The 144179-nt window shown below is 30.4% G+C and overlaps 9 protein-coding genes, 1 long non-coding RNA gene and 8 pseudogenes across 15 annotated transcripts; 13 read left to right on the top strand and 5 right to left on the bottom strand.

Annotated features, from left to right (window-relative positions):
- Window positions 1–21380: 21380 nt before the first annotated feature.
- On the top strand, window positions 21381–22995 carry LOC149882879 (uncharacterized). The gene has a single exon (XM_090065478.1). It carries the CDS (start codon window positions 21444–21446, stop codon window positions 22932–22934), a length of 1491 nt encoding a protein of 496 aa, XP_089921604.1. The 5' UTR covers window positions 21381–21443; the 3' UTR covers window positions 22935–22995.
- Window positions 22996–32581: 9586 nt separating this feature from the next.
- Window positions 32582–39159, top strand: LOC145193382 (steroid 17-alpha-hydroxylase/17,20 lyase-like). Of its 2 annotated transcripts, none has more exons than XM_090101190.1 (4): window positions 32582–33155; window positions 35584–35787; window positions 37267–38237; window positions 38834–39159. In XM_090101190.1, exons 1-3 carry the CDS (start codon window positions 33113–33115, stop codon window positions 38232–38234), a joined length of 1215 nt encoding a protein of 404 aa, XP_089957316.1. In that variant the 5' UTR covers window positions 32582–33112; the 3' UTR covers window positions 38235–38237; window positions 38834–39159. The 2 variants fall into 2 exon arrangements, with proteins under 2 accessions (XP_089957316.1, XP_089957317.1); XM_090101191.1 differs by lacking the exon at window positions 32582–33155 and adding an exon at window positions 33506–34853.
- An 11887-nt stretch (window positions 39160–51046) lies between these two features.
- On the top strand, window positions 51047–62187 carry LOC149882878 (steroid 17-alpha-hydroxylase/17,20 lyase-like). Of its 3 annotated transcripts, XM_090099302.1 has the most exons (4): window positions 55914–56338; window positions 60142–60281; window positions 60402–60881; window positions 61044–62187. In XM_090099302.1, exons 3-4 carry the CDS (start codon window positions 60605–60607, stop codon window positions 62009–62011), a joined length of 1245 nt encoding a protein of 414 aa, XP_089955428.1. In that variant the 5' UTR covers window positions 55914–56338; window positions 60142–60281; window positions 60402–60604; the 3' UTR covers window positions 62012–62187. The 3 variants fall into 3 exon arrangements, with proteins under 3 accessions (XP_089955427.1, XP_089955428.1, XP_089955426.1); XM_090099301.1 differs by lacking the exon at window positions 55914–56338 and adding an exon at window positions 51047–51116 and having other exon boundaries at window positions 60142–60881; XM_090099300.1 differs by having other exon boundaries at window positions 60142–60881.
- Window positions 62188–68409: 6222 nt separating this feature from the next.
- LOC149882877 (uncharacterized) lies at window positions 68410–70961 on the bottom strand. Its single transcript, XR_016456493.1, has 2 exons — window positions 70807–70961; window positions 68410–68678 (listed from the first exon to the last, which is right to left on the bottom strand). It is a non-coding gene; the product is annotated as an uncharacterized LOC149882877 (long non-coding RNA).
- LOC149882876 (steroid 17-alpha-hydroxylase/17,20 lyase-like) lies at window positions 70617–76832 on the top strand (annotated as a pseudogene). Its single transcript, XR_016456492.1, has 3 exons — window positions 70617–71530; window positions 71632–71832; window positions 75820–76832. The product of XR_016456492.1 is annotated as a steroid 17-alpha-hydroxylase/17,20 lyase-like (transcript).
- A 9099-nt stretch (window positions 76833–85931) lies between these two features.
- On the top strand, window positions 85932–87737 carry LOC149882875 (uncharacterized; annotated as a pseudogene).
- A 39-nt stretch (window positions 87738–87776) lies between these two features.
- LOC149882874 (uncharacterized) lies at window positions 87777–89179 on the top strand (annotated as a pseudogene).
- A 169-nt stretch (window positions 89180–89348) lies between these two features.
- On the top strand, window positions 89349–90840 carry LOC149882873 (uncharacterized; annotated as a pseudogene).
- A 2620-nt stretch (window positions 90841–93460) lies between these two features.
- Window positions 93461–96147, top strand: LOC149882872 (zinc finger BED domain-containing protein 4-like). The gene is made up of 3 exons (XM_090100639.1): window positions 93461–93542; window positions 93629–95501; window positions 95826–96147. The coding sequence occupies exons 2-3, from the start codon at window positions 93881–93883 to the stop codon at window positions 96137–96139; spliced, it is 1935 nt and encodes a 644-aa protein (XP_089956765.1). The 5' UTR covers window positions 93461–93542; window positions 93629–93880; the 3' UTR covers window positions 96140–96147.
- A 453-nt stretch (window positions 96148–96600) lies between these two features.
- On the top strand, window positions 96601–99579 carry LOC149882871 (uncharacterized; annotated as a pseudogene). The gene is made up of 3 exons (XR_016456434.1): window positions 96601–97950; window positions 98298–98462; window positions 98686–99579. The product of XR_016456434.1 is annotated as an uncharacterized LOC149882871 (transcript).
- A 5425-nt stretch (window positions 99580–105004) lies between these two features.
- LOC149882870 (steroid 17-alpha-hydroxylase/17,20 lyase-like) lies at window positions 105005–106528 on the bottom strand. Its single transcript, XM_090100965.1, has 2 exons — window positions 106459–106528; window positions 105005–106145 (listed from the first exon to the last, which is right to left on the bottom strand). Exons 1-2 carry the CDS (start codon window positions 106526–106528, stop codon window positions 105175–105177), a joined length of 1041 nt encoding a protein of 346 aa, XP_089957091.1. The 3' UTR covers window positions 105005–105174.
- A 3355-nt stretch (window positions 106529–109883) lies between these two features.
- On the top strand, window positions 109884–111061 carry LOC149882869 (uncharacterized; annotated as a pseudogene).
- A 1414-nt stretch (window positions 111062–112475) lies between these two features.
- On the top strand, window positions 112476–113426 carry LOC149882868 (uncharacterized; annotated as a pseudogene).
- Window positions 113427–114854: 1428 nt separating this feature from the next.
- LOC149882866 (steroid 17-alpha-hydroxylase/17,20 lyase-like) lies at window positions 114855–123362 on the bottom strand. Its single transcript, XM_090065638.1, has 3 exons — window positions 123040–123362; window positions 122650–122847; window positions 114855–115873 (listed from the first exon to the last, which is right to left on the bottom strand). Exons 1-3 carry the CDS (start codon window positions 123347–123349, stop codon window positions 114906–114908), a joined length of 1476 nt encoding a protein of 491 aa, XP_089921764.1. The 5' UTR covers window positions 123350–123362; the 3' UTR covers window positions 114855–114905.
- Window positions 119960–121507, top strand: LOC149882867 (uncharacterized; annotated as a pseudogene).
- Window positions 123363–128055: 4693 nt separating the features above from the next.
- LOC149882865 (zinc finger BED domain-containing protein 4-like) lies at window positions 128056–130076 on the bottom strand. Its single transcript, XM_090100964.1, has 2 exons — window positions 128260–130076; window positions 128056–128065 (listed from the first exon to the last, which is right to left on the bottom strand). Exons 1-2 carry the CDS (start codon window positions 130074–130076, stop codon window positions 128056–128058), a joined length of 1827 nt encoding a protein of 608 aa, XP_089957090.1.
- A 4039-nt stretch (window positions 130077–134115) lies between these two features.
- On the top strand, window positions 134116–137295 carry LOC149882864 (uncharacterized). Its single transcript, XM_090100830.1, has 2 exons — window positions 134116–136184; window positions 136624–137295. Exon 1 carries the CDS (start codon window positions 135422–135424, stop codon window positions 136010–136012), a length of 591 nt encoding a protein of 196 aa, XP_089956956.1. The 5' UTR covers window positions 134116–135421; the 3' UTR covers window positions 136013–136184; window positions 136624–137295.
- Window positions 137296–138396: 1101 nt separating this feature from the next.
- Window positions 138397–142850, bottom strand: LOC149882863 (N-acetylglucosamine transporter UNC93A-like). Its single transcript, XM_090100829.1, has 5 exons — window positions 142156–142850; window positions 141162–141368; window positions 139206–139525; window positions 138854–139121; window positions 138397–138767 (listed from the first exon to the last, which is right to left on the bottom strand). Exons 1-5 carry the CDS (start codon window positions 142496–142498, stop codon window positions 138493–138495), a joined length of 1413 nt encoding a protein of 470 aa, XP_089956955.1. The 5' UTR covers window positions 142499–142850; the 3' UTR covers window positions 138397–138492.
- Between the last annotated feature and the right edge of the window lie 1329 nt (window positions 142851–144179).

The raw sequence follows: 144179 nt of genomic DNA, 5'->3' as shown, positions 1-144179 counted from the left end.
TAGGGTCATAAGGCATGTTGTAACAATCCGCGCTGCAGCGATCTCAATTTGGTCATTAGTTGGTTAATTCGCTATGATCATGCACGATATTATCATAATTGTCATGGTAATTGCCGATTTCTGTTCTATGTTATCTCTAATGTATCAAAGCTTCAAATGGTCTTAAAACATAGGTGGACCAGAAAGAAAATGCGGATAGAAGAGTGATAGTATGTGGATCAGATCAAAAAAAAGATCATTAAGAACAACAGCCTTATGGACATAAACCCCAAGGCCAAATTATTCAATAAAAGTTCCTACTTGCAAAAGCCCTTTGGTTTTCTTTTGCTCACGCTTAAGAGATGAAAACATCCTCATTTCAAATATCTCCTTTGTTTTTTTCTTTGGAAGTATTAACGATCTCTATTATATCTAAAATAAAATTTATTATGTCTTTAGAGTGTAGCTGAAAAGATTATACAATAAAAAAACAAATAGTTGTTGCTTTATGAATTAGCAAACCAGTATTAGCTTTATGAATTAGCAAACCAGATTCTACATAGAGTTGACACAAATATTTGATAAATATAAAAAACTTATTTCAGTTTTACTGAGACCTATATATGGTAAATTGAGCAGGAACAAAAAGTTCATTAATCACAATAGCATTACTAGAAACCGAAATTTAAGCCGACGCCGAAAATATCAAGATTTCGGTTTAGTTAAACCGTAACCTAAACCGTAACCGAAATTAAGCAATACCAAAATCGAAACAGCCAAAAGTTGAGAAAGAATGTCAAAAATCTCTGAATATTTTAAGATTACTAAATTAATACAAAATTACTAATTAATGCAAAATAAAAAAATTATTATTTTACGTATATCTAAACAATCAGTACTACTACAAAATGCGGGTTCTGGCTCATGGGCATTTGTGCGCATGCTCATGAATATTTTGTGTGCATGCTCATGGATATTTTTTGCGCATGCTCATGGGTATTTTTGCGTATTTCCATTTTTGTGGATTTTCATAATGAGATGACATTATGAAAAAAGGTAGTGAATGTGTTAATTTATATTTTTCTCTTCGCGTTTCTCTAATTCTTTGTGCATGTTGTTTTTGTGTTGATCATCGTGGAATTGTATGGCCATTCTGTGTAATTCTGGATCAAAAGTGGGATTAATTATTTCCGGTAGTTCACTGTAAAGGAATTCCTCAAATTCTTCTTGTTCTGTAATACTCATCTTTTTATAGCAAGAAGAATTTATTTAAGTCATTTTCATTTTTTTTATTTCATCTGTATAATAGATCCATAGAATTTCGCAAGTGATTTTTAGTTTCTTTGAAACCGTGGAAAATCTACGATTTTTATACATCATTTTATTACTCACATGTAAAGAATAAAATGATTATCGTTTTAAGCAGCAGAAGCACACGTTCTATATCCATCTTTTTTAAAACCTTCAAGCAATGCTTCATTCTTTAATCTCTTTTTTTTTTCTTCATCTCTATCGTATCCATATCGCAGTTGAATCAATCTAAATTCATCGGCAAAATCATCATCAAAATCATCATCAAAAAGCGCTCGATAATACTCTTCACGGGTAATGTGGTCTGGCGGACCTATAGTATATACAATAACATCATCGTCTTCATCTTCGCTTTCATATCCATTCCACAAATACCTTATACTCTCATACGTGCTATCTCTATTCATCATCTCATACCTATCCATTTCTTCTGAACTAACATCTTCCTCATCAACATATTCAACATTCATCGAATTGTAATCTAAAACTATAGTATCATTGTAAGGTTCATTGTTAGGTATATCCTCAGGATCACCATCTTCAGGGTCAACCAACATATGCCAATTGCTAGGTCTATTGGTAAGTCCTAGTAGATCACCATCTTCAGGGTCAGCCGGCATATACCAATTGCTAGGTATATCCTCAGCAACATAATCATCATCAGAACTGTCATCATCATCAGAACTGTCATCGTCTTCGCTTTCATAGAGATCTTCTAAAAATTCATTTTCCGACATACTCATTGTTATTTTTTATATGAAAAGAAATTTATTTAAGTCATTTTCAATTTTTTTCTTTTATCTGTACATTAGACTCATGGAAAATCTGCGATTTTTATGCATAATAATAGACTTGTCCTAGAAGAAGGTAAAAGCTTCCGGATTGACCGACTTGAGCATCACCAGAGTTGAGCGTGACAACGAGTCTTCTACCAGCTGCGACAGTAGGCATAGAATCTGCTTCTCCGAAATTTCTGTAAAAAGAGATGGTAGATGTAGAGCCGATGGATGAAGTGGATTGATACAGCAGTCCAGTCGATTTGTTGTTGAATGAAGTCAAATTTGCTCCATTCCATGAGGACAAATAAAAATCTTCCAATCCTGAGGAGGAAAAGATGCATGTGCTGTCACCGTCATATCCAGGAAAATACGTGTAATTGTTGGTGTTGTACGGTGTCCAAGGAGTGAGAACAGTGCCGTTACCTGGAGGTACATTCCCATCGTACATTCTAACTCTTGATTCCCACCAGTTTCCAGAGGCTCCAATGACGTGCATCCTGATGTATTTCAACGAGACACCATTTCCTTTCCCGCTGGTGTTCAGCAAAACGTATTCATCGCCATAAGTGGTATTCAAATATCGAAACGTTCTGCAGTACAGCTTGTAAAGAGGGATGGTTGCAGGAATAGAAGCAAGTGTGGAAATGAACGGTTGAATCCAATACGTGATGGCTGTTGCATTTTTGTTGACGAGTTGAATGGAGATGTCGTTTCTGAAAGGCATGTCCAACGTGAAATATCCTCCCAAGGAAGTGGTGTTATACATGTTGCATCCCTGCAAAGAATTGGCGTAAAAAGCTCCTCCCAATGGTGAAAAAAGCAAATCAGTAGCAAGTCCTGTTTGATCCACTCCAACTCCGTCAGTCACTTCTACATAATTCCCTACATTGATTTCTCCGTCAGTAAAGATTCGAATAAAAACTTGACCTGGAATATTTGTGCCAGAGGTGCTGTATAAAGCCAGCCACAATCTTCTCAGCACTCCTGATTTTCCAGAAAACGCAAACACAGGAGAAGTGGTTAACGCTGCCACTGTCTGAGACTTAAACCCTAAACTGGTAAAACTGGATCCTGGAACGACACTGGTCAAACTCGATTTTTGCAACAACAAGTCTACATAATTCTTTGTCGCTCCATCTTGCGCGTTGGTTGGATCAGTCACATTAATTAATTTGTGAAAATTCAAATCCAAGTCTGCAGTTCCCACTACAGTTCCAGTACCACCTGACGCATGCATATCTACATAATTTTTCGTAGCCGCATCCGAAGCTGATGTAGGTTCAGCCAAATTAGTTAGTTTATGAGCCGTCATGTTAATGTCGGTGTATGAAATAGTGTTATAAGAGACTTTGGTGTCTACATACCCTTTTGTCGCTGCGTCTTTTAAAGCGGTAGGGTCGGAAACGTTGATCAACTTGTGGCTATTTAAATCCAAGGCTCCAGTGATGGTGCTGGATCCATCTACTTTCACATTCATGCTCGAGCTAACGTCGACGTAATTTTTGGTGGCAGCGTCATGAAGATTAGTCGGTTCGTTCAAATTGATCGCCTTGTGAAAATTCAAATCCAAGTCTGCAGTTCCCACTACAGTTCCAGTACCGCCTGTCACGTGATTGTCTACGTAATTTTTCGTAGCGGCATCGTGTGCGTTAGTCGGTTCACCCAAATTGATGATTTTATGAGAGTTGTAATCCAAATCTGCAGTGATGGTGCTCGATCCGTCCGTTTTAATATAAACGTTGCTGGCTGAGTCTGATGCAAGATTATCAAAATAAGCACTGAATTCGTTTCTGTTGAATTTGTCAATCATTTTTTAATGGTGAAAAATTTTTTTAAATCCTTTGAATCTAAAAAAAATTCACCAAAGGGTGTTAACAACGTCTTGAAAGCTGTCTCCCTCTTCGCATTTTTTCAAGACGTAAAGACACAAGTGACCACAATAAGACGTGTTTCCAAATTGTACCCTTTCACTGTTGTAAAAGACAGGACTTTTCAAATAGTCAACGAGCTCGACGAGAGGTGGTTGAGCGTAAGAGTCAAAGCTGAACTTTTTGTCTCCGTCTTTGAACCAACACACCCAATGAAACCCATCTGTGCTCGAATCACCCGTGTTGACAATTCCACATTCTTTTTTTCTTGGCTTTTTTGGCAACGCGTCTCTGACAAAAACTCCTCGAAAGTTTTTTATTTTTAGTTTTTTTGCTGCTTCCATCAACTGAATAGTGGATAAAGCCTCGTTTGGTAAAACAATTCCCTCCACATTTATTTTTTTGTTTCTCATTTTTTATTTTGTTATTTTTTTTAAATCTTTCAGATCCGTGAAAAATTCTTCATTTTTGTCACTTACCTTTTTGTCTCTGCGATTATACCTCTGCACTCTTCGATCAACATTTTTGACTTACCTGAAATTTCTTTGTTTTCCTCGATTATCTTTCTGCACTCTGCGATCAACCTTTTTGCCTCTGTCATTGGTTCTGCTTCTACCTCTACACCGTGTTCTTCCTCTGGCTCATGTTCTACCTCTGTCTCTGCCGATTTTTTCAACTTGTAGTGCCCATAAGCCAACGTGTGTATTCCATCTTCCAAAATGAACCTTTTGTCATCGTTAGAGCTGAGTGCGACTTTGTTGATTTCTTCGGTGTAGACATCGTGATGATGAGATCGTAAGACGTTCATTTTTCTGAGCTGATTTTCTTTTGTCATTAAGCAATCTTTATAATCTTGATGAGTGATGTGCTTTTCAACCACACATTTCTGAATTCCTTTGCATTTTTTGTGTTCTTTTTTTTCATTAAAGACCTCATAAGAGTAGAGCTTAGGACGAAGTCCAACAAACTCTTTAATTTGCTTACCACCTGTTTCATCCTTAAACTTACCGATAACCTTTTTATTTTTAAACCCAACGTCAAATGCAAAGTTTTGAACGGCAGGATGATCTTTAGGAAAGTCGCTCGTGTCAAACTTGCTTTCAACGCCATCAGCAATGTCTTTGTAAAAGTCTTCCGTTTCTATTTCATAAAAGAGCGAGTCAGTATCAGTCATGAGTAATTTCAGCTTATCCCCGTATTTAGGTTTCATGTAGTCGTAGTGATGTTCATACATGAGTGTTTTGCTGATGTCAAGGATGCTCATTCCCAAGAAAACAGGTTTGTCGTAAAAAACAACTGCCTTTTCCATGTGAACCGCGATTAAGTTTTCATCAAAAATGGTGTTTCGTTTATATTTAATTTTTTTAGATAATTTTATAGCTTCTTTTCTCGTGGTAACGAGTCTAACATCAACGCGTTTTAGAATATTCTCCATGGTTTTCCCAAAGACAGAGTTGTTCATGAGTTTGAAAAATTCTTTATCAGATTCGTTTGTAGCTTCTTTTCTCTTATCGGTGTTGAGATCAATGTACTTTTTCATGAAAGGTTCTTCTTCAAAGGTGATACCTCGATGAATTTTAGTAGTGATCAACCCCATTCGTTCATAGAGTTTTAGGTTTTCATGGTGAATGACATATTTTTCCTTGTTGTTTAAATTGGGAACTAACTTTTCCACTTTTCCAACGAGCATTCTTTCAGGAGCTAAAGGGTAATCATTGTGTAAATCGTGAAGACTTTCAGGATAATCTAAATCGACTTCGAGAATGCAAGGCATGGATTTCCAATTTAAAAGTTCATCCTCAGTCATCCAATTAAATCCTCTAACTGGAAGAGGTTTGCTCATAGCATATCCATAAAGATTATTGGCGTCTAAATATTGAAGAAACTTCGAAGGTTCTGAAGGTTTATAATCATCACTCATGTATTTGTTGTTAGCAGTTCCATGTCGATTGGAGATCATGCAGATTCCACCGCGTATTCCTTTTCGAATCATGTTGAGCATATCAATATCGGTTATAAGATCTATTACAACTTCAGTTTTCTTTAACATAGCATCCCAAGCCAAACCAGGAGAGGTGTAATACCAAGCAGGATCAAGACTGTAATGTTTCATACAAGTGTCTCTAAAAGTTTCAAAGACATCTGCCAGTATTAGCACATCCGACACGTTGTACAAATCGTGATAATCTCTGAACGTTTTGCATTGAAACGTGTTCCAAACCTTTTGCGCATGCGCGTATTCTTCATCGCTTATTCCCTCGTGTCTAAGTTTTGAGAAAAACGATTCTTTTGGAGGTAATTGCGTTTCTTGAAATTTATCGAATCCGTCCACCCAATCGTAAGGGTACACACCTTTTTTACAAAGCAAATTAAATTTTTCACCTTCAAAATGTAATGAAAGGCTTTTAAACTGCTCTGGCTTTAAATTTTTAGACAAAGTATCCAAACTGGAGGAAAGGAATTTAAAGCTGTCGATGAACCTCAATTCAATTTTTTTGTTTTTTGGTTTTCCATCTTTCCCAATGTACTCTCCCACTTTGATTTTTTTCGAGAAGCTGATATATTTTTCTTCATTGTTGGGTATACAGGTGATCTTTCCACCTAATTTCTTGATGAACAAATGAGTGTCGTAACCAGACAAATTATGAAAGACAACAGGAATGAATTTTGGAAGTTGAAATTTTTTATTGCATTCGTCGTGAGCCGCTCCACGATATTTTCCAGTAAAATGACAGTGATCGCGTACTTTGTCGTCTTTGAGTTTTTTATTGCAAATGTGACAAACTGTTGCGGATTTGAAATTATTTTTGTCCTCTTTTGTAAAAACCTCCATTTTTTTCTCGATTTTTCCAAAAAGTTCTTTTATTGCGCTTTCCAAATTTTCAACAAAAAATTGAGCCACGTCTTGGTTCTCGTTTGACGATACGGAAATGACTGGATCGTGCTCTAAAACGGTTTCATCAAAACATTTGATGTAATAGGAAAAGGAATTTGGAATGTGTCTTTGAAACTTTTTTGTGTAAGACTGGTTTGAGTTGGGAACGCACGAGTCTATCGGCTTGATAAAGCTTTCAAAGTCAGCATATACGATAAATGGAACCCTCATTGACTTTCCGATGCCTTTAAACTGTAGAGTTGAACCCTTTCTAGGAAGTTCAATTCTCATTGGCGCGTTTTTATAACAATCTTCTCGATGATTTTGAAGCTTTTCTTCTTGATCATAACATTGAAGACACCTTCTACAAAAATGTTGTTTTCTTTTACCTTTTGTTGCTGAGGAGCCTGCAAATCGACTGAAACTATTAATGAGACAGTAATGTTCTGTGTCTTTGTTTTTAATATACAGCAAATCAACATTATGCTTTCGATCGAGAAAGTCAGATATTTTCAAAGGGTTGGGTTTTTCATTTTCATACTCAAAAACGTTGATACTGATGTCTGGATTATTTTTTTCAAACTTGCTAATATTATGGTAATTCACAGGAAACTCCATCCCATCCCAATTCAGCTTTTTCGACTTTTCAATCAAGTCTTCATCAATTCTTTCGTTGTTTTTATTTTTCAGATTCAGCGCTCTGGTAACTGACCATTTAAAGCATTGATTGTCGTTGTTTTTCATGTTGATGATTGCCTTTTTGTCTTTTAGATCGTCAGTCAGCTCAATGTGGGATCCACCGCTGAGAGGTGTGTATTCGATAAAGTTTATATCCATTCTTAAAATCTTAGATAGGATGCTATTAGAACCTAAAGCATTATATTTGACACTATTTTCCAAGACTTTTTCTTCCATTTCGCTCATTAACTCTCTTACATCTGTAGCTGCTAGAATAATTTCCGAGCTGGATGAAAAGCTTGCTTCACGAGTCACTTCTTCACCAGTCATCATGCTTACAGATTTCATTTTGCATGTTAAAATAATTCTTACTTTTGTATTCCTTTCTACTTCCATGGTTTGAATGGCAGACTCTCTTACCAAATTAAAAAAGGATGCAATGTCTTGATATTGAGAAGAAGGCTCGTAAGAATATAACCTAGCAGTACTACCCAACGCGTTTTCAGTCAACTTGAATTTTATTTTATAAGGCTTTGGCAAGGGCTTTTTATACACTGTTTTTAATACAAGTGATTTGATAGACTGTATCTTTTTATCAATTTGTTCCACTGATTCTCTTACCTTCTCCTTGACTATTTCAGGAACGTAGGGTTCTATCCATTCTTTAATATCATTAAACTTAGTTTTAACATACGACGCTACACTTTTTGCAGCTGCCTTCAGACTTGGAATAAATGAAGGTCTCGGTGGAATGACTGGTTTTGGTGTTATGACAGGTGTTAAATCTGAAACCGGTTCATCAAGGATGTGTTTTTGCAAATGAATTGGTTTAGGAGCAATAGGAGGCTTTACCACAGGTCTCGGTGGAATGATTGCTGGTTTCGGAGCAATAGGAGGTTTTACCACAGGTCTTGAAGGTTGCAAAGTCATTATAAGCTCACCTTTTCTCATTTTAGAATACCCTCTTATTTTTTGATCTTTAGCGATTTCTCGCAATTCTTTCAACGTTTTGTTTTCCATTTTTAATATATCAAGAAATTTATTTAACTCAAAATCATTTTTCTAATATTTTTTTATTTCTTTTCAATTCTCTGAAAAAGAATTGAAAATTTTTTAAATCCGCGTGCGGATTCATGGAAATTCTCACTGACTTTTTCTTTCTAGCTTTTCCGAATTTAAAATTTCAATCTTTATTCCATCTTCCACTTTTCCATTTCGACGTTCTAAATATCTCCATCCATGTCCTGTCTTTTTCATTGCTTTGTAAAGGGATTTGTATTCAGTCACTTCCCCGGTTTCCATATTGGTTGTTTTCACAGACACAGGTTTATTTCGAATTGAAGCAAGCCTCTCGTATTTTGGATCGATCGGTTTTTTTTCCGTTTTCTCATTTTTCATTTTTATTTCTTTTTTTGGTCGACCCACTGCCCTGTGTTCTTTTACACCTTTCAAAAGCGAATCTTTACTTATTAGATTATTATCAATCGCAATCATCATCAAAGGTAACAATTTGTTTGAGGTTAATGTGATTCCATTTTCCATAAGCAAATTTTTCAGATAATTTTTTGTATATCTCATGTTTTAGTTTTAAAAAGAAAAAAATTTATTTAAATCATTTTTGTTAAGAATCTCATGACGGTCTTTTAAACCTAATAAACAACGTTCATGCTGGTTCCGTTGGATTCGAAAGTGATCAATCTGTCTGAAATGATCGCTGCAAAAATAACGGTGTTTTCTGGTACTGCTGTTCGAAATTTGAGGTTGAGCACCAATTCTGCCGTTTCAGAAACAACTCTTTCTTTTTGCTTGCTAATGTCTACAAAAAACAACGGATACAAATTTTTATATTCAAGCAGAGTCAAACCAGATTGACAAACAAGTTCGTTTGTACCGTAATATTTATCGTCAAAAGAGAACGCGTCAGAATGAGCCATGGTAATTCTCTTTTCTCCAAAATTCAAATCGTAATCGTAATATGGATATTTTATTCCATTGACGGTTACGAAAAAATTGCTGACATCACAATGGTTGAAAATGGCTGGATTTAAAATTTGACTGGAATTCTTGTTTGTTTGAAGCCCAAACACGATATATCTCGGAACGCTTTTGTCTACGATTCTTCCAAGAGTCCAAGTAAATTCTGTAAGACCAGCAGGAACGACCTGTCTTTCGACTCTGTTTGACTTATAAGCTACCGGGATTTTAATTTTACTTGCCATTAATTTCAAGAATTCTGATTTATTCGAAACATCCAACTCTATTCTAGGCATAAAAAGTCTGAATTTTTTAAGGTCGATCATTCCTGCAGCAACAGTCTCAGCTCTGTAAATGGCGTCGTCGTAATCTTTTTTTGCAAATTTAATGACGTGTCTGAATCCATAAACAACTTTGTCGTAAGTTTCGCAAAAACCAAAAATGTGTTTTAATGGTATCTTGAACGAAAATGCGCCAATGGATGTCGTGTCTGCAAACAAGTGGTCTCGCCTAATAACAAATCCTGAATTTCCGGTGGCGGCTGAAGTGTCTTTATACCACATTTGCTTCAATCCATCTGCAAGCTGAAAACTAAAAGGGTATTTCAACAATCCGAGCATGGTTGTTCCTTGACCTGGATACATGACCTTTTCCACTTGTTGCCCTTCTAAATCATAGGTGACATAGCTAAACAAATACATGATGGCGTTGTTTACCAGAGCAATGTTGTCTGCTGCTGTGTATGCTGTTCCATCCGCTTTTTTGAGAACCCCTTCAACAAGTATGTAAGCCTCAGACGGAACTGTATGCACAGATTGACAATCAATTTCAAAATCGATCGATCCTGAAGAATTTAAATCGAGGACTGTTGGGTGGTACTCGAAAAAGTTGATTTTTTCAATTCCAGTGTCATACTCTGGCATTTCATCAACTCTTAATCTATCGGTGTTTATCATTTTTAAAATGAGAAAAAAAAATTTATGTCATTTTTGATTTGTTAAAAAAAATCAAAGATTTTTCCATGGACATGAAGGGTTTAAAAATAATCAAGCAATCAAAAGCCCGCTCCCCATTTTAACGAGATCTTGGATTCTAGCCGCGTTCTTTTTCGTCATTTTCTTTTTCACTTGAATGGAAGAACCAAGCATTTTTTTATACAGCTCTTCCATTGGATTAATCCAATGATCAGTCTTTACCTCTTCGTTTACATTCGTGGTTAGTATTTGGTTTGGATTCACTGTTCCTGTCTTGGCGTAAACTTTTTCAAGCGCTTTTTTTCCTTTGTCGATGGCAACGTCTTTAGCAGTGGATATAGCTGAAGAGGCTAATTCTTTTCCAGCTGATTTGGCGGCTGTGATTGCTTCTCTTCCAATTTCGCTTGCGGCTGCTTTTCTCAATAAATGAAGAGACGATCGTGAAGCGTTTGAAGCTGCCATTCTCCTCAAAAAATTTTTAATCGCGTCCATGATTCCTCCACCTCCAACAACGTTCTTTTTAAAATATCTTCTGTTGTTCACAATGAGCATTTTTTAAAATGAGAAAATATTTTTTTAGATCCGTTTGCGGATCAATGGAATTTCACTTGTGAAATTTTTAAATCCTTTGGATTCATGTAAATTCTTCGAATTTTTAAATCCGTTTTCACGACTCGATGTATTTTTGAATCGCTCTGTATTGCTCTTTGTTAATTTCCCCCTGTCTCAAAAGCTCGTCACAAATGGCAACGGCTTCGTTTCTCGATGCTATATTTCCAGCATGTCCTGCAGCAATACTCAATTGAAGTTTTTCCACCAACGCATTAGGATCGCTCGGAAGGATAATCAAACCATGACCTTTTTTTTCTTTAAGTTTGTTTTCAATAGGTATGATGAATTTATTGTATTTCTCAACCTCTGTTGCTTTAGGCTTGTTGTGTCTCGCATCCGACTTTACAGCCTCACTCTCTACTAAAATTTTCGAGTAATTAAATACATCTTCTGCTGTCACGTTTTCTGAAACGTTTGGATTGGTCATCAACTCCCAAAGACCTTTGGTTCCTTCATACCTTTCGCCTCCAACAATCATATCGTTTCCTTCAAACATCACCCCCATTTTTCCAATCGTATATTGACCATCGCTTTTGCTCAATTCAAACTTGTTCTTAAAGCTTCTTTTAAATTCAGCTCTTGTGTCCAGATCAAACAAACTTTTTATGAACTGATCATCCTCAGGAAAAATAGACGACTCTAAAGGCGCTTCTTGCTTGATGCTCTCCTCCTCGTTTTTAACCTCGTTTTTAACCTCGGATTTTATCTTTTTGATCGTCTTCTCATTGCTTTCAATCAGAGGCTTAAAAAACTTGCTCAAATCAGACTGATAATTTGCATCTGAAATGTTGGTGTTGAGACTCTCATTGTAAAGCTTTTCTCTATTAGCTCTATATTCTCTCAAAATCTCATCTCGCTTTTCAGGATCTTGTATTCTAAAAAAAGACATTTTTAGAATATGGAGAAAAAAACTTAAAACAAAAACTCGATTGCGTTTACGATTTCTTGATTCTTTAATTTTTCTTAGATCCTTTGGATTCATGGAAAAATATTAATTTTTCTTAAACAAGTTGTTGAATGCTTTTATCGCATCCTCTCTTCCTTTTTGGATCAACGACTCTTTAGTCAATTCGTCAATGACGCTTTTTGTCTTGGTTCGGATTTCTTCACTCATGGCTTTGAATTTTTGAAGCTCGCTGAGAATGAGTTCGTACTCGGAATCACTCACAAATCCATCCATAAGAGATTTTGAAATGTGGTCACTAATCGTATTCAATTTTGACTCGGAAAGAACTTTCAATTTTTCATGCTTTTCAGCCTTTATCATCATTTTTTTGTTCTGGTGATTTCCGAAAATGGATAAAGCCCCCAATACAACAGCAACCCCTTCACACGCAATCGAAACTGGAGTGGCAACGACGGTTGATAAAAGTGCAATCCCTGTAACCCCTAAACCAATGCATACCGTTTGCAATCCGTCGTCGGTGAAACGAATTATTTTTGCAGCTCGATGGTATTTTTTACTCAAAGCCATTCGTTTCACTTTTTCATCCTCTATTTCTTTTTGGATCTCACTGATTTTTTGAAGTCGATATAAATGCCCTCCATCTGATGGTGCCGTTGGAAGAACTGGATAAATTTTTTCAGTGTTTTTGATTATCTCCATCTTTTTAACAAAGACACATTTTTTTTAATTCGAATCGATGTAGTTTATTTTACAAAGCTTTTCACCTTTTTTAACGGTGACTTCCTGGTTGTTATAATTGTGTATGGTCATAACTATGTCATCCACAGACTCGGAAAAAATAGCATCGTTTTTGAAATAATTCAATTGGTTGTTTATTTTATCCATCAAAGTGACGACAGCAATTCCTTTTTCTAATTGTAAACCTACAGACAACGATATCTGCTTGTGAGATAGAGGAAGAAATTTAATGTCTTGTTGAGCAAAAATCTCGTGCTGTCTGTTGGTGTTGAAATAGGTGGGATAATCCAACTTTTTCTTTGTTACAATAATGTTTTTCGTATTTTTTCGTTCCAACTCTTTGATTCTATCCTCTAAATGACTCAGTTGGAAATTAAAATTGTGAATCTCTACTGAGGCGCTGTTTTTAAGCAACTTGTGTGGGGCATGCATTTTTTAATATGAAAATAAAATGTTTTAAGTCGTTTTATTTTCAGTTTTTTGTGCTTTTACATTTCCTCGTCTAATTCTTTTACCTCTAAATCCAAGTCTTCACACATCATGATGCTATGAGACAAAGATGCATTTTTCACGATGACTGCCTCGACCAGTTTAACTTGAATAGACACAATCGAAGGACCAATATACACCCCCTCAATTCTAAGTCCTCCAATAGCGTAACATCGTTGGTTGATAAAATCATATCCAGAAGAGTTGACCAAATTTTTATTACTACGTTCTCCTTTGACTCCATTTTTTATATCAAGAGCTGTTTTCCTTCTATGAAATGTAGAAGTAATGAATATTTCGTCTTCATTTTTAAATTCGCTTGCGGATTCATGGAAATTTTTAGATCTTTTAGTAATATACATTTTAGCATAAAACACTGGCGCTGCTTCAGGATGATCAGGCTTATATTTTAAAATACTCAATTCGTCTGAATTAATTTGCTTTTTTCTTCCTCCTTTTTTAAGTTTGGCTGACAATTTATCTACTTCACCTCTAATAAACAAAGTAATCTTTTCCATTGTACTAATAAAATTTGCTTCTTCTTCAGTTTTACCCTTTTTAGCATCAAAGCAAACAAAGGACATGGAATACCCAGTCAATTTTTGTGTTGTCGGATCTTTATTCTCACACACACCATACGAAAATAATATAGGTGTTCGTAATACAAGAGGACCATCTCCACTTGGATAAGAATATTTTACTGGTACTTTTTGATAGACTACTGGTTTTGTCGCTGCGTAAATTTCTCCAACTGATAATTTGCTCTCATCAAAATTTCCAATTGTAATAAAATTCATTTCTTTTCTATATACAAGATTTTTATTTAACTCAAAATAAAAATTTTTTTCACTTCTTTTTTATCCTAACCTTTTGACTAAGGAATTAACTTTATCATCATTTGAATTATTTCACTCATTTTACAACAGCAAAACTTCAAGTTATTCTTGGTTGTTCTCAATTTCATATTTTCTCTATTCCAACGATATTCATCTTGTACTTCTAAATAATCATCAACCAATTTATCTTCTAAATAATACATCTTTTTAAGGATATCATTCATATCATCTAAATTCTCTGCTTCATACATACTACAACGTAATTCATTCAACAACAATTGATACCTAGACATGAACATATGCAAATTATTATCTCTCATGCGCTTATACATAGCAATTTCAGACACATTTATTAATTCAATCATCGCATTCATTTCTTTTCTATATACAAGATTTTATTTAACTCAAAATCAAAAATTTTTTTCTTGCCATACAAAACGACTATTTTTGCAAACGTATCAATTCTTCATTATCCACCCACGAGTTGAATGAATCTGGATATCCTTTCCATTTGACTAAAGATCTGTTCTTTTGCTTTCGAATGACTTTTTCAATTCTAAATATGTCTTGATTGGTCTTTTGCATTTCTTGTTCATAAAACGTACCTTTAATTTCTTCACCGTTAGCATCAGCGATTTTATACGTGGTTGGATTCGTATGCTGAACTTTTGACACGGTAAAAACCTCTTCAGTCCATCTCGGTGTATACCCCTTTTCAAAATGAGACTTCTTTTTTACGATCCTCACTTTGTCTCCCATTGAAAATTTTGGTTCTGCTCTTTCTGTTTGCGTCTTTCCATTCAGGTTCATCCAAACCCTATATTTATTCTTTTTATCACTGGCTTCCACTGGTGTCATTTTAATGGAAGAGTGTTTTGTGTGGTTGTAGTTATCAACCATTTCATCTAATACATCAATGTATTTATTGGTATTGTTGGATGAAAAATATTTAAACATTCTCTCTTTCATCGTTCTATTCCATCGCTCGACAACAGAACTTTTTTCCTCGTTTTCAGTGGAGTATAATTGCACGCCTAGAGCTTGTACATGCTTGTTATAAAACTCTTTACCTTTATCCACCCACATCTTTGTACACCTTCTCTCCTCAAATATTTTGCTTAGAGCGTTAGCTACATCAACTCCAGTTTTACTCTTTAACGGAACAATCCATCCATACTTTGAAAACACGTCGATCACCATGAGCAAATATTTTACCCCGTTGTTGAATTTTGAAAACGATTGCATGTCAACCAAATCTACAGCCCATATTTCATCCATGTCGTTCACAAACACTTTTCTTCTTTTAAAATGATGAATGACTGGTTTATGAAGCTCGTTTGCAAGCTGATCCGTCCATTTCAGGTTCTCCGGTGCTTTTTTTTAACAGATACACCTAGACCGAATTTAGCTTTGGCTTTGATGATGGGAGTGATCAGTTTTCTTTCGTTTATCTCTTTTTGAGTAGGGTTTGGAATGGAGTTCATTTCTTCAAGCATCATTTGATCTGCTACATTTCTGCTTTGAACGTCGTTTAAATATTTATAAGCTAAATCGTGATGGTATGCTGCATTGTCCACTCGATCTACCGGTTTGCTCCACTCTTGATACATGTCTGTGGATGTGAGTCTTTTGTCTAAATTGGTTCCAGGTCCTGCAAAATTCATTCCTGGAATGTGCATTTCTCCTGGAAATTTTGCCCATGGAAGCTTTATTTTTTTTGAAAAATTGTTAATCGTTTCCACCAAGTCTCCTCCTTTTGTCGTATGCGAAGATGATCCTTTGAGTGCATGTGAAGAAACAAACTTACATTTGGTCGTTCCGCAAACGTTACAAGCCCCTTTAACCATATGCCTGTTGTTTTTTGTGATTTCGTTTCTCAAATGATTCGTTTCTGTTTTCCTTTTGCATTTAACACAATACATTTTATTTTAAAAAAATATTTTTAAACTAAAAATGGAAGTGTCTGATTTGTCATGGAATATTGGAAAAATCAAAAGAAACAACAACAAGCTTTTACCGAGAAGCATTCGAGGAATCATCGTTGGGAAATCCGGATGTGGAAAAACAACGTTGCTTCTCAATTTATTGCTCAGGCCTGGATGGTTGGATTATAACCATTTGCAAGTTTTTGGAAAATCTCTTTTCCAACCCGAGTACAAAATACTAAAAAGTTCGTTCGAAAAAAAATTACCAAAAAAAATAATTCTCGACTTGTTCAAGGTACAAACCGAAATTGAAAAATTGAAACTAGATCCTGAATGTGTTATCAAAGATCTTTCAAAAAATTTTTCCGAAACCGAGGATATGGAGTGTGAATTTTTTGAAACGGCTGACGATGTACCTAATCCTGAAGATCTTGATTCATCCAAAAACAATTTAATGATCTTTGACGATTTGCAATTGACCAAACAAAACAAATGTGAAAAATATTACATCCGAGGAAGACACTCTAACGTCGACTGCTTTTACCTCGCTCAAAATTATTTCATGCTCCCAAGACAAACGATCAGAGAAAACACCAACTTTATTTGCCTCTTCCCTCAAGACTCAAAAAACATTGATCACATTTATCGAGATCATGTATCTACCGATATGAAAATAGAAGAGTTTAAAAAGTTTTGCAATCATTGCTGGTCTGAACCTCACGGATTTGCGGTGATTGATTTGTCGTCAAAAAAAGACAATGGAAAATATCGAAGCGGATTTGACACTTTTTATTTTCCAAAAGAAGCCATTTAAGAAATCGTAGATTTCAATGAATCCAAAGGATTTAAAAAAATGTTACATAATAAAAAATGTCAAGCATAATCATCGACGTGGATGGAAATTCCAACGTAATCATAACAGAATTTTTAGACAAAATCGTTTTTGACAAAGGAAAAACTTATGAAATGGCTTTTTTTGGGCTTGAGACGTACAACAGCTTTCCAAACATCATCAGCAAAAACAATTCTTTCCGGTATAGCATGAACAATGGAGTTCATTGGGAAAACGTCGTCATTCCAGACGGTAGCTACGACATCAAAGACATCAACAATTATTTACAAAAGACTGTCTCAAACACAATAAAAAATTATGCGTCTCAAAGCTCCAGCTACGTCACAGCAAATAAAATCAGCTACTCTCCCGATAACATAAAAATAGAAGCCAATTTAAACACTTTAAAATCAAGCATCACACTTGGAATGAATTATTTGATGGATTTGAACGTGGATAACAGCATCGCCCCACTTTTAGGATTTACAAAAAGACAATTGGACTCCAATTCAACATACGAGTCTGACGATATTGTTAGAATTTCAAGCATCAACACGATCAGAATCCTCAACAACGTCATCGGGTCTGCTTACGTCAACGGAACCCCACTCAATTGCATCTACTCTTTTTATCCAGCTGTTGGTCCTGGTTTTAAAATCATCGAAAGACCCACTCATTTGACTTTCCTCCCTGTTAAGGTTCCAGAAATTTCTACAATGGTCACTCGCGTTGTTGATCAAAATGGAAATTTGGTTGATTTTCGTGGAGAGGACATTACAATCCGTTATCTCATTCGAGAAGTGAAATAAATATTTTTTCTCACATTTAAAAATGAGCAAATATGTTAGTGTTAAATTAAATGTGTCTCAGGGACAGATTGAAAAAATAAAAAAATCAATGATAGCAGGTAAACCTGTGAGCATCCGTATTTCAAAAGATGATTTTAATGGAAACGACGTTTTACTTGTAACACAAAATCAACATCGAAAACTTTTGGATGCTCTCCATCGAGGAGTTGGAGTCACCATTAAAATGAGCAAAACCCAATTGGAGCATAACGCAAATGTGAAAGGAGGATTTATTGGAGCTCTTCTACCTTTATTAGGTATGTTGGGTAGTACACTTGCAACAAGAGTAGTTCCAGCTCTTGCCACCGGATTGTTAGCAGGCGTAGGATCTTCTGCAGGTTCTGCTATGGTTGATAAAATTGCAGGAAGAGGTATCGTTTATTTGAAAAAGAATGGAAATGGAATGAAAATGGGAACGCACAGAGGAAACGGATTATTTTTAACACCCTGGCCTAAAGGAGGATCATTCAAAGACGGAGTTTACGTTAAAAGCGGAAGAGGATATGAATCTATCGGAGCTGGTTTGCTTCTCGGACCAAACTCACCCTTTAATAGCATTCCCTTTTTAGGTGCTATTCTATGAATAAACTCTTGTAAATTGTACAAAGAAAAAAAACTTTTTAAAATGATATAAATAAATTTTTTCTTGCTATAAAAAATGACATACTCCTTTAAATATTTTGATAAAAAATCAAACAGCTACCATACATACAGCTCCGAAAATTATGATCAATATATCAGAAAACGTATTCATCTTGATAAAGATTCTAAAGCAGTTTGTAGAGAGTTTAAAGCATATCTACAGTATAAAAAATTGTTAAAAGAAATAGAAAAATTAAATGAACTAAAAAAAGGTAAAATAGAGTCGTGGAAATATGATCAGATGCGCAAAATGAGAATTGAAGAAAAAGAACAAAATTTAAATTATCAAAAACAAATGCTAGCAAGACATTATAAATATATAATTAAAAAACCTGCCCCGTCTGAACTCCTTGATTCACATTAAAAACTATTTTATATATTTTCAGATATATACGTCACTATCGTTTACTGTAGAATAGAAAAATACGATGATCAACACAAAAACAACATGCACAAAGAATTAGAGAAACGCGAAGAGAAAAATATAAATTAACACATTCACTACCTTTTTTCATAATGTCATCTCATTATGAAAATCCACAAAAATGGAAATACGCAAAAATACCCATGAGCATGCGCAAAAAATATCCATGAGCATGCACACAAAATATTCATGAGCATGCGCACAAATGCCCATGAGCCAGAACCCGCATTTTGTAGTAGTATCAGTGTGTAGCATAATTGAATAAAAAGTAGAACATTTCTAGACATTTTAATACTTGAATAATTGAAATATTTTCTCTGCAGAACAAAATTTTCCCATGTTTTCTGGCAACGTCTCCTTCTTTCATTTGGAAGAATGTCTCCAGCATTTTAAAAAAATCTTTCAACTTCTGCAGATCCTGGTGGTAGTGTATGGAATGTCTACTATTGACAAACCACACTTTTATTTTAATATTGTTTTATCTTCATATTCTCTCCGAAATTTCAAACAGCATGATGATGGTGGACTTTCTAGATACTTTTTTAACATTTCCTTCGCCATTTCAGAAGTTGATTTTTGGACCTTGTAGTTTATGACTGTACAATCATAATTTACATCATTGAAGAAAATCCAGTGTTCTCAACAGAAGTAGATTTCATCACTGGAACAATTTCATGTTGACTTAAATACAAACTTTCTGTTTCCAAAATAAACCTTGTCTTTTAGCAGCTTTAAAGGCTCTGGGGATTTAAAGAAGTGTCTGTTTTCTTCATCCAAAAAAACGTACCTCGATTGCTTTCTTCAAAGTTTTTTTTTCATGCCTATTATTTCCTGTCACTTGAAGAGATATTAAATAACTTCATGATCGTTTTCTAAATTGGAATACATTCACTGATGCAAGCATCCTTTCTAGAGAGTAATTTGATAATTTCCTCTAAAATTGCTGAAATGTTTACTAGTTTTTTGTACAAGTTTCAATCCTGTACAGTGAATTTAATGCTTCTGGAAGGATCGTTAAGCGGTGTTGTAGCAATCACAGATTTCAAGTGTAGAAACTTTCAGGCGTGTTGAATTTCAGAGTGTTGGGACATCATTTTTGAGCCCAAGCCTGTCAAAATTGTTCCTTTGAATTGCTCGTTATTTGTAAAGCTCAGAAGGAGTTGTAATGAAAAGCATGAGTGCAAAGCTTTCAGCACTTTTCTATCAAGCTTACAACACTCTGAAGTGAAAAAAGTTTTTTTTGACCACACAGGTTAAAGAGAACAATTAAGACACTCATCAGATTTGTAAACACACTCTGGTTCTTTGAAAACTTCTTTTATATTTTCCGCATTTTCTCTTTAGCAGATTTTGATCTTGTCTTTTAGCTCCCACTCTTTGCAACATTCTAAAATATTTGAAAAATATTTGAAGTAATATGTACTTTATTAAACTAAGAACATGAAAGGCAGAATTTGATTCGCTATTAACTGTCTGAAATGTAGTGTGCTATCATGCCTAAGTATCCATGATGAAAAGATGACCTAGCGTCAGAACTGATGGAAACTGTTTTCGTTCATATTTTTTTTTTTTGTTGAACATATTTTTTGTTGCAAGATTTAATTTTTCATATGCTGGATTAAGCATGCTGCAGTAGTATTTTTCACTTCCAATGTTAAAGCTTGGTGTAAAAATTGTATCGTGACGTAAAAATCCCAGATTGTTCATTACTGACCAAGGCTGTAAGTTGAAAACAATCCTTTCAAATATAGACCGATAAAATTCCAGACCTTTTTCTGAGTTTAAATCAATTTTTAAACTATAATCAGCCTAGCCAGCCATTGTAGAGTTTAACATTTCAGTCCTCTACCGTTTTTATTTGATGTCAAAAAAGGGTATTGCCCTTATTTTAATTGTAAGACATTCTGGCTGACCTGAAGTTGGGGTATTTTCAGGGCTATTGGTATTTGTAAATTAAGCTTTTCCTGTTAAGAAATTTTTTGAAGTAAGCTGTGGGAGCCGAATTCTTAAATGAGATGAAAGTCTGCTAAGTGATTGAAGTTTTTGATCGATATGTAACGAAGTTTCAATTAAAATTACTACAATTATGGTTAAAAATTGTTTTACCCCCAAATGATTAAATCAGCAATAAGAAAATATCATGGTCACACACAATGTTAAATACAAGTTATCTAATTTAAAAAAAAAACTACAAAAAAAGTTTCGGTTAATTTCGGTTCGAACTGAAATTTTGGCCGAAACCGAAAAAGTAAAAGGTTGTGGAAAAAGAAATTTCGGTTTTGTCCGAAACCGAAACCGAAGACCAAAGTTTTCATTCATTTTTTATAACAAATCAAAAAAAGACATTTTAAAATTATTTTTCAAAAAACAAAATCATCGATAAAGTTTGTTTACTCAAGATGGCGAATAATAGTTATTTCTTACATGTTTTTATTTTAAACTTCAAACAAGTGCTTACAAAAAGAGTCAAAACCGTAAAAATGCAATTTATTACATTTATTTTGAACAAAAGTTAGACTCTTCGCGTTAAGATTTAATATGCAAAAAGTAATTTCAATGGATAACAACTTTTAATGTATTAGGTCTGGGTTCCAGCCGATTTTGATCGCGTTCGATCGCAAATGGACCGTTCCCTCTATAGAAAAAAACCGCAATGCATTTTGGTCTTTGTATTCACCGAAAATACACAAATCTGTGTTAATGCTTTTTAAAATAAACAGTCAAGTAATTTAATTTAAAAAGACTTTTCAAAATGATTTCAAATGATACAATATCTTGTGATAAACTAATAACTCATTCTATTAAAGAAGATATTACTGTTGAGTCAACAACAACAACAAAATACCGCGGTGACATAACTTGTTGTGTTCCATTATGCAACAATAATTCGCTCAAAAACAAAAACTTATCGTTTTACATCATCCCAAAGGAAAGTAATTTGAGAAAAAAATGGCTATCTTTAATTAGTAGGAAAAACTTTGTTCCTTCTACTTCTCATCGGGTTTGTTCAGTTCACTTTACAGGAGGAAAAAAGACTTATATGAACAACTGTCCATCTTTACTGTCAAAACAAGTTAAAGACAACATAAAAAAACCAAGAATCACAGTAAATAGTTCTATTGGATATAAAAGAAAAATAGACGAAATTGAAAACGAAAAAAATGATGTTAATTTTTCATTTGAAGAAACCGAGTCTGAAAAGTTAAAAAAAGAAATTATTATCCTAAAGTACAAACTGAACATTATAAATACTAAAAAGAAAGAAATGAAAAATATTATTATGAATCACACTATCAATCAATTAAAATTTACAGTTGACAGATTTAAACATAATCAAGCCCACTTTAAATTTTATACTGGCTTTGAATCATACAATCTATTTAAAGTTTTACTAGAATATTTAGAACCTGCTGCAAGCAAACTTATATATTGGGGGTCAAATACAAACATTGAAAAAACAACAGACTTTAATTACAATAAAAAGGGAAGAGAACGCATAATGAGTTCAGAGTCTGAATTGTTTTTAGTTTTAACAAGATTTCGACTTGGCCTTTTGGTTGAAGACATGGCACTGCGCTTTGACATATCCTCAAGTCATGTTAGTAGAATCATAATGACATGGACTGATTTATTGCATTCTCAAATGCGTATGCTACCAATTTGGGCAACAAAACAAACTGTAAAAGAAACAATGCCAAAATGTTTTAAAGAAAAATATGAATCAACAAGGGTAATCTTAGACTGCACTGAACTGTTTATCGAAATGCCTACATCTTTTCGAAGCCAGTCTGCAACTTTTTCTAATTATAAACATAAAAATACAGCAAAAGGATTAATTGGAGTAGCACCAAATGGAGCCATAACTTTTGTTTCTGATTTATACTGTGGTCGTTTTTCGGACAAACAAATTACTAAAGATTGTGGAATATACAACCTGCTTGAACCAGGAGACAGTGTAATGGCAGATAGAGGTTTTGATATTGCTGATGATTTACCGGAAAACGTTTCATTAAATATACCACCATTTCTAAATGGAAAAGCTCAACTCAGTCTAGAAGACGAGAATGAAACTAGAAAAATTGCTGCTGTTCGTATTCATGTAGAAAGAGCAATACAGCGAATAAAAAATTATCACATTTTACAAACACCATTTAAATTGTCTATGGCACCAAAAATTAATAAAACTTGGATAATTTGTTGTTATTTAGCAAACTTTTTGCCACAACTTGTTTCAGATAAATAAAATGTTTGTAAAAAATATAAAAACAATTAATCTAAACTGCAAATATATTTTCTTGCATAAACTCAAAGTAAAATTTAGTTAATTTTGGTAAAGTAGTTTTTTCCCATTGCTCTTTAAGAAATTTAATACTCTCGATAAAAACATCTTTTTCAGTATAAACTATAAAATCTAGTTCTGTGACCTCTAATAATGCCATAACACCTTGACATTGATAAAAATAAACATGATTTTGTTTAAGCATTGTTTTACCATCAACAACAGAAAGAAAAAATGTTTTATCTAGGCAAGCTTCAGCTATAGTTAAATCTTTTTTTGAATAAGGACATTTGATTTCAACAGCCCTTATTTTTTCATTTACAAATACAATTCCATCAGGACTTGTACCAAGCCAAGGCCATTTTGGGTTTATGATAAATCCACATCTCGTTACTGATACGTTTTTTATATTTTCATACTTTTTTATTGCGGTGTTTTCATTTATTTTACCCCAATTACAAGCTTTGTTGCAAGAGCTTTTTTTATTGTTTTTCAAAATTCTATTCAAAATAGAGGCAGGAAATATACTTTTTTGTCTATTAATAACAAAACCAAAGTTTGAAGATGTCAAGCGTTTTTTTCTTTCTTCAAGCCATAAACTTGTAGATTGTGATAGAGTAGCTCTTTCCAAAGTCTTTATTTTCTCTTTTGATAGAACTAAATATTTTGTAATAAACTTTAATTGAGTTTCATCAAATTCAAATGAATCACTGAATTCTACTTCAAATCCATTAATTATGGTATCAACAACATTAAACATAACATCAGAATTTAAATCGAGTTTTTTTACATTTAGCTGATATTCAGATATTGATGTTTCATAGTAGGACATGGAATGATAATTGTTTCCTTTTAAAAGATTTGCAAATGCTATTCCTTCTCCTAGATTATATAAACTATCAGGCAGTTTTTTAATTTTTTCATCGCTTGGATTATGTGCAAAAATTGGGGTTGCACCAAAGTTTCTATTTCCTGATACAAAAGGACGCTTTCGTGAGTTGTTTAGATCCTTTTCTAAATCACTCTTTTCAAAGGAAACTTTAGAAAGTTTAATTGGTTCTGAATTTCTTCCTTCAGCAGGAACATGCCATTGTTGTAACACTTCTGTGCATGTTTTATTGAATGGTACAGAGTTTAAATTTAATTGCTTATATTCATTTAACTGAAATAATACTGCCGCAACATGCTTGCAGCATCCTCCCATACCAGCTTTACAATTACATTTAGCATACAGAATATCTCCTTCTTTTTGAAAAAAATGTACATAAATAAGGTACTGATTTTTTTTCATTGAAGCTGAAACATTAGCTCTAACAAGAAAAGAATTTATTTCAATCTTGACATTAGGTTTTACAACTAAATTTTTAACGAAGTTCTCCTTAAATAGCTGATACCCAGATTACCAGAGATTTTATGCTTTGAAGCACCTCTAGCTCCGAAATCAGTCGAACTATCGTCTATAATTAAATATTTGTGTATTTTTTCTTGGCTTATATTAAGTAGTAAGGAAAGACATCTTGACCAAGTGCTTATTTGTTCTTGTACAACTTCTTCAGCATCTATTTGATTAAACTGACTAGATATTTCTCGAAATACTGGTTGAGTAGCGATTGAAATGTTTTTAAAAAAACATGGATCAATATCAATAGTATTTGAATCATTTTCCAAACTAGTTTCATAGCTATCAACTTTGTTTATTGCTGACATGATAATATGTTTTGATAATTTGTTTATTTTCGGTGAATACAAAGACCAAAATGCACCGCGGTTTTTTTCTATAGAAGGAACGGTCCATTCTGAATTTAAATGAAACTTTTGGAGAAACTGAAGTTTGACGGAAAAAAAAACAAACTTAAAACAACTTTCTTATCTGTAAATTTCCAAGCCTTACATATAAATAGAAAAGATTTCCGATTCCGACGAAATTCGGAAGTTACATCGCGATTAAAGTCGGCCAGAACACAGACTTTAACAACGTCTGCGTGGCAAGAGTAAATAAATTTTGCTTTTTGTGAGACCGAATTATGATTTTTATTTAAATGTTAATGCTGAAATTTAAAATTAACATTTTTCCCAAATAAGTTTTCTAAACAAATTTTGAATTTTTGTTAAAACATCAACCAATAAAAACTATGGAAACTATGCACCTTAGGGACTTTTTTGTAACTCTTTTCTTGTTATGCGTAGATGGATTTTTGTTCAAAATTATTGATATCGTCAGTAATCTTTTTAAGTTCTTAAAAAAGGTCACGAACTGAAAATTAAAATTTTTATTAACTGGTTTTAGGAGTTTTATGGTCACTACATAAAAGAGAAACTTCAGTTTATTTTATATTACATATAAGTTGATTTCTTGTTCAATTCTACAAGAACGTGTAGCTGTATAAAGTAAAAAATTAATGTTGAGCTTAGACTTAGTATAATAGAGTTATTAATTTTGGACAAAATAAGTTCAAACTGAAGTTTCTCCTTTTTAAAGCAGCTATAAAAATCTAGAAAGCCCTTTACTTTTTTAATACAAATTGAATTTTCAGGTTTGGAGTTTTCAAAAACAAAAACGAGTTATTCGTTATGAACCGTTCTTCGACTAAAAAAAAAAAGGAATATGCGGTTAGAAAAAAGAAAGCCTGGTTAATGAATGAAACCAGTGCTTGTTTCTACAGGTTTTCTTAAACAATTTATACAAAATACAAAACAGCACATTAAAGACTTTAAATTTGAAACTGTGGCCTTAACGCTTAATAGAAAAAACTATCATGCAACACCAAACCATAAAAAACAAGAAACTAAACAAAAACCTATATCAAACCATTAAAAAATTTTAATTGATTTTGTAGAATAAAAACTTATCAAACAAGATCTGCAACTAACCAAACTGAGATCGATGTAATCGTGGTTTAGCAGCAGATTTTTCAATTAAAATGTTTCAAGTAAACAAAGTCTCTTACATTGAGATTAAATTCAGTTGTCATTTGTTTTTAAACAGGTGTCAGATTTTTATATTTTACGTAACGATGGCCATCGATGAGTTACAGTCTCAAGCAAATAATAGAATTAAATAATATTTTAAAAGCGTAAAATATGTAGAAGGAAGTATTCTTATTGAAACGGACTATTTGTAGCTAAGGAGGATTGCCAAGAAATCCATTTATAAACTTCATAGAAAAATATTTTTGTAAATTAAGTTGGTAAGTTATAATAATGTTAATTAAGATCAAAACATGCTTTTTTACAGTTAATAACAAATAAGTATGAATATATGTAATAACAAATAAAAATGAAATTGAAACAACATTTTTGAGGAAAAGTTTTAAAGGAAAAATCTGGAGGGAGAATTTTGAAGAAGAAATTAGAAAGAAAAAAAAAAAAAGTTTAAAGAATTAGAATAAAGTAAAAAAAAAAAGCTTTAAGAATTTAGAGAAGAAAGAAAAGAAGAAATTTTGAAAAAGAAATTTTGGTAAGAAATCTAAAAAAGAAACACATAGAGAGAATTTAAGAAAAGAAATTTAAAAAATAATTTTTATAAAAAATTTGAGGAGGAAATTTAGAGATGTATATTAGAGATGAAATTAGTCGAAGATATTTCAAAAAGACATATAGAGTAGAAACTTAAAGAAGAATTATAAAGAAGAAACTTAAAGAAGTTATTTAAAGAAAAAATTTAATGGAAAAATTTAAAGAAGAAATTTAAAGAAAAATTTTAGAGAAGAAATTTAAAGAAAAATTTTAGAGAAGAAATTTAATGAACGAATTTAATGAGAAAATCTGAACAGGAAATTTGATGAAGAAATTTACATTAGGAAATAAAAAAAAGAAACTCTATTTAGAACTGTTAACAAAAGATAAGAAGAAATTCTGTTAAAAAATTTAAGTAAGAAATCTAATAGCAGAAAATAAAAGAATTTTGAAGAAGGAATTTACACAAGGTATTGACCAGAGAATATTAAAGAAGAAATTTAAATGTTCCTCTTATTTGAAATTTTTTTAAGAACTTATATCTTTTAAAATAAAGCTATGAGATCGGATTGTCGGAGATTCTAAGGGGTTGATATGTAAAACTGTTGGGATTGCTCAAGAATTTGCATATGGTCACACTCTGAGTTATTTCTGCTACATTTGTACTTTTGTTTATTATTGATTGTTTCTGATATATCTAATGAAAATTTTTCTTATACAACCATTCCTCCTCCTAATTTAACCCCTAGCATCAAACTTTAATGATAAAACATTTCCTTTATATCTGTTTGTTCATATTATCGTTCTTAATGAGTAAAATATTATTGGTATTTCGTACGGCTCCTTAAACCTAATTAGTGGGTATTAACTGATATATAGGGCTCAAATTTATCAGTAAGACCCATTAGATTATGTTTAAGGAGGCATGTAATTAACTCCAATTAAGCATTTTATTGTCATACAGAATAGTGTATCTAAGTTAAAGTTGGCAAATAACTTTAAGGCAAGTGTAACGATTCTATTGTAACTGAGATATCTGCCCATCACCCGTTACAACTTTTATGTGGCCGGTGTATCTAATGCTACTTACAATTACTAAAGTTACTTACAGTTTTTTATAATTGCTTGTAATTATTGCAATTATCGTAATGCCAGGTAAAATTCATAATAAATAGCATTTAAATGAAAAAGCAAATAACAATTTATGTTAAATCGACTAACTATTGGAGATCTGAGCAAAAAATATTGGAACTTACTTACTTTAAGAAACTTTGAATTTTCGAAATTTTAGAAGAAAAAAAAAAAAGAAAGAAAAGAACGATTATTAATAATGATTCCTAAAAAATATAACGAAAGTATTATTTATTTATTTTTTTTGATAATTGAAATTTTCTCTTATCTAACAAATTTAATTATATTAAAAAAGTCAAACTTATTTAATCAGATTTAATATAAATTAATAAAACTTATTTAATACAATCAGATTTCTTAGATTAGACATAATCAAGGACGATTCTAAATCAAAATTCTATTTGCAACAAATTTTGGAGTACAGATACTGTATATTGCTGTAGGAGTAATGAATAACGAGGGTAACTTCTGTAGGTACAACTTAAACTTGGAAGGTGTAGGAGTATGACATTCTTTTTGGCTAACTCTTGAGGGTAGCTTATATGTAAGATGTGGCCATCAAGTATGAGGATTCGTGTGCGGTTTACAAGATGATTTATGTTCTGCAAAACAATGATTTTAAACTGTTAAAAAAACTGGAGGGAATCCATTCAGCACTAATTGCTGAGAGATTAGGCAACCTCATTAACGAGTTTCAATTTCACTAATTTTCATTTGACCTGTTTTTTTACATGAGCAGGTCCAAAAACCTTTGAACCGAAGCTTCAATGTCAATTTATTTCCGCGGACGTAATACATGTATTTCAAAATCTCCGCTACACGATGTGGGTACACGTCTACTATCATCCTACATGGGTGGCGCTCTCGGGTCAGCTACTCGGACCCTATCCCCCAAAAAAACAGTGCTTCGAGAGTTGACTCAAATTTGGTATAATCTACCTACATAATGGCAAGACAATACTTGTTTAACTTTTATTGTGAATTTAAATGAAGTTAAAATGTCGTCCTGTTGGTCTTTTGCTCTTCTGTAAATCTGTAAAAAAATTTTTTGTCGAAATTAGAGGTACAAAAGTCCAAAATAACTACAGACGGCCTTATTCTTTTGCCAAATTTTTTTTTTTTGCTTATTTACCGTCAACCGGGGTAACTTTGGTCGCTGGGGTAACTTTGGTCAATTGTTGATTTTTTTTTAAATTCCTAAAATTTAACAAAGATATGTTTTAATTTTTTTACAGATACCAACAATAAATCAACTATGAAATCAACAATTCGTATCAACAATTCATATCAACAATTTTGGTATATCAACAATTTTTGTAAGTATAGCACAATTACTTCAAAGACTACATTGACATTATTTTGGCGTTTTTTGACATTTCTGATACATTTATTGAACCATTTGGATTCTTAGCTGGTGAAAATGCCGAGGAAATATAAGCGAAAGCCTGGTTCAAGAGCATATGCAACTACATACAGTCAAGAAGCGTTGTCCAATCCTATGAAAGAATGTTTAACTGGAAGAATGAGTGTGCAAAAGGCTAATCGACAGTTTGGAATTTCAACACCTAGCAAAGCGATAACACCGCAAGATCTGGTGAATAACACAACTCCTACCACATCAAAGAATAACAATAACACCAAGAATAACAAGAAAAGGGCAAGAGTTAAACAAATATAAAAGTCATTTTCTAGTAAGTCATCATCCTCAGATGACGATAATGACTTACTAGAAAATGACTTTTAATCACTTTTGCACAATAACAGGGAGCTAGTTGTAAAATTTTTTGTTCATTTAAATATTTATTTCATGTTTCTTTAAGTGTTTAAGGACTGATAATTTTTTAAAAATCCAAAAAAGTGACCATTGTTACCCCATAGCAAGGGCATTATTGATCAAACATGATAAATAATAAATGACCAATGCTACCCCAAAACCTGGGGTAAAATTGGTCACTTTTTGGCGTTTAAAAATAAATGTTTGTAATAAAAAAATTAAAAAAAAAAATATAGAGGTCTATAGCCAAGACCTATAATGTTATTACCACAAGAGAAACCTGTAAAAAAATTAATAAGATTCAGAGATCTTTAAAAAAAACTACCGAAACTGACCATAGTTACCCCGGTTGACGGTAACTGGTATTGTTTATGGTAATATCTTGAGAATGAATGTTCACCTTCTCGAACAATAGATTAATCGTATTATCAAATCAAGGCATCGTTTAAGAAAATTAATATTTTGATATTTCTGAATTTTTGGTAGAAGCAGCCTGACAATTCCTGTTATTAAGTAATTGCGGTTCTTTTGCATCACTTTCGATATCAAAACATAAGTAAAAATCCAAATTAATGATTTTTACAAAAAAAGGTATCAGCATAACTAATCTGTCCCCCAAAGAATACAAAGAGTCCCCTGCCATCTTCGTTGCCTTCAAGGTATTAGCAATATATTTGTATAAAAACTGTTTGTATTGATAAAAATAATGGTTTCGTTCGTTGATAAATGATTTACGCAAAAGGTCTTAATTAAGCAAGAACTTTATTTGAATAAAGAAAATGCGGTAATATGGAAACCAGTGTGCGTATGATGGTAAAGAGGAAAAACATTTAAAATTTCTTAATAATAGAGATGGAATAAGTAAAAACTCCCCACAAAATGTGTTTCAATTATTTCTCTCAATCAGCGTAGGAACTAACGCGTAGAACTAACGCGTAGAGCAATCAGCGTAGAACCAACGCGTGGGAATAGTAAAATAAAAGGTCGTTAATAGACGTCGTAAAAAACAAAGATGTAGTTTATTTAACTGATATGCATCATTCTTAGGATGAAACGGAAAGACACTAGCATTTTGAAATGGTTGAACACACATGATTCTCACTCCCTTTTGAGAGATTTAAATTTCGCAATCTAGGCGCAATACATCACGTTCGATTCTAGTAAATGGTTTTTACTATCAAAAGGCATTTCTTCGTAAAATATCCCAGAGCACTTTGTTAAAAATGGGTATGAAAGTGAAGATTTTTAAACGTTTCTCATCAGCTTCTACACTCATTCATTTCTGAAAGCAGTTATCCACAATTGCTTTAATACAGATCAAAGTTTTATTTTTCGTTTTAAAATAACCAGAAAAAAGATTAAGTGATACTTTCGCACGCTGTTTAATTTATTTATAGAATTTAAAGTGCATCTGGAGTAAATGGAAGTTACAGATCTTACTTGATAAATTAGAACCGGTTTTATCTTTGATAATGTAACGCACAAGGTACAGTAACCACAAGTTGCAGCCTCCGCTCTTGCAGTCAACAATTATCCAATAAATGATAAAAACAAATAAAAAATATAATGTAAATAAAAAAAAACCGAAAACCTTTTATTGTTTAATATTGTATATTGTATATTGTATATTTTTATTGAGCGCTTGAAAGAGAAGCAAGAAGAAAAAAATGGAATCGAGGCCGAAAAAATCACGGATTCTTATTTTGGTTTAGTCACATGATTTTTTAATTTTTAAATGTCTTTGTTTTTTTAGAAAAAGGAAATCTTTCTCCCTTTGTCTCCCTTTATTGTCCTTTTTGTTTTTCTTTATTGTTTGTTAGAATTGTTTAACTGCTATAAGTAATTTTTTTTTACTTCGCTCTTTTGAAAGCGACGGTTAGGTATAAATACAATTTTATGTAGCATTTCGGCCGAATTTTTTTATTTGAATTTATTTACTTGAATTTGATACAATTAAGTGTGGGTGCATAAAGTAATTGTAGGAAAAATCTGCCGAGCAAAAAAGCCTTCTGTTAAATTTTCTTTTTAAGAGAAATTTACCCAAATCCTAACCTAAACAGAAAAAAACATTTTCTTGATTCCGTGTAAAGTAGTCATTAATTCGTAATCATCAACGAAAACTTTTGCTAAGCTGAACAGAATTTTAGAACGATAAAACCGTCTTTGGTTAAAAATATATAAATTTCTAACTTGTAGCACGTTTTTTTCAATTATATTTTGATTAAACAGAACAAAGAATAGAAGATAATTATGCTTCTTGAAGTCGCTGGCGCTCTTCTGCTTCCACCGTTAATTTACATTGTTTTCATTTACATCAAACATCTTATCGACTGTTGGAGCTATCCGCAAGGGCCATTACCTCTACCAATAATCGGAAACATCCATTTGTTAAGTAAAGTTGAATCTTATAAAAAGTTTGTTGAACTTGGAAAAACATATGGCGATGTTTTTGGTTTCAGTATTGGCTCAATCAGATACGTGGTTGTAAACAGCTTCGAAGGTATTCAAGAAGTTTTGATTAAGAAAGGCTCACAATTTGCTGGTCGTCCAAGGATTTCAAGTAACTTTATATATGTTTAAGTGAATGTAATACGTTAGCTTTTTATCTTTTCTATAACCATATATTCTATAACCATATATTCTTCTGCTTGAAATCGAAGAAAGAATTATAAGAACGAGTAACGCAATGAACCACTTTTTCAAAAGTATTTAGGTTATTAATTTGCTTGAGTTCTTGAAAATTTCAAAGCCGAAAATTCAATTTGTACCAAGTGCTTTAAAGACTTTAATAAAACGCCTTTAAAAAAGAGAAACTGCAGTTTGAATTTTATTTTGACTTTTATGAGAGACTTTTATGGTGTCTGAATAAAAAAAAAAGCTAAAGTTTCTCTTTTATTCAGACACCATAAAACTCTCAAAAGCACTTAAAAAAAACTTTAATTTTCAGTTCGTGATCTTTTTCAAGAACTTTAAAAGATAACTGATTTTTTCAGTAATTTTTGAACGAAAATCCATCAGGTTATAACAAGAACAAAGAGTTACAAAAAAGTCCTTAAGTCACATAATTTCTGTAAAAATACAAGGGACTTTTTTTTTCGGTTGATGTTTTAATAGAAATTAAAAATATATTTAGAATATCAAAAACTTTATTTGTGTATTACATTAGTGATGAGCAAGGAACGATCAGTTTCAACTTTTATTTTAAAGAAGTCATGATTTTATTTTACGGCCTCGGATGCGGATAAATTTATTTTCATGATACGCCACTTGTCTTATTTACTCTCGCTAAGTGGAGTGAAAGCAATGAACTTCTAAAGATGCTTTTTGTATAAAAAGTTTTATTATGAAAAGTTATGTTTAAAATAAATATGAAAAGTTGAAATTTTACAATTTATTTTTTTAAAATATGACCATCAAGATCTCATGTGATAACTTAATACGAAGTCTTTAGAAACTTTACTTCTATTCAATTCATAAATTAAGAGTGAATATGCTAAGACTTAAATCGTTTTAAATGAAGTCATAAAATCTCACAGCAAAGTTCAAAGATCTGAGGATTTTCAGAAGGTTTACATTCAGAATTTTTTTAATAAAAAATTACAATCAGATTTTCTAATGTAAACCAAATAACTAGAGGAGGAATTAGGAATCAAAGCTCCAAGGAATGTGACACTGGATAGAAATACTCAAACCTAACACGTTAACTGATTTTCTGAAACTTATAATAATGGAAACTTTAATAATGCTTCAGTCATAAAACATATACAGGGAAAGCTTTTCGATGAATTGGGTACATAACAAAAATGTCATATACCATCTTCAAGGTATTGTTTTTATTTTATTAGCATGTTAAAGATAAGTTCAAAAAAGTTTTCTAGGATCATCAGCTATTATTTATTTTTTGTAACATGTTTACCATATTTTTACAGAAGATATTTAGCCTAAAAAGGAAAGAGTTAAATGCTTAATTGGCATAAAAAATTAAGAAAAGTTATTGGTTTAATTTTCTTAAAATAATTTTAAAAAGTTATACACAAACCTATGCTAAGAGTAATTATATCCTATTAAAATTTCTATATAACATTCCAAATCTTAACAAAAAACAATACATTTTTTTCTACGTCTTTACTGTATATACAAAAAAACAAATAACTGTTGCCCAAATTTTTCCATTCAGGAATATTTTGTACAAACTTCTTTCTTTTTTGAATAATATCCTAGATGTTGAAGGTAATAGAGATTTTCCTTAAAATAAATTATTTCTGAAAATTCATTAATATATTTTGTCTATCTTTTATATGATTGATTAGTACTTCTTCAAAAATTCAATTTTTTTTTCAAATAAGAACTAGAAGTTGGTTTAAATTATATAATAGTAAAGAAAGTTATATTGCTTTAAAGCTAAAAGCTGACTGATTTTTATATAAGAGTTGTAAAAGAGGAGGCTTGATTACATTCATTCTAAATTTTCTTTTGACATATGCTAACATAAATATGAAAAACTGAAAAAAGAAATGTTTTGATTTTTTATGAAAAGAAAAGCCAACAATTAACAATCTGGTTTGTGCAACTGAATATAAATAATTTTAAGGTGTTAAAAGTAATAATAAAGTAAAAATAGTGCCCTATGAAAGCATTGACTTCTTTTTTCATCTTAAATCAATTTTTAATAACACTAGGGTAAAAGATTTGTTTTTTGCTTTTTTTTTGTTTTGTTTTTTGCTTTTTTGTGGTATTCTTTTTTTTTTATGGAGAATTGCATAAAAATCCATGTAAAGCCTTTTTAAACAAATATTGAACATTTATCATATCATTTTAATTTAATTTTAATGATGGGAATTTTCATTTGATAAAACTAAATTTGTAATTATTCAGAGTTTTTCTTTTTCTACACATAATGGAAATTCTTATAAAATGACAATAAATATTTGAGAATACTAAATTATCTTTAATATTTTTGAATTATCAACAGGAATAAGTTGTTGGTTTAATTGATAAATGGCTATAACATTATATAAACATTGAATCTGTTTTTTGCAAGAGGAAAAAAATTTTGAAGACCTTTTTTAATTGAAATAATTTAAGTGATTTATATCCTAATCATGGAAAATTATAACAGTTTTGAAGATGAAACAACAATTGCTACTGTGAATTGAAAATGTAAGAAGCTCTCAAAAAAAGAAAAAAAAAAAAAAAAAAAAAAAAAAAAAAAAAAAATATGAAAAGAGAATGATACCAGAGAAAATAAGTAGTTGGCATTTAAAGAAGAAACAGAAGAACAAAACAGAAAAGGTTTGTGAAAAAGTGGTCCTGAAAATGTGTTAACTAAATTTGAAGAACAATTGGTTGAATGGTTTGATGATTTAATTCAAATTTGAAGAACAATTGGTTCAATGGCTTGATGATTTAACAGTTGGTTCAATGGTTTGATGATTTAATAAAAGGCTGCTTCAGATGAATGAAAACTTCATATATCTTCAGTTACTCAAAAGTTTGAAAATGGACTTTTACCTGAATATTAGGTAAAATAGATAATAATTTCAAAAAATTGTTTGAATATTTTTTCGTACCCCTTAGTCTACTAACAGAGTACCAGTAATAGTTTAAGCCAGGATGAATTTGCTTCATTTACTTGACTGTCCAGATGACTTTAATTTATGAGACAAGTTTTGAATTAAATCATGAAAAAAAGCTCTTTTAACAGTTTAAAAAACAGATTCATCAAGACTTAAAGAGTTAAATATAATGCCAGAGAAAAAATATATTGCCGGAGCATATCAAACAAATAAACATGGAAAAAGTGAAAACAAAATTAAAGTCATCTGAATGTTAAACAGAAACATAGAAGACCAGCTAAAAATATTCAATAATGTGCATTTTCTGCTTATAGTGTAACTTTAAATATTTTGAGAAACAAAATTAGCATTTCTTTCATTCTTGTAAGCTAAAATACAATAAACTACATTTAATCTTAATGTTTTAACTTTATTGCATTTTTTAAAATACAGTATAAAACTTTTTTTACTGCAAAAAAACAGATTTCATGCAAATAGAGATTGGTTAGTTAACTTCCTTTTTTTATTAAGATTATTAAGGTGAAAATTAATGGGATACACACTTTTTACACTTAAAAACTTAGGCCAATATTTAATACAGCTGCAAGATAAATTTTTTTTTTTGAGTTTATTTATCTAAGTATATGATTGGTTAGTTTTTGAGTTTGTTGTTTGAAAGCTTTAAGTTTTGTTTTAGGTAATGACAGAAGTATGAGTGGCCTCATAAACAGTGACCTAAACCCACATTTTAAAACGTTACGCAAGTTAGCATCATCTTCTCTAAAGGTCTATGCAGAAGGTTTAATGGGAATGGAAAAAATGGCTATTGAAGAAAGTAGTCACTTACATGAAAAGCTGTTAAAAACAAAGGGGAAGCCATTAGATCCACACAAAATGATGGGTTAGTGAGTAAAAACATTTTTTAGTCAATCTTGCACAATAAAGGAGTCAATGTTTTATATATTACAATTTATTTTTTTACATTGTAAAAATGGTAAAAATAACTCTTTTTCCCAGATAAAAATTAGCACTTTTTTCAATATTCAAAAAATAATTTTTTTTAAATATTGAAAAAAAGAAAGTGCTCTTTTAAAAAAATTTAATCACAACAAAAGTTGTACTTAAAACATTTAAAATTCTTTCTTTAAGTTTAATTTTTAAGTATTTGTTTTAAAATAAAACATAATTTATAAAATATTTACACAATATTTATAAAAATAAGTTATTAGTTTCATAGACACCAATTAATAGCTACTTATGTGACTATTAGAATAAACCAAAAGTTTAAAGTAACATTTTCATAATAAAAATGACTTAATTTAAACTTGAATAATTTTGTTGCATAATTTCTTTCATCTTCAAAATTACTGGAGCTTTCATTTTAGATGTTAAGATCTCTAAGTTTCAGAGTATTAAAGACAATCAAGGTTTTCAAAACATTGCATTTGAAACTCAACAAAAGTTTTATTTTAAATTTGTGTCTTTTCTGGATATCTTCTATACATTTTTGTTTTTCTTTTGGTGATGATGAATGAAGAAGTTATTTGTTTTTAAACCACAACTCTCCATTTCAATTCTTGAACTTCTCCAACTAGAACAAGATTAAGATTCTTGAAAACATGGAAGAAGTACTAGTAGTAATTTAAAGAATCTAATAGTTAACACTTTCAAAAAATCAAAAAAATTCACTTAAGTTGACAATGATTTTCTTTTCATTTTTCTATGCTTAAATGAAAATAGGAATTAAAAAATATATATATAAAAATTATATAATGAATTACTTTTCTCAATAGTTTGTTCCGTTCAATTTAAATAGCAGATTCTTGTTCACAATTAGTCTGGATTCCTTGATTAAATACAGCCATTTAATTTTAAAAAAAAAACTAAAAATTTTGCAATAAAAAATGAAATTACTATTTTTCCAAGGTGAGAGATTTTGTCTGCGTTGGTCTTTGTAAACCAGCATTAGTTTTACAAATAATGTCCTCTACTATTGGTTGATTTTAATTCCCATTCAGGTCTGGTTGTGCAATAAATAGCTGTTCTGTTAGTGGCATCAGTTGTGTCATTTTGTTGTAATGAACTTTAATGAATCCTGCACCATTAAGCACTGCCAAAGTTTCAAAAGTTCCAGCATCAAATTGCAGAGAACTTTTAAATTCCTAACTTTAGTAACTAAAAATGAAGGCTAAAAATCATTATTTTATTTTTCAGAAACTGTTTTCAGCCAACTTTTCATTACTTTTGGTAGTGTAAATAATAAGTTTTGGCATTATGCAGATTTCCTAATCGTTCTCAATGAACTAATATAAATATCGTTTTAACAATTTCGCTGAATTATGAAGTATATTTTCTTTGCAATTTTTCTTTTTTTTTAAAGAAATGAGTACCTTCAACATCATTTGCTCCATCCTTTTCTTTCATCGGTATGATGAAGATAATCAAGAGTTTCAGGATATCATTAAATATTTAAACTTATTCATTAAAACCTTTAATGAAACCAGTTTAATATCTTCAGTTCCATGGCTGCGCTACTTTCCTTCGTCTGCTGCTAGGAACATACGTGAAATTGAAAGGCTACGCGACCCAATCCTCCGAAGAAAACTTCAGGAACATAGAAATACTTATGACGAAAACAACTTACGTGACTTGACTGATGCTCTAATAAAAGTCTCATCGGATGCAGAAATGGGAAAAGGTGGCGTGGAGAAAATTACCGACGATAATATTGAGTTTCTTTTAAACGATTTTATGATAGCTGGATCAGAAACATCGTCACACACAGTTCTTTGGTTTATTGTATACCTCTTGCATTGGCCTAAATACCAAGATAAGCTTTACGATGAAATTGTTGAAGCAACAGGGGGTGAGCGGTATCCGTGTTTAGATGATCGTTCAATGCTTCACCTTATGCAAGCCGCAATTCATGAAACACTGAGACTCTCGTCCGTAGCACCATTAGGTTTGTGTCATAGAGCAATGGAAAACAGTAGCATTTGTGGCATATACGTTCCAAAGGGAGCTCTTGTACTAACAAACTTATGGAGTATTCATCACGACGAAAATCATTGGAAAGACGCCATGAGTTTTTATCCTGAACGTTGGCTGGACGAATCCGGGAAGTTCAATTATAAACTAGGGAATGCATTTTTGCCGTTTTCAGGCGGACCACGTAGTTGCTTAGGGGAGACGTTAGCGAAGATAGAGTTGTTTATCTTTATCTCACGACTAGTAAAAGACTTTCGATTTGAGAAACCGATTGACGAAGAGTTACCACGCTTAGATGGTCGTTCTGGTATCACTTACACTCCTTACGATTTTAAAGTTGCGATCGTTCCTAGGATTTAAACTGTAAGTATATTTTTGTTATTCATATTTTTTTTGTTGCATTTTAGGGAAATCAGTTCTCAATCTTTAAAACTTTATTTGGGTAAAATTGACGCGCAGATGGTGATACTTAATGTAATTTTTCGGATTTGTTTTCCATTTTGAAAGTGTTCAAAATAACCTGTTTTCAAGCCTTATTTAGTTGCATACAAATCCTACTCCATTAATTACTACTCCACTCTGTATTATAGAACATATTACAGAGTGGAGTAGTAATAACAATGAGACTAATAACTTAGATATAATAACGAAGATAAAATGTCAAATAATAATCCAAAGTCTTACAGTTCTACTCTTAACTCTACATTACAATGGCAACATTTGTAGACTTTTTTCAATTTCAATAAAAACACGACTATAGGAAAAGTTAAATGAAAAGTAAGGTCACTGGACAGTCAGAAAATTTTTGCGTAAGAAGTTGATATACAAGTGTAATCTAAATTAATAAAACAAAGTATTACATTAGCCAAACGTTTAAGTTTCAACTTACATTTAACAACGCTCTTAGTGTTTTTCGTCACTCTCTCCCTACTTTAAATGTTTCGCTGTTCTTTTTTTAGGCTTCGAATCTTACGATGGTATTATTCCTACGTGAACTGTTTTTACAACATTGATATACATTCGTTATTTGAAGCATTTCGAGTTAAGTATTTGGACACGAGTGTAAAAACGTGTATCTTTCAATTGTTTAAAAGGAATAGTTCTTCGCCAGATTCAGAGGGAGCTGAGTTTGATCATTCATGCTAGTCCGCATGTGAAACTCTTCATTATTTTTATGTAGTATAAAGAAAATATTTTTTCGTTCTTAAATTTTGTCAATTTTTTAGCTTAGTTTTTTTGCTATGTCGAGATTGTGGAATGTTTATTAACTTAAATGTTGAAATAATTTGTTTCATTTGATCTCAAAGAAGCTGCGCATGATCTCAAAGATAAATGTATGTAATCTTTGTAATTTGAGTCTATCCAAGGTATTTTGATTCTATCCAAGGATACCCAAAAGCAACATTGAAGTTAGCGTTTAACGTTGTGCAACGTTGTGATAGTTTGTCACATCCGTATATAATTTTGAATATAGGTTTTATTGATGCAATTCTTTAGGAAAATAATTAGTTTTTTCTTTTTATGAGAGTAGTATAAAATTATTAAGACTCCGAACGAAAAAGATGTTTGAGAGGATACCTTAAAAAAACGCATCAGGGGCTAATGCACAGTGATCAGGAATAACTTAAAATTAGGCCAAAATTAGTTTTGTCAAAAATATTTATTCAAAATTGCTGAAAATTTACTCTAAGATGTAAAAAAAGTAGACAAGGAAAGAAGACTCAAAATATTTTAAAAATGGTTAAGTATGGTCAGGGGTAGCAAATTTTACTTGGCCCCCCTCCCCACCACTTTGCCCCTGAGTAATTTTAACTAATTAAGTTTTAAACTAATTATCATTTTGAAAACCAAATGAAAAATTATGAAAATAATTAGTTAACATGATCTATACGTTTTATATTTCACCTAAATTGAAAAATAAGCTTAAAAATAAATCAGCATCGTCTTATTCATTATGTTCATATACATCTTCGTAATATATTTCCTCAGTAACCAATTCATGATTTTCTTCATCTTCGTCTTCATTGTCATACTCATTGTACTCATTATCAGTTTCATTATCACTTTGGATTTCATCAATGGTATTTTTATTTGATTTTTTAACAAGTTCTAGAGCGCTCTTTGATAACTGAATTGTTTTAACTTTACTTCCATCTTGAGAAATTATTATAGTTGATATTATTGGATCACTTGTAATAAGAAGATAGTGAAGTTGGTCCTCAATTGTATGGAGTCTTGTATCTTTTCTTGAATGGTGAAGTCTGAATTGTTTATTATCTTTATTTCTAGATTCTTGAGCTTCTTCTGAATATAATCCAATTGGCAACAAGAACTTTGAAAATATTTCAGAACTGTGAAGTAATGACTTATGCATAGATACAGGCATATAAAACCAATTATATTTTTCACAATAAAGCTTTGCTGTTTTAGTGCAATATTCACTGAATTTATTTGTATCTATTTCATAACTTGAATTTATAATGTTCAAAATGTTTGCTAAACGCTCTATTAATTCTTTATCTATGCCTGTAATTGAAGAAAATAAATCAAAATGTTTAAATGCTCGTCTGGCAGTATTACCATCATTTGAAGTTCCAGAACCACCTTGCCTAGGAAATCTACTCTTAACCCTAATTCTCCAATGAATTTATTTTGTATGATTCGCTTTTTTTTCCACAAACTTCTTTGTCGTCATTACCAAGAATTTGCCTTTTTTTTTATTTCAAGTCTGTAAGAAATGTGTGACAAACATTCAAAACACCTTATCCGAGCATGCAATAGAGAAAGGCCTAATTCAATGTTATCTATATTTTAAGTTGGAGTTGGTTTTGAGCCACATGCAATAGAGTTCATTTGTTTAGGAGAATCTGAACATATATTACAAACTTGTTGTGAAGAAATTGAGCATATTGCATTGGCAGCCTTACCGTCAATCATTGTTAATTTTAAATTAAATTTAACTTTAGTTACAACTACTTCTAAACCATTTATCAAATCAAACTCTGAATCCTCTAGTAAATTTATTTGAATATGTTCTTTTTCAAAATTCAAAGAAGCTGCTGATTCCTTTAGATATTGAACTCGTATTGGTCGACAAAATCTAGTTGACGATGGTTTAGGGTTTGTCCAAACAGAAATGTTTCCAAATGAAAGATCCAAAGGAACAAAAGTGGTACTAAATAAATCAGAGTCTTTCGAACTATCATTGTCAAATTTTTGCTTACATTCACTTTGAGCAGATGCACCATCAAACCCCCATTTACAACTTAGTATTCTTTTTGTTTTATCGTTATTCTTTAGTTGCCTATTTTGAGTTATGATTGAATCCATTTGAAAAAAACGATTTATTGTGTGATCAAGAAGACTTTGAAGTTTAATTTCAGCACTTTGCTCACTAAATATAATGCCATCAGGATAGCATTCCTTTCTTGCTAATAAAATATCACTATATAAAGGATTTATATTTGCATTTCTTTCCGTAGCTGTAATCCTTATTTTCTGATAAGCTCTTTGGGACAAACCAGCTGAGATCATCAAAGCCAAACCTTCTTTTGGAGAATTTTATAATAGGCTTTTCATTTTTAATCATATTAGCGACTTTATTGGGTGGACTGGGAGAAGTAACCAATTGGTTTCGCAAGTCTGTCTGATTTACATCCAAAATGTAATCAAAAAGTAAATTTTGAAGCAATTCATTTTTATAGGTTAAAACTCTGTCTTTAATAACTAAATAAAGCTGATGTTTGGTAAACTTTATATTCATTTTAAACTAAAAAGAGAGATAAATTATTTTAACTTTTGCATGCATATATATATATAAATATATATACAGTACTGTGAATAAGTTTTAGCCCACTTATCAAAACTCATGTTTTTTTAACATATTTTGAATAATAGCTTCTGAATATTTTTTGATGTAAAATAATGTCTTACTTTAAACAATACTAAACACTATTTTAACAAACAAAAGCATTATTTATCAAAATTTTAAATAGATTTTTGTATTTACATATCTAACGTGTTAATTTTTATTATATGCTGATCTGAACCCAATTCGTATCAGCTCGTTTGTTTTTAGTTTGCTCTTGCATTTTTGTTTATTTATTGTTGTGAAGGCTTCATATTAGATGATAGTACAGTTTAGAAAGATATTTCATAGATGCTGTGTGTTTAATATCATTTTTTATTTTTCTAAGAGCAAAACTTATTCTAATTCAAGTTTTTTTTTCTTTTTTCTTTTTCAAAAATTGTTTTTCATGAAGAAGGTTATTCTCAACTACAAATTGTCTGAAAAGCAAAATATTCAAGGACAGCCGTTAGAGGAAAATTATAAAAATTAATAACACGGGATCTCTTGAGGATAAAATCTGAAATGCAAGACCTCTAAAGCTTACAAAACATGACATGAAGTATTTTTAAAATGTGTCTTTGCGAAATCGGAAAAAAAACTCCAGTGAACTAGCCCCTGACATTCAGGCTGTGACCGGGACCAATGTTTCCTCATCTTGAACTCGACAACATTTACTAAAAGCTGGGTTAAGGGGGTGTGTTATTGCCCTGATTGTCTACATCCAACAATCAAGCATGGGGGAGGTTCTGTTTTAGTTTGGTGTTGCATTTCATTATATGGAGTAGGTGATTTTATCAGAATTGATGGCAAACTGACAGGAGAACAATGTATATAAATTTTAAGACATGATGCAATGCCATCTGGAATGAGACTAATTGGTAATAATTTCATTCTACAGCAAGATAATGATCCCAAACATTGTTCCCGAGTGGTAAAAAAATATTTACAGGACATGTGTGATGAGGGAGTTCTCAAAGTAATGAACTGGCCTCCTCAAAGTCCAGATTTGAACATTATTGAACATGTTTGGGATTATTTGGATAAAAAAAAGGCTGATTATAACCGCAAAAATGTCGAAGAATATTTCCGAATACTGAAATGTTTCCGAATATTAAAACTACATTATTTCCAAATGGGGCAAGTTGGGTAGCTAACTTTTTTGGTTTTTTATAGAATGATACAGACTCTCATTAAAAAAAGAATTGGCTTCGTGAAGGAAGTCTAAGGTAAAAAGTCCTAGCACCATGAAAAACAGTTTAAAATCGTTAAAAAAGCATTTTTTAAATGCATTTTTTACAACTTGTATAAATACATATTTAAATTTTTTTTATAAATTAAAATAGAATTATTTTTTATCTTTGCATCTTATAAAAACTAAAATAAAAAACTTTGTATATAGGGAGAAAATTAAGTTTTAATAATGATAAAATTTTAGTTATAAAAAAAAGCTGTTTTCGATAATAGTTCTAAAAAATAGTTAGCTAACAACATTATTGAAATAACGCTACTCAAAATCTATATTTTGGCCAAATTTTTAGTGTTTCTGAATCACTGTGCACTGCTATAAACAATTCGAAGTTTTTTTCGAGAAAAAAAATCTTTCGTAAAAACGCAATTTTTTAAGTGAACTATTTTTTCGTAAAAAAATTCGAAAACTCAAAGAATTTATCGCTGTTTGTTTTTTTTTTTGGCAATATAAAGCATAAAACGTATACGTCACTAAAATTCACGCACTTTTTTTATCCGTTATGCGTTATTGATAACAACAATTTTTTTAAAATTTTTATTAAGTAGGCCTACTTAATAAATTTTATTAGTTATTAAGTAGGCTGTGCTGTCTAAATACTCCTCTAAATATTCTATAATAATATATTATTTTATGATTAGAATCATACCTAATAAAGCTTACCTATATTTTATATATATATATATATATATATATATATATATATAAAATTGATATATACTATACTATACATTACGTCATGTTATCAATGTTAATTTTATATATTGTAATATGAAGACATAAGTGGATAAAGGCGTTATGTCGCAAAAATACAAAATTCAAAAACATGTACAACACATTTTTTTCATGAAATTAAATATTACATACACAATCTTAAGTGTTTGGTTACTATATCCCTCCATAAATATTAACATATCTTTGCTATATAAAAATATCTAGAACAATATGTGTTCAAAACTTTAACTCCTGATATCTCAGTTCCATATTGGTGTAACATAACACCTTCATCCACTTATGTCTTCATATATCTCTGCTGTTGCTACTGTTTTTGAATATAATGATTAAATTGCCATTATTATTACCCTTGTTATATATCATTAGCACTATTAGTAGTTTGCTTCACATTAGCTTATAACTATTTCTATATAAACTTGAATGTAAAATCTTTATTTAGAAATGTATGATTGATTGATTACATACTTAAATTATGTTAATATATATACTATATATACATACTTATACTATAACATTTGTAAATACATACATACATACATGCATACATACATATATATATATATATATATATATATATATACATACATACATACATACATACATACATACATACATACATACATACATACATACATACATACATACATACATACATACATACATACATACATACATACATACATACATACATACATACATACATACATACATACATACATACATACATACATACATACATACATACATACATACATACATACATACATACATACATACATACATACATACATACATACATACATACATACATACATACATAAATACATACATACATACATACATACATACATACATACATACATACATACATACATACATACATACATACATACATACATACATACATTCATACATACATACATACATACATACATACATACATGCATGCATACATACATACATACATATATATATATATATATATATATATATATATATATATATATATATATATATATATATATATATATATATATATATATATATATATATATAAAATATAATGTAATTATGCATATTTTTATTTAAATAGTTTTGCTAATTAAAACATTCTAAGCTTCCCAAGAAGGACCTCTTTGTTTTCTCTGATCTTTATTGCTAGTAGCATTTTAAGTTCTTTAGACAGCATTTTATTTTGTTGTGTATTTGTGTATTATATGGCATATTGGTCGACTATTTATACTTTTCTTTAGTCAAACATTATGAAAAATTTATTTAACCAAAAATACTATCGAAAACCTTCATAAATAAGCATGGAATGTTAAATACATGCATGCATTGTTAACGAAACACAACAAGGAACTGAAAAAACTGAATAAATGCAGATTTTAAGTAATTAGTTTATTATGGAGTTACCAAAATCCTTTTCAGTTTTATCTACAAAGTATCTACATAAAAGCACAAAGAATGTTCAATGATTTTGAAGCGCTAACGTTGTTCCAAGAATGGCCGCTAAAAATCTCGAAGAAAATATCTAAAATAGAGATCAAAAATCTATCTGAAGTTTTTTTTCGAAAACACGCATTTTTTATCTGAAAAAGCGATTCCCTTGTTCGTTTATAGCATTGGATTAGGGTTCATTATCGAAATTGCAAATTTCGAAAATTTTCGATTAAAACGGTACCGAAATACTTCTTTCTTTTCGAAATCTATAAAAACTTATGAAAATAATCCAACTAGCCAAATTAATTTCGAAAATAAAAAAGGAATTTCGAAAAGTGAAATTAATTTCGAAAGAAAAAACGGAATTTCGAAATGTGAAATTAACTTCGAAAAAAAAAAGTGTATTTCGAAAAGTAAAATTAATTTCGAAAGAAAAAACAGAATTTCGAAATGTGAAATTATTTTCCAAAGAAAAAAAAGAATTTCGAAAAGTGAAATTAATTACATAAATATATATATATATATATATATATATATATATATATATATATATATATATATATATATATATATATATATATATATATATTTATGTATGTATGTATGTATGTATGTATGTATGTATGTATGTATGTATGTATGTATGTATGTATGTATGTATGTATGTATGTATGTATGTATGTATGTATGTATGTATGTATGTATGTATGTATGTATGTATGTATGTATGTATGTATGTATGTATGTATGTATGTATGTATGTATGTATGTATGTATGTATGTATGTATGTATGTTTGTATGTATGTATGTATGTATGTATATATATATATATTATATATATATAATAATTTGCCATATATACATATATATGAATAATATATATAGATATATTATACATATATATGTATATATGGCAAAATAATACTATCTTGGTAAATTTAAGGTGGCACACAACTGAAAACAAGTTGTTTTTTTTTAGTAATCAAAATTATGATTTTTTTTTTTTGATGAGAATAAATTTATATTAAAATGAAATAAAAAACAGCTAATTTTTTTTTTTAATTTTACTATCCATAATGGCCAAAAATGTGTTGTAAAACACGTGTTTTTAGTAAATCTTTAAAACCTAATAACTTGATTTTGCCTCAACAACTCGAACTAAAATTTTGAGTTATGTAACAAAAAGATTGCTAAGGTATAAATATAACTGTTTGAAATCGCTGTAAATCTCATCTAAATAATCCCAAGAGAGTAATTAGCCGTTTACATTGCAACAATGGTTTCATATACGTGCGTTACAGGCCTTAAAGGAATTGCATATTATAACTTTTAAATTATATCATTTAGGAAAAGCGCACGAACTTTTATGTAAATTCTATAAAATTTTATAAAGTTCTATAAAGTTCTATAAAAATTCTAAATCTAAAGTTTAAACTTACGTTATGCAAATTTAAAATTAAAGTGTTTAAACTGGTGTTGTTATCGACTAAGACTAAATCGACTAAAAGCCGAAATTAGTCGACTTTGAAAAATCTAAGAGTCGATGTAATCGACTTTGGATTTTCTACTAATCGACTAAAAGTCGATTTAGTTAAATAGTTGTACTTATACATGTATTTCTAATATCTTTTTATTTGATTGAACATTATAAATCTTTTTAATTTTATTTTGTTAACAAAAGCAAATATGACTGTTGAATAGAATGTAGTTTTTTCAGAGCCGGAATAAAATATTTACTCCCTTTCCTTTCATATTAAATTAGAAATTAAAATATAGTATCTCCCTCCATCATATTAATTATTGAATGAAGATGCTTTTAAGCATCTTCATTCAATAATTAATAAGTAAAAATTTGAATAGTAAAAATTTTAAAAATTCTACGTTCAAAATTTACAATTTAAATTATAAACAAAAACACTTTAGTAGCTTTTGCTATAGGTAGGTTTTATTCACTTTGAGAGGGCTAATATTTTATATGAAACATTTCACCGTGTAGAGGTAAGTGGTCATTCGCAAATTATGTCACGCAAAAAACTTTTCAGATCCCCCTTCTCCCTTTTCCACAAAATGTCACAAAATATCAAACCCCTATCTTATCCTGAGCGTTTTAATCCCTGTAAAAGAACCTTTGGGGTTCTAATCCCTGCAAAAATATTTCGAAGCAAATTTTAGAATTTCGAAGGTAAAAAATCGTTTCGGTATTATTTTCAGAATTTCGAAATCGCAAAAACATTTCGAAGCAAATTTTAGAATTTCGAAGGTAAAAAATCGTTTTGGTATTATTTTCAGAATTTCGAAATCGCAAAAACATTTCGAAGCAAATTTTAGAATTTCGAAGGTAAAAAATCGTTTCGGTATTATTTTCAGAATTTCGAAATCGCAAAAATATTTCGAAACAAATTTGACAATTTCGAAATGAAAAAATCGTTTCGATGCAAAATTAATTAGTTTGAAATTATTTCGAACTTACCGAAACAAAAATAGAGTTTCGAAAACTTTTTTTTTTATCGAAAATTCAACTTTTGCTTCCGTGAAGAACCTTACATTGGATTTAATAGCGAAGTTTTTATCTTAAAAATGGAATTTTTTGAATGGGTTTCTTTTTTCTTCGCTTTTTACGGTAAAAATTTCGTGTTTTACGGAAAAAACTTTTTCTTTCTTCTATTTAAAAGATTGCTGGGTTATTCGCTTGCTAAATAAATAAAAACTATGACATTAAGCAAACAATGCTCAAACTGTTTAATCTATTTGTTTTGTCTAAATGCCAAAATGAATATACTTGTAACATGTATATTTATTTCTTGCATTTAGAGGATATTTTACATAGAGAATCTTTAATAAGGATTGCCATTATAATTTAGAAAAAAGTCATTTAATCTTTTTTAACTTTTATTGGAATAAGTGATAGCTTATTTATTCATGATAACTTATAAGTTTATCAAACCTTTTTGTAGGAGAAACATGTTGTTGTTTCAATGATCGTCTGTGATCCATATCTATATATATTAATACACACACACACACACACACACACACACACACACACACACACACACACACACACACACACACACACACACACACACACACACACACACACACACACACATATATAAAATATTTATTTCAAACAAAAATGTTGTTTAAAATAAATTTAGAATATATATGCACAATATTGTACATATATATTCTAAATTTATTTCAATAAATAAATAGGCACAAGTTCACCTTTTGCCTATTTATATTTAGATGTTGTAAACATGTCAATATAAATAGGTATATGTACCTATTTATATATTGAATTAAATTTAGAAAATATATGTATATCAATTTATATGACCTTAAAGGTCCATAGATACAATTATATAGAAATAAAGAATAAATAAAAAGAATTAAATAAACCATATATAAAAACTTATTATCCGGTTAATCTTCTTCTGTTAATAGAATTCATTGTTAAATTTTTTAAAATAGTTGAGTTTTTTAGCATAAATTGACCTTCCTAAATATTTTTTGTACCATGTTTAAAATGATTTACATTAATGTAAATAATGTAAACATTAATGTAAATATTTACGCATGTGTAAAAGTAGAACACGGAGAAGATAATATACCTCCTTTAGATGTGGACGTCCTATGGACGTTCTAGGACGTACTATTTTGGAAGTATTATTACTTAGACTATTTCGGACGTTCATAGACGTCCTGTGCCCACTGGGAGGTCTTTTCCATCATCCAGAGCTGTAATAGCTCCTATTCGTCTAAGCTTACCAACCCTTTATTACGTAATATTAAATCATTTTTAACTAAGCTTTACATTTCTAACTGATTTTATTGTTTTTACAAGATTTATATTGACAGATTATAGTTTTCTTAAATGACTTATGTCCTGTATAAATATTTGTTAAATAAATAAATACTGATGGGGGTGCTTGTAAAGCATATAGACCAAGCAGTGTTGAAATGACCAATTGATGAAATTGCAGATTAAATTTTTGAGTAAAAGATGGAATCAATGAATTTAGTGATGATTATTGTGTCACCACAAGGTTACATATTTACGCTGTTGTTGCGAAATGCAAAAAACTGCCTTACTAAAAAAACACTGAGGAATTTACTTGCGTTTCTTAAATATCAACTTATGATCAAATTGAACATGGTATATTTACAATATATTTAAAATATTTTAACCCTGCTAAATATCATCGTGCCTGACACAACTAACTAATAACTAATTTCTTTTCATTATTGCATATTACAATCGAACACAGTCGAAGTCGAACACAGTGTCGGGGAAATCGACTATTTAGAGAAAGCTCTGGTCTTTAAGAGTAAAAAAAAAAAAATCAAAGAAGATCAGTTTGAAGAATCATATTGTAGATTAATTCTCCTTTCTTGTCCCTTAAATGGTTTATTGTTTTTTAATGACTCAAAGTTTTGACTGGTCGGTCGTTCTTCAGTTATTTTCCAAAGTTTTCCTTAGTTCGCATTTTATATAAATATAATCAAGTTAAATCCCCTTCAACCACTGAGGTATTCTAAATACGACCACTAAGGGCATCATGATTACGGGACATCTGTAATGCCCCAACACCCCCTCCCCAACTTAAATCTAGTTTCCCAGCAGCACTCTTTCCCAAGAATGAAGTTTTTTACTTTATCGATTTGCTTATGATGTGCAATTCTCATTATTCTTTTTGCCTCTGACAAAAAGAATAATGAGCAATCATTTGTTGAGAAAATGATTAAATCCCTCCTCATTGTCATTTTCAAGCTTTCACTTTCAGAAAGGTCAAGTACAGGTGTTTGCAAAAGTTAAACGATTTCTGATGACAAAGACCTTTTTTTCTTAGCCTTGTTTTTGTGCTTTTCAGAAGACATCCTTTGATTTCCTATATCACTCACACCTAGCAATCTGTTAAACGAGACATTTCATCAAACCAACAAGTTCTTTTTGAATGGTATATTCAAAAATTCCGAAGGGTTTTGTTGTTTTCTTCACCTGCTTCCTCAGGTAGAACAGATTTTTAAGTTGTTTTTTTTCCGTTAAAAAAAGATTTTGTGGAGTGTAGGTTTTGAGTGTTGAGTGTGGGATTATAAACCGTGAAATTGTTTTGTCAAAATTAATTCTTGAGGTTTTACAAAAGAAATTTCTAAACTTTTCAGCATCAACAGCAAAGCCACAAGACAAAACTCCCCAATCGATTGATATGTTTTCATCAATCTTACATTAAAGATTTCTGCTGTTACTTCGACATTCCCATGGGAAACTCAGGCCGCATTTACAGTGGTAATGTTTCCAGCTCCACCGTCTCTTCTCTGTTCAACAATTAAACCCAAATTTTCTCGAAATAGAGCTTAAACTTGATTTTCTCTGGTTTCAATTATTTCTCTTTCCTTTTTTTTTTTTTTTTTTTTTTTTTTTTTCAGTTCTCTTTCTTATTAACAAAGTGGAACATATGGTTTCTTAACATCTTGCCTATAACCGTATAACTATTTAGCGCAACAGCCACAAAGTTGCGCGCAACTTTGCATTTAATTAAGTTTGTCTTCAAGTGCTTCATGCGGGATCACCAGCTCATGATACCTTTCTACAAAGAAATGAAGCTTTATTGAGGCTGATAATAATTGAAGAGATAAAGAGTAGATTTGAAATTCGTTGACCACGTGACTTTACTTTTCATATGAGCGGTTTAATTGAGAAAAATTGGTCCTTTGTAAAATGTTCATAGGGCTGTTTGATAATCTTGACCATTTATAACTTTTTCGTTTTTAATAAACGTCTCATTACGTATTTCAAAAATCTCATTACAAATCGAAAGTATCTCATAAATGACTAATAAAACAGAGAGAGGGGGAGGGTGTTTTAAGAAAGCATTCTTTCGAGCATGTAAAATCTGGTATAAAAACGTCATACAAGTTAATTTTGATTAAAACCAGATCAAAACAACGAGGTTATAAAACAAGGTTGTATTTTTTTTATTTAAATAACAGAAAAAAATTTTTTTTGATGATTTTGTAAAATTTTAACCAATTTTCATATAATGTTTAATGAAATCATCAAATATATATATATATATAAATATATAGGGGAACCTGTTGTTCCTTTGACCACGTTGTACCTTTAGTCACTCTGTCATATTGGCCGACTATTATCATTTTGCAAAAAATTGAAGTGCCATTTGAAATATTAGTCCATGACGACTCTTTTTACCTTAAAATATCATGGTTGGGGAAGATTGTGTTGATCCACAAGAAATTATTAGTTTTAGCTCTTAAAAAGTAAATATTTATGTTTATCTTATTTTAATAACAAAACTGTCATAAATAGTTGTTTGGCTAATTTATGATATTACTTACATTAACCAACATCTTTTTTTTATTATGGAAAAGTTTAAATAATTATTTCTAACCCTAAATGGGGTTTGAGATGATAATTGTTGAAGAAACCCATCTCATGTACCTTTGACCAGCGTAGGACGTTGTACCTTTGACTGGTTTGTACTGCGCTTTAATTTTTTGCGAACTTAAAGAGGACACTTTTATGAAATTTTTCATCAAATTTATCAGACAGCTGTACTCTTGCATGTAAAAATCAGCGAAAAGCGTACTATTACTTTCTTGCTGGTATTTTGAAAGTTTTAAATATAATATAAGTGATAAAATAATATTAACAAATTATATTTTTATATATTTCTATATCTTATGCATTGTTTTATTTAATTTATTGATAAATAAGAGTAAATTTTACACTTGACACACAATCCATTATTGGAATGTATATTTTTATGTACTTATAATGCTTGATAATCAGTTTTAATAATTAAGTTAGTTGGCAGCTGTAGCAGCTTGATAATTAAGTTGATTATATAGTTGTACTTGATTTCTGTACAGCAATAAGGAAGTAAGAACAAATAAATATATAATCATTTCTGTTAATATGTTTTAATCTTAAAATGCCAAGGAGTAAGGTTGGTGTTTTTCGTAAGAAGATTTGCGAGAAGGATATGTTTGATGCAGTGAATTTTGTTCTTCAACAAAAAATGAGTCTAAGTAAAGCAGCAAGACATTGCAACATTAAAAAATCAACTTTGATATATCAGTTAAAGCAGTTTAAAAAATCTGGAAGAACCCAGTATTCATATTCACTTAAGAAACCAAAAAAAGTATTCTCAACAAAAGAAGAATTAATTTTGGTAAAATACTTGGCAGATGCTGCAAATATGCATTATGGGCTTACATTAAAGCAAATCAGATTCTTTGCATATGAGTATGCTTTAGCAAACCATAAAAAAATTGAAACTTCATGGATAAAGAATAAATGTGCTGGTGAACAATGGCTATGAGATTTTCGGAAAAGATATAATGATAAGTTATCCCTACGTAAACCGCAGCCAACAAGTCTTGGTAGATCTTCTGCATTCAATAAAGAAACTGTAAGAATTGTGTTTAAAAATTATAGAAATGTTTTAGAACGTTATCATTTTGAGCCATCAAACATTTGGAATTGCGATGAAACAGGAATTACCACAGTTCATGTACCACCAAAAATCCTAGCCCCAAAGGGCAAAAAGCAAATAGGAAGTATGACTAGTGCAGAACGAGGCAATAATGTAACAATGATTGCAGCCATTAATGCTACTGGAAGTAGCATTCCACCATTACTTGTATTTCCGCGTGCAAAATTTAAGGACTACATGTTGAATGGTGCTCCTCCTGGAAGTGTAGGAGCAGCTAATAAGTCTGGATGGTCAAATGAAGTCATTTTTCTGCAGTTTCTTGAGCATTTTATTAGTAATGTACGACCTTCGGTAGAAAAACCAGTTCTTTTGTTAATGGATAACCATGAAAGTCATGTTAACATTTCTATTATTGAATTAGCTAAAAGATCGGGCATAATTTTAATGACATTTCATCCTCACACAACCCACAAAATGCAACCCCTTGATCGTGGTGTTTTTGGTCCATTTAAAATATTTTATAATAATGCCATGAATAATTGGATGATATCACCAGGAAATGCTGGTAAACCAGTTACAATTTATGATATATCTTACCTTGTTGGTCAAGCTTATCCTCATGCTTTTGTACCGATTAATATTGTTAACAGTTTTAAATGTACTGGGTTTTTTCCCTTTAATGAAAATATTTTTACTGATATTGACTTCTTAGCTGCAACTGTTACTGATAGGCCAATAGTGGATACTGAAACTTGCATTTCTAATGATAGCAATGAGGTTGAAACCACTCCTGGCAATTTACCATCAACATTGGAAATTGTTTCACCTGAAATAATACGACCTCACCCAAAAGCCAAATTAAGAAAGGCAGCTATTTCAAAAAGACGTAAGGGAAAATCACGCATTTTAACTGATACACCTGAAATGAAAGTTATTTTACATTCAAAATCTAATAATGAACAATGTCAAAAACCTTTTTCAAGACAAATAAAATCCATGGCAAAACAGATTATTTTTAATCAACATTCTGACACAAGTTTAACTAATGAAAGTTTTGATGAAATTGATTTTGGAATAAATATACTTGACAATGAATCAGAAAATAGTGAAATTGTTTCAGGAAGTTTCTTACTTGTCAAGTTAAGTGAAAAGAAATACTCTAGACATTATGTGGCAGAAGTTATTGAAGTTGTTGGTTTAGTTTACAAAGTTAAGTATCTTAAGAAATCAGGAGACAATAAATTTATACGAGAAGATGACAATGTTTATGATGTAGAACTTGAAGATATTATAATGAAAGTTCCATCACCAAGTGTTGGTCATGGATCATCTAGACGCCAGTATCTTATGTTTGATGTTGATCTGACATCTTTTACTGTACAGTAATGTTTTTTAATATAATATATTTTATTTTCATATTTTTCATTGTCTGCATTAAAAGATTTCCTCTAAAAAGCATTATGGTCAAATCTAAATGAATCTGACAACTAAAAATAGTTTTGGTTGGGTTTTAAGAGGTTTCTAAGTTAAAAACCTATTTAGGGGATATTAATCTACTTAGGGCCAGATTTTTTGTATGATCATATCATACAAATTACTTCCTATTGATATCGACATAATTACTTAAAATATAAAACTCCGCCAAGTAAAAGGGTTTTAAAATCGGTAAACTTAGGTACAATGAGTTCATTTCTAATTGCAAGTATAGCAAGTTATAGAAATATATTTTTGCTCTTAAATTATCTAAAAGAGAGTAACAACTTAATTAAAAACATTTTGTACAATTCAATCACATTTGAAGTTTCCAATCTTAACCCGAACCGTCCCATGTAAATAGCATCCAACTGAAAAAAATGTGACTAAATCGAAATAGTACTGATAATTGATGTCATTTTCTTTTATTTACTACAAAAAAACAAAAAAGCAAAATCATAAGGATTATGACCGTAGGTGTTACTTTAAAACACGGCCCTAAGTACAAGGACAATGAATGACCCTTTGTACAAGACTAGATACAAAACAAAATGTATCAAAAAATCCAAACTAAGGGAGACTTATGTAATGCTGCAGTTAGTAGTTATTTTTCAAAGCAAAATTAATAAATTGAATTACAACAAAACGTTTTACTTGAAATTGTAATATAAAAGTGACAAGAAACAAAATTTTACTTTAGACCATCAAAAAATGTTTTTTGGTTATAACTTGCTGCGGCTGTGTCTTTAATTTCTTACAAAATGGTTTTATATAAGCATTTATTGACATGTGGTTGGCTAGAAATTTCTTTATAACATATAGCAAAGCTGTAATATGTCATGATTACTTATTAAAAGTCCAAATAATTCATAAGAACTTATTAATAACATTACGGTCAAAGGAACAACACACCTCGGTCAAAGGTACAACGTACATGTTGTACCATTGACTATTTGAGTACTTTTTTAAAAACGCTCAAAAATGATACTTATTGGTTGAATGAGAAAAAAGTCAAAAGTATAATTTTTGCGCAAAATATAAGAGAATAACATTAACTTTGAATGGTATAAATTGATTCAACCGTCGAGCAAAAAAACGCCCGGAAACAAAAAGTGGTCAGAGGTACAACAGGTTCCCCTATGTATGTATATATATATATATATACATATATATATGTATATATATATATATACATATATATATGTATATATATATATATATATATATATATATATATATATATATATATTCGTTTAATAATTTTTATATAATTCGCGTTAATTAACCTATAAATTTTGTTTATTTTGGAACCTGATTCTTATCAACAGAAGAAATTAACGTTTTATATTTTTCTGAAATGTAGAAATTTTAAAGTTTTATAGTTGATTTTAAAAAAATGTATCAAAATCTGTTGTAAAATAGAGGCTTTTTTCAAAAAATCTTACTTTACAATCCTACTGAGAATTGTGGTTGTGGTTGGTGAGGGTGGTGTTTATGTTGGTGAGGGTGATGTTTACGTTGTTTTTCTTAAGAAAAACATTCTTAAAATACCGCGGTGTGACCAAAGTCCGATGCTTAAAGAAAGTCCTAATTTAAGAAATGACAAGCTTCGTATATATAACAGAAACATTTGCGGAAAATAAATTTGTTGTTTTAACTAGATATCTAATTAGATAAAATAACTAAACTTTTTTCTCTAAATGTTTATTTTTATGTACACGAAATTTGTCATTTCTTAAATTAGGACTTTCTTAAAGCATAGGACTTTGTTAGGTCACACCGCGGTAATTTTGTTTTCAATTTCTTTTTTTTTTTTTTTTTCTGACTGAAATGGATTAAATAGATGTTTAAAAAAAAGAATTAGTAAAATATTTACAACATATTCATTCTGTTTTTAAACATGAGCTTTCCAAAAAAAATCTAGAAAAAAACCGTCAATTTAGACGTCGACACTTCTAGGAAAAGTTAAAAAAATATTTTTTATGTTTGTGATGAAAGGGGACAGTTTTTATGAAAATAATCTTAATCTAAAAGCAATAGCACCGTCATAAATGACGTATGTTGATTTTGACGGATACTGACGGAAGACCATGGTGCTGAAGCGTTTACTGAAAGAATGCTAAATTATAAAACTTAGTCAAGTTGTGTAACATTTGAACTTTAGCACTCCTCATGTAAAAGTCCGTTTGCTTTAGAGACACATTTGCTTAAAGCGAAAAGTTCGAGTTAACTGTTTCATAACTTCAACTTCTAAAGGTGATTTTTTACTTTGACAACTTTGCTCATTGGTGTCATTAAAGTGTTTAGAATTTTACCAAAGCTTTGCGTTCGCTTTAATGTTTGAATAAAATTATTATTCGATGTTTGAATATTGTCATTTTTTTGCTATCAGCAAAAAAACACATTTTTTGATGATTTTACAAATTTTAGCGATATTTTATGTATAATATCATTTTATATAATTTGTTCCACGTGTGAAGGGCATTAAAAAAAGTTTTACAAGAAGAAAAATTAATTCTGAACCATAAAGAGTTAAGAAGTGAATTCGGAAAAATATTTTTTTTTTTGGTAAAAAGTTTAAAGTATTACTCTATTATGTAAGTTATTTTTTATTTTTTTATGATTTTAATAAAGCAACAAACATTTTATTTATATAACACAACATTCATTTATTTGCTAAAGAATTTTCATTCGGAAAATTTTGCTTCAAAAAGTTGAAGAAATTTTTCAGAATTTCGCATCGAATCTTTTAAAGAAACATTTTCAAACATTAAAATTTTTATTGCACCGAGGTTCTAGTTCTTGTTGTCTAATGCTTGGCCTATTTTATTGTTGAATTGTACTACGCACAGTAACATACAAAAGTTTCAGGCCAGTGATGTTTCTTACTCTAACTTATTTAAAAAAAAAAAAAGAATAAAAGTTCATTATCACAATGAGATTTTAGAATGAGAAAAAGTAGGAAACAAAATAACATAGCAAAAGAATAATATTTACGTTTGTGAATGTTTGTATTACAGTTATTGTTATATTAACAAAAGTTTCCCGCCATTTTTTACTATAAGAAAACTTATTGACCCACATGTTTTATAATAGACTTAAATTAGTTTTCTATGCTAACCTTTTCTAGCTCATACCCTTTGCAATGATAACAGCTACACAACGATTTATACAACTAAGTGAAACTTTGTCCCATTCTTCCTTTAATGACTTGAATAATTTTATTATTTGCTTTATTGAATATTTATGGTTTTTCACTTGACAATCTATAAGTTTATAAGCACTTTCTATAAGTTTCTTATTGGGTTAAAGTCCCCTGATTGAGATGAATAGCTTAAAACTCTCCTATTTGATGTAGAAAACTACTGTTTTTAACAAATTGGATGTGTGTTTAGATCATTATCCTGCTGAAATCTTAAACTCTGTAGTATAAGATAAGAAATTGATTTCTGAAATATCCATGTCAATTGCAGCATTCATATTTCAATTCATCATGATCAAGGGACTTATTGCACAGAGAAAATTTCCTAAACCGTCACATTTCCAACACCGTGTTTTACTTTGGATTTTGAGAGCAAATTTTATTTCTCTTGCCAACAGGATGTCGTACAAGTTGTGTACCGACTTTATCAAAAAAATTAAACTTTAATTCGTCTGAGAAAACTACTTTTTAACAATCTTCCTTTAATTTAGGTGCTATAAAGCAACTTTTAATTGGGTTTTCTTATTCTTCTTACTGATTTTTCAAGGCCTACAGTACCAAAAAGTCCCACATCATTGATTGCAGTGCTACGACTAAAATTAGCTGGGCTTTCCTCCTTTTTGCTATTTCGGCAGTTTTTTGACATGTGCAGTTGGTTTGCGTTTAATGATACAATCTACTTTTTTGATTTTTTCCTTGGTCTTTTACAACATAGACGGTCTTTTAAACCACAATGACATATCCACTATGATATTTTGTAATAATATCATTCAGGCTTGATTTACCAATCGATAATAGTGAAGCAATTTCACGAGGACGTTTTTACATACAATGAAAGTTTTATTATCCTCTCACGAATTCGGATTTGCGTATATCGAGCCACGTTTATGCTCTCATGACCTTCTATGAACTCGATGTAAACATTCAACGCGCTATTATTCGTAAATAAGTCTTTAACATCCTACTGAGTCAACAGTGGCGGATCCAGGAAAAATATTGACTGTTGCAAAAGTAAAACCAGAGAACCACAGCAACAGTGGCGTAACTAGGTGACGGAGGACCTTTTTTTTTGTTGTTTTTCCTAAGATATAGATACCCTTCAAAAATTTAAAAAGTGTTGCTGGCAGAAATTGTTTAATTCGGCGGTGTTACATAATTTAATCTGATCTATTAAATAATGATTGTTTGCTTATAACGCTTGATACAGCTCCCTTTCTTTCATTAAAAAAGTTTATAAACCATATATAAAGTAATATTAATTCAACCAAGTACAATTTTAGTTTTTTGCTACACTTGCTACAAGTTCTCGGTTAATGACTTTTAGTTCTTATATAAGATCTCCTCGTTAATAAAAAGGTGATACTAATTATCTATTCACTATTATAAATGCACGGGGGTAAGCTTAGAGTTGTTTGAAAATATGACAAACAGGATTTTGCTACATTTGCAACACATAGTTTGCCATTTTATTTCACTCCCAGTCAAAATTAAGTAGCTACGCTGCGAAATGTTTGACATTCTTACAAAAATTTATGAACAGGAGAGACAAAACCCTATAAAAACTCGGTTTTTTTTTTAACGAAAATTTTATTTTTCGATTTAGTGAAATTAGTTAAGCTATGACAGCGGCCAAAATTTGATCTAAAGTTTTTCTGTTATTTTACATATACATATAAAATTATATATATATATATATATATATATATATATATATATATATATATATATATAATTTTTTATAGCTGTGTGTAGAAAATAATAATAAATGTAGTCCGAATTGACTGTGGCAATTGCTTCACTTGCTACACCCTGGATCCGCTCCTAGTCAATGTATATTATGTGGCCGGAAAAGTTTTTTCATGTAAATATAACAATAATAAACTAAATATATCGTTAAGCAATCAATTTAAATTCACGTTTTAATTTTTGCCGAGTTGACACGAAGCTGACATCTAAGGCTTTGAACGCATTCAAACAGTTAAATAAGAAAATTGACGAAATTCAGTTGGAGGGCTCCTGCTCATTGGTCATTAGGTTGATTACTCTTAATGCAATCATCTGATACAAAGATGAAAAAAAGCTGACAAAAAAGCACAACTTAAAAAGGATATGCTACCCACAAGCAAAAGCGAATCAAAAAGTCTAACCCATAAAAAAATTTACTACAAGGATGGTGACCGGAAAAATAACCTTACCCCTCCTTCATGTAACCATATGTGGGCTATACAAGCTCACTACATTAAGTTGGCCCTGTTTTTATAGTCTCTACTGGCCTGAGAAAACCATCAATAGTTAAAGAAACTTTGAAATAAATGGAGCAAAACTTAAACGTCACAATTTTTAAAAACTTTGATAATCTTTTTGATAAACAGTTTCGGAAAAAGAAAATTTTTTAAATTTCTCTAAAAATAAAAACCGGTGAGCTGTGATCAGTGGAAAATGAAAGTATTAATTATAAAATGGTCAATAAATATAACATGATAAACAACAGCAACTCCATTTTCGGTTAAGTAACCGCTACAAACTATCATATGAAAATTGAAAATTTCAATTCCCGTTAGAATAATCTGACCATAGATATAGGTATGTTGTATAAGAATGTTGTATAGATATGTTGTATAGGTATGTTGTATAGTTATGCTGTATAGGTATGTTCTATAGTTATGCTGTATAGGTATGCTCTATTGGTATGTTGTATAGGTATACTATATTATTTGCTTGTTACTCTTTTATTTGTTTTTTAAAGTACAATTTTCGATAAAGACTGATTCCCTACTTTGGCACATAAAAATGCAACACCTTTTCATAAATACTCTTTCTTTTCTGTTATGACAAAAGTTTTATTTTATCTTTTAAGGATTGAAAGACTTAGGCAGGCAGATAAATTGGCAAAAGATTGATGCATAAGTGCATGAGGCAGACCGAGATAAGATAAATATGCAAATAGTGCGGTCAAACAAGTCAGATAATAAGTCAAAGAAGATAAATTTTTAACAGGTAGAAAAGTATTACACACTGTTATACGTTTCCTTAAAACCTTTTTACTGTGGCTGAACGTTTACAAACAATAAGAAAAAAAAATGATATCGCAAGTAATATGCATTACTCTAATTCCAGTGTGCTTATGTCTTCTGTTTGATTATTTGCGTCATTTATGGAATTGTACTAAATACCCCCGGGGATTATTTCCGTTACCTTTGATAGGAAACCTTCATCAGTTTGGTAAAAACCCATCCAAAACGTTTGCATCTTTAGCCAAATATTATGGAGACGTGTTTAGCGTGAGCATTGGTACGCAGAGGTTAATTATACTCAATAGTATGGAAAGCATACACGAAGCTTTGATAACTAAGGGTTCCACGTTTGGTGGTAGACCGAACGAACATTCTTCAAACGCTTTCACAGGGGGGTATAAAAATTTATCGCACACAGATTATGGACCATCTTTAAAAGCGATGAGAAAAGCTATGCACACCTCATTTCAAAAGTATGCAGGCGGGCTGTGTAAACAGGAGCAAATGATGGCGTTGGAGAGAGAGCAACTTTGTAAGCGACTTTTATGTTCGGAAAAAGAAGTTAATTTGCGAAGCGAAGTCGGTAGGTTTGATTGCTTTTGTTGTCTTTCTTTATTCAAAACCAACTCGGGAAATAAAAAAATAGATCATCCCGAAATTATGTTACATTTTTGATGTAGTAAACAGTAAAAGATCTTTTTATGATACCAAATTTTTAGGAAACTTTTTGTTTCTTTTTGTTTAGATTTTTGTATCATTAATGTAGTTTGTGGATACTTGTTTAATGAGCGCTTTTTAAAACACGACTCTGAGTTTCAAAATGTGGTCAAAAGTATTCAACTGCTGCTCGACAACTCTGGCATTACAGACAAAACAACTTTTATACAGTGGTTGCGTTATTTGCCTTTGCAAGAATGGAAAGAAATTGAACAAGCTAGAAATTTTTTGAATCCATGGGTTGAAAAAAAAGTTGAAGCTCATTGGAGAAAGTTTAACAAAGTAGACATTGGCGATGTTACTGACAGCATGCTTCAATTTTTCTCAGCAAACAAAGAGAGCTTTGAGGGTGATTTTGCGAAGGAATACATTACTTTATTGCTAATAGAACTGCTTGTTGCAAGCACCGAGACCACGGCTTTAACAGTTTGTTGGATGGCTTTATATCTTATTCACTCGCCTGAGTATCAGCAAGCACTTTATGAAGAAATCATTAAAGCTGTAGGTTACAAATATCCGTCACTAGCTGAAAAACATTCCCTACACTTGCTACAAGCATTTATTCAAGAAACTCTACGAATGGTATCAGTTGTTCCACTAAGTTTGGCTCATAAAGCGTTGAAGGATGGTAATATTTGTGGTAAAAATATTCCAAAAGACTCAATAGTGGTAACAAACTTATGGGCTTTACACCACGACGAAAGATACTTTAACAATCCAAATAAGTTTGATCCCAAACGTTGGCTAGATGAGAATGGACACTTTAAATCTACTTCCCCAAAGTATTTTAAACCTTTTTCGGCCGGCGCAAGGGTTTGTTTGGGAGAGAACTTAGCTAAAAACCAGCTGTTTTTAATAATCTCTGGTTTAATAATAAACTTTGTTTTCAAGTCTGTCCAAGGGAAAGACTTACCAAGTCTCGAAGGCCAGTTTGGTATCACATTGCGTCCATATGATTTTAAAGTTATTCTCGAAAAAAGAAAGACGAAAACATAGCTTTCAAAAGTATTTCGAAAAACAAAAAGAAGACGCAGGCTTGAACGATAATAAAAACGACATCTATTAACATTTGTTAAATAAAAATGACGTTATTTAAGGACGACATCTTACAAGAATTCGGTTTGTAACTTACAATGCTTTATTAGTATTTATACCATATAACAGTATGTAAACATTTGTGTTATTTTTATCGCAGTGGTTTATGATGATGTATAATGACAGTGATGGTACGACACTATTAGTCGTTTTTGTCACTAGCGAGTGAGTGCTTTATTTCTCTTTACTAAGAATATCTAAAACTCAATTAAAACAATTTTAAGCTAGCTTTAAACAAAAATTTCTTGAACGTTTTTGGATAAAATGTGGGGAATATCGTAAATGCTTCTGCTCAATGATCAGTATAACGGTCTTAGGCAGTGTTGAGTTTCCTTAAGAATGGATTGTTTCTACTAAAAATATTGCGAATGATAACAAAAATAGTACAAACTTCTTTTTCATTCATTTACAATTATTTATAATGCTTAAGCATTTAATCTGAATTGTTTATACATTTAGACAAAATTTCAAGAAAAAAATAACAACACATTATTTCTTTTTAACCTTTCAATACAGAAATCTTATTCAATTAAACGCGTTAAACACATTTTTCAAAAATGACAAACTACGTATTGTATACAAATGTGTTGATAGTTCATAAGCAACATTGTGAGAAATGTTTTTTTTACGATTATTAGTTTTAGGTAATTTTAATTAACAACCCGAGTAGCAAACCATAATGGCGCGATAATGTTAATCAATATTGGCCCGATATTGGTAATCAATATTGACGTAAATTTTCGCTTCATTATTGCATCAATACTATTTGTTAATCGGGACATAATTGCATGGAAAAGGATTATAAACTTCGAGATGGCAACATTTTCTCAAGGTAAACAAATTTTATATTTGGGAATAAAATAATGTTCATACATAGAAAAACTAAAAAACCGTAATTACTCGTAAAAACGCTAAATGAGCATTTAAGTTATCACGGAAAAAGGTAATGTTAGGGTCATGTTATCATGCGTTTCAGATATATTGATAAAAACAAAAAAAATCGGAACAATTCGATAATCCAGTTCTTATTCGCTATGGAGATGGGGTTGAATCAAAATGGCAGTCTCAATTGCTGTTGCCGTAAAAAAGAAATTTGTCCTTTTATCAATAACTTTTTAAAGAATTTCTCTGATTAGCCAGAAGTTAGTATGAACGAGTGAATTCGAAGTCATGAAATCTATTATAATTGCTTAAATTGAAAAGAAGGAAATAAAAAACTGTATATTTAGTTTTAGTATTTAAAATTAGCTTTACCCAGCCTTTCGTTGGTTTTATCAAAGTCAATTTTGACAACAGCCAAAATCACTTTGCAATTATGATTATATATCTATTTATGTATAAAAAGTTTTTCTATTACAAAGTATAGCGAAACTCTCTCTCTAAAGGCTGAGAAATGGTTTAGTTGCTCACACTCACATCATAAAGATTTCACATCGCACTCACATCACAAGGGTTTCCTATTGTTACTTTCTTAAGCTAAAAAAAAGGTGTTTTTAAATGAATTCATTTTTACAATCACGGTTTTTTTCTTATAATTATTATTTTTCATTATATATTTGAAATCAACGAATTGTTTGTTAATATATTCTTTATGGCATTTTTATTTAAAGTGTACACAATCCCATTTATGGTAGTTGGTGCTTCAAAAGAAATGGTATGTTATTTACAGAGACCAAGCGAACAACTGCTGTAATAAGAAAATATGTCTTTTAACTCTTTTTTAACAAAGGCAGTCTCTTTCACCACTCCAAGAAGAGGAATGAAAATGGTTTAAATAGAAAACATTCAGTTTCAATGTATTGATTTTAAATTTGCATCGCTTTTTCTCACACTCTTTAATGTAAAACACCCTGATATACTTTGACTCTCGCGTGTTCGTGTAAAGCTTACAGTATCATTAGATGATTGGGCGAAACTGATGAAATCGTCTTGTTTTTTGGATTGTCTTTTTAAAAAGCACACCTAAAGGTTTTCATAAACGTCAATCAACTTCACTTTTTAAATATTGCTAAAAATAATGATATGAATATTTCGAATACAAAAGTAAAACATTACATCTATATATAACCGTTTAAAGGTCTTTACAAACATTTGCTGCTGACCTTTTTGTAATCCCTCGTAATTCCGTCGCATAACAACCTTGCGTGATTTATGAAAAAAATGTCCGCTCTGCATCAATATTGAATTTAGGACATGTGCCAGAAAAAATCTGCGCGGGCATTACAAAGGATATTTATCTAACAATTGTATTTCGATATTTAATGTTATGTATATTTTGAAAGTACATATATTAATATTTTTAAATTTCACTTAAGAAAGTTTGTGAAGTTTTGTACGTGAGAACGCACGCACTTTGCGTTTTACACTCGACATCAGCTTTCGCACAGTCTTCGGCTGGACTTTCTTGGTAGCTCTCATCCATTTATTTTTGAAGTCTTTAATATTTTTGGCTTCTTTTACATTGAACCTTAGTTTTCTTTTGACAAGAGCCCAATATCTTTCGATAGGACGTAGTTCGGGACAATTTGGTGGATTGCAGTGTTTTTCAACGAAATCTACTTTATGTTCTCTAAGCCAGTTTAAAGTTGTCCCAGAGTAGTGACATGATGCTAAATCGGGCCAAAATAACGGGTTACCCATGTGTGTTCTTAATAACGGCAAAAGACGTTTCTTGAGGCATTCTTTTATGTATATTTTGGTGTTAATTGTTCCCGTAGTCACAAAACAAGAGCTTCTTTCACCACATTCACAAATTGCTTGCCAAACTAAGAATTTTTTAGCGAATTTTTGCATTCCAATGCATTTATATTTGGAATTCAGTTTCTTGCGATTAATTGCTGAATAATATTGGTGTCCTGGAAGAGATCGGAAATATGCAGCACAATAAGGTTCATCGTCAATAATCAAACAAGATTTTTTAGCACATAATTTTTTATAGAGCAGCTTTGAACATCGAATTGCGACATTTTCTTGCTTTTCTTCACGACGAGGAACTTTTTTCTTTATATAAGATTTATAACCACAATTTCTCTTTACTCTTTGTATAGAGGAAGCACTTGTCTTAAATTTATTCGCTAATGTTCGAACAGAAATCTCCGGTTTTCTGTCTAAGGCATCTTTTACCTTTTTACCAAGATCTCGTCTAACAAAACATTTTTTTCTTCCATTTCCTGATTTTCTTATGACTGTACCAGTGTCCTTAAATCGTTTCACAACGCTCTGCACTGTTCTCAAAGCAATCTGCAGCTCTTTAGAAATTGTTTTGTTTGATACACCAGGATTTTCAACGAGAAAATGCAAAATTTTTTCTCGCTTCTTATCTTGATTTGATGACATTTCAATTAAAGCTAATTGTTTTAATAACAGAGTTGTTTAAATTTTGAACAACATTAATACAATCACATTTTAAAACAATTAGCCATTTTAAATGATGTACGGTTTCCGTAAACACCACGTCAGAACACGCGCAGATTTTTTCTGGTTCATGTCTTATAGAATTTTATTTTGTTTTATTGCAATTTGCAGATTATTTTTCCAAAGAATGCTACTTTGGAAGACCAGAACATTCTTTCATGAATTCCTTTTTGGACTCAACGGTATCCTAAGAACATGAAAGTGTGAATAATTTGTAACAAATTGTTTTGTACTGTTTTTCCAAATTTATTTTAATTGATGCTTCAAGAAAATTCTCAGAAAAAAAGAAACGTGGTAAAAATAAAAAGAAGAGGGATACAGCTACTCTTTTAAATGGGTATGGAAAAAACAACAGAAGATAACTTGGAATTATAAACAGATGCAAAAAAAGAAGGGGAAAACGAAAAAGAAAGAAAAAAGGAAAAAGAGTCATAAACATGGCATATGGAGATAAGATAGAATCTAAGGAAACAAATTTAGAGGGATGTACAAAAGCGATGGATTTTGATATAAATTCAGAACCCTGACACGGTGATGGATAAGAAGTCACTAAATTGTTTTCCGAACCGGCTATTTTGGAACAGTGCTTGCTGCAAGCTGAGTACTGCGTTTAAATCATTATTAGCCTCAGCTGGAGGCTGCTAGGTAGTGGAATTTATATTATAGAGTTCCTGAGCATAAAAAGAGTTATTGGTTTTGCAATTTTCCGTTCTCCTTCTTGTTAGAAACATTTAAAGCGAAAATAGTGGTCAAATGAGCTCTCATAACTTTTGTAATGGACCGAATATTTTATACTGAACTACGCAAAGGCCAACACGTAATACGTCAAACATATGCCATGGAAAATGCGTGTTACGGTCAATAGGTGTTTACGTGAATACGTGTTATTTGAATGTTACGGTCAACACGTGTTACGGCAAAAACATATTCCAGCTAACACGTGTAAAGACCAACAAGTGTTGCGGGTAACACGTGTAAAGACCAAAACGTGTAAAGGCTAACACGAGTTGCAATCAAGATATGCTAGCAGACGAAAGTATCACTGTAGAGGCAGTCAAAGTTCAGTTTGAAATTCGGTATAACTTTCCGGTAACAAAAAAAGCATTTTGAAGAATAATTTTATTACTCACAAATTGGCAAATTATTTTTGTTTTTTTAATACTGCTGTTTAAACAACTATTATGCAGTTTTTGCGATTATATGCAAATATAATGCAGTATTTGCGATTACGAGAATGGAAAGAAATAGAACAAGCAAGAAATTTTTTAAACCCATGGGTTGAGATATTGTCGAAGATCGTTGAAGATGATGTTGAAAAAATTCAATTTTTCATGTTTGATTTTCATCATTACAACTTCATTATTGTCATCAGGGATAAAAGCGTCTTCTTCGTGATAAGCTAAGATAGAATCTTCTTCATCAAAACCTGTGTCATCACTTGAAGATATTTAAACCAAAAAAAAGTTTATTACATTAAATGTTCCTTTTTTGATCGACTCTAATAATTAATCTAAAAAATTTGAATTGGGTTTGCAAATATCTCATTAGTGACACTAAATCTTTATTGCGCCGTTCATCATATCGCTATTTGAGTGAATCTAGCATCACTACACTAAAATTAAACGTTTGCTCATAAAGATTTTTCAATAAAAACATGTGTAAACCTTCACTGGTTAAAATCATTGAGTTATCCTTAATAAGTTTCTTAACAACCAATTCAATAGGCTTTAACACTTTTAAAATATCTTCTAAATTTAAAATCGACTTCCTAGTAAAAACTATTTGTTCCAATATCCAAAATTGCTTTTTCAATGGATGGTTCCAATTTTAACATCATTTCAGTAATAGGAACTAATGAGTTCCACTGAGTTTTAATGTGAAGTTTTAGCATCAAGTTTTCATTTTCTTGTTCGAAAACATGCTCTTGTTGTATGGAGTTGCGAACGGTTAACAACTTAAAAAACATGATCACTTTACTTAAATTTTACAATACAGACTTTAGCGCGAAGATGGTACCTCGAAATACTCTGTTGCTGCTTTCGTGAGCAGTTTTCTCCATGATATCATAAAAAATGTCGCCGCGATTCGATAGCTTATAATATAATCGCTAAAATGAATCTGAATCATTATCTTCATCTGATTCGTTTGCTTCACCGCTTTTAAAAGCCCTCTTTTTCGTTTGATTAGTCACTCAAACATGTTTGGCTATCGCAGATTAATGATTTTTTTTGTAGTAAACATCGGTCACGGCCAGTTGAATACCGTGATTGTGGCACAGTTAAGTTTCTGTATGAGTTATACATCTATATTTTTGCATTACTGCAACTCCATCGTGAGTAGATGCATTTAACTTTTCACCACATTTTTTCAAAACAGAAACTTCGTTACACAGCTCTTAACTTTTTTATCCCATGAAACGAGATTTTTAGTTTTTCGACCGTGTTTTGAGTTTTAGGCATTATAAAATAACGTTTTTTAATAAACTCACATACTGCATCGGATTTCGTTATCATGTTAATCAAATCCGTATTTTGCTAAAAAGGTTAATAATTTCATAAAAAAATAGTTTGAGTATAATTAAGACAATTTTTTTTATTGGTATTTTAAAAAAAAAACAGCAACAACAACAACAATTTAGTTAGTGGAAACTCATTTACTTTCTGGTAATATTTCAAAACAGTTTATCGCCCCGCTTACTCACCCTCTATTTTGAAATTTGCACAATTATTGGTCAATACTTTTAAAATAAGCAGCTTTGAAAGATAAATAAAAAGTTCTGTTTTGTCATGTTTGTATTTAATGAAATCATTCTTCAAAGTTCTTCTGTCACTAGAATTGCTTGCGCAATAAGTATATTAAGTAAGCAAGTGGATTTTGATCGCCATTTAAGTGATACTTTTGCTGCTATCGCGTGTTAACTGTAACTCGTGTTGGTCGTAACACGTCTTGGTCGTAAAAAGCGTCGGCTGTAGCACATGTCAGTAGTATTACATATCTATGCGTTGCCCATTGAAAAAATATTCTGACGAATATAAGAACTATCAGAAATTATTTGAACTCTTATTTCGTTTCCATGATTTCAAACAGCTGGCATACTTTGCAATATCAAGTCTACGGAATAGCAAGTCTGCGGAGTATCAAGACTGCAAGCATTCTGTAAATCAGATTTTGACAGTTTAAGCAATCCATAATTTGCGTATCAGGAATGTTTAAGGAATTGTACTTATTCTAACAGATACATTCAAGTCAGAGAAAAATCATCATATTACCCGGAACCTTATACTACTATCTTTACTCTACATTTGCTAAAACTGGTATAGGATATCAATACAAAATCAATTTATAAAGTTTCTAAAGTTTAAACAGGTTGGATTTTTAAGATTTCTATTGTAATACCATCAAATTATACTCTATTATCATAAAATATCACATTACATTATCGCATTATATTACAATATTAAACTACATTAAGTTATTTGAGAAATGTATTTACTAGAACTTTGCGCTACTACTTTTTAAGCTATACTTTGTTCTTCTAAGCTATAGTTCGTAATTTAAAAAAAAAAAAAAAAAAAATAGGTACGAACTATAGCTTAAATAATAGGTATGAGTTGTATCTTAAAAAAAAGCAGAAACGCATTTAGTTATTATACTAATAAAGATTATTTCAATATAATAAGGAACAGATATGAAAAAGTTTAATTTTCCTGCATCCACATTATCGATCTATCATAGGTGTAAGAGATTATAGTGCTTAAAAACCTCTAGATAATGGTCACGCACCAATTCATTGCTTTAGCAAAAATATGCTTTTTTATTCTCATTATGATTCTATTCTTCTCAAAACCCAACGCAATCTTAAAGTTCAACCCAAGAAAACCTCTTCATAAGAAAAACTAAACAATTAACTTTTGTTAGTTTAACGAAGAGTTCATGGTAAAATTGAGGCAATTGTGAATCTAACTTATTTACTATAGGAGCCTCCCTGTCATGAAATAAATTTTCTGTCACCTTAAGGCGCAGTCAGAAGCTTCCAGAGTTGTTGGCAGCCAATTTGTACCTAATATTTTGAAACAAACACTAGAACATCTTGGTTTCGAAATGGTAGTTTTACAGCTGTTGAAATGTGACTGGCAAACACACTACTTAGTTTAGGAACTTATGATTTAAATATCCTCGTAAATGATATAAATATCCTCTGAGATGATTTAAACATCCACCATCATAGTGTAAAACACCAAGCAAATATTTCGGAATGCCAAGCCAAGGGTTTAAATATACTTGGAATGACTAAATTAAGTGTAACAAACAGAGGCTCTTAACGTTTACTCACCCAAAAAAATTAAATTGCGCAGCAAGTTTCATAAGCTTTGCTAAATCCTCTTTGATTGTTTAAATAATATTATTATTCTGAGTTTTTTGTTTGTGATTGAACTGCGCATTTTATAACTAATTGTATTTTTTTTTGCTTTTCGTAAGCACATGTTATAGCTTTTTGACAATGAAAACAAGCGTTTTACAAACAAGTCTCCATTTCGAAAAGAATTCTTAAAAAGGCTTTAGAATTTAAGGTGAGCAAAACTCTAAATCAGTCCATTTATTCTGATGCATACAAACGAGTTTATAGTATCCTTAATGAGGCAAAATTTTAAAAAACTGCAGAAACTGCATTTTTCTAAAAACATTCTTAAATTATACAATTTGGTTATATTTGGTTATATTTGGTTATATTTGGTTATATTTGGTTATATTTGGTTATATTTGGCTATATTTGGTTATATTTGGTTATATTTGGTTATATTTGGTTATATTTGGTTATATTTGGTTATATTTGGTTATATTTGGCTATATTTGGTTATATTTGGTTATATTTGGTTATATTTGGTTATATTTGGTTATATTTGGTTATATTTGGTTATATTTGGTTATATTTGGTTATATTTGGTTATATTTGGTTATATTTGGTTATATTTGGTTATATTTGGTTATATTTGGTTACATTTGTTTATATTTGTTTATATTTGTTTATATTTGGTTATATTTGGTTTTATTTGGTTATATTGGGGTATACTTGGTTAAATATGGTTATGGGTCAAATCCTCCGAATGACATGCTGCTGAACAAGTTTGTTTCCAAAAGGAATTTTTTTCCTTTGTAATTTTTTAGTTTTTTCGAATATTTGTAAACTAATCTTAACAAAAGTGATCATATATTTTTCAACTTTGATTTATAAACATTTTGTTCTGCTTTTTTTTACGATTTTTTAAGATTATATAAATTACCTAGCGAACTCGCAGGTCACAAACCAAACTTCGACACGAGTAACAGTGCAGTAATAATACTATGACACATTTTGTCCATTCCTTAATCGAAAGAGAAAACATCGAACAACCTTTTCTAAACTTTATTATAAAATCTATTGAAATATTAAACCTTTAATAATCTCTGCCCATACTCCAATTCAACTATTAAAATTCTCACGCTTTTTGTTTGAGATTATAAAAGCGTTTTATAATCTCAAACAACAACTTTCTCAACAAATGACAAAGTTTAGGCTTGATGCTTGAAATAAACTGCTTATTAGTTATTTTTATGACTATTTATGACTTTTTGTGACTTTCTGTGACTTCATGTGAATATTAAAGAAATTTTTATAAAAATATTTTTTTTTTGTTCTTGAGAAAAGAACTGAAATTATGTTTGTTGAAGTCGTTGGCGCTCTTCTGCTTCCACCGTTGATTTCCATTGTTTTCATTTACATCAAACATCTTATCGAATGTTGGAGCTATCCACAAGGACCAATACCTCTACCGATAATTGGAAACATCCATTTGTGACGTAAAGGAGAGCCGTATAAAAGGTTTATTGAACTTGGAAAAATATATGGCGATGTTTTTGGCTTCAGTATTGGCTCAACCAGATACGTTGTTGTAAACAACTTAGAAGGCATTCAAGAAGTTTTGATTAAGAAAGGCTCAATATTTGCTGGTCGTCGAAATCTTCCAAGTAAGCATGTTGAATAATCATGTTTTAATCTGTGTTTTTATTTGATTTAAATCAACTTTTTTTTTATCTTTTTATAAAATTTGTAAACATAACTTTTTCAGATAACAGAGCTGTTAACGGTATCATCAACAATAATCCTAGTCCTCTTTTCAACACCTTAAGGAAACTCGCATCTTCTTCTTTAAAGACATACGCAGATGGGTTGACAGGAATGGAAAAACTGGCAGCGGATGAGAGCGGTCACTTACATAAGAAGTTGTTTAAAACAAATGGACAACCAGTAGCTTTACGTAAAATGTTAGGTGAGCATCAACCATTCTTTTGGCATTTGTTGTTAAACCATTAATCGTTAATCTAATAGTAATTGCTTATGCTCGCTTTCGGATATTTTTGATAAACATGACCAGCTGTCGATTGCCAGCAATTGGTATGCAAGATATGCAATGATTATACGGTCATGCTTGATGCCGAGCAATCTTGAATTTTCGTTTGCAATTGTTTTTACAACTGATACTGATAGAGAACAATCAGTTGTATATCCTCGCTTTGCTATTTATAAAAAAAAAAATTGCTAAGTGCGGCAAGACAAAATTTCGGCCGAAATAACAATTTATCAAAAAAAAATAAAAGTTATGAATAATTGTTGATTCTTTATAAGCGCACTGATCCATGATTAATGCTTGTTATCGATATTCGTCGATTATCGGATAAGAAAAATAATTGCCAGCAAAAGCTTTTTGACTCGCCTTTGATCTTTTCCTACGCGCCATGTGATTGATTTTGTTGACATATTCACAATTGTAAGTAGGATGCTTAAACTTTCGAATGTAAAAACTTCTGAAGCCCAGAAGCGAGCTAAAATTGTTAACATGACCGGTTAACAACACTCTTCGTGTTTGTAGGCGGTGTATCGGCATTTTAAAACTCATGTTAATCGCAGTCATGCAGCTCACTAAATGAGCACAGCCAAGATAAAACATGAAGATATTAGCCGTTAGATTTCTATTCAAGAAAAATCTTGACTTTAATTTTGCTTTTAAAATGCTTTCATCATCTTCAAAGCTAATTTTACTAAAAAGTCGTTTTAAAGATTTCACTAAAATGAAGTTTTAAAGATTTCGCTAAAATGACGTCTTAAAGATTTCACTAAAGACTGGCAAATGCATTGTTGACACTGTTCCTAATTATCTGAGTTGAAGTAATCTGGCAGACCCGAGAAAACCCTTTGGTGGGTTAAAAAAAGGATATACCCCTTTGACTTCAAAAATGTAAATCCCAAAATTAGGCACTGGAAGATGCCGAAGAAAATTGAGTTCAAAACTTGGTAAGTTTTTGCCATTTTTAATTATAGATGAGAGCCGTTTTTTACCTTTTTACTAGATGAACTTTTCTCATAATAAATGAGGAGCTATAAAAATGAAGATATGCACCTTTGGAAAACTTTATTATTCTTTAACTAAAATTCTGAATTTTTCATCATAAATTATACGTTACATCATTAATGCTTGTTATACTCACTCATATCAGCTACAATGATGAACTAATAAATATTTTTTAAACCAGATAAATAATGAAGCACAATAACTCTAGATTTTAAAAATCAAGTTGAACATAATATTCTTATCACAATAATTACTTTTATCTCTCTCAAATCTCTGCCACTGACCTGCAAAAAAGTGGTGAAGAGTTTCAGTGCATTGTTCACTGTAGAGTCCAAGCTGACCTCAATGAAAAGGTGGAAGTAAAATATGAATAGAAGACTTCACTGTAGACCTGCAAGCTGACCTCAATGAAAAGGTGGAGGTAAAATATGAATAGAAATCAATAATTCAATAATTTCAGGCGATTTTACTTTTAAGGCCTTGAGGACGTGGCTAACTACACCCATCATTAGGTGGAGCTCCATAAAAGAGCGACAGTATCAATGATTGGGAGACTGTCAAAATCTTTGAACAAAATTGGGGCTTGCACAGCATTAGATAAATTTCTGGCTCTTTTAACATCTCCACCAGACTTCAAAAAATCTTCATTGGCCCTTTTTAGTGTGCTTTTTGTCCGAGAAGAGCCTGATTTTTCCAGCTCTTTGGCACTGATATTACACCAGCAGCATAGACGCATATTAAAATGAGACTGAAGGTCGCAAAGCATACAGGCCATTTTCACGTCACATGAAGCAACAAACTAAATTACCTGTGCTTGAATAAAATTAGGAATGGTTTTGACTTTATCATAAGTTTTGGCACATCTTCTCCTACGGCTACTAGCATTTGACACTTCTTATCAGAGTCTTTGGAAGACTTTTGATGCAACTAGAGGCCTGATGAATCAGCTTGATTCTTTTCAGGTTTCTTTTTCATGATTCTAAAACTGACTTCAAAAACCCACGCGAACCATCTAATCCAATCTTTGTGATGAGGTCCACTGAAGAGTTCGATCTTTTTTCCAAAAGAAACTCACGGATGCGTTTTTATTTTTTATAACTAACGACGGTACGAAAAGATCTTTGCTCTTTATTGATGTCGCACAGAACAGTTGTTGCAGGAAATTTATCTGAGAGTTTTTTCCCGAGATTTTGAAACTTAGTTGGAAAGTTAGCTTCAACAAGTCTTTCACTTGCAACAGAACTCAGAGTGGATGATTTATCATTTTGTTATTTGACAACCTAGTATTTAGTTGAACTTGTGCCAGGTCTTGTGCTGTTAGGTAAGTAGATATTGTTGGTATTTGCAAAGCTTGGGATAATCCTGGGGACGATTTGATAAAAAATTACAAAATTGAATTGTAGTCAGTTGAAATGAAACAGCTGACATATATCATTTTGTATATATTACTAAAGAAAACTGGAAAAAGACTTTCTCCTTGTGGTTGTTTCAGTTGAAGCGTACCCCAGGGAGATGATGGAGGTAAAAAAAGAGCCTTTTTTGAAATCAAGTTTGTTGCAAGCTGATTCTTTAAAGCATTTTCAGCTAGATATTCACGAAGAGTAGTTGTTGTGCAGTTGCGAAGTTTTCCTTTGCTAATTATCGAAAAATAAGAAGAGCATCTTTCCTTGGCTACAGATGACGGTTTTAGGCTCTCAAATAATGAGATCTAAGCTAATAGATCATTGAGTTTACCATTAACCCGTGCTGCTTCACTTACAACTTATTCACAATGAACAAAATATCGAGTTTGTTTAGAAATATTGGTTGTTGAAAAATCATAAAATTCCGTAATATTGCATTGAATTCCATCGATGTTGTTTCTCAGTGATATCCGACAAATCTCATAATATCCAGAGGGAAAACAGGGGTTTTCAAAATCGACCCCTTTTTTGATTACTTCTTTAATTTTATGCCTCAAAAAGTCACTCAAAACTCTAGATGCATTTTTAAAACAGAGAATACAAATTAATCTTCTACTTTTCTCATGATTTCGTGAAGAAGATATTTTGAAAAATGAGGAAAAATGCACTTTGTTTGGTGTTTTTTTTTTATAATTCGTCAGGATTAACTTGATTTTACCAGTACTTTAGTGTTAAGTTAGGGCTGGGGTGATTTTTTAATAACTTTTATCTTTATTAAAATGTGTAGAGTTTATTGCTATAAAATGGCTTCTTTGCGTAAATCTAAGTGAATTCATATTGCTACTGTTGTTTATTGTCAAACTTGAATGAATAGTTATAAGATTTTCAGCGAAATATTGTAAAAAGGTGGCTAACTGATGGAATAGCTGAAGGAAATATACCAAATTTGGAACTAGACTTTCTCTCACATCTCCCAATTTCAGATATCAGGGGTTACATTTTTGAAGTCAGGGGAGTATACTCTATCACCCCACCAAAGGGTTTTCTCGGGTAGCCAGGTTAGGGTAACTCCAAAAATTTGGAACAATGTTGAACAAAGAAAATTCATATGACGTCCTCTTCTTTTATTATCTATATCAATAATCCTTATGTTATTGATATAGATTATATTTTATTTATTTTTATATATATTATCTCTTCTAATAGTCGTTTTTATGGTTGTAACTATATAAATTTTGTGAAATTCTTTTTTTATAATATGATAATTTCCTTCTCATGCTACTTTTATACGATATTGACATTGATTAATAAATTCGCGATATCAAAAAAGTGGAGTATGTTTACATGTGACATCATATATTTTCTATTTTCAGAAAAAAATGGGTAAAATATTTATTTTCTAAACAACTTAATCAAAATATATCATTAAAAAATAAAAGTTTGTTTTTAAAAAATTATTTTTTTGACTTTTAAAAAAAGTAAAGAATTTCTCTTTTTTTTTAAGAACTATCTACCCTCAACATCATTTGCACCATCCTCATTTTTCATCGGTATGAAGAAGATGATCAAGAGTTTCAGGATATCATTAGATATTCAAACTTAATTGTCCGTACGTTTTATATAACCAGTCTGATTTCTTCAATTCCATGGCTGCTATCTTCCCACGGCTGCCTCAAAAAACATTGCCGAATATCAACGACTTCGTGACCCATTTCTGCGGCGAAAGCTTCAGGAACATAGAAATACTTATGACGAAAACAACTTACGTGACGTGACTGATGCTTTAATAAAAGCCTCCTCAGATGCAGAAATGGGAAAAGGTCGCATTGAGAAAATTACCGACGATAACATTGAGTTTTTTATAAACGATTTTATAATTGCTGGATCAGAAACATCGTCAAACACAGTTCTTTGGTTTATTGTATATCTATTACATTGGCCTGAGTACCAAGATAAGCTTTACAATGAAATTGCTAATATTACGGGAGGTCAGCGTTATCCGTGTTTAAATGATCGTCCAATGCTTCACCTTGTGCAAGCCGCAATTCATGAAACACTGAGACTCTCGTCCGTATCACCATTAGGAGTGTCACACAAGGCAATGGAAAACAGTAGTATTTGTGGTAAATCCGTTCCGAAAGGAGCTTTAATAATAACAAACTTATGGAGTATTCATCACGATGAGATTCATTGGACAAACGCTATGAGTTTTTATCCCGAACGTTGGCTGGACGAATCCGGGGAGTTCAATTATAAACTAGGGAAAGCATTTTTGCCATTTTCAAGCGGACCTCGCAATTGTTTAGGGGAGACGTTGGCAAAGATAGAGTTGTTTATCTTAATCTCACGACTAGTGAAAGACTTTCGGTTTGAAAAACCGATTGACGAAGAGTTACCACGCTTAGATGGTCGTCTTGGACTGTCTTGCACACCTTATGACTTCAACGTCTTGGTCGTTCCGAGGAATGAAGTCTAAAAATGTTAAATGTTAGTTGCAAACAAATTTTGACTGTAAGACTTTCTTTCTTTTTCTTTAAATCTTCACAACTTTTAGAATCTTTAAAAAAGTCCCATAATTGAGCTTTCATAACTTTCATGAAGAAATTCAGAAAGGATAAATGTCCTTATGGAGTAATGTTAGAACCGAAAAAAACAAAATTTAATTACATTAAAGTTTCTATTTACAACAGCCTTGCATTTTCCCATACTTTTCTTTAACTCATCTCAAGGCTACTGTTTTATCTAAGTAATCAAAATCTTTTTTTATCTAAATAATCATATGATCCACACTATTAAGATGATTTAATTTAAAAACATTTTACTTTGTGTTTTCGCTCCTATTTGGAAACAACCTCATAATTTTTTACCTTTATGTTTTATGGAAGCTTTGTGCTTTTATAATAAAGACATATTTACTGTAATATATTACAAAATATCTTGCTATAAATTTTACTATTATTATTAAAGCCGTAAAAAGTCTGCCTCTTCCTTTAAAATTTTAAAACTTATTGAAGCAATCTAAATTCTTCTGCAAATGAACTGTGATGGCAAACCACTTCATGAAAAATGAACTTCTGCAAATGAACTGTCTCAATCTTTATAACAAATTCCAACATATAAACAACTATTTTTGAGTATTTTGTTATAATAAATAATAATGATATAACGTAAAAATCCTATGAACAATTTTTTTCGCAACAAATAATTCACCAGATTTAAGATGTAGGTTCGAATTCTTCCGCATTGATTTAGACTAGGAATTGCAATCCCTGAGGTCCTTTTCAATCCCGGGATTTCGGGATTGAAAAACATCAATCCCGGGATTGAAAAGTAGATACAACATCTATATAGCATTAAGTAGAATAAGACGCCGTTAAACGAGCAAGTGTAGCACGAAGTGTTTTATCTTCCCTTTCACAAATCGAAAAGTATTCTGTTACTCGGGTGATTTAAGGCTTGTCTCGCTTTTATGAGTGTTCGGTTGCACCACTAAACATTTCTTTTGAGCACTTTTTTGGCAAACAATTCACTAAAATGAATGTTACCAGGCAAAAGGTGTTAAAAATTAAGATATTAATTTTTTACAGCTTTTGGCCTGGTCTATTCACCGTGCCGATGACGTCATAAACTGGAGGCGAGTTTTTTTGAACAGAAAAAAAAAACACCTTGTTCTTTTTTTTTTTTTTTAACAACAATACTTACAGTAATTTTTTTTATCAACAATATGCAGTAAAATAAAATATATGCAGTAATGTATATATATTTCTACATACATTTTAATTAATCATATCTTCTTTACAAAATTTACCCAAATATTATTTAAACAACAATACTTCGACAGACGGACAATGCGTCACCTCTCCTTCACCGACGTGTCCGCCACAATGTTCAAACCTAAAAGGCGAATCACTGTTTTCTACTTTCGGAACTCCAAACGCTTCGATGTTAAAAGAGAGGATTTGGAGTTTATCGCAGAAGCGTTTTTCGTGCGTTTCGCTTTTGTAAAAAACAATATCTTCATTCGAAATGTAATTTCGAACAAACTTTCCCATTTCTCTACATTTTTCAATTTTCAAGATTTTATTTTTGAGTGGATAAAAAGACAAACGATGCACTCGATCGAAACAATATTGAAACGCTTTTCGATGCGAAGCAGACAAGTCTTCATAATCCTCGCAAGGCACGCCGTGCACGTTGATGACTGAAGTGAAGGGAACAAACAGTAGAGTAATGGACATTTCGCGAATGCAAGACTGATATTCTTTCGTAGTAATCGCTTCAATGTCCATTATCCACCAACACCTTCGTCCTAAAGAAGGAAAAGAATTAGTATCTCGCGTTTCTTCGTAAGTACCCACTTTCATGAATAACGTCTTCAAGATGCTACTGGCGTTTTAATGTGTGTAAGGTGTTAACGAGTGTAAGATGCTAATGTGTGCAAGGTGTTAATGTATGTGAGGTGCTAATGCATGTAATGTGTTAAAATGATGTAATTTTAAAACAATATACAAAGGAGCGGAGTTTGTAAAATGGAATGATTCGCAGTCAGACGCGAAAATAACATCAAATTCATAAAGAAAACAGTGACTCAGTAGTGTCTCAATTTTAAAGATGTTATAAAATTGTTTAATGGTCTGAAAACAAACGTAGAAAACTAAAACTTTAATAGAGTTGGTATACTATTTCATACAAAAACAGAGAATCAAGTATTGATTCAATCATAAGAGTTCTTTCATAACATTGGTGTCATTATTTGTTCTGAAAGTAGATAATAATTCTCATTATAAATCATTTCATTGTGTAGTTAATTGTACTACACAATGAAATGATTCATAATGAAAATTATTATCTCTCTCTAAAAACAGAATTATCATATTGAATAGATGGTCCCATATTGTAAAAGCTGTTCAATTTTTAAATACTTATGAGATAAGTAGTAAAAAAAATTATTATTCAGCAGCAACTTTTTTCAAAACTTGTTACCTATAAAAAGTATTCTGTTAAAACAATGGTTAGAGCATTTGAGTACTTTGCAATGTCACGTGCTACATATAATTATCTCAGAGAAGACTTGAACTTCCTAGCATTACGAAATTAACAAGACTACTATCAAAAGTGAAGTCTATTCATGAGAATATTTATCTACAAAAGGTTTTTTCAAATTTAACAGATATTAGACATAAAAATTGAATTCTTTTATTAGATGAAGTTTATGTTATGACTATGTTGCAATACAATGGGAGAACAGTTTTTGGAAAAGCAGTTAAAAATCCAAGTGTTCTTGCTAATACTGTTTTAAGGTTTATGGTAGTAACTTTGTTTGGTGGACCCAAATTTTTATTTAAAATGCTTCCTGTGTGTGAAGTCAATTCAAATTCAAAAATGTTTGATATTTGATAACTTGCGAGAATTAGAAAAAAATATTATCTATAGATGTCAAAATGATTTTGATTTACATGGCCGGATATATTCTCAGAAATGATAAAGATTCAGATGACTCGTATTTTTATTATGAGAAATTCAGAGATTTTACTGAGAAAATCAGTTGTGGGGGATTAACAGTGCCTAGTGATTTGGTATGTCAATTGGTAATATATTGGTATATAATGTTTCGTGAAGTAGCTGGTAATACATGCATTTCTTCTTTGTGCAATCTAACGATGCTTATTGCTGAATCATACCAACTAAATATGAACAGAAACCATGGGGTTATACTTTCAAATATATTCTTTAAAAACTATTGTAATTTGTATTCTTCAAAACAAAAAAAAATTGAAACTCAATATTTAATAACACAGGCCAACAAAGAAAAATATCTTTTTTTCTGGTGCCTGAAATATATAAATTGATAATTACATTAACATATATATATGTATATATATATATATATATATATATATATATATATATATATATATCATATATATATATATATATATATATATATATATATATATATATATATATATATATATATATATATATATATACATACAGTGGTGGCCAAAAGTCTTGGAACAACATATTTTATGTTATGATAAATTGTTATACTAAAAATAATAAATGATAACAGTAAAATAAATAAAAAAATAAATAAGTTGTAAGTATTTTTTTAAACAACATTCTCTTTAAAAATATACCTCAAACCTTCAAAATTTATACTTTAGATCAAAAATAAATTTTTTTGGTCGTTAAATGTTTTGTTCCAAGACTTTATATACATATATATATATATATATATATATATATATATATATATATATATATATATATATATATATATATATATATATATATATATGTATATAAAGCTGTATATACATACATATATATATATACATATATATATATATATCGTTTGATGTAGTGTTGTATTAAAATAATACAAAGCTCTTGTTCGTTGAAAAGTGCTCGATGTTTATGAAATTTATTTTGATTATATATAAATTTCAAAACAGAGCAATTTATAATTATAATTAAAAACGATAAAGAAAAAACTTTTATTATGGAACTTTAAGTTTCATGCCTAACGGCAATCATCAGCCATATATTACAAAATTAAACGTTAAAATTACATTTATAATTACGGTGGCGTGAGTTCTAATGACTCCATGGAAACAAAATCTTAAAAGTATAATGTGACGTAAACGTAAAGTGAACCAGGATCAATCTTCGGTATCAAATGAGGAAATAAGGAACTTATTCTTGTGCCTGCACTTCGAGACCATTTCACTCCTTGTATTAAGTAGGTTATCTCCTTTGTACATCAAAATTTGAAACTTCTCGTTCAAACAAAGGTTACAAACTCTTGATGCTGGGTTGTATGGTTTGCATTTTTTAATAATTTTCCATCTGATAAAAGGTGTGAAGTTTTTTTCTTTTAATTTCCATACCTCCTTTGATAGCTCTGTATCGTTCTTGTACCTAACTGCATTAAAGGATTTTAAGTGGTTAGCATACCGAGCTTTGAAAGATGTTTCGCTAAGTCCTATATACACTTTTTCTTTATATTCCGGATTGTTCGAATATACGATAAACGATGTTGTTGGAAAGGCAACGGTTGTTCATTGGACATTTCGATTTGTCAGTGCAGTTGCATTTCATTTCATTAGTTTTTGCCTCATTTTGCAAAATGTTTTTGTTGTGAGAGTTAATAATGGATTTTATATTTGGCATGCAAGAATAACTAATTTTGATTGTGTTTCTATTAAATATTTTACGAAGCCTGTGGTTAACTGGGAAGTGGAGGTCGATGAGGTTCAAAAAACATTTACCTATTTTTGTAACAACATTTGCACTGAAAGGAGGATTATACCAAATTATCTTACGTTAATGGTTGCCGTTTGTTGATTTTATACTTGGATGGTACGCAAGTTCGCAATTGTAACCCGATTTTTTCAAGGCTTCTTGATAAGGAGGAATACTTTCTTTAAAAATCGCTTCACTTGACGATGCTGCTGATAATCTTAATTCAATAGTTTTAGGAATACTTTTTATTACACTCGGTGGATGATTAGAACTAGTATTTATATAATTCAGTATATCATCTGGTTTGCGATATGGTTGAAAAGAACCATCGTTAAGATTAACACTAAATCTTAACGATGGTTCTTTTCAATAAATGTTCTTTGTAATAAACTTGGTATATGTTGGAAGTACATACATGCATACATACATACATACATACATACATACATACATACATACATACATACATACATACATACATACATACATACATACATACATACATACATACATACATACATACATACATACATACATACATACATACATACATACATACATACATACATACATACATACATACATACATACATACATACATACATACATACATACATACATACATACATACATACATACATACATACATACATACATACATACATACATACATACATACATACATACATACATACATACATACATACATACATACATACATACATACATACATACATACATACATACATACATACATACATACATACATACATACATACATACATACATACATACATACATACATACATACATACATACATACATACATACATACATACATACATACATACATACATACATACATACATACATACATACATACATACATACATACATACATACATACATACATACATACATACATACATACATACATACATACATACATGCATGCATGCATACATAAATACATACATTCATACATGCATGCATGCATGCATGCATACATACATACATACATACATTCATGCATTCATACATACATCTAAGTTGTTAATTTTTCAATTACTACTACAAGTTTTGTGAAATTTTCATTTTTCAGCAAATGTAATAATTATAAAAAACAAGACAAGTTTTGAAAGTACAAGGAAAAGTTGCAAAATGTTTTTCATCAATTATTTGTCTTTAGTCAACCTTGAAGTTTTAATCTGTGGTGGGTCTAAATAAAATCTATACAAATATATATATTAATATATTGGGTCTAAATAAAACCTATACAAATATATATATTAAAAAAATTTCTCTCTTATAAAAGAGAAATTTTTTTAATTTCTTCCTTATTATAATTCGTTATATAATACATATTTACGTTGTTACTTAAAAGTTATTTACGTAAACACTTTAAATATTCGCGTTAAATCGGTTAGATTTTTTAATACCTTAGTTACTATTGTTAATAATTTTTAATAATTATTATTATAAAATTTAATTTATAATTATTATAAAATTAATATAAATCGTAATATATAATGATACAAAGTGTGATTAAAGCAAGCAAGCATATTATAATAATATTTTTCATTGCTTACAAATCTATTATTGAAATCAGATCGTATTCAATTTTTAGTGTATAAGCTAACCAACATGACATAGTGCGAAGATTTTCACTTTTGTTTTCCTCTAAATCAATCCTTTTCGATATCGTGTTTTATGAGGGTAAAGTAGGGTAATTTCGGCAGGGAGATAATTTCGGCACCTCTTCAAAAAACACCTAAAAATATTTATTTATTTGAATATTTAAATCATAGTTGGGTATTGTAGTAAGATAAACAATTTTCCTAAAAATATTGCTTTAAACTTTTATTTTTACATTACAGGTGCATTAGTTTATGATTATTAGCTTTTTCTTAACATTTTTACCTATTTGATAATGTTGGGTAAATGATTTTTTCTCGGAAATTTTTACCAAAAGTTGTTATTTATTTTATTCAAAAATATAAACTGAATAAAATGTGAGCAACAATAAGATGAAACCCAAAGTATGTTACAAGATATAAAAGTTTCCCCAAGGACTGCTCTAAGGAGATAATTTCGGCTTATAAATAGTTTTTAATTTCGGCAGTGCCGAATTCGCCGACCTGTGCTTTCTCTGAAACCAAAATGGAAAAGAGCGTTTGAAATATTATGTAGATATGTGTGCAAAATTTTTAAACTATTCAAATATTTAATTATTATACATCTTTGTAAAGAGCTTTAAATCAGTATTACGATGGTGAAAATTTCATAAAAAACTAATGATTCTACTAAAAGTTATGCCCATTTAAGTGACAAAAATTCATTATAAGGGAATGCTTAAGAAAACTGCAACCAACCTAAAAAATTAGCGTTCGGCTTACGGTGGTTTTATAATTGAACTTCATTGTTTAGTTTATAGCGCATTACTTTGCCTCGGTTATATTTTTATTCAACTAATAACAGAATATGGTTTTTTTTGTGTGTGTTTGTGTGTAAGTCACGTTTTGAATACTTTAAAAAATCACCAATATTTTAAATAAAGTTTCATTTTTCTAAAAAAACAGTTTTTTGATGAATAAAAAAGTCAAATACACAAAATGCTCATAATTGTGAATCCCCCCCCCCCAACCTCTACAACAGAAGAATATTTGGTACCTTTACTGCGTGCAAAAATAGAATATGAGCGTGTCATTATTTTTTTATGAAATTTGGCAGGTACATAGAAAATAGATATATAAAATTGATTCAAAAGTTAGAGAAAAAACCCATCATCTCTTCAGTGTCAATTCACTTCCAGAACAGGAATGATGTTTTCAATAGCAATCAAATCACTAAAAAGTTAGTAAGTGCAAAAAAAAAAAAGTTGCAATAAACTTACAAAACTCTACTTTTAAAATATTATCTAAGTCAATATAAAATTCTAAAAAAAAAGACGAGAAAAATCCATCCATACCACACCTACATCGAGCACGCGGTGAAAAAATAGTCACAGATTTTATCTTTAAAATCGGTGCCGTAAATCGCAGATACGCACATACCTATATTATGTATAGAAGAAGTTGATTTTAGTAATTCAGATAGTAATAAGATAATAACAAGTTAGGAAAAAATTGAATTCGTTAGTGTCTCTGTGAAACTTAATAAAATAATAGTTCCCACAATATAAATTAAGTTTATGTCATATATAATAATATGTATATAATAAATTAACAACTCATTAATAATAATTTTATATATATATATATATATATATATATATATTATTGGGTGTTAGTATCATATAATGGGTTCAAAAGGTGTAAAATATGGTAATTGCTCAAATGAATCATTAACACTTGCAGTAAATGCAGTTTCAGTTGATGGTTGCTTGAAATATTTTGCTGCTAAACAATATAAAATGGCAAACGCTAAGGCAAACACTGCATTACTATATAAAACGAGTATCTGTTGATAATTGTGTTAAAAAGTTAAGTGCAGGATATCCAACAACACTCTCAGCTTTTCAAGAAAAAGAACTTGTTGAAGTTCTTCTGACTATGTCACAGAGATTATTTGGTCTGTCTCCAAAAGATGTAAAACAAATAATATTCCAGTTTTGTGAAGAAAATGGGTTTATTCACAAGTTTAATTGTGCAACTAAGTCAGCAGGAAAAGAATGGTTTAGGGGTTTTTTGAAACTTCATAATAAACTCTCTGTAAGAATTGCTGAATCAACATCATTGCATCGAGCCATTGGTTTTAATAGAATAAAAGTTAATCGTTTTTATGATGAACTAGAAAAAATAATGTTTAATGCTAATGAAATGCAGATTACTTCACCATTAAACTTATTCAACGTAGACGAATCTGGATTGTCTATACGCCATAAACCAGGAAATAGTCTAGTCAAAATAAGTCTAAAAAAAGGCTAACCTGGACAAAATTTGGATATAAATGAATTTGGTATCATTCGAAGCGTAATTTTATCTACTTTAATATATCCAAAATCCACCAAAATTCATTTTGGGCAAAAAAAGTTATAAATATTATTGTTGACCTCACTTTGTAGATTTTTTTTAAAAAAATAAACTAAACCCGTACGACTTGCTGTCAATAAATTGTCATAATTCAGCGAAAAATGACGCGATTCATATAATATTTTTGAAAAAATTTGGTTTACAAATTATAAAAATGTAAAAATTAATTACATAAAATGATGACACCATCATTTTTTACTTTAATACCAGCATAGCATGCTCAAAATGCACTAATTTTTCTTTTCAAATAATATATTTTGTGTACTTGGTAAACTGTAGAGCTGAATTTTGACCATGACTATACCAATACTTCCTAGGAAGCTCATAAAGATTCCACATCTTTATGAGCTTCCTAGTAAGTATTGGTATGGTCATGGAGGGATCAGGGCTGAATAGATTACTGGAACTTATTTATGCAAACAACTCTGTCACGCATATAATGACTGGTAAAGCAGTAGCTAGAGCACTAAGAGCTCACTTCTTAGTTGAGTCTACCTTAATGAGTCTACTTTTTAAAAAAAGCCCCAAAGATGATGCTGATAGTTCTCTAGAAAATATGTATCAGGATCTGGTCTATGGATTTGGAAGTGATAAACAATAGTAGTGAAGTTATAAGATTCACAAATCTTATTGAAAATTTAAAAACACAGCATTCCCATTCATCCAGAACAGCAAAACTATGGTTGCAATATCTTGAATACATTAGCATTATCAAAATGTTCATCAGAGCAGAGAGAACTGGGAACTGGCACGAACATCTGGAAGCCACCAGGCTGATGCTTATTTATTTGCCGCAACAGGGCATATAAACTATGCCAAAAGTGCTCGGATGTATCTACAATCTATGCACTCACTTAATTCAGAACATCCTTGGCTTTACTGTAAATCAGGTTACCATTGTATTAGACGTACAGATCAATATTGGGCTGGTCTTTGGCCTGATTTAGTAATTGAACAGTGCATGATAAAATCAATGAAAAGCAATGGAGGCTTAACTAGAGGAAGGGGTATGTCAGAGTCTACAAGGAATCTTTGGGTCAGTAACTTGCACAAATGCGGAGCAATCCATGATTCCATTTCAACATTGACAAAGCATCGTTTTGAGAGCAGTCAGCAACATTGTGAATCTGGTGAGTCTCGGCGAAAAAGAGATACTAAAGATTTTAAAGCATTAAAGGAGCAGCTCGAGCTGTTTAACCCATTTGAATTTCAAGACTCAGGACTTCAATGTATATTTACTAGCCTATGTGTTGATAAGAATGATGAAATCAATTGTGATCAAGCAGAAAATGTGGGTTTAGAGATTCAAAACAGTCTTAATAATATTGCAGTCAATCAAGCAGCTACCAAGCATTCAAAGCAGGTCAAGACACTTGCCAAGTTGATGCCATCTGTTAAAGTTAATGGCGATGCAGTCCACGTAGATCCTAATGTTTCGTTCCAAAGACTAATCATGCTAATTGAGAGGGTTGAAGATTTGACTGACTGCTTCGAATATGAATTAACACCGGAGCCCACATCTCTCTTCAAAGATGGATTAATGAGGAAACCAAACAAAGCAGAGCTTGGTAGAGAACTCATTAAGGATTCAACAATTTTAACTGTGAATAATGACACAACCTATATTCTTGACGGCGGAGCTTTGCTGCATCGAGTTTTTTGGAGTCTCCCAGCTACATATTCAGACATTATTGAACAATATTGTACATATATTACAAAAAAGTATGGTAATCATACTTTAATTATTTTTGATGGTTACAAATCATCCATCAAAGATCAAGAACATCAAAGGAGAGCAAGAAAGTCTATCAACATTGTATTCCAACCAAAAAACCAAGTGAACTGCAAACAATCTGAATATCTGTCAAACAGCAATAACAAAACTGCTTTGATCAAAGCATTGGTAATAAAGCTAAGAGAAAAAGGTCATATAGTAGTGAAATGCGAAGGAGACGCTGACAAAACCATTGCTACAAAAGGAATTGTGCTTGTACAAGATGGAAAATGTGTGACTATCATAGCTGATGATACAGACTTTCTTGTTATGTTGGTTCACATGTGGGATCAAACCATGTGTGAGATTTTTTTGCGCAGTTAAGCTAAAATATTTATGAAAAAAAAAATACGGAAACAATTATCATAAAGAATGTTACATAAAGTTTATCATATTACGTGAAAAAATGTTTGTTGTTTATCCATGCATGGAGTGGATGTGATACTACCTTTGCGCTTTTTAGTCAAGGAAAGATAGCTGTACTGAAGTTTATTGAATCGAATAGTGAGTTCGCTCAATCTTTATGTACAGTATTCCAAGATCCTTTTGCAACACAAGATCAGGTAGCTAATGTTGGAATACAAGTGGTTTTGAACATATATGGTATGCAAGACAATGATCATATTTTTTTTTATTGATTTATAATATTGTTTATTTTATAATTATACGTCCACATTGTTTTGCAGAGGTTTAATTTAGCTCAACTATTACTATAGGTGAAAAAAATAAACAAGTCTCGCTAGCACAACTAAGGAAACAAAAATATATGAGAATGGTGGCAACTTCCAAAAAAGGAATTCAGCCAGAACGACTACCACCAACTGAAAGCGCGATCAAGTACCATTCGTTTCGAGTGTATTTACAAATTCAGCAATGGTTGGGAGTCAATATGGATGAAACAAAGTGGGGATGGAGAAGGAAAAAATGACGTTTTAGTACCTATAAAGACAGACAATGTAGGTATACTGGAGCAGCAAAATAAACCACAAATGCCGATTTTACTTTCAAAACGGATTTCTTGAAAATACTCATTTTTCAATAAACAATCTAAGTTTAAACCAGCTCCCAAAAATAGTTTTAATTAACTTTTCAACTTAAGTATTTTTTTATTCAGGATCCTGCACCAATTCACATTCTTAACATTATAACTGCGGCACTAATACTAAAACACCATGTGGAAAACAATGCCAATGTCGACATCATGGAATAAATTGCATGACAGCCTGCGGACAGTGCCAAGGTTTGGAGTGCACAAATGCACCAAAAAATGACGTCAATATCGATGACAGCGAAAATGAATATGAAAGTAGTGAAGATGGAGATGGAAACATTTTTGAAAAAATGTTTTTTTTTATTTGACTTTTGATATTATTTCTAATTATATTAGTCGAGTGTAAAAAGCACTAATATTTAAACCTTAAATGAAAAATTATTCAACAGTAGTTAAAAATATATTTATTATGAAAGAAAATATTTCAAAAATGCTTGTTTTTTTAAATAGTTATACTAATAAACAAGTTTTTTTTATTTCAGTCTCAATATCAACTATATATCTAATAAATTTTTAAGTAAAGGTGTGTTAATATACTATAAGTATTAGCCTATGTAAAAAATATTGTAAAAAAACTGCTGACATCAGCATTTAAAAGATTTCTGAAGCACATTTCATTTTTTTAAATTTTAACACATTAGGCTATATCTGCGCAAAATTTCATAAAGACTAAGCAACTTTATAACAAGTTATTACAACTTATTGACAGTAGACACGACGGTTTTTTTTTGTATTTTCAATAAATTTGAATAAAAGTGAGGTGAGCTAAAATAATCATAACTTTTTTTGCCCAATATGGATTTTGGTGGATTTTGGATATGTTAAAGCAGATAAAATTACGCTTCGAATGATACCAAATTCATCTTTATCCAAATTTTGTCCAGGTTGGACCCTAATTTGACTAGACTAAAAAGTTGTTGCCCTGAAGGGAAAACATAGTGTTGGTGGCTTAACAAGCTCCGAAAGAGGAAAAGCAATCATAATAGTTTGTTGCCAATCAGCAAGCGGATTTTTTGTTCGTCCGATGTTGATTTATCCATGTATTCGAGTGAGACCTGAATTTTTAGATAAAGTCCCAATCGGTTCTATTTCTGGTGGCAGCAAAAATGGGTGGATAACAACTGATTTGTTTGAAAAATGGTTTGATCATTTTTTACAAGCAGTCCAGCCACAGTCAAGAGACCAACCAGTTCTTCTAATTTTAGATGGACATTCAAGTCATAAAAAAAAATCTTAGTGTTATTATAAAAGCTCGCAAGACAAAAGTTATTATATTATCACTTCCGTCTCACTGCATGCACAAACTGCAACCACTTGATGTTTCATTTTTTAAAAGCCTCAAAATATTCTATTATCAAAAAGTTGGTACTTGGCTATGTCACCATCCAGGTCGTCCTGTAACTGAATTAGAGATTAGTGAATTATTTGGAATAGCTTATGGGAAAGCTGCAACTGTTCAAAATTGTCAGTCAGGGTTTAAAAAATGTGGAATATATCCATTTGATAGAAATGTGTTTACTGAAGAAGACTTTGATGCAGCTAAGGCTACTGATCACTCGTATGTTGTATAAAAAATTTCAAAACCAAATATTACCTCTGAAATGCACCCTACTCTCGACAATGGGTTAGACTCTGCTAAAAATTTAGATCATATTGATTTTGACACAGAATGTGTAATTGCTTCTCAGAAAGATAAATCATTTTAAAAGATGTATTATTTTTACTATCTTCCATCAATTATTTAAAACACAAATGTAATTTTTTTAAAATCAAGCAAAATTATAACTTATCTGTTGTTTTATCAACCTGAAAAAAAGTTTCTTAAAAAAATAGTTCAAATTTTTTATAATTTACATGTCACCTAATTTTATTCACCTTTTTTAATTAAATATTTTTATTTAGAATCTGCTTCACCAAACTCATCATTTACACTTCAGAAGTCATTAGAATTAGCCACCTCTGATGAAACCTAACAACCTCATGGTGTTACATTCGGATCACTAGCTGGACTTGACATTAAAAATAAAAAATGAACAGGTATAAAAAGGAGGGTAAATCATGCTGAAAAAATTACTGGATCACCATATAAATCTCAACTAGAGGAATCTTTAACTTTGAAATATAAGAACAGGCAGCTACGTAAAAAGTGCATTAAAGAAAATATATATACACATCAATAGGCGTGTTTGAATAACCTTGATGCTAAAAGTGCAATTAATAAACAACTTTGTGCAATGTGTCAATACAGTTATGGGGATCCTGTCGATCCATACTTAAAGGATAGTTGGGATAAATGCCATAAATGCTGTAGATGGTGGCATGAAACATGTACTGCTACATGTGGTGTTTATGCTAAAAAAGTATTTACTAGTGATGACTGTATGAAACACTGATTCTTTGAGCTGTTTTTTAACTTTCTTAAATAAATCTCTTTTTATAAAGTTTTCTTTGAGTTTTGTATTTTATTTTTTTATGTTTAACTATTGTAGTTATGTCAAATATTATTTTATGAACTACTTATGAGCTTGTAAACATGAATTCTTACTTAAACAGAATTTAGAAATAATCATCGAAATCATAGAAGTTAGTAATTATTTTATTTACAATTTTACTTTGGAGGCACATTTTTCTAATAAGGTTTCTGTTTTGGGTGATGTATTCATAATTTACTAAAATAGGTGGTTCAAAAAATATGAATCTTTGCAATTGTAACGCCCTTAATTAAATGCCAATCAGGTGTAACAAATTCCATTTAAGAGACAATTACTTTATACAATGCAGATTTATAGCTGTTTATAATATTTTAATTATATTAATGCGTTTTCAACGAACATCTTAATTTTCTTAAGTATGCCGAATTCACCGTATCATTGGGCCGAAATTACCATACCAGGGGCCAATGCTATAAACATAAAAAACGAAGTTTTTTCCGTAAAACACGAAGTTTTTACCGTAAAAAGCGAAGAAAAAAAAAGTCCATTGCTATAAACATTCAAAAAATTCCGTTTTTAAGATAAAAACTTCGTTTTTAAATCCAATGCTATAAACGAACAAGGGAATCGCCTTTTCAGATAAAAAATGCGTTTTTTCGAAAAAAAACTTCAGATAGATTTTTGATCTCAATTTTAGATATTTTCTTCGTGATTTTTGGCGGCCATTGCTGGAACAACGTTAGCGCTTCAAAATCATTGAACATTCTTTGTTTGTGTTTTTATGTAGATATTTTATAGATAAAACTGAAAAGGATTTTGGTAACTCCATAATAAACTAATTACTTAAAATCTGCATTTAATCGATATTCAGTTCCTTGTTGTTTTTCCTTGTTAGGTTTTCGATAGTAGTTTTGGTTAAACAAATTTTTCATAGTGTTTGACGAAAGAAAAGTATAAATAGTCGATAAATATGCCATATAATACACAAATACACAACAAAATAATACACAAATACACAACAAATAAAATGCTGTCTAAAGAACTTAAAATGTTACTAGCAATATAAATAAGAGAAAACAAAGAGGTTCTTCTTGGGAAGCTTAGTATGTTTTAATTAGCAAACTATTTAAATAAAAATATGTATTGCTACATTATATTTTATATATATGTATATATATGTATGTATGTATATATGTATATATATATATATATATATATATATATATATATATATATATATATATATATATATATATCATGTTCTCAGAGACTGTCATGGAATCTTTACCAACACAATTTATAGTATTATACAGTGTAGGAGAAGCTATTTTCAATGTTAGTGTATTAAGTTAATAAAACTATTGGAAGTATATATATATTTATATATATATATATATATATATATATATATATATATATATATATATATATATATATATATATATATATATATATATATTAAATATATATTTACAAATGTTATAGTATAAGTATGATGTAATATATAGTATATATTAACATAATATAAGTATGTAATCAATCATATTTCTAAATAAAGATTTTACATTCATGTAAATATATATATACTTCCAATAGTTTTATTAACTTAATACACTAACATTGAAAATAGCTTCTCCTACACTGTATAATACTATAAATTGTGTTGGTAAAGATTCCATGACAGTCTCTGAGAACATGAAAAAAAACATTTGTGCCAATAAAATGAAGAAATGCTTAGTATAATGTTGCAAATTGCTTAGTATAATGTTGCAAATCATCTTTAAGCCTAGTTTCTAAAAAATCTAATACAGCTCTTGGTACTCGATACTGCTCTCGAAAAACGTTGTCAGAAACATCTTCGTTAAAAAAGCGACCATTAAACTAAAATGATATTGAAAAACAAAACAAAAATATAATTTCTGCGCCTATTTAGTATGATTTCTGATTTTGTTCGATAAAAAATCATTAAAAAAATATATATATATAGTAATTTTAAGTAATGTTTTAAACACCAACCTCTCGAGGCAATCGGTGGCGAAGCTCATTTTCTGCAACTTCGAAATCTAAGTCTTCATCCGAAAAAATTAAACTCATGTTTCTACTTTAATTTTACACAGATTTTTTAAACACCAAATACTAGAATTTAAAAATATTCATAAAAATAGAATAGATAGCACAGCATACTTAATGACTAATTAAATTCATTAAGTAGGCCTAATAAATAAAAGTTACAATAAAAATTACTATTATATTACTACTATATATTACGGATAAAAAAAGTTCGTGAATTTTAGTGACGTTTACGTTTTATGCTTTATAGCAATGGACGAAAAAAATACAAACAGCGATAAATTCTTCGAGATTACGAACTTTTTTTCGTACGTGAAAAATTGCGTTTTTACGAAAGATTTTTTTTCTCGAAAAAAACTTCGAATTGTTTATAGCATTGGCCCCCGGTCGCTAGTTTCACAAAACGTTAAATACAGGAAAGTCTCCCTAATTTGATTGGATAAGAAATCTTGTTCCGCAAAGCCCGAATAACAATTTACTCGTTTGCCGGATCGTAAAAAAGTATATGTTTTTATGATCATGTATGGATATACATTATATATATATATATATATATATATAGAAATATATATACTAAAGAGTACGCTTACAGTTTCCAGTTTCTAATTCGCAATAACGATGGTGATTTAGCTACTTCTTTTAATAATATAACTATTTTAAACTTTTATTTTTATTATTATTTCTAAATAACAAATTTTATGTTTAAGGTATCTGGTAGCTTATCTCTAAACAAAATGAAGCATAATCAGCTTACGATCAATAGTTATAATCGACAAGATGCATACGAGTAGGGGTGTCCCGGATAGCTTGTTTTAAATATCCGGCCGGATACCGGATAACCGGATATCTTAAAATTATCCGGCCGGATATCCGGTCGGATAATTTTTATTTACAAAACCTTTAACAGGTATTTTTTTAAGCCAATTATTCCAAAATATCATAACAGTAAAGATTCTACAATGACAAGTTTTGTTTGGAAGCTTTTTAAAATAAATGATCCTTCTGAATCGATAGCAATTTGCATTCCATGTGGAAAGCAGATAAGCAGGGGATCTTATAATTCTGGTCAAAAATCGTTTTCTACAACTCCACTTCACAATCACGCCAAAAAGTTTCATTTAAAACTGTATGAAGAGGAAAGAGAAAATAATATTGAACCTTCAGCATCTTCAGTTCCACAAGAACGTTCAAAAGGTAGCATGCTAATTTTAAAGAAAATGTGTGAAATTAAAAAACAAATGTCTATTGAAGATAGTATTTCATCAAAAAAGATATGGGATATTAATAATGAAAAGTCAAAGCAAATACATAAAAAAATAGCCATGATGATCGCTTTAGATAACCAACCATTCAGTATTACTGAAGATGATGGATTTATTGGTTTAATGGCTCATTTACAGCCTAGGTATTTAATCCCAAGCAGACTTTTTTTTTCAGAGAATGCTCTTCCTCAATTGTATGATGATATAAAGAAGAAAGTTTTTAATGAAATTACAAAAGCACAGTCCATAAGTTTCACTTCTGATATTTGGACTTGTTCCTCATCTAATGAAACATTTATTTCTTTATCAGGACACTGGATAAAAAATACTTTTGAACGCAAACATGCTGTACTCTATGCTTCACATTTTCCAGAATCTCACACAGGAATAAATATAGCTGGGAAATTCATCAATATGTTAGAAAGTTGGGAAATTAATTCAAAAAGAAGACATGTTTTAGTTAAAGATGGTGCTGCAAACATGTCTCTAGGAAGTAAACTTGCTCAAATAACATCAGTTCATTGCACAATTCATTTATTACAGCTTGTGATTAAGGATGCAGTTTTATCCCAAAGATTAGTAATAGATTTGTTAGCTAAAGCATGTAGGATAGCAGGCCATTTTAATCATTCATCAAAGGCATGTACAGAATTTAAGTTATTACAACAACAACAAAATGAAACACCTCTACTTTTAGTGCATGATGTCCCCACTCGTTGGAATAGTGCATACTTAATGTTAGAACGACTTCAGAAACTTAAAAGAGCAGTTCAAATATATTTAGCTGATCATAATGAGCTGCCAACATTCACATCAAATGATTGGAAATTCATTGAAAGTCTATTGCATATTTTGAAACCTTTTTATGAACTTACTAAGTTTATGAGTTCTGATGTTTGTAGTTTGTCAACAGTTGTTCCAAATATATGTACTTTACAAAGATTTTTATCAAAAGTTGATCAAAAAGATGATACAGTTCAAATAACAAAACATCTTTTAGCATCTTTAAATAAGAGATTCTTTTCTCAAGATAATCTAGATATTACAAATGATGAGAGATATGTTTTATCCACCATTATTGATCCTCGCTACAAGCTCAAATTTCTTCCTATTGATAAAAGAGAGCAAGCAAGATCAATGCTATTAGAGGCTGTAGTGAAAAATCAACGAAATAAAAATGAACTTTCACCAGAAGTTATTAATATTGCTACTTGTTCCAATAATTTGACACCAAGCGCCAAAAAAAAGAAAGTTGATTTGACAGAAAATGACTTTGATTCTTGCTTTTTAGAACTTGCGGAATATGAAGGAAATGGAGGTAAGAACTTTTTTCTGTTTGTAAGAAATTTTACAACAAACTTGTCGTTTAATAGTACTTAAAAACTAAATAAGAATATCAATTTTTATTATTATTATCAAAAACTAAATAAGAATATCAATTTTTCTTATTATTATTATCAAAATTCATTTAATTATTGTTTTATTATAACATATTACTGTATATTATTGACAACAGATGTTAGTGTTATATTTGTTTAATACTTCTAAAAGTTATGAAAATTGCTTTGCCAATTTTATCTTATTTCATAAAATATACTTACAAAATTCCTATTTTGTTATTTCATTTGTAATTATTTTTCAGAAAATGATGGTCATATAAATTCAGATCAAGTCTCTCTTGTACAAGTTGCTCAAGAAGTTGATGTTTTCTTTAATCAATCTATTATAGATAAAAACAATGATGCTTTAAATTATTGGAAATATGAAGAAAAGTTTCCACTGCTAAAAGATTTAGCCCTTAAATTATTAGCACCACCAGCATCTTCTGTATTTTCAGAGAGATTGTTTTCTGAATATGGAAATATTTATGAGAAAAAGCGATCAAGGCTGTTACCTCAACGCGGAGAAATGTTGTTGTTTATACATCATAATGCAAATAAATTTACAAATGAGTGATAAAATCTGTAGTTCTTGTGTACAGTTAGTTCTTAATTCAATTTGAATGATATTTTATTGAATCATTTTTTTAATTTCATTTAGATTAATTAATTATTAGATTATTCAAAAAGATGAACACATTAAAGTTTGTGTTCTAGGTTCTGTCATTCTGTCAATTACTAAAGGATTTGATCATGGTTAAATTGTGTATCTTTAAGACTGCAGCAATAGCTTATATAATTTTTTTTCTTATTATTTATAAACATGAAGTATCCGGTATAACCAACCGGATAATTTTATTATCCGGCCAGATACTGGATACCGGATAATATACAAATTCGGCCCGGATATCCGGTCGGATAACCTATCCGGGACACCCCTACATACGAGTCACATAAACAATTTATAAAAACTGTTCAAGATTATTCCATCAAAACCAGCCAGTTTTCTTTTGATAAGTTGAAGATGTGTTTTCTCTTATGAGTTTGCCACCTAAACATCAGTTAATGAGATGGTCAACTGAATTATCTCTCCGCAATAATATTGCAAGTGGAATCCATTACATAGAATGTAATTTAGGGAAATTCCTCTATGAAAGTGTTCAACATCTAATAGTGCTTCATAGGGTTCAAGAGATCAAATTAGCAGTTGATCAAGAGCTGACATGTTTTAATTCTCCAAAGTTGGTACCAAAATCAATTGGTATATTCCCTCCTCAAAATTTAATTGAAAAATTCAAGGAAGTGCTTTTTAGAAAGCCAGCTAGTACAGAAATTTCAGAATATGGGATAAACCCTAATACTTTAGCTGAGTTATGCTGTACTAGATGGTTCTCCTCAGATCGTATGATGCAAATATCTTGTATTTTAAATTCTATTCAAAGCCATTCAAAGGTAATTTACTTTAACTTTATAGGAAATATTGAGCATTATGTGTCAAGGTTAACTTCTGTCCCTAGCAAATTAATATTTATTATAAATGTTGGAGGAAACAATGAGAAAACATTCTCTGGCACAGATTTTAATCCTGGTTCCCATTGGGCATTTGCAGTTTATAATAATATTGAGTGTACTTTTTACTATGGAGATTCATTAGGTTGGTCAGTTCCAGATGATTTTTTATGTAAAGTTAAATTATTGATCAGAAAATTGTATCACTTAAATAAAGAGGTTAGCATTACATACTGTCATGATCCAAAAACGCACAGATATGGTGTCAAAAAATGCAGTTCATTATGCAGAGGAAACTACCCAATGCAGACATGTGGAAATATTTGTGGAGTTATTACTATAATAATTTGTGCGATATCTTGTTTAAATTATGATTACTTTGTACATATAATAAGCAATGATAAAAGAGAGAACAATAATTACATTTTTCTACAAGAGCCTACAAAATATTCTAAATATTTAAGATTGGTTTTAATGTCATGGTTTATTAGTAAAGAAATAAATTTGGATTTTGTTGTTCCTGCTTTAGGCAAAGTTTCTAGCAGTTTTGAAGTGCCTTCTTATGAAGATTTCAAATATGCAAATGTTTCTGAATCATCATTAAATAAGAATAATATTGTTAATATAGAAAGTAACAATTTTTCATCTCTAAAATGTGCATTTTGCAACATTACTTTCGCCAAAAAAAAGAATATGCAGCGACATATAAAAATAAGCACAAATTGATTAATGAAGCTCAAGCATATATTCAGTCAGGCAATTCTTTTTGTCTAGAATGTGGTTTTCAATGCAGACAAGTTAATGGTTTACAAAAACATTTATCTGTGGTTCATTTTTATACTTTTCAGAAAGAAAAATTATCATTTTCTAATTTTAAAGGTAGTTATATGTTTTTGAAATAAATTGTTTTATATGCTTTTATAAAAAAAATGATTTTTATTTATTTTTTTGTTTACTTCTTTAAATTTGAGTTTCATTTTGTTTTCAAGATTTAAAAAAAAAAATTAAATTAGTTAACTAGTTTAACAATACTCACAGGAGTAGATTTTTCATAGTTTATATTGTAAGTTATTGTTGCAGGCCCTTTTATAATGCATCTTTCAGAATAGTAGCTTCTTATATTATGAATCATTGCCAAATTTGTAAAGGAATTAAACAATCAATTATCTGTCTTTCTTTTTACCTTTTTTTTATAATTGTTGTTTCGTTTTTTTGTTAATGTTTAGAATTTGATTTGTGGAAATCAGATATTGAAAGTAATAACTCAACGCAATATGTTTTACCTTCTGGTGAAAAGTTGGATAAAAATGGTAGGAAAGTATCATACTATCAATGCAACAGAAGTGGATTTTATAAAAGCATGGCAAAGAAAAGAATAACTAAAAGTAGTGGTATGTTTCACTGAAATAGTCTCTGTAGACTACTTTGTTTATTTTATAATTATTTTTATATTTTGTTTATATTATTAGAATTTTCTTTATTATCTTTCTTTAAAACAATTTAAAAAGTTAGTTATGTATAATATAAGTACAGTTAATTGTAATCTTAATATTCACAATTATCTATTTACCATAATAGATTATGTATTACCATAAAAAATATTTTACAAAATAGGCACTCGAAAAATTGCAAAAAATTGCACATCCACTCTAAAAGTTTACCAAAACTTAGATGGAACAATTCTGGTTCACGCTTGTTATTCTCACTATGGACATAGCAATGAAATTCAACATATTTCCCTATCAAGTGCTCAAAGACTAGAAATTGCCAGCAAACTAAAAATGGGTGTAACCAAAGATAGAATCCTAGATGATATTAGAGATGAAATGGGTTCTGTTCAATCCAGATTACATTTAACTCAATACCAAGATATTAAAAATCTCGAAAAAGCATTTAACATTAATTCTATACAACTTCATGCTAATGACCAAGATAGTGTTGCAATTTGGCTAAAAGAGTGGCAAATGAAGGAAAATAATCATGTTTTACATTATAAATTACAGGGAGAGTCAGATACATTTAATAAATTTAAAGATGCTGACTTTATCATTATAATGCAAGCAGAGCATCAAAAAAAATTTTTACAACAGTTTGGCAAAAATGGTGTTTGCATTGATTCTACACATGGCACCAATGCCTATGATTTTCTGCTGACAACAATCGGTAGTTTCGTTATTGGAACTTAATGAATTTATTTATTTACTTAAATCCAAGACAACATTATGCTAAAAATGCTATTTATATCTTAATTTGTTTTTATTAATTGCCATGTCAAAATAGGTTTCTTTAAATAGTAAATCAATTTTCAGTTTTTATGTGGTGTTTTTTTTTTAAATTTTTTTGTTGTTGTTGTTTTTGCTGTTGTAATTACGGTATCGTGATTCCTTTTTTTTTTTTCTTTAAGATTTATGATTGACCTATTTATACGGTTTATAAAAAAAAACCTGATTACCTTTTATTGTAAATTTTTGTCAGTTAAAATAATATAAATATATGCAATTAGTTCAATTTTTTTTTAATTTTCTCTATTTTATGCCTAATAATTTGTTGTACGTAACTTAATGGATCTTTTTAAATGGGGGTGGAGGGTGAATATTGTAGTTTTGCGCATTTGTCAAATATCGAGTTACTTAAATTTTATAAGGTGTTTAACTAATTAATTAGCTTAGTTTGCATTTGCCACACTTTTGAGGAAAGAAAAAATTCTTAAATATGTTAAATTCTTATATATATTAAAAAGAAAAAATTCTTATACATGTACATCATTGTTTTACATTTTATTATTCTGGTAAAAGGTCTTCATCAAAAACTTGATTACTCTTAATAAAGATAACTCTATTCTCCTCACCACCATTAAGGCAAAAACGGGGTAGGGAGGTCCTTTATAAACATCTAAATATTTTAGAGAATTTATTTTCGAGTAACAAAAGGAACTTTTAGTAAATGGTAGCAAATTACCGTTTACTAAAAACTATTGAAACAAAGAGGCCATATATTAAAATGGTCAGATTGTCAGTTATTTTTAATAAATTTATTTATGTGCATTTAATGTTTTAAAGACAATTAATTAAAAAAAAGAAACATGCATCAAGGGGATACCAAAAAATTAATAACTCATGTATAATTTACTTTCGCTTTATATTAATCTTATTAATCAAAGTTCATGTTATAAATAATATAACAAGAATTTAGCTTTACTTTTTCGTCAATTTAACGCATGATGAAGTGTTATTATTTTGTGTCAGTAACTAAAAACGTATTGGTTTGAACTTGGTAATGTCGAGGGAAATGGTTCTGCCTTACACTGATATGACCTATGTCAGTTGTAAATTACTCAAATAGTGTTAAATAATTGGTAAATGATTTTACCTCTGCATACTTTTTATTTTAATTTTACAAATGGTTTAATTTTTTCAATTTTAAGGCATTTCTCTGAAAGGGTATTAGTTAAGGTTTCGCAACTTTAAATTGTGGAAAACAGACACTATAAATTAAGTATCAGACCGACCATAACCCGTATTACGGGTTGCTTTTTGCTATTTAAATTAAATGTAAACATTTAATGTCATACTCGCTTTAAAAATGATATACTATAACTAAACCAACACTACAATAACTATGTTCAAATCAAAGAAAATGTAAATATTTTACAGGAGTGGCTCCCTAATTTGATTGAACAAAATATGTGTCTCACGCGGTCCTTATCTCTAAAAATATATTTATATTTCATATACGTATTCCACATATATCATATAGAAGTCACTAAGTCCGGCAAACGAGAATAATGTTTTTCGGACTTTGTAGACCAATTTTTCGCCATCAAATCAAAATAGGGAGACTTTCCTGTATTTAACGGCTCGTCTAATTTCGTTATTTTTGAGTATTTTGTAAAACAAATTTTACATAAAACTTTGTAAGTTTGAAACAATTTTTTAACTAATATTTAATAGATATATCTGCAGGACATCGATATGCATGACTTTTTAACGTTATTAAAGCAACCATTGTCTATAAACAAAATAGCTTAATACGCCGAAATTACCCTACTTTACCCTACACAACTGAAAATACAATACTTTTTACAATTTTATACTTAATAAAAATTATTTTGTTAATACGCAAAATTGTTGTTATTTTTTATATTTTTTTTCATTACGCTTTGTTTTGTTCGATCTTATAGGGAATCCCGGGATTGATGTTAGACAATCCCGGGATTTCGGGATCATAAAAAAGGCCGGGTTCCAAGTATTTTGGGATCCCGGAATCCCGGTATTGCAATCGCTAATTTAGACATTCACAAAAAGTTTATAAAATTTTTCCCAAAGTTACGCATAAGTAGGATTTTTGTCTAAAAGTTTCTTAAAGCAATTACGTTCTACGCAAGCAGGAAAGACAAGCAGTAAAATGATCAAAAGTCTATGACTTGCCTTTCGGCCAAACTGCTAAGAGTAAGTGTAGTATCCGGCTTATGCCTGTGTATCAAACATTAAAGTGATTCTTCCTAAGAAGCTCAAGTCAACTCTTCCTGAGGAAAGCAAACTTCGAGACGGCGTTCTTCAGGATCTTCCCCGGAGGAGAGCAGAGAGTATATAAATCATTGGTTGGAGGACAAAAAATACAATACCTCAAAAGTTGTGACTTGCAAAAAGAAATTATGTGCTTAATTTAAAATAAAGAAGATAATTTGTAAGTGTCATTATTCTATTTGTATACACAGAAAGAAAAAGAGTCAACTAATTATGTAGTAAAAGTAATTAATAATAATAATTACTAATAATAGCTATTGATAAATGATAATAAAAGTTAGTAAGAATTACTAAAAACAATTAACAATAATAGTTAAAAACAAAAAGTAATAATGAAAATTTTTAGCAAAAATCAATAACTAATGATAGCAATTAGTAATGAAAGTTAACAATAATTATTAATAATAATTATTATTAATGATAATTAATAATAAATAATTATAATAGTTAATAATAATGATTAATAATATTGATTAACAATAAGTCATAAAAATAATAATTGGTAATAGTATTTAATAATAATATATAATAACTAATAATAATATGTCATAATAATAAATTATAATAATGATAAATAATAAAAATTAGTAACAAAAACTAAAAAAAATAATTGATCAGAATAATTAATGATAATAATAATGAATAATATTTGTTAATAATAGTAATAATAAATGATGATAATTAATAATATTAATAAAAAATAATTGTAATTAATAATGATAATAAGTAATAATAATGATTAATAATAAAGTTAACAGTAATGAGTAATTACAAAAATTAATATAAATCGTTAAAAATGATAATTAGTAATAATACCCAAAATTTTTGTCTAAGCCATCATATATATCTTAATCTTTCAGGTGCCTAATTTTCTAACTTTAAAGACATTTTAAAATGCTTTTTTTCTGTAAGGCTTCTTTTTGCTTTTAGTTTCAATGACTTCAGACACAACTATAAAGAGGCCATTATAATTTATTTAGAATTAAAAGGTGAACACTTTTTTTAGTTTAAAACCTTCTATATTTCTCATATTAACCCAAATTTAAATACTTTCTACTTGCTGTAATGTAACTTGGTATAGGATTTGCTGATGTAGAATTTCCTCTCAACTTGACTGAAATACTGATTCAAGAAATCTCCATCGCACTTTTTATAGCGTATACTCTGCGCCTGCGTCAGACGGACAACAAATTCTTTTGATCCGTAAGTACTAACATACTATTGCTTTTGTTCGGTCACTTAAGCTTTGAACATTTTTACCTCTGGAATAATAATCATTTTTTTACTTACTTATTTTTTCAGAAACATACAGCCAATTTTATCCTTTATTTATTTTGTGAAAATAAATGAAAAATAGTATTCAAGAACTCATTTCCAATGAGATCTTCGACAAAAACTCGATTCCATTTCAAAAGTTCGATCACCTTATAAAAACCACAAATTTAACGTTATTTAACGTTATTTAGCGTCACAAATTTAACGTTCAAACTTATTATTACTTCTTTTTAAATGTAATTTTTTTGTTTAAATCAAAAGTACAAAATAGGTCCGTTAAAAGTAATGAGGTTCTTAATATAAAAAGGTTTTCTTTGCTTCTGATTTTATTTGTATTTCTAGCACATATCATCTACCAAAGTAGATATGAAATTAATTTTAAAACTTCATTTGCTTACGCTACTTTTATGTTCAAAACTTCAGGTGAGTTTTATTTATCCTCATCAATTCACTAAATATTTTGTTTATTTGAAGTTTCAATATTCCGCATAATTTTAAAAGAAGTTCACTTGCAAACGATTCCTTAAGAGCACATTATAATATTTTAAAATTTGATTAATTTCTAAAAAAAACTAGTTAAAAATCGAAAAATAATTCTTTTTTTTTTTTTTTTTATCAATATATGTATTTAGGTGACGCTTATTCATACAAATGTTAAATTTGATCATTTCACTCAACACTTTGCTTATTTTCAATTTTAATATTATGCATGATTTAAAGTTTGTAAACTTCGAGAACGAATTATTTTAGTAAATTGTAAATAAACGTTACCACATTTTTTTAGGTTTATTTACTCGAAAAACGTTATTTTAAAAAGATGTTCGTGAAATCTGATTGGAGAATACCTTTTACCAATTTATTCTTAGAAGACCGTATTTACATAGTGATCGAACTTCGGCGATATTAAGTTATTTAACTAAGAATTGGTTTTTGATCTTTAAATTTTTTTCTAAAGTTTATTAAAATAGGACTCTATATAGGTTTAAAACAGAATAGTTTTCGATGTAATACGATAGCAAAAGAAATGAGAGGTATTTCTTTTTCTTTTTCTTTTTCTTCTGGAACCATATAGCTCTATATGTTTATTGTGTATAGAAAACCGAATTACCAAACGCCGGTAATTAGTTTTAACTGTACAGTTAAATGTGAAATAAAGCCTCGATTTTTTTGTAACTTACAGAATAATGCATATCGGAAAAAACGTATTAAATCATATAAACTGATTGCTCTTCACACAACCTGATTCATCATCTGAAGAGTTAAAAGTAGTTTGAAACAGTTTTGGCAGTATGCTTCATGAAAGCAAACAAACCACAGTCAACGTCAACTATTTTTCACTACACTGGCAATACAGAAAGTCAAAATATCCTTAGTGTAGAGCATTACAGCACAAACTTGCGTAAAAAAGTCCACTCCCCGCGAAACATTGTCCACAAGGAATACCTTGATAACAGAACATCCAAAAGTATTACTTTTCTACCAGCGGGCACCACATGTAGACAATTATGACTTCAGAATGTTCATATCAAACTGAGAAAATCAAAGCAAATTATCTTCACGTCATTCATAAAATTTTTTACATAGCAATAAAAAATATTTTGACTTAGAACTTGATTTAGGATATAACACTCCTTCAGCGATGTAGTGGACTGTCTGACACTGTGTATTTTGCTGAATTATCTTACAAATTATCTGAAGGAAGATGAAAGTTAGATAATCAGCTAAGATTTTATCGTCAGCTGGAAATCTTAACTACAAATTACTGACACTGGATGGAATTATAGCTAAGAAAAATTTCATTCATACATACATATCTATCCACTTAAAAAAGAAAAAAAAAAACAATGAAAATTTTCTAAAACAAAATAACAGGGGGTTTTTTTGTGGGTTAATTTCCATGGTTTCTATATCCATTTATAAACTGCTTCTCAGGTTTTTTTAGTAAATGAACTTGTTTTGCTTTTCATTTCCCTCATTTTTCAATCGTTTTCTTTCCAAGAACTTAATGATGCTGATTTATTTCATCTGCTGAGTTTTTTTTTTAACCTTAAAACTAAAAATATAACTTTTTATCTTTTTTTAAATGTTCTACAACAAACTAAAACTAAAGTTATGAAAACTTTTTCATAATTATAAAATCATAACCACATTTAAAACTCAACAAAATTGTATTGATTTCTATTTTGTAAAATCTTGATTCTGTTTTGTAAAAGTTTTTTCTAAAGGTAAAAAAAAGTAATTTTACAGTCTAAGTTTTAAAACGAAAAGTATATTTCATAACTGATGTTTAACATTTTATGACTTAGTTCCTTGGAACGATCAAGACTTTGAAGTCATAGGGTGCGCAAGTGATTCCAAAACGACCATCTAAGCGTGGTAATTCTTCGTCAATCGGTTTCTCAAACCGAAAGTCTTTCACTAATCGTGAGATAAAGATAAACAACTCTATCTTGGCTAGCATCTCCCCTAAGCAACTACGTGGTCCGCCTGAAAACGGCAAAAATGCTTTCCCTAGTTTATAATTGAACACTCCTGATTCGTCCAGCCAACGTTCGGGATAAAAACTCATGGCGTTTGTCCAATAGTTCTCATCGTGATGAATACTCCATAAGTTTGTTATTATTCTAGCTCCCTTTGGAATGTATATGCCACAAATACTACTGTTTTCCATTGCCTTGTGTGGCACTCCTAAGGGTGCTACGGACGAGAGTCTCAGTGTTTCATGAATTGTGGCTTGCACAAGGTGAAGCATTGGACGATCATCTAAACACGGATAACGCTGACCTCCTGTAATATTATCAATTTCATTGTAAAGCTTATCTTGGTACCCAGGCCGATGCAAAAGATATACAATAAACCAAAGAACTGTGTGTGAAGATGTTTCTGATCCAGCAATTATAAAATCGTTTAAAAGAGACTTAATATTTTCGTCGGTAATTTTTTTCTCTACGCAATCTTTTTCCATTGCTGCATCTGATGAGACCTTTATTAAAGCATCAGTCACGTCTCGCAAGTTATTTTCGTCATAAGTATTTCTATGTTCTTCAAGTTTTCGCTGCAGAATTGGGTCACGAAGTCGTTGAATTTCGACGAGATTTTTTGAGGCAGCCGTGGGAAAATAGCGTAGCCATGGTATCGAAGAACTTAGACTAGTTGCATTGAACGTACGCACAATTAAGTTTGAAAATTTAATGATATCCTGAAACTCTTGATCATCTTCTTCATATCGATGAAAAAAGAGAATAGTGCATATGATGTTGAGGGTAGATAGCTCTTAAAAAGAAACCGTAGTTATCAGCTTTAACAAAGATAAATGTGAAAGAGTTTATATATCACGTTATATATAATTATACATAAACTTTTGATGTTGCGAACTGGCTACCTTTAATGAGCAAGGTATTTACTAGAGATGTACCAAACCAGTTTTTTTTTCTGAACACCCTGAGTATTCGGTTATGATATTTAAATCTGACCTCAGCAACTTCAAAAATTTATTTTGAACATTTTAAACGTATTTTTTTTTTTGGAGAAGGTAAAGTTAAGATTAAAACCTCTATAAAAACTTGCTCAGTTATATGGATTCAACGATTTGACTTATAAAGAGAGTTATTAGTCAAATCGTTGAATCCATATAACTGAGCAAGTCCATATAACATTATATTTCAATAGAGACGTAACTTAGAAGTTACGTCTCGTAACTTCACTCTTAGCAAGTGTAATTAATTTAAAATCTACTTTAGATGAAAACCAAATGAAATAACTCGTCATTATAATAGCTTAATTTGAAGCAGTTAAAATTCTAAAAGTTACGTTAGCGACCTACGAACTATCGCTACCAAGGTAAATAATTCGGCGCTGTTAAGAATTTACTCAAAATCAAAATTGCTACCAATTATGACCAGTTACTACTTTGTTACGATAAACACATTCTTTCTCAAGGATACTAATTTTTCAAAGACTTTGCGTAAGTAAAGCCAAAGTATTATAATTTTAAGACCATTGTTTTGGTCGATTTAATAAAAGGTTCAGGAGATCGGTTCGTAAAAATTGGCTATAAAAGACATTTAAAAATAAAACACAGGTGTCCGAAGTGAGAGTAGATCTTATAGATATTTAAAACTTTCTTTTTTTAATTTCTTTTTTTATAATAAAAAAAAAATGTTTTTACAAAAATTGTTTATTAGCAAAAACTATAAAGTGAAATGTCAAAATCCATTTTAAGTTTCTATCAACCACTGATAAATACTGAAGCACTGGCAAGCACTGACAAAACCGAAAAGTTTAAAACTAATGTCTTTCGTTAAAATAGTTGTTCAATAGAGATTACAAAGGGTTTATTTTTGAAAATGGTTTAACAATTAAGGTTTAAGTAAAGTATTTTATTATTTTCCGCCTCCAATCTAAAAATAGATATTGAGATAACTTCCCGAAACAGCAAGTGCTGCAGTAAATATTAACTTAACCAATCATCATTGTGCTTTAAACACACACACATTGACACACACACATACACACCCATAAATAAATAAATAAATAAATAAATAAAAATATATATATATATATATATATATATATATATATATATATATATATATATATATATATATATATATATATATATATATATATTATTTAATATATCGTTATTATTTGTAACAAATAAAAGCAAAATATATATATATATATATATATATATATATATAGTTTGCTTTTATTTGTTACAAATAATAACGAACAATAGTCTCGGCGAAACATTACAAAAGTCTCGTCGCTTTATTTTTTTTTGTTTTTTTTTTTTTGGTAGAAACTATGCATAAGATTTGGTGGAAATATTTTTGATGGTTTTTTTAAACAGAGAAACATCCAACACTAATATCATGTCGAAAATGATGTTGTTTGAGATGTTAAACGCTTTTATAATCTCAAATTAAAATCTAAGAGACTACAAAAGATGACTTTGAAACGTAAGAGATTTTAAAGGGCTTTATCATGTCAAAAATAATTCAGAATAAACTTTAAATAAAGGAACTCGTTTTATTTCGTTTCAACTGTAATGAAAAAATAAATATTTTTCTATATAAATGCATTATTTCAATGGTTTTTAAAAAAAAATTTTAACACTATTCAATAGGTATTTGATACAAATCCAAACGTACGGCTATAGGAAAAGTTGATACAAATCCAAACGTACGGCTATAGGAAAATTTGATACAAATGCAAACGTACGGCTATAGGAAAATTTGATACAAATTCAAACGTACGGCTATAGGAAAATTAAGAAACTAATGATAATTAAGTTTTATATCTAAAGCTCAAATATTGATAAATATATAAATTTCAAATAAAAATCTGTTTTTTGTTTAACATAAGATTTTTTTCATAAAAATAACGGAATATTACATATTTACATAAATTTCGATAAAGTTTGTTTAATAATTGTGAAAAAAAAGTATGCGTTTGCTTTTGCAGAAATCTCACATTTCAAATAACTAGCATTTGCTACATGCTATATAGTTGCTATATAATTCATCTACCTTTTAGTTCTTAATTACCCAATGCTGTGTGCTAGAAGATCAATAACACAACTGCCTAGTAGGCAGCTGAGTTTCTTATGAAGATAAAATATTTTTTATGCATTAGTTTTTAAGATAGGTACGACAAAGTTATAAATGTTGCATGAACTTTTAGCTGAGCAGTGTGTTTACACACAACTCAGAGGTTCCTTCTAGAGTTATTTGGTTGTATAAAGGTTTTCTATATAATTACTTGTTTATATATATATATATATATATATATATATATATATATATATATATATATATATATATATATATATATATATATATATATATGAAGACCTCAGTGAAAAAACCAGCGATGTCACATTTTTGAAATTTTTGAGAAACTATTATTTTTCAGGCAAGCATATCTTATTTCATCTTTTATTTTAATTACCAAGTAAAAAAACTAGTCCACTCATTAAAATTAAACATGACCAAATGGAACAATCGGTGATGTCAAGGGTTACATTTGGAATAACCTGCGTTGTCCAAAGTTTTTATAGTTTACGAAACCATGTGATTCCTTAATACCTCAAGTATTGGTTGAAAAAAAAGCCGCGGAAAAAAGTAAACAAAAAACAAAATGGCTTGTAATGATAGTCCGGTGGTTACAGAAAAATCAAGAAAAAGAAAGATTTATATTAATTCCAAAAATAGAAAAAAAAACACACATTTTATCGAGCCACATTATTGGGGCAGACTGTAATTGTATTCGACTTGCATGTTTTAAAAATATTAATAGTGAGGAAAGGAACGAACTAATTAAGAACTTTAATGAATATTCATCTAAAAATAGTCAGGACGCGTACTTATCCACACTAATAAAAATCCAAAACATTAACAGAAGAAGACCACGACAGAATGCAGATAAAACTTACTTACACAATTTTTCATATTCTTATTGTGTAAGGGTGCAAAGAGCACAATCAGCTATCGAAGTTCCAATCTGCATTAAAGCTATGATGTCTTTTTTCGGAATTACAAAAGCTAGGATCGAATCAATAAGGAAATTAGTTGCTACAACTGGTTAGTAAATAGTTAAAAAAGTTATTTATAATGTTTTAAGTTATGAACTAAACTATGTGTGTGTGTGTGTGTGTGTGTGTGTGTGTGTGTGTGTGTGTGTGTGTGTGTGTGTGTGTGTGTGTGTGTGTGTGTGTGTGTGTGTGTGTGTGTGTGTGTGTGTGTGTGTGTGTGTGTGTGTGAATATTATGTCATTTTATTCTTTTAGGTCGCCCTCCAATCGATAGTAGAGGCAAACATAAAAATCGGCCACACAAAATAACCGAATGTGACAGTGAAGAAAGAAGATATATGTTTTTTTTATCCAAAAGAAGATATATGTTTTTTTATCCAAAAACATATATCTTCTTTCAGAGGAAGGTAATCTCATTATGCTATTGGAAAAACTAAAAAAATTTACTTATCTGAAGATCTAAATGTCTCTAAAATGTTTTAACTATTCAAACATGCTTACCCAACTGTTAAATTAGGATACAAAACATACAGAGTAGTTTTTAACAATAAATTTAATATTGGGTTTGGCTTTCCACGAAAAGACACTTGTTTAGCTTGTGATGAGTTCATTGTAAATATAAAACACATTGATCAAGAGCTTTTAAATGCAGTTGATCAAGATATTATCAAACTTAATTAAAAAAAAAAGATCTTGAAACAGAGCATGATTTTCACACCAAAAAAGCTGCTGTATTTTATAACAGAAAGTTAGATGCAAAAAAACGAGCAAAAAACTCAGACACGTTTGAAGCTATTGCTTTTGATTTTCAGAAGAATTTACCCTTGCCTAATAAATCAACTAACGATGTGTATTACCGAAGACAGCTTAAATTTTTTTCATTTAATATACACATCCTATCCAGTGATGAAGTATTTCTTTATACATACGATGAAACAACAGGAATAAAGGGAGCTGATGATGTTTGCTCTATGCTTTATCATTTTATCATTAATCATCTTTCTGACACATTCCTTGAATTACATTTTTTTTGCGATGGATGTGCAGGACAAAACAAAAATTACACTGTGATTCGTTTTTTGCATTGTGTGGTTCACTTTCAAAAACGTTTTTAATGTATTAAAGTGTCATTTCCTATACGAGGTCATTCCTATATGGAATGCGATCGTGACATGGCAAATGTTAATATAAAGGCTAATGTTGAAATTCCTGAGGATTGGCGTCAGATTCTTAAGAATTGCAGAAAAAAACCTTCACCTTTTAATGTTGTAAATTTTTTCAATGTAAATTTTTTCAGATTTTCTGATTACTTGAAACAATATTATAAGTGCGCATGTCCGATAAAAACTCGACCAGTCAGAGAAATTGTCATTCAAGATATACACCCTGCACTGCTTCTCTTTCGTAACAACTGGAATGGCAATATTGAAAATACTGCTTTGGTAAAACGTAGACAAAATAATCAAACAGAAACTGCACTCAATCAGTTTAATATGTATTCCTCAGTTCTACCAATAAGTACTGCCAAGTATAACGACTTACAAGTTCTGAAGCGTCTATGTAAACCTGATAATCACAGTTTTTTTGATAATCTTGTTACTTCAAACACAGAAACACAAGATTCGGCATCAGAAGATGCAGATACTGATTAGAAAAATATATTTTAATTATGGTTATATTTCTCATTAATTTCATGTATAGTAATGTTTCTGATTAATTTATATTAAAATTTATGTTTTAATTAGTTTGACTTTATTAGATAAAAAAAATCTGTCGCTCCAAAATAGATGTTAACAAAATGTAATAACTTCCCATAGACATTTCAGCGGGATAACAAAAAAAAATTAGCTAAAGAAACAGCAGGGTCAACTGTCTTTTGAGGCCCCTTACATCATTAAGAGCCCATTTTTAAGATATTGTTTTGTTTTTAAACAAAAAAGAAGGGCTAAAAATAGTAATTACGCCACTAAAAAATTCCAAGGAAAAAGTCAGTGATGTCCATTTATTGATAATGAACTTTATTTTCCGAAAAATACAATGAAAAAATATTTATTTTTTATTTTTTAATAAATAATCTGATATAAATATAGTTAATCTATCTATATATACATACAACTAAAAAGCATTGTATAAATTAAATTTCAAAGAACGTTTTGAACTTTAAAAATTGATTATCTCAAAATAAGAAAAATGTGACAACGCTGGTTTTTCCACTGAGGTCTTCATATATATATATATATATATATATATATATATATATATATATATATATATATATATATATATATATATATATATATATATATATATATATATATATATATGAAGGGTGCAAGGGGAAAACCAGTGAGGTCACATTTTCGGATTTTTCGAGTTATTCACCCTAGCAAGTATGTTGCTACACCATTGCAATTAAATAAATCATTAAAAAAAAAATTAAGTAACCCTTAAATTTAAGCATGAAAAAAGGTACCACAAAGGGTAAACCGGTGATGTCCAAATCTTTCAAGCTGTATAAGAGTGCTGTTCATAATAAAGTCAATCAAAATCATTTTGGGATAACGCTATCCTTTAAGGTGAGTTTCCACTAATCCGTTTAGCTAAGGGAACGGAAAGAGATGGGAAAATTAATCACGTGAGCATATGCAGTTTGTAATTTAATTTTCCTGCAGCGTAGTTTTTCCTATCATATCTGTCTCAAATCAACTTTTTCCCGTGAATAAACAACTAGCAAAACGAGCAGCCAATTCAACTTGCTATTATTTTCGAAAAATAAAAACAAAAAAGTGTAAAATTTTCCAAGAATTTTTCCATTTTCGCAACTTTGTCATAATTTCGTAATTTTGTCAAAAACATTTATTTTCCTATAACTATGTATGTTTTTAATTTTTTACTATGAAGCAAAATGGAAATCATTAAGATATTTAGTTACTCACAATTGCAACTTTATGTTTGTTTTACTGCTAATTTTAAATTGTATAAATACCCGAATAAAATGTTAAAAAATTAAAGTTTGAAGTGTACTGTCCGCTTTACGATATTGTTTATTATAAATTTAATTTAATAATGACCGAATTAAATGTGGATTTTTCAAGAATACAAAATGTTTCAACAAACTTGGAGGCTCATTTAATAGAAGTGGAAAAATTTCCATGCTTATGGGATACAACAACTCGCGCATATAGGAAACACCTTTAAAAGTTAAAGCATGGAGGCAGATATCTACTTTGTTAAATGTAGAAGGTAATTATTTATTTTGCGAAGTAAATTTCAACAAAAATATATCTAAATAATAAAATAACGTAACCTGTTTTACATAAATAACTTATTTTTATTATTATTTGTGTGTGTGTGTGTGTGTTTGTGTGTGTGTGTGTGTGTGTGTGTGTGTGTGTGTGTGTGTGTGTGTGTGTGTGTGTGTGTGTGTGTGTGTGTGTGTGTGTGTGTGTGTGTGTGTGTGTGTGTGCGCGCGTAGAAAAAACTTAGACTTCAGCATGGAAAAAATTGAGAGAAAATTTTCGTAGATGCTTGAATCGTCAAAAAATGGCTGCCATGTACCATACATCATGCCAATTCTTCACAGAATTAATGTTTTTGAAAGATGCCATTGGGGTAAAATTGACTTCAAACATAAAATGCGATATTTTTGCAACACAGCATCCAGTTGAACACAGAGCACTTGAAAATATTGACAATTCGATTAGAGCATCAAGTTCAAGAAATTAGCTGACTTTAACAGAAAATGAAACAGTTATAAATTCAATTACATCACCTCAGATAATTATCTTAACGCCAAATCATATGAAAAGAAAAATGAAAATTGACCCATTACAAGTTGCTCTTGAAAAAGCAATAATGAATGATGTGGAGCAAAATAAACTGATGAAGATAAACAAAAATGATCCGGATGAGCTATTCTGTAAAAGCTCTTTTCATAATCTTTCAAAAAAGAAAAAGAAAATAGCAAAAATAAAAGTTATGGAAATCCTCATTGAAACGGAAAGTGACAATGAATGAAAATGTAAAATTTAATTTTCAAACAAAATATATTCTATATACTAGGATATTAGTTATCTTTACATTCAATATAAATATTTAAGGTAAACAATAAAATACTTCAAAAATTAAAACAAATAACTAAAAAAACTATATATATTTATGTATACATACACACACGCACGCACACACACACACACACACACACACACACACACATGCATATATATATATATATACATATATATATATATATATATATATATATATATATATATATATATATATATATATATATATATATATATATATATATATATATATATATATATATATATATATATATATATATATATATATAAGGAAAAGGAATTTCATCTTTGATCAAATGTATTTTGAGTATATATTAAAGAAGTCTCGAAGTGATTCCCTCACTGCTTTTGCATCACGACTATAGTTATTTGAGCCTAATTGATTTTGTAAAAGTGTTTTTCCTTGGTAATCCAAAACATTACTTCGCCATTCTCCAGCTTGCAAACCATAGGATGTTTCATAATCAACAAATTTTGAAGAGCAATATTTTGATTAAATGGTTCAAACTGACGACTATGCATAAGATAGTTATGCAGAGCAGTTGCAGTTTTAGTCACGTTAATTACAATATTTAATTTTGTAATAATTGGTTTGCTCTATATGTCTATTATGTATAGAAAACCGAATTACCAAACGCCGATAATTAATTTTAACTGTATAGCTAAATGTGAAATAAAAAACTCGATTTTTTTGTAACTGCTTAATAATTTATTTCGAACAAAACATATTAAACTGATTACTCTTCATACATCGTAACCTGGTTCCTCTTCTGAAAAGCATTAAAAGTAGTTTGAAACAGTATTGACAGTATGTTTTATAAAAGCAAACAAACAGTCAACGTCAACTGTTTATCACTGCACTGGTTCAATACCGAAAGTCAAAATATCCACAGTGTAGAGCATTACAGCACAAATTTGCGTAAGAAAATCCACTCCCCGCGAAAAATATTGTCAATAAAGAATACCTTGATAACCCAAAAGTGTTACTTGTTCACCAGCGGGCACCACATTTTAGACAATTAGGACATTTGGATGTTCATATGAAACTTAGAATACCAAAGCTAAGTATCTTTACGTCATTCATAGAATTTATACAAAGAATTAAAATTTTAAACTTAACCTTAAAACTAAAATTGTTTCTATTTCTTCATAAAAATGTATGTTAAAACGGTTCTATAACCAACTTTTTTATAATTATAAAACCATAATTAATAAACCGTTTCAAACTCAACGAACCTATTTTTGCGTGTGGTTTTAATGAAGCTGTTTGGGTCTTGATTTTTGTGAATTTTAATTTTGTAATGTTTTGTAACAGTCGTGTTTCTAAAGGAGAAAAAAAAAGTAATTTTACAGTCTAAGTTTTAAAACGAAAAGTATATTTCATAACTGATGTTTAACATTTTATGACTTAGTTCCTTGGAACGATCAAGACTTTGAAGTCATAGGGTGCGCAAGTGATTCCAAAACGACCATCTAAGCGTGGTAATTCTTCGTCAATCGGTTTCTCAAACCGAAAGTCTTTCACTAATCGTGAGATAAAGATAAACAACTCTATCTTGGCTAGCATCTCCCCTAAGCAACTACGTGGTCCGCCTGAAAACGGCAAAAATGCTTTCCCTAGTTTATAATTGAACACTCCTGATTCGTCCAGCCAACGTTCGGGATAAAAACTCATGGCGTTTGTCCAATAGTTCTCATCGTGATGAATACTCCATAAGTTTGTTATTATTCTAGCTCCCTTTGGAATGTATATGCCACAAATACTACTGTTCTCCATTGCCTTGTGTGGTATTCCTAAGGGCACTACAGATGAGAGTCTCAGTGTTTCATGAATTGTGGCTTGCACAAGGTGAAGCATTGGACGATCATCTAAACACGGATAACGCTGACCTCCTGTAATATTATCAATTTCATTGTAAAGCTTATCTTGGTACTCAGGCCAATGTAATAAATATACAATAAACCAAAGAACTGTGTGTGAAGATGTTTCCGTTCCAGCAATTATAAAATCGTTTAAAAGAAACTCAATACTTTTGTCGGTGATTTTCTCTACGCGACCTCTTACCATTTCTGCATCTGATGAGGCTTTTATTAAAGCATCAGTCACATCACGTAAGTTGTTTTCGTCATAAGTATTTCTATGTTCTTCAAGTTTTCGCTGCAGAATTGGGTCACGAAGTCGTTGAATTTCGGCGATGTTTCTTGAGGCAGCCGTGGGAAAATAGTGCAGCCATGGAATTGAAGAAATCAAACTGGCTGCATTGAACGTACGGATAGTTAGATTTGAATACCTTACGATATCCTGAAACTCTTGATCATCTTCTTCATACCGATGAAAAAAGAGGATAGTGCAAATGATGTTGAGGGTAGATAGCTCTTAAAAAGAAATCGTAGTTATCAGCTTTAACAAAGATAAATGCAAGAGAGTTTACATATCATGTTAAATATAAATATACATAAACTTTTGATGTTGCAAACTAGATATCTTTAACGAGCAATGTATTTACTAGAGATGTACCTAACCTGTTTTTTTTTCTGAACACCTTGTATATTAGGTTATAATATTTAAGTCTGACTTTTTGAAGTTCAACATTTTGATTATTTGAAAATATTTTGGAGAAGGGAAAGTAAAGTTTTAAAACTTTAGATTGTTTGAAAAAATGGAAAGAGGTTTAAAAAGACAATCGCAGATTTTCTATCAGATAGTTGTTAGTGGTGAAAAGTAGGATAAACTATACGGAGTAGGGGAGACTTGTACTGAATGGACCTTGTACTGAATGGACCTTTTCAAAAAAAGAACTTCGGAAAATAGTAGAAGGAAAGTTATCTGAGGTATAGATTGTAGTAATTATATGGGTAACATGTGGATTTTGATAAATGTACTGAACGGACCGGACCATTCTCCGATATGAGAATTTATTGCGTTTCAGTTTGTTAATTACTAAAACAAAATACTCTTGTTTTTTTAATATAAACATGTTATGAAAGTATGACTAATAAATTAAAAATAAAAATAATATAAATCATAAACTTCAGTATTGGAAGACAGCGAATTTTAGGATACAAGTTACTTAGTAAAGTACTGAGTTTTGTTTTATCATATTTCTATTTAAAATATTATATTTCATAAAAAGTGAAATATTACTTTAAGTTATTTATTTTTTTTAGATAAATTATTTTGCAGTGTATTTTGTAGCTAGAAGTTATTTTATAACATCAACAATTTGATACCAAAGTAGTAAAAATATATCTTGATATTTCATGTATTGCTTATGATATATCTTGAAAGAAACTATTTTTTATCTCCTTTATGTGAGTTTTTTAATGTGGGAAAAATTTTTCAGGTTCAACCAAGCATAATTAAGAAACATTTGAGCTTGTTTATCAAAAACCTGAAGAAAGTAATATAAAAAATTACGAATAGTAATTAGGTATTACTCAATGTAACTTATTCAATTTAAATCACTAATACTAAATGTTAGTAATAAATTAAACTTTAAAATACACATATTGTTCTACATTTAAACTTTTATAAATGTTATATGTAAAAAATAATACAGGAAAGTAATTTTGATGATAAAACTATATGCAAATTTTTTTCATTTTTTGTTTCAGAAACATTATGAGATCGATAGCTCTTAAAATGAAATCGTAGTTATCAGCTTTAATAAAGATAATTGCAAGAGAATTTACATATCACGTTAAATATAAATATACGTAAACTTTTGATGTTGCGAACTGGCTATCTTTAATGAGCAAGGTATTTACTAGATATGTACCAAGCTTTTTTTTTTTCTGAACACCCTGAGTATTCGGCCATGATATTTAAGTCTGATCTCAGCAATTTAAAAAATTTATTTTGAACATTTTAAACGTATTTTTTTTTGGAGAAGGTAAAGTAATGATTAAAACTTTTATAAAAACTTGCTCAGTCACATAGATTCAACGATTTGACTTATCAAGATAGTTTATGCTAAAGTCTTTTTTAAAACATTATATGAAAACATTGTTTGAAAAACAGGAAAGAGCTTTTAAATGACTTTCGCAGATTTTTTATCGGATGGTTGTTTGTGGTGAAAAATAGGAAAAATGTTACGGAGTATTCTTAAGTCTCAATTTGATATTAGACCTAATTCTTGTCTCGTAAATACACTCTTAGTAACTATAATTTACTTTGAAATGCACTTTCACTGAAATATAACTGAAATGATTATTCTTTGCTGAAAATAAGATTGTAGAAGTTTCATTAGCTAATTATGATGCACCGTTACCATGGTAACCATCTAGTTGCTGCTAAGTGTCACTTTAACAATCTGGAAGGAAAAACCTTTATTTTTTCAACATATTTAAAAATTTTTATTTGTTTTATATTTCGATAGCAGTTAGTCCATAATATTTAAAAACTACACCACATTCTTTTTGTAATGTGATACAGCTATTAATTAATTCTTCTGAGTATGCGCGAATTTTTAAAGTCATAAAACAGCTATGACAACAATAATTCAATACTTTTAGTTATTATAAACTATTTGCTTCTGAAACTTCATTTTGAATTACTTTATTTTGAAGTAAGTATTGTTATAATCGTCTCTTATCGTTAATGTTTTCAGCTTTTAATGAAAATCCTTTGATGACTTGCAGAATTAACATGTAATACTACCGAATATGATTGCATGATTATATGCAAATTAAACGTCATACCTGTGAGTTATTAAACCAAAAATAACCTTCTGCGAATATTTGCGAATAATTGTATTTATTCTATTTTATAGAAAGGCACTTCGATTTCCCGTAAGGTTCTTTTTGATAAATGGGTACGAATCCCGAAAACTTCGAAGTTTGATGCATTGATGAGATAATTTTTTGAAGAAATAGGAGATGTTTGAATTTCTGAAGCTGCTTCAAAGCGCATAAAAAATGAGGTTGGAAATTTTCATCATACACTTCAGATGAAATGGACAAAAATAGAGAGGCATCAGAAGCGCTTCCTGGACACCTATTCTTCTTAGATAAATAAAAATATTATATTTATTGGTCCAACATTTAAAAATGTATAACATACTTCCCAGCAGAAAGGCATAACAATTGGACCTGGCCGGCTAACAAAATCTTTTAACGCTTGTGGTCCTAAAGCTCAAAAGTACAAATTGCAACATTTCCTGGAATCAAGTAGCCAAGGTTTTATTTCGGTCTGGCCACAGAAATGAAACTAAGAAGAAAGTAAAAAGAGATTCAGGTACAATTTTAAAAAAGACACAGGAGTCGTCGCTAAAGCAATCAGCATTATTGTCGGCGGGCTAAGTGATCGCAATGATAATAGATGCTAACCTCTCCACTTAACAGTACCAATAAATTTGTGAGCAAGCTGGAAGCTTAAATTGTGAGCTATATCCCTCTTACCACAAATATAAAGAAGCCAAACGGTTATGTTATCCTCCAGGAGTTGAGACAACAGAAACTTCTGCAGAAAAAAAACTTCTACAAGCTCTTATTGATCACACACTTTCTTTCGCTTTCTTCAAATTCAAGATTTTTTTTATGTTTTAAGGGATACTAAATATATCATTAGGAAAAATCCTGTCACATCGTCTACTTGGTATTATGACCCCATTAAACTGGTTTTCGCGAAGGAGTCTACAGATTTAACAATTAAAGAAGTCATTATTTAGGCGATTATTAAATTAAATGCTTAAGCCCACCAAAGTATCTCTCGGAGATCTTGACATTACCATAATACCAACTATGATACTTTGTATGATAGACGGAAAAGTTTGCAATGCGGTGTCATCATGTTCTTCCACACAATGCAAATATATATATATATATATATATATATATATTTTATATATATATATCTTGAATATATATATATATATATATATATATATATATATATATATATATATATATATATATATATATATATATATATTCAAGAAAAGAAATAACCAAAGAATATCTTTCCTTTGGATTAGAATTTTTAAATGCGTTCTTCACGCGCTGTTAAGAATTTACTTTAAATCGAATTTCTGCTAAATACGATGGTAACGTTTTACTAGTCATTATTAATCTATAAAACGTCTTTTTATGGTTTTGCGGATGTTGAATAGGGTGACACAAAATGTGTAAAAAAAAAAACAAAAAAAACCGCAGTACATTTTCCTGTTCTATCAAACTTAGAGACTCTAAAAAAAAATTTTAGATTCCTAAGTGATCAGGAAGAGCTACACGTAAATTTGAAAATTTTACGTTCCAAGTATTTTTTATTTCTTCAGTTTATTTTATTATCTTCAGATCATTCAGAAAGTTTTGAAAGCGTTTGAGATCAAACTTATTGCAAGTGTAGTAAACTATTTAGGAGATGTTAAACAATTAAAGTTAAGCAGAGAATCTGTCAGAAGGCGACATTACAGATTTTTAGAAGAGGAAGGAGGCTAGATACGTAATGAATATATTGATTTAATGGCTAGTAAGATGTTAGTTTTACATTTTGATGGTAAAGTATTAAAGCATGTTGAGAAGAACACTAGACAGGCCACTACTACAGATAGACTTTCAGTATCTGTAACTAGCCCAGAGTTTAAAACCAAAGATGATCTTTTACTTGGTGTTATGCCAACTGAGAATGGTACCCTTACCATCGATATGGCTATGAGTATTATGAATCTCCTAGAATATTTTGAAATTTGTGACTATATTATAGGATTCTGTTCTGACACCACAGTAAGTAACACTGGATGGAAATCTGGTGCAATAACTATTATGGCAAGATTTCTTGGTAAACCATTTCTTTGGTTATTGTGTAGACACCATATTGTCGAGCTAAATATTACTTAGGCTTTTAATGCAATTTCAAAGGAAAAATCTAAAGCCCCTGCAAATAAGTTGCTAAAAGATTTTCAGCAGAAATGGATAACAGAGTTTTATCCAAAAGTTTCAGCCAGTGGTGCTGTAGAAAAGTTCAAACGATTTCCTGAGCAAGACCTTATTGTTGGCAGTGACCTCTGCAAACTCTATTTGAAAGTTAAAAAGTTGGTAACTAAAGCACTAGAACATGAAATTTTTCCTAGGTATGTAACAATAATATTAAATGTAACAGTTTTTCCATGCATACACTTTTGTTTAAAGGATATTAAATAAAAATAACAATGTTTTAGGAATAATTATAAGCATCTTTTTGAATATTTGGCGTATTACATGAACGTTAAATCTGAGAAACTAAATAATTTTCACATCTATCAGCCTGGCGCCTGTCACAATGCAAGGTTTATAGCCTATGCAATATACTTTTAAATGCTTGATATGACATCCACAGTCGTTGAATATCTGACTCCTGAAAAGAAACATATGGTCGCAAAGGTAGCATTTATTGTTGCTATTTATTATGGACTTGCCTTTCTTAAATCAGGCAAATCAGTGCATGCCGTTATAAATGATTTTAATGCATTTAAAATTGCTGAAACAATTAAAACAGAATGGGATTATGAAGTTGGAAACTCACTTCATAAAAGCATGAGTAACCACACATGGTATTTGTCTCCTAAAGTTGACGTACTATTGCTAGGTGATCCTCATATGAAAGCAGATGCTAAGCGTTTATTCATTGAGAAGCTTTTAAAATTTCCAGTTCCTAAGATATCAGAGATTTCTGTAGAAGCTCCATCGACTTTTATTGTTACCAGTGATAGTAGATTAGAGGACTTAATTACAAAGGAGAATTGGCTTTTTTTTATACTCACAGGTCACACCGAATCTGTTTGAGAGTGGCATACTTAAAGCGATTTCTTAGCGCTAGATTCATACAAACATTTCACTCAGCTAGTTCGCAATCTCAGTGTGATTAAAAACTGCGCAAAAAGAAATATTAGCTTTTTTGTTCACACTTCCCACAATGAGGATCAAAGACAGAACATTCTTTTGGTAGTAAGGGAACATAGAAAACTAATTACAAAAGATATGTCGCTTAAGGAACTGGTAAACCTGAAACCTAGTGTTGAAAAATTAATGTAAAATAATATCTATAAACATACTATAAACAGTGTTTTGTTTTTTCTTAGATCAAACAAAACTATAGTTATAAACATATTTTAACCTCAATTTCTTATAAAAATCGTCATCTTCTTAAAAAAAAAAAGTCTCCAATTTAAAAGCGGGGTGTGGGGGTGTGTGCCCCCCTAAAATTATTAAATCACGTTTTACATTATTTATACAACTCTCAGGGCCAACGACACCCTGTGTTGCTGGCCCTGAGAGTTGGAAAATTAATGTAAAATAATAGTGAACTGTAAGATACTACAAACAGCGTTTTTTTTTCTTCTTGGATCAAAGATCAAACAAGAATTTAGTTACAAACACATTTTAACCCGTAAAAATAACGTAAAGTTCAGCCAATCCTCAATATTTGAAAAATTACATGTAGCACTTCCAACGAAGAAAAATAAATAAAATTTTGTATTTAGACTAACTGAATGTTGTAGAACAGGTTAAGCAACTGCGGTTTTTGATTTTATAAAAATTTCATTTTTCGACCCTAATTTGTGTCACTATATGTTGAAGCAGACGTCGATTAAACAATTCTTTCAAAAAAATCGTTTTTTTTTTAAAAAAGAAACTTCATATCTTTAAGTTACGTCTTGTTGTGGCCAAACTCATTTAATCAACTACATGATTTCATTAAACTATATAAAATTCAGATACAAAAGATAAAAATGAAAATCATGTTGCTGACCTGTCGTTTTGTGAACTAATAATGTTTAAGCCTCCTTTGCAGGCCTCTAAAAAGAAGGCTCAAGGGGAGAGCAGGATCTATTATCGCTTGACTATCGCTTAGAAAGAATCGGTCATTATTCCTATATTCATACATATAGCTGATTTTACTAACCAATAAACCACAAAGATTAGTAACAAGCATCAAGCTTTGATAGTTACCAGTTACAACTGATTAACAATTTTTACTCTCGCAATGTTTTTTTTATAATTAAACAATTATAAGCTTTTGTTAGCCTTAAAGATGAACGAAATTTAGCATAAATAAGAATAAAAAAAAAATTTAGAATAAACATTAAAGAAAAAATTATTAACAAAAATTATTAAATAACATAAAATTTAGAATAAACATTAAAGTAAATGACAAATGAATATTTAATGCTCACCTATCGCTTTATGCAAATCTACTGGCTTTCCCTTTATTTTAAACAACTTTTTATGTAAGTGACCGCTCTCTTCCACTGCCATTTTTTCCATTCCTGCTAGTCCATCTGCGTACATCTTCAGAGAAGAAGTTGCTAGTTTTCTCAAAGTTTTAAAATGAGGGCTAGGGTCACTATTGATGAAGCCACTCATAGATCTGTCTTTATTTATAAAAATTCGCTTTAAAAAAAGTTGATTAAAAGATGAAGGAAAGATTTGCATATGAATAACATACTCACTCGGAACCTTACTTTTAAAAATACTTAATATAGTATAATATAATTATTATGTTAATAAAATACTTATTATAATATAATATAATCTTTTTTTTTTAGAATGTTTAATATACTCACTCGGAACCTTTCGACGACCAGCAAATATTGAGCCTTTTTTAATCAAAACTTCTTCAATGCCTTCCAAGTTGTTTACAACAACGTATCTGATTGAGCCAATGCTGAAGCCAAAAACATCGCCATATATTTTTCCAAGTTCAATAAACCTTTTATACGGCTCTCCTTTACTTAACAAATGGATGTTTCCAAATATCGGTAGAGGTATTGGTCCTTGCGGATAGCTCCAACAGTCGATAAGATGTTTGATGTAAATGAAAACGATGTAAATTAACGGTGGAAGCAGAAGAGCGCCAACAGCTTCAACAAACATAGTTTCATAATTTCTTTATTTATAATAAAAAAAAAATGTTTTTACAAAAATTGTTTATTAGCAAAAACTATAAAGTGAAATGTCAAAATCCATTTTAAGTTTCTATCAACCACTGATAAATACTGAAGCACTGACAAGCACTGACAAAACCGAAAAGTTTAAAACTAATGTCTCTCGTTAAAATAGTTGTTCAATAGAGATTACAAAGGATTTTATTTTTGAAAATGGTTTAACAATAAGATTTAAAAACGATGTTTAGAAATATTTTTAATGGTTTTTTTGAAACAAATAAACATCCAACACTAATATCATGTTGAAAATGCTGTTGTTTGAGATTTTAAACGCTTTTATAATCTCAAACAAAAACTAGGAGATTATAAGAGTTGACTTTGAAAGGTAAGAGATTTTAAAGGGCTTTATTTTGTCAAAAATATTTCAGAATATACTTTTAAAAATGTAACTCGTTTTATTTCGTTTCAACTGTAATAGAAAAGTAAATATTTTTCCTTATACAGCATTATTGCAACGGTTTTTCATAAAAATTTATTCTTTCAGTTGCGTGATCTCGTGTTGTGCCTGTCTCCGTTTTTTGAGGTTGCAGAAAAAAATGCGTCGGTCTTTCTTCGTTATTTTTCCATGTTTATTTGGTCCGTATTATTGTAGCCTCTTCTTTACGTCTTTGTATTTGTTTCAGTCTTATGTTTGCGCTTATCGTGTTATCTATTTGATTTTTTCACTCTTCTCTGAGTGTGTTTCTCAGTCTTCTCGTATTGTGAGGAGGGAAAATGAGAAAATCATAAACATCTTTAAGTTTTTACCCGACTCTAACATTCGATCGACATTCAATTGAAGAAAAGAGCGAGTCAACGAAAACACCAAGTGCACGCGCATGTTCAATTACATGAAAAATGAATAAGTCCCACCGTTAATCTTTAAAACTGTTTTCACAAACACGACTAGAAATGCAATGATATGAGTTAAACTAGTAGAGTTCTCAAAAGTTCTGTAGCCATTCTGAGATAAAGACTGCTAAAAAGAAAACTAGTAAAACCTGTTTTAAAGAACCATGACTCGGAAGTTGAAACAAAAGTACTAAACGAACTTGAAAAAAAAAAAAAGAAATCTAGTGTCTTTACGAGAATTCAAAAATAGCATGCAGACAGGTAGTTAAAGAACGGTTGAGAAAATCTCTTTTTGGAAGATTTTGGAAGATTCGTCTTATTTTGGAAGATTTCATGAAGAGTTTTATTTTTAGAAAGAGTTTTTGAGGATGTATTAAAGAAAGAGTTTTAAGAGATTTTGAGAAATTCTCCTTATGAGAGAATTTTTAGAGAAAATAATTTTGGAGATTATAAAGAGGATTTTATGATAAAAGAGTTTTTGGATTTTATGAGAAGAATTTATTGAAGTTTTAAAGAGAAACTTATGAGAAGAGTTGGTAAGAAAAGATATTTAACTGACTTTAAATATGCGTTATTATCTGTATTAATGTATTGTTATTTGTATAAGTTAATAACAAAAGAATATTTACTTATGAGAAATAGTTGAAAAATATTTTAAAAAAAAAGTAAGTAAGAGAAGAAAAACCAGTCGTAAGTTTTATTATTTTTGTATTCATTTTGATTAAAATTTTATTTTCATTATAACTATTACTGCGTTAATAATTGAAAAGTCTGACACTCCTACCGCACTCCTACCACATCTGCGCTACGCACTGACAGCCCTACTTCACCGTATCACCGTATCATATTTTATATCTGTACTACTCTCACACTCATATCGCTATTGTTATACAATCTGTGTCACGCTACCATTACACACTCCGTTCTCGTCTTCACCAAGAAATACATACACTGTTCCCGCGGCATCAAACTTACACAAAGTTACTAACATAACATAAAAAAAATACAAAAAAACCCCGCTCTGCCTTATTCTTTTTGTAAATTTTGAGGGCTGATAAAGTCAAACATTACTTAAGGTGGTTTACCAGGAAATAAAGTTTAGATTTTTCAAATTTTTCAAATTTTCAGTTTAGATTGTTTTAAGATAATTAATTATCCCTGAATTCATTTCTGAAATCAGAAAAATAAACACAAAAGGTTTATTTTAAGATTTAAACGAGGTGGTTAAAATAATTTTCCATAGCAACGGCCCCTATCAACACACTTTTCTTTCTTGTTTTGGACTAATTTTTGTATACTTGGCATACTTTTCAAAAAATTGAATTTTAGTATGATGGTTAAGTCTGTTCTATACCGTAGATTAAAAAAAATAAACAAACTACATTTACTTTCAGTGTTATATAAGAGATGAATAAATGACAAAACTTTATATTTATGTTTACCTTTACTAATGAAGTTGTTTATGGATTTTAGTTCTTTTATTATTTAAATATAGCTAATATAAAAAGTAATGGGAAATAAAAAAAATCATTTAAGAAAAATGAAGAGGACATTCGCTGGGAACAAGTTCCAAAAAGCAAGTAAAACCGAAATAGTAACAACAACTTTACTAAAAAAATCATGTAGTGCTAAAAAGCTTAGCAAATTTAAATTGGGCGCTACTCCACTTTCTTCCCCCCCCCCCCCCCTCCCCCTAATTTTATGATTGATTCTGATAGAGAATTTTATGCTGATTAAGAATCGTATAAAAACATGGGTCTCGAAATCAACGAAAAGTGCTCTAATCTGAAGTTGAAAGTACAAAAATATACCACAAATCGCTAATATTCGCCATCTTGAAAAGTGATTTTTTTTGTTTAAAAGTTATCCTTTCAAAGTATCAACAGACTGGTTTTTATTTTTTATAATAAAGATTTCGAATAATAGAACAAAGAACCGGTGCGTTAAGATCATAATCAGGTGTATTGACCGCATTTTTTTTTCTACTAGCAGGTAATGGAATTCAATGGCATTTACTCTTATCGCGTCAATTTGCTTCAACTGGATTCTTAGTTTGTTAGCTTGAGTTTCTTTTAAAACTTTTGTCAAATAAGTTGAAAAAATCTTTAATTGATTATATTCCACAATTAACTTTAAAACAAGGTAAAAATTTTTTAATTCAATAAATAATTCTTTAAAACTATTGAATTTCTTTTAATACTTCAAGTTAACCCCCCATGAATTCATTTTCATTATGTTTGTCATATAAAAAGGAGTGCTTCAGAATAGTTTTTCTGCTTCTTCATTTATCTACATTTCATGGCTCTTCGAAGACCAACAATAGACGCTTTTGACTCACTTTCTTTGACAGAAATAGGAGCAAAATTCAAATACGATATCGAAGCTACAACTCACTGGTGCAGAACTTATGGTTTACTCGCTGAAAGTATGAATTGTAGTGTATGTAACGTGCCCTGCACACAGCAAACAAAGAATGGGTCAGTTGATCAAATTATTTGGAGATGTCCAGTCAAGCGCTGCAAAAGAACCTTCAACATTAGAAAAGGCAGCTTCTTTGAGAAATCTCACCTACAATTGTGGCAAATATTGGGCTTAACTTACGCTTGGAGTAGAAGTGCAGGTAAGAGCCGGGGGTTATCAATAAGTGATTTAAGGCAAGAGTTAAATATCGGAAACGACAGCACCATTGTTGATTGGAATCAATTTTGCAGAGACATTTGCGTCTCATATTTCCTCAATAATCCTGATCCCATAGGCGGTCCAGGGTGCATTGTTGAAATAGATGAATCTGTTTTTTGTTGAAGAAAATATCAAGTTGGTAGAATAATCCCGCAGCAGTGGATATTTGGTGGGTATGAACCTGCAACGAAAAAAGGCTTTTTGGCTCCTGTCCAGAATCGCGGTGCTGCAACATTAATTCCTATCATACATCAATGGATACTTCCTGGCTCTATTGTCTGGAGTGATATGTGGGCAGCATATAATGATTTGCAAGCTCCTGCATATTTACATGGTACCGTTAACCACACCCTCAACTTTGTAGATCCACAGACAGGTGTAACAACAAATCACGTGGAAGCTATGTGGTGTCGAGCAAAAGCAAAATTCAAACCAATGATGGGGCCAACTAATCGCGAAATGGTAGCTGATTATTTATCCGAGTTTATGTGGATGCAGAGATTTTCCGAACATCGGTTTTTTCACTTTTGGGATCAAGTTTTAACAGCATATCCTGTTTGATATCCTGTGTGCATCAAACGTAACATACATTATAATTCATGCCTAAGGTTGTGTAAATCAAAAAACGGCTATTTTCATAGCCACACAAAATTATTAAAAACATTTTATGCAAAGAACTTAAAATTTTAATGGATATACAAATGATGTGGTTGAAGTAGACGCAAATGTAAATTAGAAAAAAAAAATTATAAAGAGAAAAATGTTGTTTAAAAAATCGATGAAAATAAATAACATTTACATAAAATATTGCGCTTTTTAAAATATTATATTATAACTCTATATATTATCTGGATTTTAAAAGTTATTTGACTCAAATTGGTATGTAATTAACAAATTTGCAGCTACTTTAAACAAGCTTGTTATTTTATATTTTATTGTATGTAGTGATCGACCGAAACCGAAATTTGAGCCGAAACCGAAAGTACCGAAATTTCGGTTCAGTAAAGCCGTAGCCGAAGCCGAAATTGAAATTTCGGCCGAAACCGAAACAGCCGAAATTTGAAAAAAAATGTTAAAAATCCCTGAACCTTTTATGATCACCGAATTAAAGCAAAAAAAACTATTTTACGTATATCTAAGCAATCACCATGTAACATAATTTGATAAAAACTATAATATGTCAAAAAAAAAGTAGAATATGTCAAGACATTTTAATAATTAAAGTTAACAATTGAAATATTTTCTCTACAGAATAAAATTTTTTCCATGTTTTCTGGCAAAAGTCTGTTTCTTTCATTTGAAAGAATGTCTCCAGCAGTTGAAAACAACCTTTCAACTTCGGTAGATGTTGGTGGAGGTGTAAGGAATCTCTTTGCCATTTTTGCCAAACCAAACTTTGCTTTTAATGTTGTTTTTTCTTCATACTCTTTCCAAAACTCTAAACAGCATGAAGATGTTGGGCTTTCTAAGTACTCGTTTAAAACATCCTTTGCTAATTTGGAAGTTGGATTTTTGGACCTTGTATTTTGTGACTGTGCAATTATATTTTGCATCATTGAAGAAAACCCAGTGTTCTCAATAGACTTAGTTTTCATCACAGGAGTAGTTTCATTTTGGCTCAAAATGGAACTGTCTAATTCCAAAAGAACTTGTTTTTTTACAGCTTGAAAGGCTTCTTGGGATCTAAAGAAGTTGTGCTTGTATCTGGGATCAAGAAGTGTTGCTATTGCAAAATGATCAATGGTTTCTAAATCAAAAAAACGTGCCTCCATTGCTTTCTTTAAAGCATCTTTCATGCCAATCATTTCTTCGTCATCAGAGGGAACTTCGAATGATTTCAGGATAGTTGTCACAATTGGAATACATGCACTGATGCAAGCATCCTTTCCAGAGAGCAATTTGGTGGCTTCTTCGAAAATCGCTAAAATGTGTACCAGCTTTTCACACAGGTTCCAATCCTGTACAGTGAACTCAATGCCGCTGGAAGGACGGATTAGCAGCGTGGTAGCAATTGCTGATTTCAAGTACAGAATTCTTTCAAGCATGTAATATGTTGAATTCCAGCGTGTTGGGACATCATTTTTGAGTAAGAGCCTGTCAAAATTGTTCATTTGAACCTCTTGTTGTTTGTAAAGCTCAGCAAAGAAGGAATTTGAAAAAGAAGCATGAGTGCAAAGCTTTCGACATTTTTCTATCAAGTTTACAGCACTCTGGAGTGAAAAAAGTTCTTTTTTAATCACTAGTTGAAGTGAATGATTTAGACACCCAGCAGACTTGTAAACACACTGTGGTTCTTTGAAAGCTGCTTTTATATTTGCAGCATTGTCTCTTAAGCAGAATGTGATCTTGTCCTTTAGCTCCCACTCTTTCACAACATTCTCAAGTCTTTGAAAAATGTTTGAAGCAGTATGTTTTTCATCAAACTTGGAACATGACAGGTAGAATTTGATCCGCTCCCATTTGTCTGAAATGAAGTGTGCCATCATGCCCAAGTACTTATGATGAAAGGATGACCAAGCGTCCAGAGAGATGGAGATAGTTTCAGCATTTTTTTCGTTAAGCATAACTTTCGTTGCAAGCTTAATCTTTTCATAGGCTGGATTGAGCATGCTTCGGTAGTATTTCTCACTTCCAATGTCAAAGTGTGGTTTAAAAAGTGCATGATGGCGTAAAAATCCCGGATTATTCACAATTGACCAAGGCTGTAAGTCGAGGATAATCATTTCAAATATAGATCTATGAAACTTAAGACCTTCTTCGGAATTTGAATCAATTTTTGAGATATTGTCAACCCAGCCAGGCATTGTAAATTGCAGCATTTCAGTCCTCTGGCGTTTTGATCTGATGTCAAATAAAGGTATTGTTCTTTTTTTAATTGTAAGAGGCTCAAGCTGATCTGAAGTTGGTATATTATCAGGATTGTCGGTAGTTGTGAGTATTGCTTTTTCAGTTAGGAGATTTTTTAGAGTAAGCTGTGGATGCCGACTTCTTAAATGTGATGAAATTCCGCTAAGTGATTGAAGTTTTGGATTGTGGGATCCACGAGATATTTTCAAATTGCAGATATTGCAAGTTGCGTATTTGGAATCACTGGCTGTTACGGTAAAATGATTCCACAAATAGCTTTTCTTTAGATTATTTTCCATTGTAAAATTTAGCACTGAGAAACTTTGAATGAATTATTGATTTTGGTTACTTAACTTAAATGTTAACTTATTTAAAGAATGATTTGAGAATAGTAACTTGAATCAATTATGTAACGTGACTTCAATTAAAATTTCTACAATTGTTATAGTTAAAAATTGATTTACTAACAAACGATTAAAATTAGGAAATCGTCATGATCCCACTCTAAATTTAAAAAAAGTTATCTATTCTTTAAAAAAAATCTTATAAAAGTTTCGGTTCATTTCGGTTGTGGTTTGAACCGAAATTTCGGCCGAAACAGGAAAAGTAAAAAATTGCTGTCGCAGAAATTTCGGTTTCGGCTTCGGCCGAAACTTCGGCCGAAGCCGAAAGTTTCCGTTCACTAATTGTATGACTTTTGTTTTTATTTGACAAAGTATTTTTTTTATTGTTACATCTTGCTTTTATACTTAGATATTTTGAAGCTTCTATATGTTTCCTTTAATAATTTCATAAATATGGCTGCCACTAGGCGCCACCTTGGTTTTCTTTCACATTTGAACATCTCTTTCCTAACAAAAAATCTGTAATTACGCTCAAAAATTTTTTGTAATTCAAATTTAGTTCTTGTTAATTTAGCGCTTGTCAAACCAAATGGATTTAATAATCTATTTTAATTGGTTTGGTTGGGGTTACTCATTTTAGATGTTGAACTGCTGTTTTTATTTAGGTTTAATGAGTGTCACAAGAAACGAAATTCACCAGTTTATCAGACTCAACAGTCTGTCAATACATAAAAAAGAAGACAGTATACTTGTATACAACTTTATTAAAGAACATGATTTGAAGTTTCAAGGCAAAAAGTTTGAGAATCAGTTTCATTTATTTATTTCTGAATATGGTAAAAGATGGACTCGAAGTAAACGAACCGATGCAAAGTTTATTAGGAAGAATTCAGCTTGGCTTGAAAATGATTTTAATACCACATTAATAAAGGAGAGTAAAAATAAACAACTCGGCAGACCTACATTACCATTTGAAGATTCGTCTTCAAAAACAAAGAAAAGAAAAGTTGCAACTTTGTCAGCTTCAAATTCTTGTGAGCTGTTGTTTGCTAGTGGCACACACCTGTGGAAAGAAGGTAGAAGAAAAGATGCTCAGATAGCAATAAAGTTGGCTAATAACAAAGATACTGAACTAGATCATTCTGATAATACATCTGAAGAAGCGTTGGCTCTTTTGTTAGATAATGAGATGAGCAAATCTCAGTATCAGCGCTTAAGAAACAATGCGAAAAGTAAAAAAAGTAATTTATATCCACCATACAATGATGTAAGTAAGGCAAAAGAGAGGTTTTTGCCTAGTCGTGAATCATGGACAGCAACAGATTACTCTGCAGGCATCAATTTCCAAGCATTGGTAGATCATACTGTTCTGCGGCTGTTGGAAGTACAACATGATGTTATCAATTCGTTTGTTTTTGATAGGCTAGTTCTGCGCTCAAAGGTAGGTTTTGATGGGTCAACTGGGCAAAACATTTATACACAAGTTACTGATGAGCTGGAAAACAGAAGCTTTATCCAAGAAGCAAGTTTGTTTCTTACCTGCTTTGTACCACTTGAATTGACAGGATTCTCTGGTGAAGTGGAGAAGATTGTTTGGAGAAATCCACATCCGTCATCAACATTGTACTGCCGAATTGTGCAGTTTAGGTTTGTAAAGGAGACAACTGATGTAATGAATGCAGAGCATCAATTTCTTGAAAATGCTATTGGAAACTTAACTACAACTGCTGTGCCTAAGTATGAAAACTTAACTGTTCTTTACAAAGTTGATGTTACTATGATAGATGGAAAAGTAGCCACTGCATTATCTACAGTTACTAATTCAAGTCAGTGCTGCTCAGTTTGTGGTTCAATGCCAACTCAAATGAACCAACTTAATATTGTTTGCAATTTGCCATTAACTCCAACCGGATTGAAGTATGGTTTGTCAACACTTCATGCATGGATTCGTAGCATGGAGTGTTTGTTAAAAGTCGGCTACAAAGCTGAAGTGAAGAAATGGGCATCAAGGTCAGATGCAGACAAAGAAAAAGTTAAAGCTAAAAAGAATTTTATTCAATCTCGGTTCAAAAATGAAGTTGGGCTGGTGATTGATATCCCCAGGTCTGGTGGTTCTGGATCGTCAAATAATGGCAATACTGCCCGACGTTTCTTCAGAAATGCTGAACAAATAGCAGCAATTATTAATGTTGATGTGCATTTAATTAAGAGGATATATGTTGTGCTTTGTACTTTGTTACCTGGTTTTATGATTGATGCCGATAAATTAAAAGACTATTGCTTAGAAACAGCACAGCTTTTTATAAAACTTTATCCCTGGTACTACATGCCACAGAGCTTGCACAAAATCTTGATACATGGCTGGCAGGTTGTTGATGAGATGGTGTTGCCAATTGGGATGATGAGTGAAGAGGCCATAGAAGCACGAAATAAAGACTTTAAAAAATTCCGTGAATTTTTTTCAAGGAAGTGTTCGCGTTTAAAGACAAACGAAGACCTTTTACGGCGCTTTATGTGCTTATCCTAAGCACCCTAAAAAAGAAAATTTTCCAGATGGTGTTGTGCAACTCTTAAAAGAAAGCCATTCTTTTATTTTGTAATTTCGCCTGAATTATGTTGTACATAATTATTTTGTATTTTTAAATATGTAGACCTACCACTTACTATGCTTGTACTACTTGTAGCATAAATTGTCAAAGATTTTCGGTGATTGTGAATGCATGGGTACAATAATACCCATACAAATTTGAAAAGTAATGTAGACGCTTGTAAAATCTGCTAATTAGAAAAACTAATTAACTAAGTTAGAATATAATTATTTTACAGGAAACCAAGTTTATCTAGCAACGAGTAATAGCACGTGTAATAACACTAGTTAATATGACACGTGTAATAACACATATTAAACTAAAAAAAGATTTGCTTTCTGCGAGCGAGGATCAAAGGGAGGATTTCATAATAAAACACGTGCTAAATAGTGTACTTAGCACAAATAAAACATATACAACTAATAAAATTTAGCGGTTGCTAAGTAAAATTAGGTATCCATAACAACTAAATAAAAAATATATTTACTTTTTTAAAAAGCGTGACCTCATATTGGTACTTGTGTAAAATTTGGTGAACATAGCACTTGTAAAAATATCTTTAAAAAATGTTTTTGCTACCCAAAATTAGGTATTCATAGCAACGAATTAAAAAAATAACACCTTCATAAGAAGCGCAGACATCATATTATTACTCATCCTAATTTTAGTCAATATGGCCCTAATATTAAATTAGTTATGAATTTTGTCCAGTAAAAGTGAATTCTGGCCCACTGTGTGTCGCGAAAATAAAAATAAAAAACGTCATAAAATATGCGAAGGAATATAGATATATATACATAATTTCTATATAAAAAACCTTAGAATCTATTCTTCAAGAAAACATAAATAAATACTTGTTATAAAAAGAGGAAAGACTAAACTTGCAATTTCCACCTGGACACTTTAAAAAAAAAAACTTTTTTTTTTTAAAAAAATTAACCTTAAAGTTTAGAAACGCTAAGAACTAAAAATTTATGTATAAAAGTTAAAAAGTGTCCACATTCCATTAGATTCCTCATCCCTTTTTTAATATATACGGAAAGTTTTATTAAAATTAGATGTGTTTTGGTACTAAGGAACCCTAACCTCCAAAAGCTTCGTTTTAAAAAAACGTTCCCGCTTCAAGTTTTTTCTTAAAAGTGGTCTTAAGATATGGATAAAGTTTAAATGAAGCCATATAATCCATATTACTTTCTATATTTGGCTGGAAAGAGGTTGAGTAACACTAATTGATTCAAAAAGCCTCAAGGTGTTTGCTTAAGCATACAAAAAGATATAAGAGAGTAAAGTTCATGAAAATTTCGTGTGTTTTGTCAAACGTCAAATGTTTTTCGTTGCGCCGTGGAATCGCTATCTATATTAAACCAGAAACAATTCCTTATAGTAGAAACCAGGCTGGCAATGTTTTGCGGTTAAAAACAATATCAACTGTAAAGTTAGTGAATTCAAGATGGCGAATATTAGCGATTTGTGGTATATTTTTGTACTTTCAACTTCAGATTAGAGCACTTTCCGTTGATTTTGAGACCCATGTTTTTATACGATTCTTAATCAGCATAAAATTCTCTATCAGAATCAATCATAAAATTAGGGGGGTGGGGGGTGGGGGAAAGTGGAGTAGCGCCTTTAAATTGAACGAAAAACAGTGTTCAGATGATTTTAATTTAGTTATGTATTTTCCTATTCTCAAAGAAACATTAATGCAAGTTGGTAGCTGCCCAGATTGTCAAAATGGAGTAACCATACAAAACGATGATTCAAAGAGAATGGGATTTTCACACAGTTTGAAAATCAAATGCACATCATGTTCATATGAATGGTGCACTTTTACAAGTAATACTGCGGACAAAAGCACACAAAGTAAAGGCAGGAGTGCATTTGATATTAACTTAAGAATGATTATTGCTTTTCGTAAGATTGGTCAAGGGCATGAACCTATGAGTCGTTTCGCTTATATTACAAATATGAGTTGCATGAATGTAAATGCTTTTCAACATAATCATAAATTGATTCAAGCTGCTTATGATTCTGCTGCTAAAGATTGTATGAAGTTTGCTGCAAATGAAATTAAAGCAAATGCTGTTGAAAAATCCACTACCGGTGTTCCATTAATCCAGGTTTCTCTTGATGGTACTTGGCAGAAATGAGGACATTCTTCTCTTAATGGTGTAGTTACTGCTATAAGTAGCGGTCGATGTGTTGATGCAGATGTATTAAGCAAGTATTGCAGAGGGTGTCAAATTTGGTTCAACAGAAAACAACATTCTAAATATGAAAACTGGAAAACAAATCACAATTCTTTAAACCACACGAACTTGTCTGGGGCAATGGAAAGGATTGGTGCACTTAATATCTTTCAACGCTCATTGGAATTAGACTCATATATAAGTACTATCTTGGAGATATTATGGACTCATATATAAGTACTATCTTGGAGATGTGGACTCCTCTTCTTTTAATTATGTAGTAGCAAGTGATCCTTACGCTGAGTATGATATCAAACCAGAAAAGTTAGAGTGCATTGGACACATTCAGAAAAGAATTGGAACCCGTCTCTGTAATCATTGTAAAGAGAAACATGGAGGGCTAAAGTTAACTGGAAAAAATAATCTGACAGAAAGGGCAGTGAATATCATCCAGAACTATTTTGGAATGGCTATTCGCCAAACTGCTAAAAATTGCAAATTAAATGATACACAAAAGATATACTAAATGAAGAAGAACATTAGAGCAGTACTTTTTCACTGTACCAATTTCAACAGTCAATCACAACGCCATGTTTTATGTCCTGTAGGACCTGAAAGTTGGTGTAAGTGGAAAAAATCAGAAGATGACCAGGGAAATAACAATTATAAACCAAAAGTTAATCTACCTATATGGGTTCATGATATTATATTAAGTGATTTCAATGATTTAAGTGATGAACAATTATTAAAAAAGTGTGTTCATGGAGAAACACAAAATTCTAATGAAGGGATCAATAATGTAATTTGGTCTAGGTGTCCCAAAAATGTGTTTGTGAAGAAAGTTACCCTTGAAATTGGAGTGAATTCAGCTATATTGAGTTTTAATGAAAGAACATCTGGTCTTAAACGTGTTTTTGAGTATCTAAATATACCACACAGTGGTAAGACTGTAACTGGTTCATTGAAAAAGGACAAGCGTCGTGTTAGTAATATGGAGAGAAAAGAAAAAACTTTTATTAAAAAAAGAAGAATTCAATTAAGGGGATTATCTAAAAGCTGGTTCGATAAAGAACAAGAACTTGAAGCTAAAAAATCGTATGCTTCTGGAAGTTTTTAGACTGTTTTTTATCTTTATATTTTTGAAATGCTGTTTTCTCAATATGTCATTTTTTGCTATTTACCTTTACGTGGAACAAGATATTTCCAGATCGGTTTAAGATATGGAGCTGAAATTTTCAGCATTTGCAGTTATAACTTAGATCTGGAGACTGAACTAAAATCAAGACAAGGTATTCTATTTACAGTGTTATTACTCATTGTTCATGATTTTTTCATGTACACCCCCTGAAAAGTGGTATAGGTTATAGCAAATTTTAATAATTGGCCTTTCTACTTGTGCAATGACTTCATTTTAGTTCAGGAACTAGATAATATAAGCAAGATTATTTGTGCAAAATTTCAAAAGAAAAAGATAATTTATCTTTGAGTTTTCTTGTTTCATCCATGTGTACAGTTTAATGCCTTTTTCGGCTAAAATTGATGTTTTTTATAAAAAATTTCAGAAATTCAAATTTTTTTTCATAACTATTAACTAAATTTCGCTATTGGAACTGTTTTATTTAATATTCTGAAAAAAAATATTCAATTTGACAAAATTTTTTTCCTGGTAAGCCACCTTAATAGTATTGCAATATTCTAAACTTTAACTCACTCTATCCTTTTATTTAGCGCCTACTTAATTCAATTTACCGCTCCTGGATGTTTTAAGCTACTGGAGAACTATATCTACCATAAGTAGTTGCTGTGTAACTATCATAATATCTAAGATTGGGTAGAATCGTCTACGATGGGCTGCCTCCTAATGAGGACCGCCGCTAAATTTAAAAATGCAAACATTTTTTTCGAATGTCGCTAACTCACCATCAAGGAGTTACTTCTCTTCAAGTAAATCAAACACGAGAAACACGAGGTCAGTAAGTTTATAACAGAAGGTCAGTAAATCAAACACGAGAAACACGAGGTCAGTAAGTTTATAACACGAGGTCAGTAAGTTTATAACACGAGGTCAGTAAGTTTATAACAGAAGGTAAGTAACTTTTTAACAGACAGTCAGTAAGTTTATAACACGAGGTCAGTAAGTTTATAACAGAAAAATGTTTTGGTATTTCATTTGGTTATGCTCATTTTAAAAAATAATTGGACGTTTTCTGTCGAACTCAAAGTTTAACTAAATATTATTAAGTTAATGTTTCTTTATTGATTTTTAAAGCTTTTTGATTGTGTTTTAAACTACTTTGTTTCTTGTATTCTTTAAATTTCTTTGAAGTTTAAAAGGTGATCAGAATGTACAGATTAATTGTCAATTAATTTTTTCTTGCAGAGATTCTTTATCACGTTTAATCAACTTGTTTTTTAAATTTATTTTTGTTGTTTTTTAACTCAGTCTTTTACTATGAAAAATGATGAATATATAATAGGGTCTACGCAGCCATTGTAACATAACTTTATTTGATCTGCAATAACTCTTGTGAGACCCATCAAGGGAATAAACAAAGCTCTGGTAAACTTAGTTCGGTGGGCCTCTAGAGCTCAGAAAGGCAGAAGATTTTTTTTCATATTTAAAAAAGTTTATTCATTTACAAATTTATCTATTTACAAAAACTTGATGAACAAAAGTCTTGTAATAAAAAAGCTAAATAATTTTTCATCACCCAATTTGGTGGGCCCTCATATTTTTCATTATTCAGTATATGATAGCAATAGAGAAGTTTTGGATGATGTATATATGATACGATATGATACATACATACATACATACATACATACATACATACATACATACATACATACATACATACATACATACATACATACATACATACATACATACATACATACATACATACATACATACATACATACATACATATACATATATATATATATATATATATATATATATATATATATATATATATATATATATATATATATATATATATATATATATATATATATATATATATATGTATGTATGTATGTATGTATGTATGTATGTATCATATCGTATCATATATACATCATCCAAAACTTCTCTATTGCTTGTTTATGAAAAAGTAACAGTGAAAAACATGTTCATAATGGCTATTCGAAAAAAGACATTATTTTAGAAACATTATCTTGGTGTAAATGTTAGAAGCCCATGAAAAGCATTTCTTTTTTATTCTCTGGTTTGATTGGGATTTAGATACTGATCAATTTTTTTTGGTGTCTTTAACATGTGAGGCTTAAATCACCACTTTAATGTGATTTTAGCCTCGCATACGAGTATTTTTAAATTTTTTAAATGGGAAACGGTACCCTTTTCACAGTACTGATCATTTTTAGGAAAACTAATAAAGTATCAGTACAGATTGTATAACAACATAAGAACAAGTTTTATAACTCAACAAATACACACACGGGGTTTCTCAAATGAATTAAATAATCCGCATTTCCTGGTTTTATGTTTTCCCATCTCTTTATATTTGGTCATTTTTAAATGTAAATAAAAATTCTTATTAAATAAAATTTCTAATAAACCTAATAAAAAAGAATTTAAAATTTTTCGTCCATGTTTATATTTTCTATGCAATCTTCAGCCTCTTTTCCAACTTTTTGACTATCCTTTGACTGATTTTTTCGATAGCTGAGCTCAGCGATGCTGTAAAGTATTATGCTTACAACAAGAAGACCCATCAAGATATATATCTTTGTTGAAATGCACAGAATATTCCCATAGGCGAACGAAATAGTAAAGCCTAAGCCTTGAAACATGCGGTAAATCGAAAATGCTGCCTCTTGTGTTTTCGGAAAATATACTCCATAAATGGCTTAAACATCAAAAGTTCAAAACCACTGCAACTTGTTAACAAATTTTAGTTGTATAGTAATAAAAATTTGCAATAAACTCTCTTACCGTTGGTTTGAGACATCCAAATGGCACTCGTAAAACCACAGCACAAGGCACCGACATAGAAGATGAAAGAAGGGTATGTTTGAGTGTCCCAAACGAGAAACCAACTCATTAAACCAAGATATGCAAACATTCCTAATATCATCAGCGGATAAGTTCCGGTCCACCTAACGATTAAACCTATGGCCATCGAAATTACACATGCCATTGAACCAAAGCACATCATACTGTACCCCACCGCATCGATTCCAATCGAACAAGAAACAAATGCCTAAAAAAAATCTTTTTTTTTTTTTAAGCTCCAAAACCAGAAGATGAACTAAAAAATCTTTTTAATTATTAAAATTAGCTTAACCTTTGTATATTCACCATAAACAAACGCTTGCTCCATTCCACTAAATATAGAAATCGGAATGAGTAATAAAAACATTGGGTTCTTTAAGTGCGATATTGTTGAAAGGCACAGATTTAGCACAGATGTATCCTCTTTAGCTTCTTCTGATAACTGATCTAAGAAAATCATCACCGCCAAAACCCCCACCAAAGCAAAGCCAAGGAAGATGCTCATGAGTTTAATAATTATGTCTGGATGTATGGTCTCTATATTTGTAAAAGGAGTTCCTGACGGACAGTACTTAGCTCCACAGCTGATATTTGTCTTGTTGCTAATATTTCCTTGAAGAACAGTAAAAGTCATTGCGTAAATAAATTTTACAGCTTAAAGTATATTTTTATGCAACGATATCAAAGTAGGTTTTGGACTTTCTTAACCAAAATTGAATTTTTTTTTGCGTGCTGGAAGTCTGGTTTAGTATATGCTAAAATTTAAAATTTAATTTAAGCTATTAGCGTTGTTTACGAAAAACAAATGCTCTGTTATTTTTTAAAAAACGAGCGAAAAATTTGTACATGTATTTGAAATACTTTTAGAATTTACGAAAGTGAAATATCACCAATTCTCTTTCTTAAAACCTAAGAGTATTTCAAAAAAATGTACAAATTTTTTTTATCTAATTTCTTTCCACTAGAACGAATCGAAAATACCTGTAACAAGTATATAGATTTTTAAACAGCCAATCTCCTGATTAAAGTAATCTGTAAGAGGTTTTTAAAGCATCTTTGTGAAGATTCAATAAACCGTCAGCATACGCAAATATGCATATATAGCATAATTTATATTTATCGATGTCTGATGATGAAAAAGTAAACGTCTTATTACGTTTTCTGTTGATAAGACGTTGAAATAGGTCATAACGAAGTCTTAATAGACTCTGTTTAAAAATACCAGTTTAAAGGTACCTTATTTTCGCAAAAAGTGCTGACAGTATGAGATTAATTACACTTCATAAAGAATTTAGTTTAAAATTTAAAAACAAAAATATTCATTTTAGAAATAAATACTCTCATAAACACAACAGATGACTTTATATTAATAGTTTAAAATTGTTTAATAATAGCTTGCGATTTAAGAGATGTTTTTTTTTTTTTTGAGAGTAGAGTTCATTGTCTCAAGTTTTACATTTCTTTTCTTAGTCATAAGTGTGCTATTTTGAAGGTTAACCTAAAAGGTCATAGTGCAAGCCATCAGGTGATTTCATAGGGAATAACTCCTTTCATTTTTACAACAACTTTACAATCGATATTGGCTAAAAAAACTTCCCTACAGCACATTGACTAATGTTTACCCACTTATTTACAATAATAAAGAGCAGTAAAAAATCTGTCAAACAATTCTGAAAAAAATACGAAAAAAAAAGGTTTCAAAAATAATGAATTAAACAAACTCTACATTTAAATTATTTGTTGAGCTAATAAATCGAAAGCTAACTTTGAGTGAGAAATATTTTTAGGAGGAAAATTTATTATGTAAAAAGTTACAGAAATCATTATTTTGAAGTCCTTTCGTGAAGTATTAAAACTCGATACTTTTTAATAACCCGTCCATTTCTATAGAAACAACCAGCACTGTTTTTGTTTGTATTGCTGTTATTATTGTTACTATTGTTATTATTAATATTATTGTTATCTTTGGTGGGTAGATTTATAGTAATCATATAGATTTTTAGTTTAATCTCAACTTAATCCCTTTATCATTTAGATAACCTTAGATTTCAACATCCTTTTTTTACATCGAAAAGTTATTACATAATTATTTATTATGTAATGGTTTATTACAATAAGATTAAATTTTAGAAGAAAAAAAGTGTCATAGTTCAAAACCATTTTTTTTAAAAATTTTCTTTTTAAAGATATTCAATAGTTTAAAAAATCGCTACTCTGATAAAAATGATGTTGCAAAAAAGCATCATACCTTTTTGTATGTCTGAATTAGCATTCATAAGAACAGCTGAAGACACACCATTCCCCACAATCTGTGAGCATTGGAACACAACATAGAATATGCTAAAAAATTTTGAAACCAAAGGATCTTTTGGAAGATTCACTGTAGCAGCATAGCTCATTGCAATATTCGTAATGTAAGATGAATGACACGTCCACATTACAGTAGCGCTAATTCCTAATTTTATTAGAATAAACATATTTAATGATTAAGAATTTACATATGATAATATTAATTATATACTATATTTTATGCATTAAATAATTTATCTTACATTCTATGTTGTAAAATATATATAACATATTAGGCATTATATAATATGTAGTTTATTATATGTTTTTTCAAATAAATTTTAATGTAAGAAATTTTAAATCAGAATACAAGAAATTTGAATTTTGAGCGTAAGAAATCTTAAAGTTAGAAAATTTAAATGAATTCAATTTTTTTTTGTTAGATTTAAGTTATTGTGGTAGACGGGAACGCCTTAGGTACCTGCCAATAGGGTACACGGGCACGTCTTAGGTTACTACCAACTCTGGTCGATAAACATCACTCAAACTAAGCATACTAATGAAAAAACTATTATTCTTTTTTAAAAGTAAAAAATTTTGTGCGATCAAAAGTATATTTTCGCGCTAAGCTGTTGAAAAATGCAACAAAAATGTTGTTTAAGAGATTGGTTTCTTAAAAAAAATTACCCACAAAAAAAATCTACAATAAATCTCAGTCAGTTCTTCTTCAAATTTTTTCTAACTCTCTTGTTTAATTTTATTTTTAAGGGAAAGAGTATACGTTTCGTCCGAATGACGAAAAGAAAAACGAACTTCGGCCAATCTCTAAGTCTTAAGAGTTTTAAATAATCAACTTTTAAAAAGAAATTTTTTTTTCAAAGGTTTGACAGAAAAAGTCACTAAAACAGAAAAAATGGACAACGAATTAATTTTATTAAAAAAAAATTACATACCAAATAAAATTGATGCCGGTAAGATCGTACCCCAAATTGGTAGGAAGTTGGCAAGGGCATACAACGGGAAAGAGCACATACCAATCACCATTAAGTTTTTAAGCTTAAATTTAGCCATCATTACGTTTGGTAAAAAGCTATAACATACAATCGAACCAGCGTAAAGAGCAGTAAGCGAAGCGGAGCCAAGTGACGGGTCTTTGTGAAGACTAGTTTGAATGTTCTGAATCGGCATAAAAGCAGCATGTATAAAGAAGAAACCAAAGCTAAGCACAAGCAAGTTTTTGTATGTTCTTATTACTGTCATGCTTGTCATTGTGTTCCGGCTTTTATTTGTGTGCATAAAAATTTGCGTAAATCACTTCGTGTGCATATAAATCAATTTATCATGAAGAAAAACGAATTTTCTTAAAATGAATAAAAATTCTTTTTTGTAATCTTGCCAACCAAAAGCAGATAGAGGAATAAAATTTCTTAGCATGTGAAGTTTATTAAAGAATAAACATTACGCTGCTCGTTTTACACTTAAAAAAATAAATAAACAAAAACAAAAACTTCGAATTCCTTCGCATACTTCTCCAAAAAATATTTATAAGGCGCGTTCATTAACCTAACACCAGTCTTTGTTTTTTCTTCTCTCGGTGAATTTTTTATACCATTAAAACTAAAATCAAAATCAGTTGTTAACAGTACACAGCAAACAAACTAGTGCGCTCGGAAAACATAGCACCCTTGAGTGTTGTTGTTTTTAAATGATTTCGGGTGTTGGACATCGGAATACAACATTTGATCAACTAAACTTCATCCTTAATCCCAGGAACACGTTTAAAAAACTATTTCATTTCCACAAGAACAAAATTATTTACCTTATCAACAAGAAGCAAATAAGAGCAATAATTTTATTCTCGTTAAAAAAAATCGGGTGTTCTCTATCTATGGAGATGAAGAAAGAAGGGTTTTAATTTTGCAAAAATGTTTTTTTTTTTTTCTTTATATACTTTTTTTTTTCTTTATATACTTTTAATCTAAAAAGTTAAGTTATTCAAACTTTTAACTTTCAAAAAACCGTGTTAATATTAATTTTTTTAACTTTCAAAGAACCATGTTAATATTAATATGGATTTTCAGAAGAACAGAAGACAAAAGGAAAACTACGTCAGAAATGTTTTTTGTTCGCTTGAATGAAACTTGTCGAAAAAAAATTTAATGTTTGTTAATGCTTTTAGGATCTTAGTTGCAAAGACTGTTTTTTAGTTTTTTGTTGTATAGTTAGTTGCAAAGACCGTTTTTTAGTTGTATAGTTGTATAGTTAGTTCCAAAGACCGTTTTTTAGTTGTATAGTTGTATATATCGTCTATTGACAAGTGAAACTTATTAAGTGACACTGCAGCTAATTGCACTTAGTGAGTTTTACTTGTCAACCGACGATGTGCAAGTTGTAAAACTGTTAAAGCAAACTTTTTAAGAGTTTTAAGATTGGGTAGTCACTGTGGCAGTCATATTAGGAAACAATGTGGTACTTCATCGCTGTTATACCCTGTTTTGTGTTTCTGTTTTTTATACTCCCATTTTGTTATCATACACTCCAAACTGAAAACAAACAAAAATTAACCTATATTTTCCTTTCAAAAAGATTCTTAACATTTTGTAACTATTTTAAAGGTTTTTTATTTTGCTAAAAAGTTAACACCTTTTTATCTCAGGAAATAATTCGTCATCAGAAGAAAAAAAAAAAAAGTGCCAAGAGAAAATCACAGTAATTTTATCAAGAAGAGCTTCTATCATGTTTTAACTCTCTTTTTGTTGAACACCCCCATTTACTGTTATTTTATAAATTTTCTCTTGTCTGTAACACGGGCGACTTCTTTTATTATTGTTCAATATTTAGGCGAGTGTTACGGAAGTAAAACCCAGTTTGCCTTTTACGGACGATAAAAACAGAGCCGGTATCTGTTTCCCTTTTTAAAAACCAAATAAATAAGTGATTAGAGACGGTGTTAAAACTAAATAACTCTTAAACCTAA

The sequence above is a fragment of the Hydra viridissima genome, unplaced genomic scaffold, assembly GCF_058129835.1.
Source record: "Hydra viridissima isolate aposymbiotic clone 2 unplaced genomic scaffold, HvirCarnegie_v1 scaffold_10, whole genome shotgun sequence".
NCBI classification, from domain to species: Eukaryota; Metazoa; Cnidaria; class Hydrozoa; order Anthoathecata; family Hydridae; genus Hydra; species Hydra viridissima.
The sequence above is the reverse complement of the archived record's forward strand: the minus strand, read 5'-3'. Positions and strand labels throughout refer to the sequence as shown.

Bases quoted from the DNA above. Each gene is read 5' to 3' on its own strand.
- LOC149882865 (XM_090100964.1), bottom strand. From the start codon at position 130,076: ATGGAAAATAATCTAAAGAAAAGCTATTTGTGGAATCATTTTACCGTA.
- LOC149882866 (XM_090065638.1), bottom strand. From the start codon at position 123,349: ATGTTTGTTGAAGCTGTTGGCGCTCTTCTGCTTCCACCGTTAATTTAC. The intron at 122,848-123,039 runs GTGAGTATATTA...TTATAAATAAAG, and splicing joins TGGTCGTCGAAAGGTTCCGA to ACAGATCTATGAGTGGCTTC. The intron at 115,874-122,649 runs GTGAGCATTAAA...TTTCTTTTTAAG, and splicing joins AGATTTGCATAAAGCGATAG to AGCTATCTACCCTCAACATC.
- LOC149882863 (XM_090100829.1), bottom strand. From the start codon at position 142,498: ATGCACACAAATAAAAGCCGGAACACAATGACAAGCATGACAGTAATA. The intron at 141,369-142,155 runs GTATGTAATTTT...TAATAAAATTAG, and splicing joins ACCGGCATCAATTTTATTTG to GAATTAGCGCTACTGTAATG. The intron at 138,768-138,853 runs GTAAGAGAGTTT...TTGATGTTTAAG, and splicing joins TTGGATGTCTCAAACCAACG to CCATTTATGGAGTATATTTT.
- LOC149882864 (XM_090100830.1), top strand. From the start codon at position 135,422: ATGAAGAAGAACATTAGAGCAGTACTTTTTCACTGTACCAATTTCAAC.
- LOC149882872 (XM_090100639.1), top strand. From the start codon at position 93,881: ATGACAAGTTTTGTTTGGAAGCTTTTTAAAATAAATGATCCTTCTGAA. The intron at 95,502-95,825 runs GTAAGAACTTTT...ATTATTTTTCAG, and splicing joins GGAATATGAAGGAAATGGAG to AAAATGATGGTCATATAAAT.
- LOC145193382 (XM_090101190.1), top strand. From the start codon at position 33,113: ATGAATTGGGTACATAACAAAAATGTCATATACCATCTTCAAG. The intron at 33,156-35,583 runs GTATTGTTTTTA...GTTTTGTTTTAG, and splicing joins TGTCATATACCATCTTCAAG to GTAATGACAGAAGTATGAGT. The intron at 35,788-37,266 runs GTTAGTGAGTAA...TTTTTTTTAAAG, and splicing joins AGATCCACACAAAATGATGG to AAATGAGTACCTTCAACATC.
- LOC149882879 (XM_090065478.1), top strand. From the start codon at position 21,444: ATGATTTCAAATGATACAATATCTTGTGATAAACTAATAACTCATTCT.
- LOC149882878 (XM_090099301.1), top strand. From the start codon at position 60,365: ATGATATCGCAAGTAATATGCATTACTCTAATTCCAGTGTGCTTATGT. The intron at 60,882-61,043 runs GTAGGTTTGATT...CTTTTTGTTTAG, and splicing joins TAATTTGCGAAGCGAAGTCG to ATTTTTGTATCATTAATGTA.
- LOC149882870 (XM_090100965.1), bottom strand. From the start codon at position 106,528: ATGTTATATGGACTTGCTCAGTTATATGGATTCAACGATTTGACTAAT. The intron at 106,146-106,458 runs GTTGAATCCATA...TTTCTTTTTAAG, and splicing joins CTCTCTTTATAAGTCAAATC to AGCTATCTACCCTCAACATC.